Below are 115,395 nucleotides of genomic sequence, written 5' to 3' on the forward strand. Positions count from 1 at the left end.
GCTGGCCAGGAATGATAACCGAGGCCAGGGCGCTGATGTGATCCTGAGAATTCCATAATAATTTGTAGTCTGTGCAGAGCCGGGTGTAGGTGAGTAGGTCCGCGGGGGAAACCGGCGTTGGTGGTCGGCCGCTTCAGCAGTGTTACCGAAGCTCCCGATTTTTCGGGAGATCTACCGATTTTTCACTTCATCTCCCGATCTACCGAAATGGCACCAAAATCTACCGATTTTTCGGTGTTCTCAGCGATTTATCGTTTCTCGTCGATTCTTTGTTTATGGTCCGCACAACAGGCAAATAATTGTCTATGGTTAAAAAAAAACTAAAAAATTCCCCGGATTCGGGAATTGACCAGAATATTTACAAAATACTGCAATCTAAGCATATCTCTATTATACGCGGTTCACACGGGACGACTTTTGTCGGTCAACTTTTGACGTTCGAGTATGACCATCGCCATTTTGGTTTTACTTGTCGTTCGAGTTTTTCACCGAATCGCCCCGTGTGAACACATGTTTCAACTCGCTTGTCTTTTTTAGTTACTCGCGGGAAAAAGTAAAATTTGAAACGGACCTCCTTCGGCGAGGAGTATTTTTATTGTAATTAAATTTAATCTAATAAAATATAACAGGAGGAACAAATTGAAAGAAGCTATGAACGTTATTAATTAGGCATTTATTCTATAGTTCCGATTAGAATGGGTTAATTAATTAATTTAATTAATTATAATTTTCAGTTGACGCCATTTTGAATGTCAAAATCGCTTCAACTTAAATCGATACGTGTGAACCAAATCTTGTTCAACTTTTTTCGTAAAATAAAAGTCGGCCAACAAAAGTCGAAACGTCAGAACGCGCCATTATAGACCAATACGAACCGATCAATTACGAGTTACGAGCTGTGCTGTGATTTATAATTTATTACGTAACGCCAACTCCTCTTGCCTCTCCGTTTGCGTTTTTCAGTGCTTTGTTCTACGAACGTTTTTCTTTAATTATGACGAGCTCAGACTCTGATGCAGGCGAAGGTACGAGTAGGAGCATTGCTAAAAAAAAGAAATATTCCCAATTATATAAAAAAGGAGTGGGAAATTTTTCCCGATTAATATTTTAAATTAAAATATAAATTTTTTCGTTTCATTTAATTGTACACATCCCGATGACGACGGTCGTTACTTGTATGAATGTCGCTCACTTTTAAAAGTAAGTAGGTATTACATGATTTTTGACGTCTCGCAAAGTGACAGGTGACAGTCCAAGGTCGATGTTTCACAAAAATTTGCGCCGAGTTGCCAGACGTAAAATAAGTCCCCGTTAAACGTTAGGGCAAATTGCGTTATTCCACGGGCAACATCTACAATAATCATATTGACGGCGCTGCTTATGGGTTTTTTCGTTAGTTGTTAAGGTTATGCTTCGGAATAATAAAAGGGATTCGTATTAATAAAATAAAATAAAATAAAATAAAATAAAAAATAAATAAAATAAAAAAAGTATTATTGACAAAGGAGAAATTTTGCTAAAATAATTCTAGTGATCTCCCGATTTCTAAGAAAATCTCCCGATTTCTCACGATTTCTCCCGATTTTTAGGCGTAAATTCTCCCGATTTTGAATTTTTGAGTTCGGGAACACTGCGCTTCAGTGTGTAGCAAGCAGTAGCAGCGCTCGCATGTTGGTCACTCGTAAAACTGCTAATTAATGGCTGACTGAGTACATCTCGACGCGCCTCATTATATAGCCGCCCGGTGCATCGAGAACATTTCAGGCCTGTAGGTAGAAACGCCGAATGCTCGCATTGCGTCTAGAGAGTTCCCGCTACAGTGCCTTTTGCATTGGCGATCGTTCCAGAATATTCTCGTAGCATCGCTACAAGTATGTAATAAGTTTGAAATGGTGATACGAGGAGGAATATAGGAAAAGGATGTGAGATGATCCATTATGCCGCATTAATTTATGATAATACATGGTTCGATGTTTCTGAAGTTTGCTAAGAAGGTCAAAATTATGAAATTGTGTGTTATACTTATCATATACTACCGGGATATTTTGAGGAACGTTAGTTCTGAATGCAAGCAAATTAAAATATTCGGTTTGTCTGGTTGATCTTGACGGTCTATTGATTTTAATAAAGTAAGTGCGAGTTTGGGTCAGTATTAGGAATGTTTATTGAGCCCCAGAGGAAACCATCCTCTACATATTTATTTATATCCTAAATAAAATGCGGAGTTTGCCTTCACATCATCCAATTAGGTACTTATATTAGGTCATGCATCTTTCCTTATAAATAAACCTTTTTGGTAGTATGCCACATTCTATCTTTTCTTCAGATTTGTAAATATCGTTCAAGCCATGAATTGGCATATTAAATTTTTTGTATCTTGTCCACCTGACTATTTTATTACTATGTCTGTGTTTCTGTCTTTTTCAACTGCCCCAAAATTTCCAAGACTAGATTATTGTGTTTTATTATTAGTTTACCTTTATATTCCAGGTTCCCGTTTCGCCCTGATGGAAGCCAAAGCCTGTATTTACCATCTTCTCCGCAATTTCGACCTCGTGAAGATTCCGCGCACCCAGGATCCGCTTCAGTTGAGGAAAGACTCTTTCAATATGGCCGCGCGCGACGGATTTTGGGTTGGTCTAAAGCCAAGAAAATAAATATACGAAAACACAACATGTGTACACATATAGATATTGTTTATAAAGTATCTTTATTATTTTGAATATATCTGGGAGCAGTGTTTGTACATCCAACGAAGTATTTTTATTTTACTACTGTAGTTTTAGTTCAGGTATCTATTGGGAAGATGACAATATGGAAAGAGGATGGTACACTCATTCACACTATATGTATCAACTGTGTAAGCATTACATCTCGCTTGCACACATGCTCTTTCATTCACGCATTACATTATTGAAACCAACACTATTATCTATTGAGTACCTTTCATGATTTGGCGTAATGCAGCCATTTGTTTTTCATACTTGATTATTTCGTTTAATGGAGGTTAATATGGAATGACGAGGTTATTTTCGATCTAACATTTTCGAAGCCCCCCATTCTTTATTTAACAGATAATCAATTCCACTGGCCTGTCTTGGCCTTAGATGTTGAAAAGTTTTATTTATTCAAATTGACGACAGCAAATTTTTTCAATTTAATGTAGGTTACACTTCTAGGTTGTTTCTGTTCACTTCGTGTTTTTAGATTTTCTCATCCCCAGGTACTTGAGAAAATCGAATAAGAAACTAGAAAATAAATAATATTACTATCAGCCTGAACACACAAATATAAATTGAAAAAAACTTCACTAAAATTCATAATACAATCTAGCCACCTAATAGGAAATTTAGTATTTAACAATGCATTTTCTACAAAAATAAAATTGGTTGCATGTGAAAAAATAAATACGCAATAATTGTTGAATAAAATACTAATATTTATTGAATTATTTGGCTATTAAAAATAAACCGACGTAGCACAGTGGTTCAGCGCACCTGTCCGGCAATCAGATGGTGCGGGTTCAATTCCCGTCGGCGGCATTTATTTTTTCTCGGAAGATTTTTTAAATTTTCAGGTTAATAATTATTGCTTATATTAAGTTTTAAATAGTAAGTAAATAAATAAATATTAGTGAATAAGTTTTAGTAAATAAATATGAGTTAGTAAATATTGGTAACTAAATATTAGTTCATAAGTATTAGCAAATAAATAAATATTAGCAAATAAATAAATATTATTGTTTTAGTATGAGTAAATAAATATAAGTAAATACATATTAGTACATAAATATAAGTGAATAAGTATTAGTAAATAAATATAGATAAGTAAATAAATATTAGTAAATATATGTATATAACAAATTAAGTACATAATAATACGTAGAACATAAATCAAGAATTATAATTTTTTTAATGATAAACTAATCTTTATAAGAAAAGGTTTTATGCATAGCACAAAGGATAACAAATTATTATAAGCAATAATTAGTCACCTAAAATATCAATACAAATTGAAAATATCTCCCGAGTGAAACTAAATTTCCGTCTCTTGCATTTATTTTTACAATACACAAAATAAAAGGTAATGGTTAGAGGCGTTGTCCCTGTGAGACACATCCTGGGTTCGATTCCCAGTTAAGAAATTTTTAATTTTCTGTGTCTTATTCTGTTTCATGTTTCGTTTGGATTTATTTGTATTGTCTTCTTATTCAATGATATGTTATACTGATGGGTATTACCTTCAAAGTTATTAAAAGTAAAATTATTCCAATAAAAATTGAAACTTTGAGATTTCAAGATTGGAGGCTACAAACCAAATACAAATTACATACAAATAGACTTATTATCTGATTTCGCCATACCCACTGTAGCTCTTTAATCATATTGTGTTTACAAATACTTGAGATTAGTGTCAACACTAGTGATGGCACTATCAAAATGCTTAAATAATCGAAAGATCTAATCGATGTAAAAAGTTAAATAATAATCGTCCAGTTTGAAGACAACTTTATTTTTATTTAACGAACCTCTTAATGCTATAAAATAAAATAAAAATATTGTAACATTAAAAAGTAATTGCATAACAAAAGAGAAAAGTCCCAATAAACTATTTATTAGTAGTTTCACATTGAAAGGGTGGCTGCGTGGCGAGTACCAGCAGAGCGGCGTGGATTTGATTTTTATGAAAATCTACAGTTTTATTCAGAGATTGATGAAATTTTGCACACTTGTCCTTCAAAACAAGAGGAAGCTCACTGTCTTCATGATATTTCAAAAAAACTCTACGTAAAGCCTGAGAGGGACTCCAGACAGTAAAATAACAAAAATACATCTTTATAGGGATTTATTGTTGGGGTATTATACCGTGTTGCGGTACCTTCTTCTTAAGCCAAAGTTTCGGACAGCATAGCAGTGTCCATTATGGGTGTCTTTTACCAGGGCAGTGGTGTAATTACATCTGCCCTGAAGAAGGAGGTAGCGTAACACAGCATAATACCCCAAAAACACTATAATACTTTTGGCCGTGAAAATATCAAATAATAACAAATATAATCTTTTTCATATCATGTAAGCACTAGGAATAACACTAATAATATCTAACATAAATAAAAATAAAAACAAGAATTAACTATCGCCGACTAAAAAACATATTATATTTTTTTCTATTTGATTCGAATTGTTGTGTCGAATAAATAAGTTGATTATATTAAAAATAAAGTGTTCAAAATATTCTGTCGGAAGATTTTTTGTAGATTATTTTTAGAACCAAAATGTGTACACGAATAATAATAATAAAGAGTTTATTCCGAAATGTGGGTAGGTTTGTTTAATCCCATAAAACAAATACAATAATAAAGAACCAACTTTTTAAATGCGTTAAACATTAGATTGATGGGGCCAATACCTTTCTCCAGTGTCGTGCGATGCTTGAGTCTGGACTCTGGCGGGATTCCACGATGAGGACATTTATGGAGTTGTTTGTCCTCTTCCTTAAACCTGCTACCCGGACTCTTATGAGGGCTTACAAAACCCGGTACTCGTCCTCCCGTAAGCATGTTGGAAGCGCTGCAGTATATGGAAAGGCCAAACATCATGCGGTAGGCGTTTTTATACTGCACGCGTGGCCTTTCGATGCTGCTCTTCTTAAAGTTGGCCCAAAGCTCGCAAAAGGACGAAAAAAATGTAAGGAATAGCATTCGTTTTATACGTGCAAAGCCGGAACCTTCAACTGAGCTTATTTCTACTTTATGCTGAGCGCTCGTCTTTGCCGGTCGAAGTCATCGTCGTCCGTCAGTTTACTGTTGATGATGTGGCGTAGATATTTTGTTTCTTCTATCACTTCTATAATAATAATAATATAATAATAACATAACATTTATATAGCGCAGTTTTGTGTTGTTTCACTTCAAGTGCGCTTAACTATAATAAACTTAAAATAAAATTTCCTATTGTGTTCCTTTAAAAAAATTAATTACATAACATGAAATAAAGAATAAACGGTTTACACAAAAGCAGAGAATAAAATTTAACAATAACAGTGCCATTTTAGTAGTGGACAACAATAAAAGACAGTGACAGTGCACGGAAAATAAGAACTTTAAAATTAAAATATTATATAAAACAGGAAAACATTAAAATATTATATAATAGGTGGACATTAAACATAAAAGTACAATAAGGAGGAAACCGAAACCAAACAATTACCGGAAAACTTCAAAACCTGGCTTTTTATAGTATATTAAAAAGAAGCTTAGATTCATGAGAATATAAATGATTTCAAATTATTAAATATGATTTTTTGAATAATTTTGTTTTTAAAACCCGTTTAAATTCAGCCAAATTTTGTATATTGGTAAGGGCTGGGGGAAGTTTATTCCAAATGAGTGGGCCAGCTACACGAAAAGAGCGATCATAGTAGATCATCTATGCTCGCCGTTCAAGAAAGCTGGTGGAATTCTTATTGAACCCTGTCCGTATCTGATGACCAATAGTGCTGTTTTTTTTTGGTTGCACAGAATGTTGGTTTCTAGTGCAAAATCTTCACAAATTTTAATAGTTTTCGTAGCCCCATTTTCGTTGGCATCATCAAAACCATATCACCTGCGTAACGTACAAAATTAGCACAGTGTCCTCCGATATAGCAGCCTACCCCAGCAAAATTTTGTCTGTGAGTGAGTTCATCCATGTATACGTTAAATAGTACTGGAGACATACATCCTCCCTGTCTGATAATAAACCATTAATCGATACAGAATCAATATTTTCGATTGGTTGGAAAATCGATAATTTTTAAAAATATCTTATGCCATCACTATTTAATAATGACAAAAAGCAAGAGTAATAGAGATAAGTTTTAGGATTTGATTATTTATAACTGAAAATGTTAATGCGTAAACACAACACGATGAGTCAGTTAAAAAAATGACCGTAGAAACCACAGATTGTCAAGAATTTTAAATGAATTTTTCAGTTTGCGTGATACGAAACAGTAAATTTATTTTTAAAAAAATCGATTAGAATTTCACTTTTGTTTTGTCGGTAATAAATGGATACAAATTTTATCAGCGGAAATGACTCGTTGTCGATGACAATGAATTCTATCTACTATTGGTGGCAATCAAGCACATCCACGCGGAGATATAGATTTCTCTGAAATCGGATTACAATACAGCTGTTAATATACGAAATAAATATCGGTGCTACCGGATCGGCATTTGGCGAGGTTGACGTATTTCCAACACTACACGCCTAAAGTAACCCGCCACAACGCCTTTGTGGTTATCTTAAACAGTTATTGTCAAAATATGTATTCCACATCAGTTTTTAAATAACATAAACCATAAAAAATATTCTCGGTACCGGCATGGGGGATGCTATAAATCAATAATGAAATTGCAATGCTTTGTTCAAAATTGCTTAAGCCGTGTTTAGTGAATATTTTGTCAAAATAAAACACGCTCTTCTGTCCTGTTCAGGGTAGGTGAATGCAAAACGAACTCAGCAAAAATTCTTGCCTGAACAGACCATGAAATAATCACAATACGTATCATCCAAGGTGGATATTTTCAGTTGGGAACTTAACAAATACAAGAGGTCCATAAAAGAAAATTATATAATATCAATAAATAAATAAAAAGCCATGTAAAAAACGAACGATTACATAACCTTCATAAAGACTAACTAACTAACTAACCATCACGCCGTTTCCCGCATCCCACAGGGGTAGGCAGAGAGGACGGACCGTCAAACAACTCGGTCTTGGCACACACTTCTTGCCATCGCACATGGGTTAGCTCATACACTACATATCAAGGATATCACAGGTACCTATATTATATCTTCGGTATCTACAATACTCGACAACTAACGCCATCTATGGATAATCAAATAGACTCATCCAGTGCCATCTATGGGTTAGCTCATACACTAATATCAAGGATATCACAGGTACCTATATTATATCTTCTGTATCTACAATACTCGACAGCTAACGCCATCTATAAGTAATCCAATAGACTAATCTAGTGCCATCTATGGGTGAATTCATAAGCTAATATCAAAGATATCACAGGTACCTATATTATATCTTCGGTATCTACAATAATCGACATCTAACGCCATCTATGGGTAATCTAATAGACTCATGCAGTGCCATCTATGGGTGAGCTCATACACTAATATCAAGGATATCACCGGTACCTATATTATATCTTTGGTATCTAAAATACTCGACAGCTAACGCCATCTATGAGTAATCTAATAGACTAATGTAGTGCCATCTATAGGTGAGCTCATACACTAATATCAATGATATCACAGGTACCTATGTATATTATATCTTCGGTATTTACAATACTCGACAACTAACGTCATCTATAAGTAATCCAATAGACTCATGCAGTGCCATCTATGGGTGAGCTCATACACTAATATCAAGGATATCACAGGTACCTATATTATCTCTTCGGTATCTAAAATACTCGACAACTAACGCCATCTATGAGTAATCTAATAGACTAATGTAGTGCCATCTATAGGTGAGCTCATACACTAATATCAAGGATATCACAGGTACCTATATTATATCTTCGGTATTTACAATACTCGACAACTAACGCCATCTATAGGTAGTCAAATAGACTCATCCAGTGCCATCTATGGGTTAGCTCACACACTAATATCAAGGATATCACAGGTACCTATATTATCTCTTCGGTATCTACAATACTCGACAATTAACACCATCTATAGGTAGTCCAATAGACTAATCTAGTGCCTTCTATGGGTTAGCTCATACACTAATATCAAGGATATCACAGGTATCTATATGTATCGAGAAAAGAAAACATGATCCATCATATATATGAGTATCTTATAAATGTGAACTGACTGTGCTTCTCAACCTTCACCTTAGAAAACACCCACAAACACGTATGACCTCATTTAAAGTTTAGGTTTTATCAATTGACCTATTTATCAGACGCGCCGTGTTGTTGAATTTATTTCTTCAATTAAGCCACGCAGTAGCACCAGCGACTGGACAAATAGACTATATGAGTGAGTTACTTTTTTCTTTAATAGTATTCAAGTTTTTTTATGCTCGTCTAACGCCTATGAAACTATGCAAAGATATTAGAAGAACGAGATGTGCTATGAGCAGTTCATACTGTGTGGAATTGTTTTGCCCAGTGTCGCCGGTTTTGTTCACCAATACTACTGCACACCTTCGCTTACGCTAAGGTATCCGCACTAATACATAGAACAGATTTCTGTGCGTACACGTCCCGAAAGTATTCAAAGTACCCTAATTAGGTAGTACTCCGCCTACGGTCCGGCGGCCAACATAGCATATCTCATTCTTCTAATATCTTTGAAACTATGACACCACAATTGGGGTAGGTTGTGAGGCTAAATGTAGTGGGGAAGGAAAGGAGATGAAGGAACGGAAGGAGGAATGAAAAGGAACGCGGGGAAGTAGCTGACTTTTCAGATCTGGTCATCAAACACAGCTAATGCCATTTTTAGCAATATTTCGAATTTCAATGGTAGTCTTACGTCTTACATCAGGGCGATAGTATGAGTATCTTCCACTCTGGAACGTGCCACAAATTTAATATATTATATTATTATATTAAATGATTTAATCATGAAATAAAACACTAATCAAATATAATTTACACAGTATAGTCAGTAGAGAGCCTTAACCCACAAAAAGTGCTTAAAGTAAATTAAAAATAAATTAATTAATCATGTACGTAAGTGTTTCAAGTTTTTCGTGACATCTACAGATTTCTGTAAAAAATCCAGAGCTTGGTTTACTATAGTACGTCTATTTTTAATTTACGGGCATAGAGTTGGTCGTATACAGAAAAGTGGAACACAGTAAGCAGGTCCTTTAAAAAACATCAAACTGTAATAAAAACAAAGTTTTATTACTAAAATACGTCTATTTTTAATATACGAGCCATCTTTTAAGCAGACTAATGGCCCATTTCAGAAAGAATACATGTATGTGCGCGTGTGTGTGCGTGAAGTCCACCAGATAGACAACGAGTCTATCTGGTTTCAGCTCGATCGGATATCGGGATGTGGGTTAATTTCCACCTCCAAAATTCCACTTCATTTATTAACGAAAACAAAATCGAAATTGAAATAGATGAATTTAAAAACACTTCGTAATTATCAGTTAGATAACAATGAGACACAACCATTTTAGAATCCCGAAATGGAAAATAATGTTTTGTAATAGTTAATTCGTTAAAAAAAACCATTTTTTATTAGGGGTCGTTCAAGTATTACGTAAGCAGATTTATTACAATTCTTTACCCCCTCTTCCCCCTTGTCACCAAAAGTAAGCAAAGCTCTTACCCCCCCCCCTTCCCATGCTTACGTAAAAATTGGTACCTATATGCATTTTTCTGTTTGTATTCTGTTTTTTAAGCGAGTACCTAAACGTATTAATTATTTGTGGGAATCCCCGAATATGTGTTCGGTTTTCAAACATAGACATAGACAATGTGTGGGTTGCCAATGTGTAAAAAAAAATAACTACTGCTGAGCAGTGCTGACGTAATCACTATCTCGACTCCCCACCCCCCCATGTTATCAAAAATAAGCAAAGCAAAGACCCCCTGCCCCCCTATAGTGCTTACATAATACTTGAACGGCCCCTTATAATGTGAAAGTTTTGAGGTTAGTTTATTTTATTCTCTTATTGAATCCATACTATGAAGCTTGGAACCTACAACTGGTTCTTATTTTGGGTTAAGTAAAATATAAGCTAACCTAAAAACCTATTTTAGTATTATCCGTATAACTTTTCTGCATACGAACGTAAAAATAATTAACATAAAATAAATAAATATAAGATATTTTTTAAATATTAAAAATCGGTTCCACAGTTTTAGAACCGTACCGACAATTTCAAACTTATTAGATAAACGAAGTATGAACAGCAATAATTGAGTGACAGTTTATTTCAAGCCAGAAGTTGAGACGATAAGTCAGTGTGGTATGTCTGGGGAGAAGTCCCCAGATGTGGGGGATTTTTAATTTCAAAGGGAGAAAATTGTTTTTTTTTTAAGTAAGAAATCTTTGGGATTTTGAGGAAGCGGGATTTTGTCTAATCATGCATTTTGTTTATTTGCCATCTGTGAGCGATGTGTTGATTATATTATGTATTACTTGCGTCTCTTATTTTTCTGTAATACATATTTGTGTTTCATGTATATTTTTAATTTTAAATTTTTATTTTTATTTGTTTTATATTTTAATCTTTCATTAGGTATATGAAAATTAATGTGTCCTATGACTGAGTAGATTTTGGTAATTGTTGTACCTATTTGTATATTAATTTAGTTTTTTATAACTCGATTGTTCTCATGTAAGTGAGATCGTCTGTAAAAACCCAGTAGAAATAAATTAATAGCTAACATAAAATGTTCCGGTATATTAGTTGCATTTTGAGCTTGGCGTGAGAGATATTTACGTGCGTCAACTGTTCTCTGATAAGCAGGGCCAGCCCTGAAACAACGCGGCACCTGGCGTAAGTAAACTTTGACGCCTCTTGTCAAAATCAGTAGACTTGGTAGGTTATCACTATTTTGTATTTTTGTTTAGCGCCATTTTTGTGAAAACTTATCTCAAGGGCCATGTGTTAGGGACTGTTAGGTATTATCAGCGCCTTGGCGCCTTGACAATTCGGCGCCCGGAGCGGATTACTCCAATCGCACCAATTTATTTATTTATTTATGTCTATTCTTGAATACACATTTTACAAACGGTTAAAGTGGTTTATATATATAAATATTATATATATAAATATGTATATATATATATAAATATGTACCCCCATACACACAAGCCCTGCTTATTTATGGGGGTACATCGAATACTTATATTATGTAATTAATAACCTACTATATTGTGTAATTATATCATGTAATTGTTATATTATGTAATTCGTGTATCTTTTTTTACTAATAAAAAAAACTAAAAAAAAAAAAAAAAAAAATATTGTAGTACAGAGAAAAAATTACAGAAAAAAGGTATAAAAATATAGAACATTGGTTGATATAGGTAGAACTGTGTGTGGGTGATATTGTATGTATCCTGAACACCTCACTAGGAGAACCTGTGCTGAGGTGTTAACGTGTTTGTGATTAAGTGTGGTATGTATTTATGTGTTGTAGTAGAAAGTTTTTTTTTTTTTCACAGACATATATTGAAACATGAAAACACACATTTATATGTGAGTATATGTTTTTTGGATAATTCTTGAAGAATGTGCATAATATTTAATTTTATTTTTTATATTTTGGGTATGTTTGGTTTGAAATTATAATCTTTTGAATAAAGTGAATATCTTGATTTTTTATCCAGGCTACGATACGATTTTTGAGAAAGTTTGCGAAAATAAAATTAACACTGGCGTAAGTTTGGCCCTGCTGATAGGAGTCATGCCAAGATTAATAAGCCTATTGAATCGGTTATCACGAGAAGGATCAAAATTTTTTTAGGAAAATTATTTTAAATCTATAAAGTTTCTCAAAATATTACGAAATAAAACATTATTAAAAATGGAAAAAACCCCCCCCCCCGCTCACCGATAGTTGTTGCGCCTGTTTTAATTTAATCCCGTACTTTGCATTTTTTAGTAATTTCAAGGTTGAAGTACCGAATTTTTTAATCTGGGGAGTTTTTATGAAATCTGGGGAGTTTTGGCGAAAAAACTGGGGAGATCAATTTTTTCGACACACCATCACTGATGTGTGATTAGTGTCAACGATACAACCCGCGAAGTACGTCCATATTTCCATATGGGAGTATTTTACCAAGTGAAGTGGTTGTGTTCATATAAATCGACCTTGCGCATGAATAGTGTTGTGAATATTTGTTTATTCTTTAGTTAAATTAATCAAGGTAGAGTGATATATATTTATTGTTTTTTGGTTGGTCAAGGTCAGCTAATTTTTTGTTAATGTTTTTGGCACTATTTGAACTTTAGCCTGTCGTAAAATATTCATGGTCAGATATTTTCTTCTAAATTTATCTTTTCGGCTGTGTTGTGTTTCTTTTTCGATGTTGTTGTTTATAGATGTTATTCATTTTAATGAAAAAAATGCTGTTTTTAGTTCAAATTAATTTTTAAAAACCATCTATTTATCTTATTATCAGACCGATAGTCGTGCAACTTATTTTATCTAACTAAATAGCTGACATTTACCCGGCGTTTCTGGGGGTTACCCTTATGAGATAGACATATACCATCGCGGACGTTTCTGTAGGCCATTTTAATATGTAAAATACCGTAGTAAATTATTTTGATGTATCTCATATGGTTTAGCCAGCGTTAACAATGTAAGCACCCGAAATTTTTTATGATTTGATTACAAAACAAAGTTGCCAATAAAAATGTTCGGTGAAAAAATGAATACAATGTTGGTAGTTCTTATTCGAAGTATGATACAGTTAAAAGTGACCGAGGAGGATAGGGTCCCATTAGCTCAGTTGGTAGAGCGGTGTCCCGGAAAGACAAGGGTCCTGGGTTAATTCCTAGATGTGACCGTATCCTTTTCTGATTTTTCTCTTTCAGATTTTCGTTTAGAAATCGCTAATATTGTCTTCAATAATTAAATATTACAATTTGAGGTTTTACTCAATAAAGTTATTCCGAAAAATAAATTGACTTTTCTCTACTTGATGTAAATATAATGTCACGCATCATAGACTAAAAATACATCAATGTCACGCATGTATTATGGTGACCGGATATCTCATCAAAATGAGAATTCAAAACACCTACAAAAAGTGATATAAAGTCGTGAATAGTGATGAAACAAAAACTGGGTTAAATAAACCTATTTAACCTGGTTTTTGTTTCATCACTTTTACATGGGTATCTATTTAACCTGGTTTTTGTTTCATCACTTTAATGACTCTATACCATAATAATATTCACACTGACTTGGTATTTCTATATCAAATTCTAAATTATGGATTTGATTGTTCAGAATTGCTTGCAATGATAAAGCTTTCGGATTCCGCTACGTAATAAGAAGTCGGACCTTATTTCACTACAGAAATTCTGGAACTGACTACCATATGTAGGTATTCCTCACTGTTCAAAATACTAATGCAGGGAAAAAATTATATGATAAAAATTATTAAGTCAATGAACATTTACTATTCATAATATTTAGAATGCACTAAAGAGGGCGTTAGTACATAAATCAATAACAATATACTGATAAATTCACTTTTACGATTACAATGAACAATGTACTTGATGGCTACATCAAAACTAAACACCGAAAACCACATTAATTTAACTGACTATAGCAAATTCTTAAACATATTTCTCATTTTACCAACTTTTTAGACAGAGAGAGTTATATTTTCCGGGAATACAATCTACCAGTGCTATTTTTTTCCTACACAATTCTGAAGCCGTGGGGGGGTTTGAATCCCCTATACCCCCCTAATGCCCCTCTTATATATTACATTGGCAGCTCAATATCTGTATAATCAATCACATACATACGTCAACAGGAAAAATATGTGAGAGCTGGTTGCGTTACACAGAGTCATTAACAACTTAATTGACAGCCCTGCCATCGTTGCCACTATTCAAATCCATGTGTCGACTAGGAATACAAAACGAAATGTCACAATCTTCTGCAATACATACACAACCAATTATCAGACACACTCACTAACCAATAGGATGATCTGGGCAACATGTTTGGGGGTACAATTGATATATTTACTGACTCCATTTATAGAATTAAGCATGATCTAATCTTGGTAATTTTAGTTGGTAATTGCATCTAATATCACTGTCTGACATAAGAATTATTTCAGGCCTGGATGTGTTGCACAGAGTCATTAACAACTTAATTGACAGACCTGCCATCATTGCCACCATTAAATTCCATTTGCCGACAAGGAAAACAAGAAAAAAAAACCAATTATTCAGCAATACATACACAACCAACTGTCAGACACACACACTAGCCAATAATATGATCTGGGCAACGGGTTTGGGGGGTACCAATGATATATTTACTGGCTCCATTTATAGAATTAAGCGTAAACTTTACCAGCACGTGTTGAATCCTACAAATTTAAGTAGGGTTAGTATTTTATTTTATTTTATTTTATTTTATTGATTTATTGTGAAAAACAGTATAATCTATTTACATTTCACAAATAACAGTTTATAAATTACAGTTTATAATAAATAATAAGTAAGTACATACATTTATTTGCATGGGTAAGTACATCAATACTATCTGATTAACCAGATTTGTTAAATAGTATGCTTATTGCCGTCTTAAATTCTCTTTGGTTCAAATTGAAAATGTCAATCACAGAAGAAATGTGATTTAACAAAGTAGTTATTCTCCCCAAAGGCATGATCATTGGTAGGTTGGTCCTGCCCCTTGGAAAAATAAATAATCTGTGCTGTCTAGCTCTGATGAAATTATCAGGGACATAAAAAGAAATTCGTTCCAGAATATCTGGATTGCAAATGTGCCCATTTAGCAGCTTGTGCGCCACTAACACCATTGCAATATTTCTCCTAACATATAATACAGTACAGATTACAATTATTAATCGTGTTCTTATTTCACCACAATATAACATGGTGTCAGGTGTGTCTTCAACATAGTATTGTGTGTAGGAATCTTGCAACTTTTTGAATTTCCTTTTCCTCGTTGTAGTTATTCGCCATCATATATAAAAGAAATGATTGCTTAAAACGTTTCCACTCGCCAACCATATCCGTAGCATTCTGCATTTGCAGAATTTGACTCGACATTATTATTGTAACACTTTGCTTGTCACGACAAAATAGACAAATAGTAACAGCTTGTTGACCGTTATTTCTTTGCTTCCTGGTAAAGAATTTGAATCGTTCCACTGTAATATTCACTGTAGGTATGAAGTGTCTATCCAGTCTATCGAAGAGTAGAATAATGCTTTCCAGCGTGCTCTTCTCAATAGTGAGGCCGAATGAATTAAAAATTTGGACTCCTTTAGGACCAATCGTGTGCAGCAAATGTTATTAATAAATGTAAGTACTGTACTTCCATATTTAAGAGGAATATAAACGCTGGAAATATTTCGATTCTTGTGCTTTATAAATTTTAAAACCGAGCGCCTTGCACCGTCATATTTTGGCCTGATTTGCACGAGGCAAGTAATTTGAAATAAATATTGTTGCCATGACGCGGTGCTTGCAATACGTAAGAAGCGCCCAGCGATTAATTGTAAGGTATTGTTTTATTAATCTAAAATATAAATAACTTGCATCCCTCGTGCGGCATAATTTTATTTTTTTTTAAATTCAATTATAATTTCGCCGAAATAAATTAAAATGTTAGCCTTGGGCAAAACCTCGATGAACGAGGTTGTGTCTCGCCTTAAGAATTGCTTTAGGAAGTATAGGAAGGCTGGTAATTCGTGCGGGCGCGTTAGACCTGTCCAGACCTGTCAAAAAACTTCCGAAAGAATAAGTTCTGTAACTTACTAAAATTACGTTAAGTGACTTTTGGTGTCGTTTACATTGGGAATTTGGCCAAACTCGCCTTCAAGAGCGATTTACAGGAAAAAAACTTACGAGTCTAACCCCAGCCTTAGAACATTAACAAATAACATTTGAGTTTAAACACACATACACTGGCATAATGAAGAAACTGATTAGATTACTTACCATTTCTTGTAATGAATTGAATTTTCAGCAACAATTTTTAAGAACACTATTACTTATATTGGAACTTATTTTTTTTAACTTAGTAAACAAATAAAAGTAAACACTTTATTAATAAAGTATAGTCGTTCCGATTGAAGTAAGGTTTTGCTAGACGCTAGACGTTAGTCGAAACAAAGCGCGCGCAAGCGTCACACGTGGTTACACGAAATGCGTCATAATAATATGAAAGGTGGCGGCCGAAGCGCGCGCCGGTGGCGGTGCGCGGTGACGCGGTAACATTCGAATTTTCGATGCGTTCGTTCCCGAATAATGCGTTTGCCGTCAAACAAAGTATTATATTAAATTAATTAAATATTGAAAGTACTTAAGTAAAATTTATATTGTGACAAAAAATATATAAAAACATTATGTTTAACAATTTTAATTAGTGGTCCACCTAGGTCCTGGATGGGCCCAGGACCTAGGTAGTCAGGCGGATCCAGGGGGGGGGGTCATGACCACCGTGACCCCCCCCCTGGATCCGCCACTGCATGTAGAGGTATCGCATAAACTTTTTTTGCACCTTGTATGTTGGTAATATACGAGTAGTTTCAGTGATTTGTCTTATATGTAATATTGTTGTAGTTTCTATATTATTTTATGTTACTGTAACATGTTTTACTAATTTTGTTTCAAATTCAGTTTCATGCTTAAAAAACTTTGCGCATAATTTTCAATAGCTTACTGGTTAATATTTATAATTTTCAATACATCTGGGACTTGACCCCAGGACCCTTGCTTTATCGGGGCACCGCTCTACCAACTGAGCTAATGGGACTAACTGTATCATACTTCGAATAAGAACTACCAACATTCTATTCATTTTCCCAACGCACATTTTTATGGATACAATAGATGTCGCAAATAAAAATAAAAATAGTATTTATTTATCCTAGACACTCTCTAGATTGTATTTAGTTCGAGTTGAATCTTGCGATCATACATAAAGATTGCAGCCAATGAGTAAAACTCATCAAGTTATTTCAAAAATGAACATTTTAAGCTTGATATACAAACAATAAAACATTATTATTTTAATATATAGCGAAAAATATTAATATTAATTATATTTCAAACACTTTTTGGGAATGTATCAAAAACAGCAAAAATCAAGAGCGGGACTCTGCTACCCAATTATAGATAGGTATATTATTTTGCAGTACGTAATTTTATCTGCAAACGATGCATGGGTCAGAAACATCGCTTTTTTTAACAAAGAGAGATAACAAACGATAAGGAGGAACGAAAAGCTAATTACATACCTGCTCAAAATCAACAGTAATATGTTGTTGCGACGAATTATCTAATCGTGATTTTAAATGGATTTTGATGATAAAATGTTGAATTGTGATGAAATAATATTTCAGAAGATTGCGCAATAATTTACAGAATAATATCTAAAAATTCGCAGATCGATTTTATGATTTATGGGTTAAAAATATGTTAATATCGCACAGAAGTCCCAATCGTTAGGAGCCATTGGTATAGACCTCACCAATTGGGGCACGTTGTGATGCTGATGGTAGTGGAAGCTAAAAGGAGATGGGGAGAGGAAGGTAGGGAAGCACCGGGCTATTCAGATCGGGTCACCAAAGATGGCTGAAGCCATTTCAATCAACGTTTCAATTCTGAATGGTGGTCTTTTACGAGGACGATACTGAGAGCATCTACCCACTAGAATCTGCCACAAATACAGTACCTATATACAGTGTTTTCCAATAAGAGGTGTTATTTTGAATAGCCCGCTATTTCAGTAGATGTTACTTTTGAAGGTGTCATTTTTTGACATTTGACAAGTAGAAACTACGTTATTAATAAAAATGGAACGATACACGCTTCAACAATGCATTGAAATTATTAAAATTCACTTGAGTGAATCAAATGCAAATCATCTTTAGTGATGAGGCCCATTTCCACCTCGGTGGCTTCGTCAACAAGCAAAATTGTCGCATCTGGGGCTCGGAAAACCCAAGAGTTATTGTTGAAAAGCCTCTTTATTCTCGTGTGACTGTTTGGTGCAGTTTATGTTCCGGCGGAGTCATTGTACCTTACATTTTCTAAAATAAGGCTGGAGCAACAGTTACGGTGAATGGATCGCTATCGAGAGATGATTAATGGTTTTTTATGGCCGGAATTGGATGGTATTGATCTGAACAACGTTTACTTTCAACAAAACTGCGCTACGTGCCACACAAGCAATGAAACCAGTGATCTTTTACGATTGAATATCAAAATAACACCTCTTATTGGAAAACCCTGTACTATATTATTAAATTGAATTAATTAAATTAAATTTGACTCTGCATTAGAGAGTCTTACTCCTCTACCACGTAGGCCATCAAATTTGAGCCGGTTATTGATTGGTTTTTTGACCATGAAGTTTATGTTTCAGTTGAAAACTAGGAAGCAGCTTGATGCAATCACATTGGAATTGACCTTTAGCATTTATTGGTGACTTTTTTCTTGTCAGAAGCAAAGCTAATAACACCGTTATTTTATTTTTATCATTTACATTTTTATCTTTCCTTTACACCATGTTTATATTATATTTACACATGAAAAGTCACGGAATATTATATTTATTGTAGGATTTGTGGAGCTGAAAGTATTTTAATTAAATACTTGCTACCCGGCGTTGCTCGAGGTTATGAATGGTTTGGCGTAAGCATTTAAAAAATATATTCATGGTAAATATTCGGAATCGCTGGACACGGATTATACGAAATATTTTTATAAAAAACCTTCTGATTTACCTTAAATAAAATAAATGTATTATTCCCTGTGAGTTTATAAAACTCATTTCTGGAAAGACAACATTAGATTAAGGACAAGACAAATAAATAAAATACATTAAAATAAATAAACGCAGATGTTATTATGGAGTTCCAGAGAAAGATTATTACTTTGTTATCATTTTGTAATGTATTATCTTGTAATGAAAAAAAAAATATAAAAAATGTATGCAAGTATGTATTTTATTGGTTAAGATGACTCTAAATTAATGCACTTTAAACATCAAATAAGGGATGCCATAGTTCCTTCGGTTTTGTCTAGGGGCAGTTGTAATTCTTGGGTATTCAAAAATGTATGTATTTTTTAAACACTGGTTCATAAATCACACTGAGTTTTGTATTGCTGATTTCTTAAAATCCTGTTAAAAACGTGATGGCAGGCCATTTCCTAACTATTATTACATTCAGAAAATATCGGAACACGTGTTCATGCAGCTGCGTTTATCACGTGTTCCGACATCCCCATAACACATTCGTGTCTTACTGACAGTTTGTTAGGAAACCTGTATGTTCATCCGTTAAAGGCCAGCTTTCCCGTTTTCAACCTCAATAATTTTTGTTTTAATATTCTCTAAAAAGTATAAAACAAAGTCACTATTCGTGTCTGTCTGCGCTTAGTTCTTCTTAACTACAAAACGGATGTTGATATGGTTTTCACAATCATTTAGAATTAAAACTTGTGGTGAACTCTCTTCAGAAATGCATCAATCATGACGAATATTTGTTATTGTTTCAAGTTCACGTCATCCTATTTTAGCTTAATAATTGAGTAGGTACAAAAATTAATAATTTAACAGTTGCAACAAATTTTTCGTAAAATTATTACAAAATGTTATCCAAACAAAAATACATGTCTCCATCAATTTCTTCCCGCATGTTTTTCGTTTTCTTTAAGCAAGGTATACATTTCAAGGAGAATTTCTTCCGGAAATTTTATAAATATATAATACATACATAATCTTTTTATATAAAGTAGAGGAAAGTCGATGTTTTATAACCAAGTCGAAATTTTTTTTTCGGATGCTCACATTGCTCACGTTGCCTAACCTTACGAGATACATCAAAATAATTTACTACGGAATTGTATGCATTAAAAAGGTCTACAGAAAAGTAATCAACGATATTTCAACGATATACGATATCTCCTAAAGATAAGCCCCAGCAAACCTAGTTTAGCAATATTTTATATATACAATGAAAGGAAAATTTTGAGGCGCATCTTCGGACCGGTACTAGAAAATGGATTTTGGCGCAGATGTTTTAACAATGAGCTCTATACTCTGTTTAAGGAGCTAAACGTCACAAAGTTCATAAAACTGGGAAGACTTCGGTGGCTAGGTCATGTGGAGAGAATGACCGAGCATCAAGGACCAAAGTCCCTGCTGAGCTCAAAACCGATAGGGAGAAGGAGCCTGGGAAGGCCAAGGTTAAGATGGAGCGACAACGTCCTCAAAGATTTGTCTGCCTTGGAGATTCGAAACTGGAGAGAGCTGGCGCGGGACCGAGATGAGTGGAGGAAGACTCTTGAGGAGGCCAAGACCCACCAGGGGTTGTAGAGCCAAAAGTGATGATGATACATAAATTACAAACAATACAAAACAAAATGAACCTTTGTCTATCCAACTGGGAAAGATTCCCGTTTCAGGACAGCCAAATTGTGTATATAGTACATAATATTCTTACAATGGAATGGCGATGCTGTCAAAACAAATTTTGAGAACATTGTTGATTGCATTCGAAGTGACAGGATGGTTTCTTTATCCTTGATCGCAAAGATTTAATTTTTTACGAGGGTCAATTTAGATAACATTAGTAATTGCATTCAGAACATATGAATGGTTTCTTTCGGGACATCACAAATCTGAGATTCTTTCCAGGGCATTTTGGAGAACATTTACAATTGTATTCTTAGAATTTCCACATTTATAAATCAGTATATGACATATGAATCTTTAAATTAATATTTTATATCAGTAAGTTTTAACTAATGATTGTATCCTGTGATGTTTCAGATGATCTCGATAGCAGTCTTGTCCCTATACAGCTACCTGGGCACCAAATGGACAGCCATTATTGTAGGGCTCTTGGTGGCCCTCTTCGTATACAAAAGGAAGGCGGCGGAATATTTCCCCAGCAGGGGGGTGAAGACCCTCCCCTTTTCAGTGCCCTTCTTCGGCCACATGTTCAAGGTGTTCATCCAGAAGGAGCATATCAGCACGATGTTGAGGCGGTTTTATAATGCCTTCCCTGATGAGAAGTAAGTTTTTTTTTTAAACCTTTAATATATTTTTTTTAAAGTTAAAATAAATGTATATGCTACAGCCAAAGTTATAAATCAGGATATTATATATACTGTCCAGCCATTATTTATAATTCTACCCAATTTAGACAAAGTGATAATTAACACAAAATTAATCACATTAATTAGCAATTTTATATAATATCTTCGAAGACTTGGATAAAGTAATAAAACAAGTAGGTATAGGTAAAGATTATAAAATTATATTTCAATTTGCCTTTAATTTAAAAAGTAAATTTAAACTAGGTTGGGTTATTATAGCTTAGGTTAGGTTAGGTTGGGTTATTATAGGTTAGGTTAAGTTGGGTTAGGTTGGGTTAGGTTAGGTTAGGTAAGGTTAGGTTGGGTTAAGATAGGTTAGGTTAGGTTAGGTTAGGTTAGGTTGGGTTAGGTTGGGTGAGGTTAGGTTAGGTAAGGTTAGGTTGGGTTAAGATAGGTTAGGATAGGTTAGGTTGGGTTATTATAGGTTAGGTTAGAATAGTGAGGTAACAAGTCAGTTAGACCGTATTTATTACTTTGGCTAACTTTGACCCGATGTTATGAATAATATCCGGATAAAGTGATTAATTTTTCATATTGTCCAAACAATTTTGTTATTATATATAATGACCAGTCATTATGTATAATAGCTATTTAATCACTATGACTGTAACAAATACATTTCACTTTCTTAACTTAAAAGTTCACATTTAAAATAAACAATATAAATAATATTAATTACTACAAAACATAAATAAGTGCATTTTAACTTTGCTCGCTGATCTTAAGAGCAAACATTTTTTCATAAATATATTCATTTTATTTACCGAAGACACATTGAGTTCACAGTGATATTGGGAAGGAGATTGTACGAGTGTATGTGTAAACCCTCGTGGCCTATGTTTCTTTTCTGTCTGCTGAATGTGTGCATAGTTTATTATGTTGTTTTGTGTTGTGTTCATGTACTTGTGAAGTTTTTATAAAAGTTGTATTCGTGTGTATAAATGCATTTTGGATTTAACGACTGATCGGATAACGTTTTAACGGCAATATCTCTAAGCGCGCACGTGCTGATAAAGGAAAGCAAAAACAAATAAACGTTGCACGTTTATTCTTATAAACAAACTCGCCTCCAAAAATGTATGATGTTTTTGATATTTTCTTATTTAATAAATTTAAATTTCCTCCGAAATGATGAATTTGTAAATGCGTACATAAGACGTAGCTTAATGCTAAATCACTATTTTAATTAATCTTTATAACGAATTGGTGTACATTATGAATACCAAAAATATGCTTTAGATAAATTAATGGTTTTCCTATCGTTTCGCTTGAGTAGAATACAAATAAAATAATAAATTACTCAAACTATTTTTTCAATAGAAATGTAAAACAACTTTAGCTAAGATTATCTGTGACAGTTTCAGTTGATTAACTTTTTTGTTTTCTTTTAAAGTTATTTACAAAATAAATAAAAACCAGTTTTGTGCTTGAAATCGAACGTTTCTAGACTCCGTTTGTCAAATGATTTTAATGCCTATTACCTACAATATAAGGTATACAACGAGTATACACATTTTTGGCTTGTATCTTCCTCTTAAATATATACCTACTTCATTAAAAAACGTATAATACATTACGCAACATCTTTTTCAAATTAGGAATTACCTATAATATACAATTACCCTAAATAAACGTCACTATCTCAGACAAATCTTTTTCAAACTTTCTTCAGATAGGTAGATACATAATATAAAGTGTCGGGGGTACAGTGCACAAACTTCGGGAGGTGATTCTACAAGATGGTAGAAGCAAAAAAGATTTTGTTTTCATAATTAATTTGGGAGGCGGGTATGGGTACCACCGCCCCAGGAACTATTAATTTGATAAGCAACTCCTCTGCCATAGGTTACCCCAAGTGGTTTTCTACGTTTGGTTACTTAGCAGGGGTGACCGGGTTCATGGGGTGAGGATTGTCTAGGTCTTGGCGACGTATGCGTCTGCAAACATACTGTGTGGCGGGCCGGATTTGGAGAGACTGGATAAGGGGGATTTTTGTATCTCTCCAGCTGTACTCTCTCGACCCATTGCCTGTCATTCCTGGACACAATGACCCCAGATTCCTAACCATCCCGTTTTCCTTTTTCCTTCCCAGATCTTACTCCCGGACACCTCGAATTGATTATTTATTTATTTATTTTTATTTGAGTACATAAAACAGGCATGGTGCCCAAAAATTTACATACATGGATGTTTAAACATAATAATAACAAAATGATAATAACAAAAATAGTAACAAAAGTAAAATGTAAGTAATATTATGTAAGTAATATTAATATTAATATTAATCTATTATAATAATATCTAAGCTAAATATGCAAGTAAATAACAAATAAGAATGGGTAAAAGGTAAATACAAATGTGTTCATAAGCGATTTGTTATTGTCACACCTGTACTGGTGAGACACTGATTAGGTAGGTAAAATGTAGCTTCTCTTTAAATAAAGGGCTTCATCACAATATCAGCTTAATTTGATTAAAGGTAATATATTTTTTTTGAAGTGTTTAAATTGGTCATAAAAATGTCTATTTCATTATTAGAGCCATGTATAATGTTATAATTTCTTAATGTTCGCGGTACAGGGGAAAAATATCCTGTATTTGTGTGGTAGGCTTTAATATAGAAAATGTCTTTCATCCTCCTTGTTGATTTTCTTGATGGTATATTGATGTTAATTTGGGATAAAATGTTTGGTGTGTCAACTGATGCGTGTATAATTTTGTGTAAGAGCAGTACGTCAGAAAGTTTACGTCTGACCGTCAGTGAGTGTAGTTTATAGTGCAAAATTCGGTCATTTTATGTTCCAAATTGACCAGATAAACCTTCACGATAAGCAATTACACGGGTTAGTTTCCTTTGTATGGATTCAATCCTATAATTATGAATCTCATAATTGGGAGACCAAATTGTTGCTTGATTATTGATTATGCCAATTTGACAGCGTGAGATCTGGTTGAATAAAAAGGTAGTTCGAAATGGCCACTATCTTGAACCGAAAACAGAACACGCAAACAAATGTACAGACAGATGAAATATAAAACGGCCGAGTAGTCTAGGCTCAGTCAAATAGACAGTAATAATATCTCATCACACATGACCTACATTTAGGCAGAGGAGTGCATTCCATGTGGGCACATAATCTATATAAGCATTGCCTACTCTACCGCACCATACAGACCGCTCACTATAACGTGTCAAAAGCAGAAACTAAGTATGCCAAATGTCAATACACATATTTAAATGTGTATTCCGCACGCATTCAAGAGATCACTCGTTTCTCTAATTAACGTCATCTGTGAATACGTAGAATATAACGAGCGTCGCGTTTAACCATAATAGGCAGAGCTTTACAGAACACAATTGGAACGCCCAGCAAATACAGCAATAGTATAGTTTATATATCCAGTAATAGAATAACCAGATTATGAATAGAATGATGATTTTACTAATGAAATCCCAACCAAATCGGCCACAGCCAACTGCTAAGTCATCCTTAGCGAAAACTTGCAAAAAATGAGTTTTAATTTATCCTTGTCGTGTATATTTTTTAATCAATGAATTCTCTTTTTTTCCTTTTTTGCCTACCTTGATCTAAAACTTTGTGAGCGCCACTGCATTTAGGTACAGTCTTGCACTCAAATCATAACCTTGCTCAAAGGAAACGAAAATGAGACATGTATTTTTGTTTGGGTTAATTTTGTAAAACTTTTACAACAAATTGGTTGCTATTGTTAAATATTGGTAGTGCTAAAGTATTATTTTTTTGTAAGAACTCAATTAATTAGCTAAAATACCTACCCGATGTATTTGGATGACGTAAACATGAAACAATAACAAAATATTCATCACGATTTATGCATTTCTGAAGTGAGTTCACAACAAGTTTTATCGTTGACAATAATTAATAATTTGCGACCGCTTATTTAAGTATTAATGTCAATGATGTGGTTTAAGTGTAAAATCAACCTTGACACTGCAATAACATTATCACCGTAGAACAAATCACGCAAATATGACATCGATCATATTGTGTTGTGGTCGAACAGCCAAAGTAAGCAAACGAAAATGATTGGTCCAGAGTAAAAACGATTTTGAAGAGATTATGAAATTTGCTGTGATCAAAGGAAAAAAATTATCGAAGAAAGACCTTTATTAGGCAATACATGACTTTGCGGGAGAGAACCTCACAAATTCTCGTATAAAAATCAATAGTACAGATGTTGCGCGTTCGAGAACAACCAGGAGTAAAGTTTTCGATCTTATCGATTTTATCGATGATGTAGTCCTGACAATCAAACGGTTGTTAATGAAATGACAGAGTCATTCGACCAACGTGTAAATAATTAACCTGTCCCTGTGATTCTGTAAAGAAAATCATCATTAACAAAATGTTATTTTCAGATATGTGGGCGTATACCAGTTCACTAAGCCTATCGTAATGGTCACCGATCTGGAGATCATCAAACAGATCACCATCAAGGATTTCGACAGCTTCCAGGATCACATTAGCGTCATAGATGAGAAGATGGATCCCCTTTTTGGCAGCAACTTGATAGCGCTAAACGGTAGGAAGATTTGAACTAATTTATAATTTCTTTAATCTATAATTTGGTTACCTAATGGTTCGCCAAATGATATCACTCAATCACCCAACTACAGAAGTAACGTTAAAAGTGACGTAACATAAAAATATGAAAGGGTATGGCTTTTGAATTCTTGATGGGTGCCAAGTTTAAACAATTTAAAGATGTTCTTGAAATAAAAAACCTGCGTAATTTCAGTTTTATAGTTGAATAACTCCACAAACAGCAGAGGTGTCCACATAAATAACGAAAGTGTTTTGTCAAAAGAGAAGTGTACAATAAAACATAGACTCCAATAATTAGTATTGTATAATGTTTAAAGTACAAGTGGTTTGTCGGTCAAAAATGAAAGAGGCTCACTAATGCGCAAACATGCCTTTTATACCCGCGTCGTATGTTCATTTCATTCGATATTATTCCATACTCTCGGACCTATATTAATTAGAAATAGTCAAATATCTAATGGAAAATATGAGCTTTACTGTTTATACACTCATTTAAGCGTTTAATATCACAACTTTTTCAAGGAATTTTCAAGATCTTTTACAATCGAACTACAACAAAATGGTAAGAAAGTTGTCAAAAAGAATTGTCAAATAAACCAGATCCCTATTCGAAATGATGCGAGAGAAACATCCAAAATAAACCGAATAATTGTCTAGAATTCTGAAATCACATTTAATTACAACTACTACGATTTGACACAGTAAACACAGTGGACATTGATATGTGACCTAAAGGTCATTGTTAGGAAGCGGAAGTTTCCAATCCAATATTAACTGGTGATCTATGCAAAATCGTGTAGCGTGCAAAGTGGTATTTAATATAAGCCTTGATCTCTATTAATCTGCGTGTGATGTTATTAGTTTAGACTTTAGACAAAAAAATACCTCGGGCAAAACAAATCAATCTTTGATGGTTTGAGATAATAATCATTAATGTATTATATCATAATACAAATAGATAATTTGGGTAATTTAAGAAAAACTTCCGTTAGTAAGAAATTCAACATTAATAAACATTGTACGTTCCCGAATGCAAATTGAAGAATTTTAGGTACGTACGTACACGTCTTTACAAGTATTGTGTGCTGTTGAATAAGATATGTGTAAGGTTTAGAAAAAAATCATAAAAATTATGAAATTTCTAGGACGAAATTCAATCAAGTATTTGAGTCCATCATTTTAGATTTTTAATAAATTGTTAATCTTGTGACATTCGTTTTAAGTTTTTATCTTTTTTTATTTATTTATTGAACGCCCGTAGGTCTTTTACAGGTATAATTTTACAGGAATAATACAGAATACATACTAATAATGCATAAATGGTACAATAAATACTTTTCATGTTACGTTTTAGTTAGACTATCGTAGAATTTGCATAATGGAGTACAACGAGTTTAAAATTTTATTAAGTTATCTTTTTAGTTCCGTTAAATAGGCTTTTACAAATATATTTGTATATTTTATATAATATATACAACAAACAAGCAAAAAATATAAACATCAACCATTTTCATTTTGCACATCCAGAGTTAAATTAGTTAATTAGTTCATTTTACTAAATAAATCAGCTCTATTTAAAGACCAAAAACTTACTAAAGCCAACTTATAATGCAACATTGTTGAACTAAATATTTCTGCAAAATCAAATTATATGTCTCCCAAATATTCGTCTTATAGCCGCGTAATACTTCAAGGTTGTAGAAAAATAATGTGGTAGGCACTGTCTTGTAACTCTCCTGCAAGTTTTGCAGTGGCATCTTATTTTAACATGATGATGTTGTTGAAATTGACTCTTACTGGAACATCCATTTGAGAAAATTCCATTTGAGAGATATTGTATTCTGGCATAAGTTTTGATTCTCCTTATATTTGATGAACTCCACCTTTAACACGTACAAAAATAACACTTGAGTAATTCCATATTGGCTATTTCCATATTCTGCCACTTATTGCATAGTATAAAGTAAGTGATTTCCATCACGTAGAAATGGGAAAATAATATAAATAATACTAATTTTCTTCTAGGACAAAAATGGCGTGACATGAGAGCAACCCTCAGTCCCGCTTTTACCAGCTCTAAAATGAAAGGGATGTTTGGATTCGTGGCGGAGTGCGGGGAGGAGATGATGTCATACTTCGAGGAGGAGTTGAATAAACCAGAAAACAAAAGTTTGTATTACACACGAAAAGAACCAACCAAATTTCGTGCTTTCTCCATGACCCTATTCTCAATCGCCAATAAAGCCTAGCGTGTTCCATATTGATATTATTTCTTCGCAGCTTCTCTGTACTCTTGAAAGTAAAAACCTAATTATTGTCATATCAAATTACTGAATGAAAATTATTATCTCATTGCTTAGTGTTTGAACTGGTATCAAATCTTGGGAATAACTCGTCACAATGAAGCTGGTAGACAAGACTTTGGAATTTTATTCAGACTTTCTTTATTCCATCCAATTAAGTTGATTCATTGCACCTTTTGTTGCCTCCTTCCTTAAAACTTGCTTTTTGTTTTCAGAGAAAGGACATTTAGAAATTGAGTTCAAAGACATCTTTACGAGGTATACCAATGATGTAATTGCGACTTCCGCTTTTGGCATAAAGGTGAATTCTCTGAAGGAAAGGGAAAACGAGTTCTATAAAATGGGAAGAGAATCCACAAACTTTAGGGGAATAGTAATGCTCAAGTTTTTCCTTATGATGATTATTCCTGGTGTTATGAAGGTAATCTTTTTTTTTCAACGCCAATAGCATACATCTTATAAAAAAAAAATTATTTGGCTTGTTTTAATAGTTTGCTTGGCTCATATTCAAGCATTTCAACTTGTTTGCAAATTCGTCGCCACTACTTTAAAATTTCGATTCTACAGAACCCCCTTTTTACACGTGTCTAACTTTATATTTCATTTCAACGTATTTCCAAAATAGCAGGAACGAAGGAAGAAAAATCCAATTCAAGACTTAATCAGAATCTTTGGCGGCACATATTTTATATTTTAAAAACAGCAACAAAAAATTCTACAATGCTCTGACAGACCACGCAGCCAATTCTCAATAAGAAGTTCGCAATTTTACATCAAAGAGTTTAATTAAAATGTCAAAATGGGCATTCCAAAGTGACACTAAGCTTATAATGGTATTATTGATGGGTCGTCACCCCAACTTACATTTTTTTAATGTGAAACCGTCCAAGAGTCCCAATTGCGTCTGGAGCCAGTGATACTATGGCCTCCTCACTTGGGGTATATTGTGGGGCTGCAGGTAGTGGGGAGGAAGGAAGATATGGAAGCACCTGACTATTCAGATCTGGTCACCAAAAACGGCCAAAGCCATTTCCAGCAACGTTTCAATTCTGAATGGTGGTCTTGCACCAGGGCCATACTGAGAGTATGTTCCACTTTGGAACGTCCCCCAAATATAAACTTTATTAATTTAAATTAGTAATTTGCGAAATCACACAAATTATTCAAAAATTTACTTGCTCCGCGACCTCCATATTGCTAGTGGAGAGCTTTACCCTTCGACCACGAAGGCCATAAATTACTGTTCCTCTTAAAATTTTCAGTTGCTACGCATCAGAATCCTAAATGGAAAATGCAGTGCATTCTTCAGAAATCTGGTGTCGACCACAATGAAAACTCGAGAAGAGCAGCACATCATCAGACCAGACATGATCCAACTGCTGATGGAAGCCAAGAAAGGGTCTCTAAAGCACGATGCCAAGAAGGAAGAGGGAGTCATAGATACAGGGTTTGCTACGGTTCAGGAGTCAGCAATGGGAAAACAGTCGGTTAAAAGAGGTTGTTACTAAAATATTTTCTTAGGAAGAGAAATGAAAAATGTGTCTGTAATTAATCAGAGCTTCCGTTACTCCACAGTAAAGTGTCACTTTTTATGTCCAGTAGTTGTAAGCCTGAAAAAAATTTTTTCACCTATAAAAATAAGCAGTTTGGCAAAACTAAACAATAACAAAAAAACTGAGGGCGCTGAGATTGTTTTAATGATTTTGTACGGCAACACTAAAATAAAGAAAAATAACGATAATAAAAAATCACTTTGTTCAAGTGAGTACTTTTCACATCAATATCAAAAGGTTTTCACATCAAGTTCATAAATTAGAGGTAATTCCTGAAGGGAGATGATTCAAAACCATTTTTAAGATACGCTTAGCGCAATTCCGTGCCATGCTTAAAATACATATCAAATAAGCCATTTATGTGATGAAAATAATAAAAAAAAACTATGTGGAAGAAGCAAGACACTAAAAAATAAAACGGAAGACTTGAAAAATTGATCGTTTTGTTAACCTGTCAGATTCGGATCTCAAATTTAACCCCACATTTGATTCCATTACATATTTTATTCTTGAATTGGTGTTGCCATAGTTATGTTTTTTTAATGAAAATGAATTTTTTAATTGAATTTCTGGATTTTGTTGACACACTGTACAAATGTCTTAGAAGATAGCGATGATATAATAACCCTCCTGAGAAAAAATATGTTCGTCTTCTAAATTGGATTGATTTTAAATTGATGAAATAAAATGTCTCATTTTAAAGAATGGACTGATGATGAGATCATCGCACAGGCAGTCATCTTCTTCTTAGCTGGTTTCGAGACATCGTCCAATCTGTTGGCCTTCGCAGCTCATGAATTGGCTGTAAACCCAGATATCCAGAAGAAACTGCAGGAGGAGGTAGACGAGGTATCAGCCAAGTGTGGAGGAAAGGTGAACTACACAGATCTTCACGCAATGAAGTATATGGATATGGTTATTACTGGTTTGTTCTTTTTTTAAATAACTAGAATAATTGTGTATTTATTTGTTTCTAACAATTTATCAATCATCTCCGTGAGGATCATTTATGAATTTTCACAACTTTGAACTGTTTTAAGTCATGTTAAAAGTGAAAAACAAATAGAAGTGGACCCAAGTGAGAGCCATAAGCACTCCTCATGTTACTTTAACTATATAGGAAACTTAGTTTACCAATAAGTTCGTAATTTAAAAATTTAACTATTTAACAAGCTTAGAAATAAGTATTTTATTAAATAAAATAGTAAATTTTGAATTGTCTGTCCCTTTATTACAGAAACGTTGAGGTATTGGCCACCCGGCGCTGCATTGGACAGGAAGTGTGTTAGGAAATATACTCTTCCACCTTCAAATGATTCCTCAAAAGAGGGGATAACTGTGAGTTCAACCATTTTAAACCAATATTAGAATAACAAGTCAAAATCTATATCAATAGCCATATTAAATTTAAAGTAGATTTAATATATGATGTTAAAATTAGCTACTAATGCCCTCTGCAGGTGAAAGCCTTAATTTTTTAAGTTTTAAACTTGATTAAATCCTGTAAATTTTCAGTTGTTAAGGTTAAGTGTTGGTAAAAAATGTGCATTTTAATTAAAACTTAAAACTTAAAACTTAACTTAAAACTTAACTTAAAACTTAACTTTAACTTAACTTTAATTAAAACTTAAAACTTGGTCGCAATTGACAAAAAAACTACAGATTTATAAAATATACTCTAAATCATTATTATTTAGTTCATTACTTGATGGTTAATAAAAAATCGATATTTGATTTCCAGTTAAATGTTGGTGACGGAATATGGATCCCCCTTCACGAAATTCACCGCGACCCTAAATACTACGAAAATCCCGATACTTTCGACCCCGAGAGATTCTCTGACGAGAACAAGGCCTCCATCAACCCACTGACCTACCTGCCTTTCGGAGTTGGCCCCAGGAATTGTATAGGTAAGAGTTTTCATAATATACATGTATTTGAAAATTTGCTCTCTCACAATTTTGTGTATGTTTATCCTGTCAATAATCGTTAAAACTGTGATGATTTCAAATAAAATGTATACTTATTTCATTTCTCACTGGATATCTCAATTTGGAATAAACTAAAATATTATTCTTCCCGATAAAATATTGAAAATTCTCACAAGTACTTTCAACAAATCAATGATATGAATATCGCTTAATCTCAGAGTGGGGTTTCAAATTCTTCACAAAGCTTTCCATCAACTTAAGTCCCCCACCTTTCATCTCCAGCTCACAGATCTTCTCCATCCTCCTCCTTTCCTCTTCCAAGTAATTACGAAATCGGTCCACCTCTTTCTTGGGTCGTTTCACTGAGACAAAAACTTGTTTTGTAGTATCCCATCATCTGGATTTCTTTCCACACAAAAGCTTGAGGCAGTTTCATGCTCATAACCTTACATTATTGTATAACATACATTTAAAGGTATTTTTACTATTTTTTGTAACTGTTTCCCAGGCTCCAGATTTGCCCTGATGGAGTGCAAGGCCATCTTGTTCCAGATCCTGCAGAAATTCAACCTGGTGCCCACCACGAAGACCTCCCATCCCATGAAGATTTCTTTGTCCAGTTTCAATTTCATGCCAGAAAACGGCTTCTGGATTGGACTTAAAACTAGGGACACAAAATAAGAAACAAGAAGTCATTGATTTTAAATAGATCTAAGCAATTGATATAATTAATGATGTTACCAACGATAATTTTTTAGTGTTAATTTTTTTTATTCTTTTTGTTGACATCCTTTTATTGCCCACTAGTTTTTGTATTCATTTTGTCACTTATACTATACTCAACTCTTTAACACTGTAATGACAATATAATTTAACAATTCAACACATATGATATAAATAAGTCTTGCATGTTAAATATGAGTTCACACTTTGATTCTGAAAATTATTTTCAAAAATATCTTATATTCTATATAGTTTTCATTAATAATTTTTTTGTAAGAATCCCTCACATGATAATGTGTTGTGACCAGTGCCATCTATGAATAAACCATTTAAACTCCTATCTAGAATATCGCAATTTCCAACTACTGCCCGGATTAGTGGGACTCTGACAGCTCTAATTCCTTGAAAATTCTTTCTGCTGTGAAGCGATCAAACATGGGTGGTTTATTTATGCATTAAATGTGGAAAAAACACCAAGTACTTAGGTGTAAATATGAATTGCAAAAGAAAATGGACAGAAAAAACTGCAAATAGACTGAAATACTTAGTAAATATAAAAATCATGAATCCTGTTTACAATGCACTTGTTCATTCATCCCTTTCCTATGAAATTATTGGATGGGGTGGAAACAAATGATGATCACATAAAACCCCTGGAAATTGCACAACAATCAGTTAAGTACCTCTCAAGATTATGTACAATAATATCAAAACATACCACTCCAAACAATCTCCAAAAAGAAAGTGATATTTTCGACCTTAGACAAACTTAGAGCATTCAATGTCTAAAATTATTTTACACGCGTCCGGCAAGTAAAAAGTTAAAAAAATCAAACCCTTCTAGCCAAAGATGGCACTAGTGTACATACATTATGCTGGACCCCATTGCAAAACCGGATTATCCCAAACTGATATAAAAATTATATCAAATCTTGGCAAAAATTCATCAAAATAGATATATTTATCTTATAAGTCAACAGTAGTAGTATTTTTATTGGAGAAAATACAGACGCAGGTAGTAATAAACAAGACAATAAAAACACATTAATTACATAGAATTTGCAAGAAACCTAACTCTTTTAAATTTGAATCTAGTGATTCCTGACATTATTTGGAGAAGTCGCCTGCATTCTAACCATTTCTCACAGATTTACATAACTCAAAGAAACCAGTAGTTTAATAATATAAGGTAACGTATACAAGGTGTTAAGGGACGCACTTAACTTATATTAACTAGTGATTCCTGACATTATTTGGAGAAGTCGCCTGCATTCTAACCATTTCTCACAGATTAACATAACTCAAAGAAACCAGTAGTTTAATAATATAAGGTAACGTATACAGGGTGTTAAGGAACGCACTTAACTTATGTTAACTAGTTATTCCTGACATTATTTGGAGAAGTCGCCTGCATTCTAACCATTTCTCACAGATTAACATAACTCAAAGAAACCAGTAGTTTAATAATATAAGATAACGTATACAGGGTGTTAAGGAACGCACTTAACTTATGTTAACTAGTGATTCCTGACATTATTTGGAGAAGTCGCCTGCATTCTAACCATTTCTCACAGATTAACATAACTCAAAGAAACCAGTAGTTTAATAATATAAGATAACGTATACAGGGTGTTAAGGAACGCACTTAACTTATGTTAACTAGTGATTCCTGACATTATTTGGAGAAGTCGCCTGCATTCTAACCATTTCTCACAGATTAACATAACTCAAAGAAACCAGTAGTTTAATAATATAAGGTAACGTATACAGGGTGTTAAGGAACGCACTTAACTTATGTTAACTAGTGATTCCTGACATTATTTGGAGAAGTTGCCTGCATTCTAACCATTTCTCACAGATTAACATAACTCAAAGAAACCAGTAGTGTAATAATATAAGATAACGTATACAGGGTGTTAAGGAACGCACTTAACTTATGTTAACTAGTGATTCCTGACATTATTTGGAGAAGTCGCCTGCATTCTAACCATTTCTCACAGATTAACATAACTCAAAGAAACCAGTAGTTTAATAATATAAGGCGCCCTTGAGGTGATTTTTCACAAAAACGGCGCTCTACAAATTATCCAATTATTATTATTATCAACGTATACAGGGTGTTAAGGAACGCACTTAACTTATGTTAACTAGTGATTCCTGACATTATTTGGAGAAGTCGCCTGCATTCTAACCATTTCTCACAGATTAACATAACTCAAAGAAACCAGTAGTTTAATAATATAAGGTAACGTATACAGGGTGTTAAGGGACGCACTTAACTTATGTTAACTAGTGATTCCTGACATTATTTGGAGAAGTCGCCTGCATTCTGACCATTTCTCACAGATTAACATAACTCAAAGAAACCAGTAGTTTAATAATATAAGGTAACGTATACAGGGTGTTAAGGAACGCACTTAATTATGTTAACTAGTGATTCCTGACATTATTTGGAGAAGTCGCCTGCATTCTAACCATTTCTCACAGATTAACATAACTCAAAGAAACCAGTAGTTTAATAATATAAGATAACGTACATAGGGTGTTAAGGAACGCACTTAACTTATGTTAACTAGTGATTCCTGACATTATTTGGAGAAGTCGCCTGCATTCTAACCATTTCTCACAGATTTACATATGTCAAAGAAACCAGTAGTTTAATAATATAAGATAACGTACATAGGGTGTTGAGGAACGCACTTAACTTATGTTAACTAGTGATTCCTGACATTATTTGGAGAAGTCGCCTGCATTCTAACCATTTCTCACAGATTAACATAACTCAAAGAAACCAGTAGTTTAATAATATAAGGTAACGTATACAGGGTGTTAAGGAACGCACTTAACTTATGTTAACTTGTGATTCCTGATATTATTTGGAATAAAAAATGTAAATAAAATTTTGTAATCCGGTGAAATTTGTTTCAACATAAAACATGAAAATTATTACATATTGTACAAAAAAAACTGTATATTGTTTTTTTTCTGGATTGTTTAAAAAGTCTCCACAATAGTCACTGGATTTCCAAAATTTCATTAATATTTTTTACTCCAAATAATGTCAGAAATCATTGTTTAAAGTAAATCAATTACGTCCCTTAACACCCTGTATATCCTGAACAGGTTGGCCCGATGAATTAAGAAATAAATCCTAACAATATAGTACACCACACCTAACATAGATAAATAAATTAATTATTATTAGCAATAATTAGTCGCCTGATATATCAGTACAAATTGAAAATATCTCCCGGGTAAAAATAGATGCCTCCGCAAATAAATGATGTTCGGCCAGGTGCTCTGGACCACTGAGCTACGTCGGCTTATTTCCAACACGCCGAATAATTCAATATGTACTAGTACTTCAATAAAAATTACTGCTCATTATATTTTTTAATTAGCCCAGTAGTCCAGAGCACCTGACCGAACATCAGAAGGTGCGGGTTCAATTCCTGTTGGCAGCATTTATTTTTACCTGGGAGATATTTTCAATTTGTATTGATATTTCAGGTGACTAATTATTGCTTATAATAATTTTTTATACTTTGTTCTATGCATAAAAACCCTTGCCTTTTTTTTTTTTTTTTTTTTTTTTTTTCTTATTATTTCTGGCTTTCACCCTTCAAGGGTGTTCTTGGCCATCACTTAAAATTATTGAGAAATGAAAGGTGAATTTAAATATTAATTTTATTTAAATGGGCAAATTTCAAAATTATAATGAAAATTGGAGTCGAGTTCAGACTTAGAAGAGATGAGATGTTGAATGGAGGGGAGGCAATTTTAGATAAGGCTTGATAGAAGAGAGGATATTTGTTTAGAGAGGGACAACCAAAAAATATGTGATCTAAAGTTCCCACTTCTAGACCACAGAATGTACAATCTGGGGAGTCAAGGGCGTGAATTTTAAAAAGATGGGAAGGAACGGAACAATGTCCGATTCTCATTCGAATGAGTGAAGAAATTTCTTTTTTGGAAAAATGAGGGAATTGCTGAAACCACGGTTTTGATGGAATAGTCCTTTGTATTGAGGCATAGCAGGCTCCCTTGGATTGACTAGCAATGTGCCAATACTCCGACCAAACATTGCGGGATCTATCTTTGATGATGGAAAAAATGTCAGATAGGGGAATGTGGTTTACGAGGGTAACAACAGGGTTGGACGCTCCTTGTTTTGCCAAGGCATCCGCAATATCATTACCCATGATACCAACATGTCCAGGAATCCAAATCAGAGTTACAGTTTTACCAGAGCTTTGAATGGAGGCTATCATCTCTCGAATAAGGCATACAAAGTGATCATCAGGATGAAGAAGAGGACTGGATTTAAGTTTTTGGAGGGAACTGAGGGAGTCAGAGAGAACGAGGGAATGTTCAAAATTATTTTTTATTATATATTTGAGAGATTCTATTATTGCAATACACTCGGCTGAAAATATTGAAAATTGATTTGAAATTGAATGAAATATTCTGTCATTAGAATTATTGTGGTAAACGTTAATACCTATACCACAGTTAGGAGAATCGGGAGATTTGGATCCATCAGTAAATAGAAGAGAAAAGTTGGGCCATTTAGATGAAATAATGTCATTGAACATATTATTGACAGTTCGGGCCGGGAGATTGGAATGACTTTTAAAGATTCCGATCCCTTCTATTATTGTTGGGGATAGGGTGACGTGACTATATTTTAATTTGTATAAGGGAAGTAGATCATTTTGGATGATGTGAAGCTCTGAGAGAGACTTAAAATTTTTACAGATGTCAGGAAGAGGTTTAGTTGAAGCTCTGATTGTAGATGAATGGGTTGAGTCAATGAACAACGAGACGCTGGGGATAACCTGATGACATTTAGAATTTAAACATTTCAGAACAAATTTGTCAGCAAATAGTTGACGCCTTAAATAAAGAGGAGGATCAGAACATTCTACCTGAAGGGAATTGATGGGTGACGATTGCATCGCTCCAGTTATAATTCGCAAAGATTTAGATTGAATTTTGTCTAATTTATCAAGTACATTTTTTGAGGCAGTACTAAAAAGTGGGCAGGCATAGTCAAGATGGCTTCGAATAAGTGCGTTGTAAAGCAACTTAATGCAAGTAGGGTGAGCACCCCACCAAACGCCAGATAATGATCTGATGATATTTAAATTTTTTTCGCATTTAGTAACTAAATTATTAATATGGGACGACCATTTAAGTTTCCTATCAAATGTTACTCCCAAAAATTTTACTTCAGAAGCGTTGTGGATTGGAGAATTTTTAAATAAAATTTGAACGGGGGGGTTTTTATGGCGGTTTGAGAAGGTGACACACTGAGTCTTTTGGATTGAAAGTTCAAGACCATTTAACGTGAGCCATGTGCAAAGGGCATTCATGGCTTCGTTAAGATATTTGACGGCGAGAGGGATGATTTTGGATGATAAGAAGAAAGCTATGTCATCTGCGAACTCAATAACTTTTACTTGTGGGGGAATAGCGACATGCATATCATATGTGTATATATTATACAGTAAGGGGGACAATACATCGCCTTGTGGTAAACCCTTCCAAATAGACCTACTTTGAGGAAAAATATCTGGAAGTTCAATGAAAATTTTTCTATCTAGAAATAGATTAATAATAGATTGGACAAACATGGGGGGAAGGCCAAGGCCTAGAAGTTTTTTTTTCAAGATTGGGATGGAAACATTGTCAAAGGCGCCTTCTATATCTATAAAGACGGCAAGACAAACTTCCTGTTTAGAAATTGATAAATTAATATCAGTACTGATGATGGCAAGGTTATCTTGAGTGGATTTTTTTTTCCTAAATCCAAATTGAGATGGAGAGAGAAGCTGTTTACTCTCGACGAAAAATTCTAATCGGTTTTTAATTAATTTTTCATAAAGTTTACTGAGGGTGGATGAAAGAGCGATTGGCCTGTAGTTGGATCCAGAATTTGGTGATTTGTTTGTTTTTAAAATAGGGATGATTATTTGACAACTCCAGTCATCAGGCATTATACCAGTCTGGAAGATTTTATTTAAGATGCTCAAGAAGTGGTTTAGAACATTATCATTACTATTTTTGATTATGCTGTAAGGTATACCATCTCTGCCTGGAGATGAGTCCTTGACTGTTGATAAACAATTTTTTAGCTCAATTAAGGTGAATGGAGAGTCTAGCCAATGATTAGACATAGGAGTATTATAGATGGGCGTTATTTCATCTAAGTTAGGTACAGAAGGGGGGGCAATTTTGTCCAAAAATTCATCGATCCATTTAGAATGAGACGCTCGAGGAGATGGTGAACTGGAGGAGGATCTAAATCTTCGGATCATAGACCAAACTTCCGAAATTGGAGTGTTCGGAGATACTGAACTGCAGAAGTTGTACCACCCGGATCTTTTTTTTGACCTCAATACCCTTTTGGCATTGGATTCAGCATTTTTGTATATAAGATAGTTCTCCATAGTCATATTGTAACGATAGGAAAGAGATTTAGCTTTCCGAATTCTTACTACTTTGGAACATTCCTCATCCCACCAGGGAGTTGGAGGGAGTTTTTTGAGAGATTTAGTTTTAGGGGGAGGATTTGATTTATTTATTGCAGTTATGAGCATTGATTTGAAGTTATTATAATCATCTTTGACGGAAAATATATCGGTGGCGGGTGAATTTAATAGGAACTTGTCCATATGAGAGTTAAATTCATCCCATTTGGTGTGTTTCGTTTTAATTTTTGTTGAAATATGAGACTTGTCTGATTGGAAAGAAGTTTGATAAGTAATGGTGATCGGGAAATGATCACTGGAGCAAGGGTCGGGGGACACCACCCACGAGGAGAGAGAAGCCAGACTAGTAGAACATATCGATAGATCCACTGCACTGGGGTTTGTGCTGGGGCGTGAGATCCTAGTAGAAGATCCGTCATTCAAAAGGAAAAGGTTGGATTGATCTAGGAAATCCATCACACTTCGACCATCTCGGTCGGAGAAAGCAGAACCCCAGACGGGGGAATGGGCATTAAAATCGCCTAATATAAAGAAAGGAGGGCTTAGTTGACTTACAATTTGCAACCAAATTTGTTTATTGAAGTGGGCTGTTGGGGGAAGATAGACTGAAATAAAGGATGTGTCCTTTATTTTAGCTGCAACCATTTGGAAGTCAGCATTGGGGGGTTTGATATTATTTATTGGGGAAAATGATATGGATTTTTTAATAAAAAGGGCAGCACCGCCACCCGAACCTTCCGGGCGGTCGTCGCGGAGACAGGAATACCCTCCCACATTAAAGTGGGTGGATGGAGTAAACCAAGTCTCCGAGATAGCAGCCAAAGAAATAAAGTTGGAATTTAATAGGTTAAGGAGATCAGATTTGTTAGAAATAGCACTTCGGCTATTCCACTGAAGTATTCTGACATCCTGAAGAGTCATTTTGAATAAATGATTTTAATGTGGAAATAATAGTAGCAGCGTTGGACGGTAGATTAGTTTGAGAAGAAATAAGCTCAATTAGAAGCATAATAAGAGTTTGGATAAATGAAGAATTGTCTTGGGAGAGTTTTTCAGAAAGTTTAAGAGAGTTCATTGAGGACGGATTATAATTATTTGCACACCCATTTGTGGCATTTGAAAGAGGTGAACCATTGGGATTTAAGAGCAGTGAGTTGTGTTGTTGCTGATCGTATCCAGGAGCCGGTTTAGAGATAGCGTTTTTGTATGTGAATTTAGTTGAACGAGAAGAAGTTGTTGTAGTGGAGGGAAGAGGGTTGGATGAGGAGTTGCTGGATAAAGCCTCAGCAAATGATTTTTTGACAGGCGGGAATAGTTTAGAAGCCTGCAGAAAAGACAAGTTCTGAGAGGCCATAGAAATTTTAATATTTTTTTGGCGAGATTGTTCTGGGCAAGATGTGTTGATAGCTGTATGTGAGCCTGAGCAGTTAAAACATTTAGGTGAGGAGGAAGAAGGACATTGGTCAGCTGCGTGGTTTTCTCCACATTTAAAACATCTGGGTTGAGATCTGCATGCAGCTTTGGTATGACCAAAACGGCAGCAATTGAAACATTGAGTGGTGGGATAAGTATACATTTCAACTGGTAATGAGTTGAAGAATAAATATATATGGGAGGGAAGAGATTGACCTTCAAAGGTGATAACGACAGATTGGGAGGGCTTCCAGGAAATTATACCCTCAGAGGAGTCCTTGTAATTTAGCCTCCTGGCTTTTATGGGATTGCCAATGTGTTGGGGGGTTGAAAGTGAAGACAGAATTTCTTCGATGGACAGATCGGTCGAGATACCTCTGACCAGGCCCATGCGAGTGACATTGAAAGTAGGGATATATGCCTTAAACTTTGAATTAGATGAAATGAAGATATTTTTGATGAAACTGTTGGCAGCTGACCCTGAGAGGAATTCGACGGAGATTCGGAAGCGACCCTCGGCTTTTACACCTCCAGGCTTGATTGAAAGATTCTTGCTATTTGATAGGAATTTTCCAAATTCAAGAGGGTGGATGGTTTTTCCTTGCTCAGTTTTTTGGGCGTATACTATGAATGGGCCACGGGAATGAGGAGAATAAAAGTTTGTTGGAGGAAGTTGAGAAAGTGCTGGTGGGGACTGTGAAGTCGAAGGCGAGTCAAGTTTTATTGGGGAAGAAGGAGTAAATTTCCTTTTTTTGGTAGAAGTCAAAATGACAGAATCACTGTCAGAAATTTCTACATTTTCCCCGTCTGGGGGATCCGGAGAGGGATCTGGGGGCTTTGTAGGGGGTACAGGAGGGAAATCTTCCTCCATTATTCACAACAGTAAACAACTACAATAATAGTATGAAAAATGACAGAAGTAAAAAAGTTTATAAATATCTGGAAATCAGCAGCGAAAAGTGACTCCTGGAAGATCAGAAGGGAGAAGAAACCTCAAGGCACAACACACTACACTTTTTTTTTGGCCAGAAAACAAAATATAATGGTAAAAAATTAATTTTAGATAGAGCAAAACAAAACAACTGATGACAGCCAAATGTTATTGTTGCAATCTGAACCCTTGCCTTATAAACATAAGAGTATCATTAAAAAAAATAATGAATTTAACTTAAAATATGAAGGTAGTCTGACTGTCTGAAGATTATGATTTCCATGGCAATTGATATTAATTCAGAATTGGGATAATACATACTTTTATACGAACGATAAGTTTTATAAATTCCGCGTTTGTTTATTTATCGTATCGCGAAGGTGTTGTGAATAAACCATAGAATAAAAAAGAAAACTAGAAGTGCCTTAATCCAAATTTGAATTTGAGACAAACGTTCCATTTAACCCAATAGACCAGCGCTCCGTCTTACTTACACTCTCCTGACATCGTATATCTCCATCCTGTTTGAATTTCGTAACACAGTTTTTAATGGAAATTTTAATCTTGACTAAGCAAATATTTGTATCACGAAACACGCAAGTGCGTTATTGAGTTATTCTTTATTTTATGCTTTAAACATTATGAGATTATTGTTTTTGTTTATCTGTAACATAATAATTTTGCGAATATCAGCCCGATGATAAGATAAATCGAAAGAGTTTTTTTTTTCAAAAGAAAAATACCTTTTTATTGTTTGCTAATACTCATATTACAGCATTGGGAAGGATAGGTAGTGCGATGAATGTAAGCAATTGATTATAATCACTACCTCCTATGAAACTGATTTCAAACACTTTGAGATTGCGTTTTCAGAAAAGACTCTTATACAACAATATATTCCTCACTCTTAAAATAAGAAAACGCCTTACCCATGTACGCAACGCGTGCATTACAACGTGCACACTTGTCCTACGTACCCACGCAATGACAATAATTTGAATTGGTATCGCGGCATTCAATGAATTTTACGTTTTAAATCACTTCATAAATTCTTAATTAATCTTTTAGCTGTTTATATCTCATTTTAACAACAAAACTACAGCAAATGGTGATAGTCGTAAATGCTGCGAAGTCCAACGCCATCTTTTTTTCATCAGGATGAGGAGAAGGCAGATCGCTTTACGTGATTGCAGGATTGCATTGCGTATGAAAAGTATGTTTCTGAAACATCTATTTTCACAGAAAATGTATGGACTTTAAGTTGTCCAGATATCTTAATGCGTTGCGTACATTGCATACGTGGGCCCAGTATGTTCTTACATTTTATACCTATTTTCTATACCTTAAAAAAAAGTTTAAAAAATATTAACCGATAAAAACGTTTTTTTTAGTATAATACATATATTTGAAGGGAGATAGTGGAGGGGTCCTCTATTTACAACAAGATTGTTGCACTTTCCAGGAATATAATCTACTATCCTCTTTTTCCTGCGCTATGCTAAGGACGTTGGCCACGCCCTTGGCCATTGCAACCGGAAACCCTTAATTTCCTTCAAATCACAAATCAAATCATGTATATTATTTTTGTTGTTTGTTTTTGGGGTGTTATGCCGTGTTGCGCTAACTCCTTCTTTAGCCGACGTTTCGGACAGCGTTGCAGTGTCCATCGTCAGGGCAGATCCGGTAGATCCGAAGATGTACCGGACCGGATCGTAAGATCTACCGGATCTGCCCTGATGATGGACACTGCAACGCTGTCCGAAACGTCGGCTAAAGAAGGAGTTAGCGCAACACGGCATAACACCCCAAAAACAAACAACAAAAATGCTTTTGGCCGTGAAAATCTAAAAACTTACCTCATGTATATTATTGTTTTTATTTAACGAATTTTTTTTTAGGATAGAATGTTACACATCTTATCTAGTTATTTTATCACTTGCATTCGCGTGCAGATATTGTGAGATAACAACTGTATTAAGTATGTTAATTCAAGATATTATATCATCATTTAATTAAAAGGTGACTCAAAAAAAATAACATCACAATCATAGATTGTCAAAATATGTATAAAACAATAAATAAGAAAGACCACGAAAATTTTTAATATCGAAACAAACTTCAAATATTTTAGAATGGCAGATTTCAAAATAAGTTTTTCGGGGTAAATGAGAAATGAAAAAAGAGAATTGAACCTGAATTTTTTTACTATCCGGGCGTCAGTTTTTATCACTGAGCTATGGCACCAGCAATATTTGTTTTTCCAATACGTATCATTTCATGAATGCTTTAGCATGTTTAAGGTGTCACAATAATTACCAGTGTGAATGTATGCCATTTTAAAACACGTCTATAATTATTTTTAATCAAAGTAAATTTCTACTTAACACCTTTTACTCTAGAAAATCGACGGAAGGATTAACCCATGCAGGAGGCTCTGAGGAAAAATTTTTTGTCATTTTTTGGGATACTGTGTGAAGGGTCATTTAAAAAAAAGGAAGTAGAGAAAGTTCTGGGAAGGTAAAAGATATGAAGTAACTTTTGAACAAAAAAATTATTATGTTGTTTGGTTGGGTATTTTGTCCTCAAATCCAACTTTTGTATGAAAAAGGCCGCGCAGCGATACTTCGAACAATCGTTTAGAATGGTAACAAAATTTTGAAAATCAATTGGAACGAATAACTGCATATAACTCTAAGAATATTTCATTTCACTTGGGTGCTCCATTTGTCAGCTGTTATTAGGACAGAACAAAAAAAAACAGATTGATAATATTTGGAAGACATAATATAGATTGATGATATATCTGACTTACTAAAGATAAATTATAAGCATATGATTTCATATCAAATTAATGGAGCTATCTATGTGTAAGCCAGTGTCAAATATACCAGTACAGTGGATCTTTAATTTAGTGAATCTCTTCATTATTGTGTCAAATCGTCAATAAAATTATCAAGGTACTGTAGTTTTTTGAATACCGATAGTCGCAAAAAATATTATTTCTTAAACTTTTCCTTTCAAATTCAAGCGCAATATTAAATATCGTATGTTATCGTTGAATATTGTCAATGTGAATATTTTTTAATCAAATGCAATCAAGGATAAAACATAATCAGTCAAAATCTTAACGTTCAATAATCAATAATTCCTGATTCATGTAATAATTTTCTGAGAAAAAAATTTATATGTCGATTTACTTTTACGTTATAAAAAAATTTCATTTAATAATAAAATTTTAGCCATTTTTCCATCGAAGTTTACAAATGTCTAAATTATTATTATTAACATGAACCTATTATTGCATTTTATTTTTATCTATATGGCTCCTCAAACAGCTTGAATGTTGAGCAGACTTTATGGTCTCCGGCAGGGCATTACAATATTGTATTCCTTTGTATATTAAACTATTTTCTTATTGGCTTTGACCCCTTTTGATAGCCTAATGTCTTTGCATATTCTTGTATTATTTATTCATTCATTTACGAGAAATCGACAGTTTACATTTAATCAGTTTGTACATAAGTATTATAGGTATAGTAAAATAAAACCAATTATGGATTTCCTCCTTGTGACTTTACCTCTACTGAGACAGCATAATATGGAATAAGTAAAAAAAAATTGTTAGAAAGGAATATGAATTAAAAAAAATTATACAAAATAAAAGATTATATAAAACGAAAAATTTACAAAACAATGCATTTATAGCCATGAAGAGAGGTTGTAGATATAAATCAAATCATAATAGAGATATAAACATTATTCAAAAGCCATCAGAGAAATATCTTTTATGGACCTCTTGTATTTGGTAAGTTCGCAACTGAAAATTTCAGCCTTGGATAATACGTTATTGTAATTATTGCATAGTCTGTTCAGGCAAGATTCTGCTTAGAGTTTGTTTTGCTTTGATCAACCCTGAACAGGACACAATAGCGTGTTGAACGCGCAGGTACATTGAATGTTGATTATACATTATGTTTGTGAATGTCGTTATTGCATATAATTTTCTATGAAAAGTATATTGTAATAGGTTGTTTATTATTCTATGTATGAATACCATCGTTTTCAAGGTCAGCATCTTTTTGACCGTTAGCTAATTTAGTTTCTTTTACTATTAAGTTACTTTTGAAAATCACACACCGCACATTACAATTCAATTCAATTCAGCTCAAATAATCACATAAGGTAGCAGCTTTTGTCTACCGACTGTCTGAATCATATTCTGACCGTGCTCGCAAATATCAATAACTGACCATAGATGCCGGATTTTGCCAATATCGTATTGACATAGGGCTTTATCGATCATCTGTACTAGTCCTCTTGATTTCTGAAGTATATGTATGCTTTGTGTTGATAGATGGCATTAAAAAACATTGAGACCTGTTTGTTTTCCGTCTTGTTTAAAAACTTTCCATTGAATTCTAAGACTACAATTCTGGACTGGATTTGACGCTGCTACTACAATTTATTTTGTTTACCTGTTTTATTTTTTCAGATGATATCCATAGCGGTCATATACGTCTATGGATATCTGGGCACCAAAGGAACTTTATTAATTGAAGGGTTGATATTAGTCCTCTTCTTGTACAGAAGATGGTTGAACAACTATTTCCCCAGCAGGGGTGTGAAATCCTTCACCATCACAGTGCCAATCTTTGAAAACATATTCAGGGTGTTTGTCCTAAGGCAACACATCAGTACTCAGACGAAGAAACTATACGAGGCCTTTCCTAATGAAAAGTAAGTGTTAAAAGTATATTCTTATTCCATTACTACCATTTTCCAAATAAAAAGCCAAACTTTGCGACATTAGTTTGGTTATATCAGTGTAATTAAGAAAACACGTTAATTACACGTTAAGCAACTGAAGGTTACTAAGAATTGCATCATAAAGACCATACTCTCTCTCTCTGGTTTCAATCCTGGGATTGGTTTGCAGCAATTTCATCTAATCTCCTCTTCCATTCTTCCCTGTCTTGTGCGGCTCTTTTGACTTCTGATTGACTTCCCTCAGCGTGGGCGTCCCCTAGAGTTGGTCCCCTCGGTCATACCCTCCATTATGACATGCAAGAGGCCTTCTTGTCGTATAACATGGCCGATCCATCTTGCACGCCTTTCGGACAAGGTCCTGAGCAGGTGCCTTCCTCCTTCGATTCTTTGGAGAACCTCCTCATTTGTAATATGGTCTCTCCAGGAAATTCCTAACAGTCTTCTATAGGACTACATCTCAAAAGACTCTAGTTTCTGTTTATCTCTTTCGGATAGGCACCATGTTTCGCAGCCGTACATCAAGATACTCCATACATAGGTCTTGATGAGGAGTATTCTCAGTTTTAGGTCTATATTATTCGATTCTATTATATTCGACCTTTTATTGAATGCAAGCCTAGCCTGGTGTATACGGCTGTCGACCTCGCTCTTAGACCGACCGTCCCATGTTATTTTGCTCCCGAGGTAGACAAACTCCTTGGTGTTCTTTAGTGGAACTCCTGCCATCTCTACTCTCATCTGATGTTGCGTTCGGCCTACAGTCAGCAGCTTTGTTTTGTCTTTATTTATCTTCATGTTGTAGTTGTTTTGAAGAATGCTTTGCATGGTTGTTAAGGCCTTTTGCAGTTCTTCTTCGCTTTCAGCAACCAAAGCAATATAAAACCATAAATATAAGACCATACTAAAAGTTCCCATAAGGACGTCAACAACAGAAATTTTTAAACAGTTTGACGTTCCAAGTATACAGAAAATCTATGTCAAAAACATTCTGGTACATCACCTCAAAAATGATTTACTGGCAAACACCTTACATACCCATTACACCAAAGTGTTACTCTAGCTTTGCACAAAGAAGCTCTGAATTTTTAGCAATAAAGGTATATAACAAACTCCCGCTTAGTATCAAACAATTCAAAACAAAAAATAACTTCATTGGACATTAAATATTGGCTTCAGGAACTACCGGATAAAGAATTTACTAGCATATTTAAAACGTAGAAGTAATCGTAGTTTCTGGAAAACCTTACCCACAACATAAAGTCGAACCATAAAAGTCGCTGAAAACTTACAAAACCTGGTCCCCCTCAACTTAAGATCTCCTAGTGAGGAGGACTACGAATATAATCAATATCTATTATACATATATATAAATACACATATTCTTGTAAAAATTATAGCTGTATAAAAAAAATTATAAAAATAAATTTCAGTTCTGATTCGTTCCACATGGTCAGAAAATCGTTGTCGTTGAAAACTACAGAATTATAACGGTAGGTAGTTAACCCCTTTGACCGTGCGTAAACTGAAAATACATAGATTTTTTAATCTTTTTCTCACTATCTACAGAGAATTAAATAGACTTTTTTCGTATTACTGGTATAACTGGAATTGCGTACTTTTATTTTATTGCATTTTAGCTAATAGTTCAGGCGGTAGCCATTTTTATATCACAAGAAAATTTTTGTATTTTTTCTACCGATTTTTTTATGTAAGTTTGGAAGATATTTTTTCAAAATTTAAATTTATGTGTTTTTTTAAATTTTATATTTTAACCTTTTGTTCTTTCAAATTAAAATAGAAATAACTTCTAAACTATTAAAAACAACCACCAAAATTGAAATAACTCTTCCAATTCTTATCAAGCGTTAAATATGTTCTCCAATTGCTAGTTTTAATATAGGTCTAAAGGGGCTTAAGATTATTTATTAGATTCTCGCCGTTCATTTTAATTCTGTACAAACATTTTCAAGCATTGCGTTGGTCCAAAAAGCATTACGCGTTCAAAGACTGCCAATACAATTTTTTATCGGTCTAATATTAATAATATTTTAGCTACGCTTTCTTTTTTTACTCAGCTTTTTCCAGTATCTTAGAGCTCTGGTATACCAGGCATCTGTTTCCAGCGAATTGTTGGCGAAGTGTGGCTTACAGCTAAGACGAGACACTATCCTAAAATAAAGCCAGAATCTTAACGACGTAAGTGATAAGCCGTGCACAAAAATATGGGACGCGCTGCCCTGGTGTATTGGACAGACCTCCGGTTGAATTTGCCCTATCCAAGCTTTAAAATATAGTGGAAATATTAACGACATGTAAAAACAATATTCGGTGCGTAGCCCGGCGTAATCGACGGACCTACGATCGACTTTGCCCGAGCAGGCCTAGAAAATCGATCTATCCGTTGGTTTTCTTAAAAAATTATTTCTGTTGAACGTATTACTAAAATCTCAAATGTTTCTAGAGATATCCCTCTGGAAGTTACTATTTCATCGTCTAGAAAAATAAAACCTGGAGCTTACTTTATTGGTAAGTTGGCTAATTTTATAGTTGAAAAAAATTTTATACCATTTTACTTAAAACATTTTAATAGAAAGATCCAGTTTTTATTGATTTAAAAAATAAATAACTTACATCCGTAGGGCTCTCTCTAGAAACATTTGACTTTTTTTTAATACGTTTATCAAAAATAATTAAAATATGAGCGTCGAGCAAACCCCCGTTATTAGACCCTAATGTCGCCTTAAGATATAAAAATGTTTGTTCTTATCTTAAGGCCCCGTAGTAAGCGTTCAAAGATGGTTTAAAAGGGAGATATGTAAATACAAATGTTACGAAGGGAGCGCGCTTATATTTAAAAAACGATAATAATTCAGCGAAATTGGTGAAAATATTTAACAAAACACCACTCTTTTGACATAGAGTAAAAAATCTCTCGAAAAATGTTGTCAAAGGGTGTTTCTAATTTTCTTTTTAATAATTTTCTTTTTAGTGTCCACGGATATTTACATCAATTGTATTAGTGGTGAAGATTTCTTGTATACCATGGCAACTACGTATAATGCAACTAATTGTAACTGATTTTCAGATACATTGGCACACACCAGTTCTCCAAGCCCATAGTCATGATTACCGATCCGGAGATCATCAAACAGGTCACCATCAAGGATTTCGACTGCTTCCAGGACCACATCATTGAATTCGATAAGGAGATGGACCCGTTGTTTGGCAACATATTGATATCGCTAACGGGTACGAAACATTGTCCAACTTTTTTTATTTTGAAGCTAGAAAAGCTCTGGTTCGGGAAAGAGATAATTTCTTCTAAATATTCTAAGCAAGCGAATTCAAGTCCTGATGTTGCAAATTTGATTGCCAACGTACTGCAATAGTATAATATTATGTAGGTACATTTTGTATTTGATATCTTCAATAAAGCCAATGGGACTATGGTATCCTCAATCGGAAAATAATGTGAGGTTGGAGGGAGTGAAAAGGAAAGGGTATGTGGAAGATTGGAAATTACCTGATTTTTCAGATCTGGTCTCTAAGCATCGCTAAATCCATTTAAGGCTTAAGCGTTCTGAAGCGTTCAAATACTAGAAGAAGATGGTTTGAAAGGGAGATGTGTAAATACAAATGTAAGAGGCAGCACGCTAATACAAAAAATATAATTAATGGGCGCGAGTAAAGCGCGACTTAAAATTAAATTACTAAATTCAGCAAAAATCTTTCAAGAAGTGTTTTTCAAGAAGTAGTATTTAAAGAAACGCTGTGATTTGTTCATACCTATAAGACGTTAAATAAAAGAACCAGATGGGTTTTTAATAATTTTTGAAGGATACATGAAAGAAATTTCATAAGCTTACTTTTTCGGGTCGGCAAATGTATAGACATTATCTTAAAAAATTTAAAATTAATTTAAAACTTAAAGTAGTAAAGGGAAGTATGTTATAAAAGCAGGTTCTAAAGCAAACATTCGATTTTGAATATTGGTATTTTACCAGGGCTATTTCGTGAGTATCCACCACGCTGTAACGTGCATCAAATACTTGTTAGATCAAGATGAAGAATGGAGAAAGGGGTTAAAAATAGAAGTAAATTAATGTATTCAGTAGAAGGCAAGAACGAAAAAAGGTTCATCTCTTTAATCGAATTTTTGCACTTTCAGGCCAAAAATGGCGTGATATGCGATCAACACTGACTTCCGCGTTCACTAGTGCTAAGATGAAGGCGATGTTTGGATTCGTGGTGGAGTGCGGGGAAGAGATGGCATCATACCTTGAGGAGGAGCTGAAGAAACCAATGCACAAAGGTCTGAACTTATAAACACTATATGGGATTATTTCGTTTTCTATCAAAATCTGTACCATCCATTTTTACCAGAAATGGGCTAACTTTAAATTAAAGACAAACCAACGTTGGGTACATTGGATTTTCTTCTTCTGTCTCATTAATAAGACAAAAGACAAAGAAATACTGCAATAGGACTTTTGTCAATTTATTGGATCGAACCGTTTTTTAAGCTTAACGACATCATTTTATCGAAGGAAGCAAACACTTTGTGATGTGACATATCAACTTGATATAATAAGCCCTGACGAAGCTTGAGCTAAGCGAAACCTGGTTAACTGTTAATATTAATTCATAATAAAAGTGATGTTTTACAAAGTGATGTTTTTCATACACATATCACATTAACAATATCCCTTTACTAAACACAACTTCAATCAAAGACTTAGGCGTGACATTTGACTCGTCACTTAGCTTCAATAAACATGTAGATACAATTTCAAAAAGTGCATCACAAGTATTAGGATTAACGCTAAGAATCACAAATTGTTTTAAAAGTACAGAATTAACTTTGACATTATATAAATCAATTGTGCGAAGTATTCTCGAATATGCATCAACAATTTGGTCTCCCAATTATGAGATTCATAATTATAGGATTGAATCCATACAAAGGAAACTAACCCGTGTAATTGCTTATCGTGAAGGTTTATCTGGTCAATTTGGAACATATAATGACCGAATTTTGCACTAAAAACTACACTCACTGACGGTCAGACGTAAACTTTCTGACGTACTGCTCCTACACAAAATTATACATGCATCAGTTGATACACCAAACATTTTATCCCAAGTTAACATCAACATTCCATCAAGAAAATCAACAAGGAGGATGAACGACATTTTCTATATTAAAGCCTACCACACAAATGCAGGATATTTTTCCCCTGTACCGCGAACATTAAGAAATTATAATTATTCATGGCTCTAATAATGTAATAGACATTTTTAATGACCAATTTAAACACTTCAAAAAAAATGTATTACCTTTAATCATATTAAGCTGATATTGTAATGAAACCCTTTATTTAAAGAGAAGCAACATTGTACCTACCTAATCAGTGTCTCACCAGTACAGGTGTGACAATAACAAATCGTTTATGAACATATTTGTACTTACCTTTTACCCATTCTTTTTTGCTATTTACTTCTGCATATTTAGCTTATTCATTTTGTTACTATTTTTGTTATTATTATGTATTTAAACATCCATGTATGTAAATTCTTGGGCACCGTGCCTGTTTTATGTACTTAAATAAAAAAAAAAAAAAAAAAAAAAAAAAGTGTATTTTTTTCATTTAACGACATCACCTTATCTTGAGCTAGGTTCTGTTTCTTTTTGAGGTTTTAATGTAAATTCTCTGTATGTCACCGCGAATTTTCGGAGGATTATCTTTCTTTCTTTCTCCTTTCGGGCTTACAATATGAGCCCCCTAAGAATAAAATAATATTTGGCATGATTGTATGGGTTGGGTTAGGTTAGGTATGAAACATCATTTGGTTTTCTCCACTCACCCAATCGACTGACTACTATTGTAAGTCATTACGTCTCCACAATATTAATCTTAAATACTTGCACTGGCATACTCCTTCTCTCAGTATCTTCTGTTTGGCACTTCATTCTAAAGTCTGTTCTTTCTCATTTGTCATCTTTCCGCATTCAGTAATTTCCAATTCCTCTTGTTTCATTGAAGTTTCTATGATCTGATTTAATATGAGTCAGTTATCGAGGTTGTTATTTTCCAGTGATTGGACATATGGAACTGGATTTTAAAGACATCTTCACGAGATACACCAACGACGTGATAGCTTCTTCCGCTTTTGGAATAAAGGTCAACTCTCTAAAGGAGAGGGACAATGAGTTCTATAAAATGGGAAAAGAAGCCAGCGATTTTGATGGTATCATGATGGCCAAGTTCTTCCTCTTGATGACTATACCAAGAGTTATGAAGGTGAGCATTACAAAATTTATTTATTTTCACTTTAAATTTGTTTTTTTTTAGAGGTAGGATTACACAATACTCTGGCAGAAGGGAAATGGCATATTAGGAATTATATGTGGCTATATATCAGCTCTTAAAAAATGTATATTGAATAAAGCTCAAGCCATTCCGAACCACGTCAAGGTTGTGAGTGATGGTTCCTTTATATGGCAAATACGGAAAGGGATTTGTGAATCCAGAAGTTCAATAATTATTTCTCTATTTATAGATACAGTCAAAATGTGGTAGCGGATAGCATCACAATGACTTAATTTTGTCCACAGGACGTTTGTTCTTGTTTTCGATGGTCTCAAGTGCTTTTTTGGATTTGAAAATGTGGAAAGCAGGAATACCATCGTATTTTATGGAAACTTCTTTTGGATCAGTGTATATGTATTATAGTTTCATGCTCTATATTTTCTGTATCATCGATTCTTTGTTTTTAGCATTGTAACAAAGTAATAGTAGCTTTAAACATTTCATTTTGATCCTATTTTTTAGTTTTAAGAATGTACACAACTAAAATATTATCGGTTTTGACTTGCTAGATATAACCCATTCAAAGCATTCGGCTTAAAATTTAATGTGAGTCTAACAATATGGTAAGAGTGCAGTACAAATTTCTTAGGTACGTAAAAATTTCAAGCTCAAAATTCCAATTGAATACTTTAATTATGTCAGTTTGATGAATCGATTGCATCTAATAACGCTGTCTGACAGGAGAATTATGTCAGATCTGGCTGTGTTACACAGAGTCATTAACAACTTAATTGACAGCCGTGCCTTCGTTGCCACTATTAAATTCCATTTGCCGACTAGAAACACAAGACAAAATGTAACATCCTTCTGCAATACATAAACAACTAACTGTCAGACACACTCACTAACAAATCGGATGATCTGGGCAACAAGTTTTAGGGGAACACTTTATATATATATATGACTCCATGTATAGAATCTAGCGTAATCTATACCAGTACTTTGTTGAATCCTCCAAATTATTTGATTTGTCTCATATGTAGTATTATTCATGTGTCTAAAATACTTTGTATTGCTGTTATATATTTTAATAGTTTTGTTTCATATTAAGAGTACTGATATATCATACTTTGAAAATATTGTGTATAATTTTCGATAGCTCAGTGGATATATTCTGTTCATAAAACCCATCTGAAAGCACGACTGAGTGTAAAACCTAATAAAATAAAACAATGTCATTGGTTAGGTTTGTTAAATAATCATATTTCCAGATACTGAGCATCAGACTTCTGTCCGAGAAATCCAGTTCATTCTTCAGAAACCTCGTCATGAACACAATGCAGACCCGCGAGGGGCAGCACATCATCAGACAGGATATGATCCACCTACTAATGCAGGCCAGGAAAGGAACCCTGGAGCGCGAAACCAACGAAGAGGGGTTCTCACCGACAGGAAATTCGCAAAAAAGTACGTAGTTTGGTAATTTATTTTATATATGTCGTCACTTAGCCATGGTGCTCTAGGATGTCATTTAGAGATTCGGACCATGAAGAGAGAGGAAATATGCATATTGGCAGATATGACACATATGAGTGAAGTTATCCACACAGGAAAGAGTCGGAGAAACGACCCATTCTTCTGCAGTCAACGTTATGAACGGGTGCTCCGATCCCGAAAGGTCAGTCTCTTCGCTCTGTGCACCGGAGAGTAGGAATTCAATGCTACTACTATGTAAATACTAGTTAATTTCAGATACGGGTTTGAGTACCACCCTCCGAGAACCATTTATTGGATTACCAACATCTCTACCATAGATCACCCCAATTGGTTCGTTACGTTTGGTGATTAAGTCCGGATTCATCGGGTGCGGTGTGTTCAGGATGTGCCTGCCCACCAGCTGTGTGGAGTACTTGATCGGGAGAGGCTGGATTATGGAGAGAGAGGGTGGTTTGGGGAGACTCTTTGACATCTCTAACTGGTATCCCGACTCATCGCCTTGCGTCCCAGTGGCAGGAATATATTCATATGTCCCTCACTCCTGGACACACTGACCCCTGGATTCCTACCTAACCCTCACACCTTTTATCTTCTCAGAAGTTCTTTTCCATCCTTTCCTTAAAAAATAACCTTCACACTGCATCCCAAAAGATGGCATAGCCCCTGAGAAAAATTCTTTGCCTCAAGGCCTCCTAGGAGTAGTTAATATAAAAATAAAATTTATAAAAATATCTCCGAAGAAATTCCTTTGAAACACAGTCTAATATACCAAAATACTACCACCGTCTGATGTGATCGACCATCACTTTTCCTTCTTCGTATGGTGAGTTATTCAGTTAGTTTACTGCATTTCTTAATTCAGCTCAGATGTGCAGCAATCTGGTGGAGTCGACATTCTTCTACAATATGTTCTGTAGTTCATATGTGTGAGTTCATATGTGTAGTTCAAATTTCAGTGGCTGCATTGGACGCGATTTAGTGAAACTCACGTCTTCGGGGAAAATGGAACTCTGATGGCTTACTTAAGTTAACAACAAATGCTTATTTTTTTACCTCGGAGACTACACCACACTACTCTTTGGGAGACTCTTGAAAGAGTCGGACTTGCTTTTTCAGTCCAAAGGGGTTTCCTGGCGTATCTAGTTAAATGAATGTTTGATATGATATATTTGTACCTTTCGATGGTAGAAGAATTTGAACATTTTTTTAATTAGACAGAAAATGGCCTGATTCATTAGTTGATCATGCCTTGTCTTTTTCAGAGTGGACTGACGATGAGATCGTCGCTCAAGCAGTTCTCTTCTTCTTGGCCGGTTTTGAGTCATCTTCGAATCTGCTGTGTTTCGCAGCCCATGAATTGGCTGGGAACCAAGATGTCCAGAAGAGACTGCAGAAGGAGGTGGATGAGGTATCTGCCAAGTGGGGAGGCAAGATTAACTACGAAGATCTACATGCGATGAAGTACATGCACATGGTTATCTCGGGTAAGTAGGCATTTGAACAAAATTTTGCTTTATTGAATATTTAAAAATATATACAGTATGTCCGGGGGGGTAAGGTGCGCTTCCTTCAGGGAGTGATTCTAAATGATGTTCGAAGTTAAAATGACAAATACCTTTATAAATAAATATATAATTAAGGAACAAAGTACGGGATAATTGGTTGGGGGTCTGCCTTGAGCACTCACACAGAGCGGCTCAACATAACCCAAAAAGGAGTGCTAGTATATAAAAAAAACAATATGGTGATTTCAGACATGAAATGATAATTATTGTATTGAGTCCAGAAATAGAATTTGAGGAAAATCCAGACAAATGCTTGTCATGACATCAAAACTTTTTCAAGATATTTTTGTGCTTCATATTACAGATTTCTGCTTTATATGCTCTTATTATTTTTTGGCTTGAGAAGATTGAATATTGATGTATTATATTTAGATGAGACGTTTAAGACGAAAATATAAGTCCAATACCGTACCGCTTAGATATGCGACCTACAACTCTCTCAACGCTGTAACTAAAACTACTGAATACGTTCTACGCGAACAGCTTATCGCATTCTAATAATGCAACAAGTTTCGACGAGATATAAGTACGCAGTAGTGCTAATATTTATAGCTCTATGGAATACCTTAACCATTTGGTGACAATTGTATTTTTTTGTATGTGTTTATTCAGTTTTTTTATATTTGTGCATTATTTTCTCTTACTTCTTTAGATCTTACAAAACTGATCAATCAGTTTAATTGTAAGAAATCTCTCACTTTTTCTATTTATTAGCTTATAATAATATATTTATTTTCAACTTGATATCTTGGTACCACAATATTAATTGTTTTTATGTTTGACGGAGGTAGAACGATCTAATTTTCGTTTTTATTTTTGAATGACATGTCTCATTTTTAATATCTTCTGGTAATGAGTTAAACAATTCCAGAATTTTATGTCTTTTTGTTCTATCTCCGTATACATTTTGCGATATTTTAATAACAAACATTTGTGCTTCTCTATGCCTAGTTATGGTTTACAGGTTTTTTGAATTCTGTATTACAGAATTCATCTAGCGTTAGTTGGTAATCTATCCTACTATGTATAGAGAGCACATTACACAAAGAAAACATTTTTTTATAATCGCCTTCAGATAATTGTATTTTTTTTTTGCCTGATATCAATTTTAGGAAACGGATTTGTAATTGTTCTATTTTATTTAAGTACGTTTTATACGGATTAACGATTAACAGTACGTTTTATACGTTAATCCGTATAAAACGTACTTACTCCGTATCCTATAATTGATTCCGCTAATGCATTATATATACAGTATAATATATTTTTATTAACAAAGTTTTTTAGGTGATAAAATTTCCCTAATATGGATCTTAATCTATTACATACATTTTCAATGTGATTTGACCAGTTAAAATTGACATCTATTGTAAGACCTAGGTATGTATATTGGTAAACTTTTTCTATGTTTGGGCATTTACATGGCAGAGATTGGTTTTTTGTGTGAAAACAATCGTATGGATGACTTTTTATATGCAGTTCTTTATCCTGACAACTTGCATATGGAGAGTGTATAAGCATATATTTTTTTTTTTTTTTTGCGTTAATAATAATTCCACTGTCGTGGGACCATTTAATTATGTTATTTAGGTCTGTTTGTAAAAAATCCTCAATTTTCTGTAGATTACTGTCAGCACATATGATGCAAGTATCATCTGCAAACATGTAACATTTACAACGTTTTATTACGTTACGTAAACTGTTTACTTGCATTATATAACACGTAGGTCCCGATATCGACCCTGTTGCTACTCCAGTGTCTGTTAACATTTCATCACTGAAAATTCCGTCAATTTTAACTTTAATTTTTCTATTTAACAGATAATTTTTAAACATTTTATTTAAAGGACCTCTAATACCACATTCTTCCATTGCCTTTAGTAATGTTTGATGGTCCAATGTGTCAAAGGCCTTTTTAAAGTCTATAAAAATTATACCAACGTAATATTTTTCATTTAAATGACAATTTATATACCATGTTATTTTTTACACCGTGTTATTTTGTTTCATTACAGAAACAATGAGGTATTGGCCATCCGGCGTTGTACTGGATAGAAAGTGTGTCAGAAAATATATTCTCCCACCCCCAAATAACTCAATGGATAAGGGGATTACTGTAAGTTCAACCATATTAATATAATAAGTCAAAATCTAAATCAATAGCCATACAAAATTTAAAGTAGATATAATATATGGTTTTAAAATTAGCTACTAATGCCCTCTGCCTGTTTAAGTCTGAAGTTTTTTCGGTTTTAAACTTGATTAAATCAGGTAAGTTTTCAGTTGTTAAGGTTAAACGCGACGGTCATTATATAAACGTGTTCATAGACGGCATTATTTTATTTTATTAAAATACGCTTTTTACAAGGTATTTCTTTTCAACATTAAGATAATTTTTTTTGCGCCTGTACAGGCCTGTTGCTCCAGTGGTTAACCATTGAAATGCCGAGCTCCCGTGCTCTGCATAATATGGCAAAAAAGCTTCCTTTACTTTGTTGCTAAACCGTACAACAAAATCCCACTCTCATTTAAAAATCAAAACAAAATTTAAATCTCAAATAAAAAGCTGGATTCAAAACAGAGGGAGACCGGAAATAATAAAAAAAACATATATGTATATAATATATACACTGACACCAGAATAAAGACTGAAACTGAAACCACTCAACTACACTAAAAAACATCGTGTAATACATTTATAATTACTTCAGAAAAAAACACTAGCTTTTGTATTTATAATTACTTCATATTATTCATACTTATAATTTTTAATAAAATTAGATGAAATCTTCAGTACAGAGTATTCTACAGCAATGAGGATATTATTAACTCTATTTGTTATTAAAGGAGGATGATACTAAAAAAAATATTTGAGGGTAAAATCCCACAGAGGAAAGTTTTGTTTTTAGATTACCGTATGATTCCCCGGCGCTCAACGGATAAAAATCCCACAAAGCAAAAAAAAATGTTTTTAGCTCACAACATGGATTCACCGGCGTTCACTAGATACAAATCCCACAAAGGAAAGTATTGTTTTTAGCTCACAATATGGATTCGCCGGCGCTCAACAGATAAAAATCCCACAAAGGAAAAAATTCTTTTTAGCTCACAATATGGATTTTTTTATTTTTATTTTATTTATTTATTTATTTAATTCAAAAAACAGTTTTTACATAAAAAGCATACTCTGCACATCTCATTAGGGCATTCCTGTATCAAGATGTGCAGCTTTACAATAATATCATTTAAAAAAATACATATATGTAAATTTAAAATAATAACAACATTAAATTAAATTTAAACAAAAAAATAAAAGTTTATGACACGGACGTTTCGAGACCGGTAGACAAAAATAAACAAAATTTTAGTAACAAATGTATGAAAAAAAATAAAAACAAAAAACAAAAAAGTCAACAAAAGAAAAGAAAAGAAAAGAAGCATTATTTAGTAAGTTGGCAACAATAATATTCTTCTGTTAACTAAAGTACAAGGTACCTGTGCTGGCTTATCAGACACAAGCATAGGGAAACCATACTGACAATTACAACATGGATAGTATGAATAATAGATTATAAGAAAAAATAAAAAATAACTAAATAAAAAAAGGTAAATAATAACCGATAGGTAAGTAGATAATATTATAATAAAAAGTAAGTAAGTAAATATTTTAGCTAGACAATAATTAAAGTAAATATTAATACGATAATTAAGTAGATAATAATTAGATAGATTCGCCGGCGCTCAACAGTTACAAATCCCACAAAGGAAAATATTGTTTTTAGCTCACAATATGGATTCGCCGGCGCTCAACGGGTACAAATCCCTTTTAGTACTTTTCAACGGATACAAATTTGGAGTACTTTTGGCGCTTGTCTGGCTAATTAGTTTCTTAGAACAGGCACTGCCTAGTTAGAAACTAATGTTGATTGGGCCATCATGTATTCACGCCTGTATTGCAGCCTATTCCCGACGTGTTGTACTTGTCACATTATTACATGTCATGATGCCTTTGTCCAATATCCATGTACACATTATTTGATCTAACATGTAACTTATAAGTTTTCAATATCAAATGTACAGTGATAAATAAATACATTATCTTCTCAAGCGTACAATATTATGTGTCCAGTATTTTTGAACAGCTTGTAATGGTAAAATACCTATCTTTATTCTAGTTGAATGTCGGCGACGGTGTATGGATTCCCCTTTACGAGATTCACCACGACCCTAAATATTACAAGAATCCTAACACTTTCGACCCCGAGAGATTCTCCGACGAGAACAAGGGCTCCATCAATCCAATGACCTATCTGCCCTTCGGCTCTGGTCCTAGGAGTTGCGTTGGTAAGTGTTTTTCATTGGATAAGTGCATTTTTTAAATTCTTTGATTAGTGTTTAAGTTACCTAAGCCTAGTAGTTTGTAATCGTGTTACATTTGACATTATCAGCCATCAACGCAAATTTGTTATTTTTACATTTGATACATCGAATATGAGTTTCTAGGTTAGTTCAAATTTTGATGACCATTAAAAGAATAATAATAATGTTCCTCGATATTCATCAAACAATCAATTTGGGTGTTGGGTGTTGGTACTGCTGCCCCGGGAACCATTTATTGGATAACCAACACCTCTGCCATAGGTCACCCCAAGTGGTTCACTTCGTTTGGTGATTTAGCAACGGTGCCCGGGTTCATGGATGAGGTTTTTCGGCCCACGTACTGCGTGGGGGCCGGATCGAGAGAGACTGGTTGAGGGAGATCATTTGACCTCTCCAGCAGGACTTTCTCGACCCGTCGTCTTGTCACTTCTGGACACACTGAACCCTAGATTCCTATCCACCCATCATATACTTTTCCTTCCTTGAACATCCTTTCTTCGCATAGACCCTCCACACAGCATCCCAAAAGATGACATGGGCCCTGACGGAAAATTTTTTCCTTAGGGCCTCCTGAGTGGGGTTACAAGCGTATACATAATGAATGCGCTTAAGTCGTATAGTAGTAAGTCGTACTTTTTTGCAGAACACAATTTGTTCAAAACTGAAATGGACATGAAAAACAAAATGGCGTAAATAGTCAATGCGATGCCAATGTTAAACTCTGTTAATTTGAGATCTGTGAAACACCCTAACCTAAATTTCACCAAAGTCTGACTGAAAATTAAAATTTGATGACATTGACAAATGTGGAGCACGTTGTTGTTTTAGTTTTGAAACGTTTGACCTTTTTTTCAGGCTCCAGGTTCGCCCTGATGGAGTGCAAGGCCATCCTTTTTCAGCTGATGGAGAAGTTCACTCTGGTCAAAACCCCAAACACCACCACCCCCGTCAACATTTCTTTTGCACCCTTCAACTTTGTGGCTGAAAATGGCTTCTGGATTGGCATTAAGCCGAGGGACTCCAAATAGATTGCAATTTATCATAATAAATGTATGTAATATACAAACAGACAAATAATAAAAAAAGTAGAACAATACATAGAACTTGCGTCTAAAAAAGGTTTATTCTTAATTTTATCTTATTTAAGGCCCCGTAGTAAGCGTTCAAAGATGGTTTGAAAGGGAGATATGTAAATACGAATGTCAGAAGGAGCGCTCTGATAGCTGGTGAAAATATTAAATAAAACACCACTCGTTTGAAATAGAGCAAAAATCTTTCGACAAAAAATGCTTTAGTTGCATTTAAAGACACACTACGAATTTTTTCTCGCCAATAACATATTGAATAACAAAATGTGTTTTCAATAAATTTCGGAGATTACTTTGAGATTTTTTTTCTATCGAGGGAATTTCATATAATAAAGTTTCGACATAACAAACGAACAGAATATCTGTATAAGAATATCTGTAGAATATCTGTAAGGATTATTTCTCTCATATATATGTAATTCTGTTTTGATTTGAAGGTGTTGTAAGTGCATCCTGATTTCTTATGGACGTCAATAAGACAATAGTATCTATTTGTATACAGAATTTCTGAATTATTATTATCATTTGTGAGTTTTTGTCCTTGTACCGGGTCCTTCTATCTCATATCTCATATTTTCACATATCTTGCGTGTTGCAGAATTTCATAAACATATTGTCTCACTGCTTTTTTCATCAATAATGTTATGTGCGATGTTGGTTACGAAATATATTTGTACTCTACAATATTATTCAAATGGGCAGAATTCGAAATATATTTGTACTCTACAATATTATTCAAATGGGCAGAATTCGAAATATATTTGTAGGTACTCTACAATATTATTCAAATGGGCAGTATTCTAAATATATTTGTACTCTACAATATTATTCAAATGGGCAGTATTCTAAATATATTTTTACTCTACAATATTATTCAAATGGGCAGTATTCTAAATATATTTGTACTCTACGGTATCACGGAAATGGGCAGAATTCTAAATATATTTTTAAGATGCTGATAATTGCGTCCAAATTATAAAATTTGTAAGTGGGTACTTAAATACTTTCATTCATACGTAATAATTAAACACGACGATTTCATACTTGAAAAAATAATATTTATGATTCTATTTTCGTAGTAACTGACTCGTTGTTTGCAAACGGATGTTTTTGTAAATCAGTATTACCAGATAACGTGTCTATGTTTTTTAAATAAAAATGAGTATATCTGATTAATTGAAATCCTGTCAAAAACGTGAAATATCAGTGCATTCGAAATATATCGGAACACGTGTTTATGCAGGTTTGCTTTTCGTGAGAAATATAATGACGAAATTTCACAATATTAGAATTTTTATGAACAGGTGTTCCGCCGAAATCTGTCAATTCAATCGATTTTTAATAAATTAGCAATTATTTATAATAGTTAAGTTTTCTCCGTTTGGCATATAATATACCTTAAGTTTATTACCCGGAATAGCTACTTTTATGTAGAGAAATGATTTGATGACAGACTAAAACGGCCATCTTTAACCGGAACTGGAACCTTACAAAAAAACCTACAGACAAGTGATATGCCAAGTGGTCGAGTAGTCCAAGTTAAAAAAGGACTTTTTTATGTGAACAGCGCACAAGAGTTCCAACTGCTCCCAACCGTCTGAAGCAAGTGAGACTATGGCATTCGCAATTGGGGTATGTTGTTAAGCTAAAGGTAGTTGGAAGGGGAAGGAGATGGGAAAGAGGAAGTACCTGAGTATTCAGATCTAGTCACCAAACACGGCTAAAGCCATTTCAAGCAACGTTTCCATTCTGAATGGTGGTCTTACACCAGGGCGATACTGAAAGTATTTCCCACTATGGAAAGCAAGCAATTTTCAATTCAAGGACCAATTGTGAAATAAAAAAATTATTTGCTGCCGCCGGTATTTGAACCCGCGACCTTCGGCTTGCTAGTCGAGAGTTTTATTCCTCAACGACGCAGGCCGTCAATTTTTTGGTTTTGTTTATTTTGCTGTATAACAATTGTACAACCGTTCAATTTACGACTTGTTAAAGTTACACGATATGACGAATGCATATTTAGCTTATTCATTTTTTTACTATTTTTGTTATTATTATGTATTTAAACATCCATGTATGTAAATTCTTGGGCACCATGCCTGTTTTATGTACTTAAATAAAAAAATTTAAAAAAATAAAAAATAAGAAAGAATGTGCACAATCAGTCATTCTAAAAATTCGTAATAAAAAACGTCAGAGATTTTAGTCGCAATCATATCAGTTGAAATCTCTGCAGTGAAGCTTGTATGGAACCGGTGAACATTTTCTTGAGTGTTATTATTTTATTCAGTCTTGTGTGATATGAGAATTGTTTTTCTTGTGATTCGTTGAACAAGTATTAATAATCAAGGTATGATCTATTTTTTGTACTAACTGTTATTGTATAACTTAATTATAATTGATATTATCAAATTTTAATAATATTTTTATTATTTTATTTAGTATTATAAAATATGTGAAGATAGAAGGTATGGCGAATAAAGTATAAATATGTTTTGAAGAATAACAGTTTAATTTACACTTAAGATTGGTATGTTAACAATTTATTACATTTTAGCAACTATTTATTATGAATATACAAAGTATAAATAATAATTTAAATAACAAAGTTTTTACGTGCATTACAATAATATAATTCTATTACAAAGCCATTAATATAATTTTGTATACATTACAATAGCGGTTGATATAATTCTTGGGAATTACAGTAGCCATTAATAATAAAAAATGTTGTACATTAGAATATGCCATTAAAAATTTAGGCGTATTAGATCTATCAAAAAATTTATATATAAAGATGCAAAAGTTGGTCATTTTGAATACATGTAGGATAACAAAAGATTTTTTTAAATATTTATGTGGAGGGATCAGTAGGATTTATAGGCCCTGTTAGAAGTTCTATCGAGCCGAACCCTCTGATATGAAAATATCTGGAGTCGGTGAATTATTTTCCCATTTTCCCAACTCTGGTGAGTTGACGTGTTGTTCTTGTATTGTTTTGTATTTATTTTGCTTATATAATGCACTTACATAATGTTGGTTGACTAGATAATCATTTGTGGAAAAGTGTGTGGAAGGGTTTAGTTTTTCCTATGGGGAAGATTTAACCCGGACAACAAAATAGGAAGCATAATTTTTTTAATTTTTTTTTATAGGTGGTTTAATATAATTTTATTTTGGATGATTTGTATAGCACCGTTTTTGCCTTAAAGGCGATGTAGTTAACGTTATTTACGTATTTATATTATTATTAACGCCCCAATTTAGGAGATTTTTCTTTGGAATTAATAATATACCGTACAAAATTATACAGAATTTTATCTTTTTGTTTGATTTTAATATGAATACCGCACAATAGTCCCAACTGTTCCCAACTGTCTGGTACCAGTGAGCCTGTGGAATTCCCAATTGTGGTATGCTGTGATACTGAAGGTAGTGGGGAAGGGAAGAGGATGGGGTAGATGAAGGTGGGAAGTATCTGTCTATTCTACTATAACTACTATAGCGATTTCAAGCAACGTTCTAATCTGAATGGTGGTCTAACACCAGGGCGATACTGAGAGTATCTTCCATCCTGGAACGTACCGCAAGTTTACTATGTATTAGTTTGTGTGAATAAATTTCGAAATAACACAAATTAATCAAATAAAATTTACTTACGCACGCCGGGGTTTGAGAGAGCATTACCTCTCGACCACGGAGGCCGTCAGAAAATAATCTAACTTCCCTAGTAACAATATTTTTAATTTTTTTAGTGATAAAATTATATTCACTGACTCGGTATAATTATTTCCTCGATTAGTATTGTGGGAAATGAGTTATTCCAAGTGTTGTGATATTTTTTAAAAATCGTAATATTATACTCATTCTGTAATATAGGTAGGCACAAGTTATTTTAATTCTATAACTTTATGATTAAATGCCTCCTACGATTTTATCAAATTCCATTAGATTGTGAAATGGAAGTTAGTACAGTTAATTCGAACTTGCATTATTGCCACATTATTGTGAAATAAAAATCTGTGCATTTTATTCAAACTTATCTTAACGATATCATAAGATTATTATGTTTGAAAATTCATGGCCAAGGGTATTATCGTGATTATTTTTTGGGTTATCACTCCGTCTTGTGCTTCCTCTTTCTATAGCCAACGTTTCGGACAGCCTTGCAGTATCCATCATCAGGATAGATGTGAAACGTTGGTTAACTAAGGAGGAAGCGCAACATGGCATAATAACACAAAAATGAATCACGACGAAATTTGATCAGTTTATTAAAATTTATCTTATGGCGAGATGAATTAAAATTTTTCACACTTATATAAACATATCATAGGTACCCAACATGAAGTATCTTATTCCTGTATATTGTTTCATTTTTGTAAATCATGTACGGTTTGTTTCTATAATATAATATAAAATAAAATTTCTAGGATGGTTAGGAGTTTTAGGAAAACTTAGTAAGTTAAAAAATAGTAGATATCTAAAGAATCCCCCAAAGATATGCCCACGACTTCTACCTTTCACATTTGCGTCATATATCCGTCTCCCTTTAGCAGGATAAAAAGTCATAAAACTTAGCTAAATGTATTTATAAACATGTGGATATGTCAACGATAGTGAATCAGTTGCCAATCAACTTCGTTGCAAATAATATCACAAAATATATCTTCGGCTTTGTTCTGTGTACCGTAACAATAATTGTATAGTGTGAAATCTCATACAATCTGCAATATTGAAAAATAAATAAACTAGCCCTTTATGCCCTTCCAAATGAAATTAAAAACATCATGGAGATAAACAAGTTTAAAAACAACATCAAAATATGGCCAAGTTAAAACGTAGATAGGGAAATCATTTTTAAAAATATGATGCAACACTAACACAACCCACAGTCAACAAACAAGAAGGTGAGGAAATTAACAAACGTAATCAACAAATACTAAGATGACGAAATCTTGACGTAACACACACAGTTCACCTCGGATCAGGAATTCTTAGTGATTATAATAATAAAATAATTAAAAAATGTGATGCCTCGAAGCGCCTTGTCGAAGTGGAAAAGTGCTCTTGGATGGTATGTCATTTTATCCAGCTAACGAATTAATATCAAATCATTTATGTAATATTTCAGATGGTTTTCATTCTGGTGATATTCCTCTATGGCTATCTGGGTTTCAAATCGACGGCACTCATCGTGGGGCTGATATTGGCCCTCTTCTTGTATAGAAGAAGGGTGAACAACTATTTCCCCAGCAGGGGGATAAAATGCTTCCCTATTACTATTCCTTTCTTCGGTCACATGTTCAAGGTGTTCACCCAGAGGGAACACATCAGTTCGCTGACCAAGAGGCTCTATGACGCTTTCCCTAATGAGAAGTAAGTTTATATCTGCACACATGGTTATATCTCTATACTTTCGACCCTCATGTTGCTACTTCGTATTCGTATTTTGAATACGATAATATTATAATAATAATAATAATAATAATTTTTTATTAATTTCTTACACAATTACAAATTAGGATTTAATACATATAAGAAATTAGGTTATATAAATTTTACAAAAGATGGTTTTAAGTATTTATACATAGAAAAAGAAATTTCAAGAAATGTGGAATTTCCAAAAAAATTCAGGCAGTGGTGAAAGATCTCGTCAATGTGGAGAGACTCTTTCAAGAATCAGAAGAATTTCCCTTCTGAATCTCTCCTCACTGACGCCAAATATATCAATCTCGGAGGAGATTTGGTTCAGGAGCAATATACTCCTCCCTACCGGGAGAACCATTGGTAGGTTAGTTCTGCAGGCAGGAAGATAGAATAATCTATGATGACGTTGTCTAAGATAGTCATCTGGAACATAGAGACTCACGCGCTCCAAAATGGCTGAGTTCTCAATATAGCCTCGCAGCAGTCTGAATAAGTGGGTAGCGGCATACCCCTCCCTTCTGAGCTGCAGGGAGTGAAGTCCCAGCATGCCCAGAAGAAAGTTCGTCGGGTAGAGCCATGGATAGTGGCCGTACTCCCTCATGTAAAGAAATCTTAGAAACTTTTTGAAGTGAAACTTCTTTACGCGCGTCATGCAATTTCGAGGACCGGAGTAAAACCGACTCATGACCGAAACGAAAATGCGGGTACCCCCACCACCGATTAAAGTTCATTTGATCTAGTCAAAGTTTTGAAGTAACATATAAATGCTTCTTAGCTCATCCCGACAACTGGCGTTGGTGGTGTAATGGTCAGCATAGTTGCCTTCCAAGCAGTTGATCCGAGTTCGATTCTCGGCCATCGCACATTATTTTTTTGTTTTTAACGCCTTTTTCATTCAATATCTTATTTTTTAGTAGGTCAGAACATTTTTTAAAAGAAAATAATATTGCAAAATAATAAAAACACTTATCTCACTGTGATAAAACATTACTCCGCTAGAGCGCGCTTTGCGTTATTGTGTTGGATTAAAATTATTATCTAATCCGTATATTATGATAATTGTATTACATTTATTTAATTAATTTATTTATTTTGATAATATGTAATAATTTACAGAAAAAAAAATTAAAACTATCTCCCTCTGATAAAATATCCGTTCGCTAGAGCGCACTACGCGATCTTGTGTGGGATTCTATTTCTGTACATTGTACATTATTTTTAAAAATATATTATATTTTGGGTGTGATGTAGGTAACATTATAAAACATAACAAGCTCTCATATTTTCAGAACCTACATAATATAATCAATTTATGCGGCTTTGCTTACAGTTGGTGCTCAGCGTGGTTGGCTTTCAATCAGTTAAGCGAGGTTCGATTCTCGGCTGTGGCATTTTTGAAGTGAAACCTTGTTGAGGTGGGGGAGCCGCTCACGAACGTTCTCTCTCTTCTCTTCTTTCCTCTCTCTCAGACACCAGCGAACTGCGCCACGCCAAGCATCAGCTGAAACTAGAAGTTTCACTTCTGTCTTGCGTAGGCTTGACACACCCACTTTTTTTGAACCCTCTCCAACATGAGGGAGCACCCCGCCTCATGAGGATTCCAGATAAGCGAACCACTCTCCAGCCTACTGCGGACCAGGGAGAAGTATAAAATCTTCAGAGCACGGGTATCCCGAAATACTCTGACGGTTCGGAGAACAAACCCTAACATTTTTAAGGCCGACTGGCACACCCCTTCGATATGAGGACGAAATGTCAACTTATTCTCATACATAATCCCAAGATCCTTTATGTTTGAAACTCGTTTGAGATTATGACCGAGCATAGTGTACCTGTGGTATGTGAGACTAAATGCTCTGGTGAAAGTCAGAACTACGCATTTCATGACATTGAAATGAAGCTTGTTTCGTTGACTCCATTCTGAAATGTTATCAACATCAGCTTGAAGGTGCAGGCAGTCCTCAATATTTCTTATTAGAAGAAATAATTTTAGATCGTCAGCGAACAGCAGAAAGCGAGAAAAACGAATGACTTCAGCAATGTCATTAATGAAAATGGAAAAAAGAAGAGGCCCTAGGATTGATCCTTGGGGAACCCCAGAAAAAACAAGAAATTCGGCAGATTGGAAGATTCCGTGAGTGACAAATTGTTTTCTGTTCTTGAGGTAATTTTTAAAAAACTCTAACATCCGAAGTGAAAAACCCATCTGGGCAAGTTTTATGAGTAAGATATCGTGATTCACGGTGTCAAAAGCTTTGGAGAAGTCGTTGTACGAACAGTCTACTTGGTAACCTCTGTCTAGGGACCTAGCAACATAGTCGGTGAAAACCATCAGGTTGGTTTCAGTGGATCTTCCTTTCCGGAAACCATGCTGTTCTGGGATAATGTATGCGTCTATCTGAGGCATAATGAATTTATGAATTAATTTTTCAAATACTTTAGCAGGAGCTGATAGTATAGCAACTGGTCTATAGTTTTCGATTAAGTTTTTCGAACCATTCTTAAAAATAGGACATATTTTTGAAGTTTTCCATACTTCGGGAAAAGTTGAAGTATTTATGGCTAAGTTAAAGATAAGACATAGTGGTGTTTTTAGGAACTCGGCACACCCTTTAATAAAAAATACGGGAACGAAGTCTGGTCCGATAGAGTGCGAGTTCTTCATGAGTCTTATGGCACTCATAACGTCAGATTCCGTAAGTATACCAAAATCGACGTTTGCGCAATACAGTCTTTCAATTCTTCACTACGCCTATCCTATTTGTAAGCGGTGTTTCAAATAGGCAAGACTTGAAGCGGTGCATTCATGTAACGAACAACTCAATATAATATGCATGTGTGGCAGCGATGTGCGTATGCGTGTGTATGCTATAATTATTGTAATTTGGTGCATTCATGTAACGAACAACTCAATATAATATGCATGTTTCAAGGTTAACATTTTAAAGATTTTGATGAACTTTGTGATTATTTTGACTATTGGGTAAAGTTTAAGTAACTCCACGGAACTCACAGGTTAAGCAAACTATTTAAATGGTAATATAAAATCGTTGGTTACGTGATAGTATTTACGATCAAGGCAGCAAACAATCAATCTTTGACTAGGAAACCCGGAAAGGCTATAATATATTATAACTGTTTTGGAGAATCTGCAAGATTGGATATTCTAAAAGTGTTCAATGTCGCCCCGGTAAGAAATCAAAATATAGCTCCCTATTTATAAAATAATACCACTCGATAAATACAACTTTCGTTACGTAAACTAGATGTTTACCTTCCCCTGCTCTTTATAATTGATTTTCAGGTACGTGGGAATGCACCAGTTTACGAGGCCAATAGTCATGGTCACTGATTTGGAGATCATCAAACAAATCACCATCAAGGATTTTGACAGCTTCCAGGATCACAACAATGCAATAGACGAGAAAATGGATCCCCTTTTTGGCAGCAGCTTGGTGTCGCTGAATGGTACGGATTTATTTCATATTTTTCCCCTTCTGTCATTTATTAATTTCGCTTAATTTCCACCATGCCTTGGTGGAACTTAAGCGTAATTCATACTAAGAGAAATTTCGAAAAAATCTATAATCAGAGATAATTATTTAGCATGAAAGCACTTGAAATTTTTGGTTCGATTGCCAACATTAAAAAAAAAATGTGTAATTTTTTACAAAAATATAGATTACTGTAATTTTAGGACAAAAATGGCGCGACATGAGAGCTACTCTAAGCCCTGCTTTCACCAGCTCAAAGATGAAGGGGATGTTTGGGTTTGTCACGGAGTGTGGAGATGAGATGACGTCATACTTGGACGAGGAGTTGAAGAAACCAGAAAACAAAAGTTTGTTAACAACCGCACTTCGTAAATTTAATGTTTTAAAGTTAGATAATTGCTCTAAGGTAGGAAAATAATTCTAAGCTACGAAATCAAACTTTACTAATGGCTTTCTATAGAGATTCTGATATTACTAGTACTATAGTTTTTGTATATTATATCATCACGGAACTAGATTTTTAAATGGAATTTGGCTTCTTCCACAAATATTCTATACCAGATCCGTTCCTAGCCTTCTTCTTCAATTCTCAAGCTTTTAAGCTATAATTCTTTGTACACTCGTTAATTTTAAATGACTATCCTTTAGATCACTTCAATATGTCAATGTTCTATCATCTACTATTCTTTGCATATGGCCAGGCGATAAAAATCCCTATGACCTACACTTAAAATGTTTAAAAATTTTTTCAGCCAAAGAACATTTAGAACTAGACTTAAAGGACATCTTCACAAGGTATAGCAGCGATGTGATAGCTACTTCCGCTTTTGGGATTAAGGTCAACTCTCTGAGGGACAAGGACAACGAATTTTACAAAATGGGAAAGGCATCGACTAGCTTTAAAGGATTAATGCTAGTCAAACTCATACTCTTGTTATTCATGCCAACTATTTCGAAGGTAAACCCAGTTTGAAATATTTTTTCATGGAAAACTCTAACATAAAATAATGCCAAAATGTGTCTGCCAAGATATAAGTCTTTTGCTATATTCATTCTTTATGACATAGCTGCAAATATTATGGTTTCTGGAAACCTTTTTTTTTAGTCAGAAATCCGCAAATAACGTTTTCCGAGTCTGTACCTTTCGTTTTGGTGATATTCCTTTTGATATAGATTCATATTTTTTAAACTCAAGATATTGGTATTTTATCACGGCAGGAGTTCAATAAGAAAATAAACTTTATCAATAAGGCATGCAGTGGCTTTCTCTTCGAGTAAAAGTCATCAGTTATATTCGGATTAACTAAAATTTAATTCAATTTCTTATCTTTTTTTAATATTCCAGTTGCTGCGCATCAGAGTCTTCTCCGGTAAATGCAGTGCATTCTTCAGGAACCTTGTGTCTAACACAATGCAGACTCGCGAAGAGCAGCACATAATTAGACCAGACATGATCCAGCTGCTGATGGAAGCTAAGAAGGGGTCTCTTAAGCACGGAGGCAAGGAAGACAATACCACAGAGACAGGTTTTGCCACAGTTCAGGAATCAGCTTTGGAAAAACAGATGGTTAATAGAAGTAAGTATTCAAAAACGTCCCCAGTTTGCTCTGCATTTCGAAATTAGCTGAAAAGTAGTGCAATAATTGCCTACACGCCAATCGTTATTAATGGAAGTGTCGCTAGTTCCATTAAAAACAATAGACCCACTGTAATCTCACGTCTCAAGTCACTAATTTAAGAGTACATAGGTACTACAGTTTCATTAAATTTAAAACTATGGACAGGCCTGTGTTGAATGCTTGAAGATACCTTTTGGTTCTTCAACGTGACTTTTCAGATATGTGAGTGCTAATGTAATCAAGAAATGAATCAGTATTCTAAATATTTTTCACAGTTCTTAGTGCTATTATACGATATGCGACTTATCAGCTTCCTCAAATTTTACTCCATTTCAGAGGAATTGTTTTTTTATTGAGAATGGCTTAAGATTGATTAAAATTTCATTTTTCCTAGAATGGACTGATGACGAGATCATCGCTCAGGCAGTCATCTTCTTTCTGGCTGGTTTCGAGACATCATCAAACCTGCTGTGCTCTGCAGCTCACGAATTGGCTATGAACCAAGACATCCAGAAGAAACTGCAAGCGGAAGTGGATGAAGTGTCAGCTAAGTGCGGTGGGAAAGTCAATTATACTGACCTCCACGCAATGAAGTATATGGATATGGTAGTCACAGGTATATCTAACTATGATGAAATATTCAGCATATCCTATTAATTATAATTCCATTAGGCATTGTTGTAGACTAAAAGTCGTATCGATGGTAATGGCGGTAAATGTACACATCTCTAGTAGTGGTCCCATTTTTACGTTGTTCTCCGTGGTATCATTAGAATCTTAACGTGTTTTTTGTTGGTACGACGTGTATGAATAAGGAACAAGTATTGGATAGTTGGAAAGTATTTAATTTGTTAAAAACCTTGTTGATTTAACAAATATCGATCGGTCGCCCAATGAAAATATAAAAAAAGCAGTAATACCCATTGGCAGCACTTTCAGAGCAATATTTTAAATCGAAATATCGATTAACCAAAGTCCATGATGATGATTATGCGGTTCAAATGTAATTGGCCAAATTTCGAAGCAATTCGAAGCAAACCGGGTCAATAACATCACAAATATCTGAATAAACTGAAGTTAGCAACTAAACTCGAAATGAAAAAATGACCGTGTTTTTAAGGATTGGAACAAAGTGGTTCTAGTCTAAGAAAATCTTGCATGAATATGAGTAAATATTTCAACCCGAGCAAGTATACAGTAGCCCGGAGTGGAAGAGGTCGAAAAAAAATTTTCTTTGAATTTCAAAAACCCTGTATCATTTAATGTTGCTGTAGATAAATAGCTGTTGAAAAATATTTTTTTTACATATGATCTTCAGGTGGCGCAGAGGACCTGAAATTTTGACAAAATGATCAAGTCTAGAAATTTTTTAAAAATTAAAAAAAAATATATTATCATATTTAACTTCATTATTTGCATTAAAATACAAGGAAAATTAAGAATATATATTTTTTTTTAATCATTTCAGCCTTCAGTCGTGTCATATGCGTATGGGGTAGCTCCCTGAATTCCAGACGAAAAGTGTAATTATGTTTCGAATTTCGGCATTTCTTTTCTCGATTTTATTCTTGCTCGAATATATCCTTCGCGTGCTGTTCTTCCGCAAACAGCCAAGCTAGCTTCAGTGACCAGCTTCACACCTCTCTCCACAGCCTGTGTGTGACAGGGAAAATTTTCAATCCGGATATTTATATCTTCGCTCATAATTTTGTCCCATAATTCATTGTCACCGTATTTTTTTGTGAATGGTGGCTCGAATATTTTTTTCTGTCTTCCAGTTTATCAAATCCTAATAATCGTTGGCTTCGAAGTTTAGTTTTGGAGTCAAGAATTTCCTTACTTTTTTCTCCTTTGCATTTTGTCGGGCTTTAAGAATTCTTCTTATTGCTAATTCTTTTATATGCTGTCTTTCGTCTTGTAGCATCGCTAATAAAATATTTTCAGAATGAGCGAAGAAAGAGTTCCGCTCGATTATTCGAAAAACCATTTTTGTCAGCTCATATTTTAAATAGGAGCATCTTTTTATCATACTAAGGATATGTTTCGGACCATCTTTACATGAAGGTTTTGTTTTTTTGGTGAACCATATTGGCGCATACACTTTTATCACAAACGTAGCAATCTCAACCAGACTATGAGTTGGAAATTTTGTTGCTACATATAGTCTCAATATTCTATTTGCACAGGTAAGCCAACGAGTGTGTGCCAGCTTTCCTGGTTGCTTATTAGCCAAATCAGTTTTTACGCTGCCTTGTGTTACAGCTTGACATTTTTCATACAGATATTTTTGATCATTGCTTAGAATTTTCATGTCGATATCGGGTAAGACTGTCGTAATTTTATCAAATTTCACCACAGGGAGGTCTTCACAGTGCTGTAACATCTTGCCAATGACTCCTGCGAACGTATTGGGACCTGAAGTACTGCCATCCAAAGTATTAAAAAGATGACGCAGTGGTAATTCGTTGGAATGCAACAAACATGTAAATCAGTGTAATGGTCTATTTAAATGTCTTTCAATCAATGCGATTGCTCCATTCTTGAAGCCCGTGTGTACAGCCGTTCCATCGCATCCAATGGCTACAATGGTTGATAAATCTCCGAAGTGCATAAAAATTCTACAATTGAATCCTTAATAGAATTAGCGGTTCCAGAAGGAGGCGCGACGTGGCCAATGTACTGAGAATCTAGCTCGGAGAGCAAAACAATATGTTCTTCAGTAATGGTTCTCCTGTGGTACTTGTTATCATGTTTTTCCTGCACAATGGTCTTGTCTTTCCGACCATCAAAATATAACCCACTTATTTTACCGTCAGAACTCCCGAAGCTCGAAATCTGCCTTCTTTGCAACTCTTCTCGAACTTTTCGGCGCTCGCGTCGTAATTTACTTCTATCTATTACTTTTGAGAAATCTTGTTTAGAAATAAAATCAATATCTTGAAGAACTGCACTGCCGATGGTTGATGCTGATCTGTCGGAGACACCAGTCCTGTCACAGGCAGTGGCAAGATTTTTTAATCGATGCCTCGTCTGATTTGTTTGTGATTTCGATGTGAATGGCGTGGATTATGCCGGAAAAAGTGTATAAAAGTCTGGATCTTGATTGCTGTCTGATAATCTTACACTATTATCCGAGGTCTCTGAAATCTCTGGTGAGGGGCTTAGAGGTTTCTCAACAGTCTGCTTTTGAAGAAATTTATTTTGCCTCATCAGTCGTAATTGCCTACGCTCCAAATCCTTGGTTGCCACTATATCTTATGAGCCGATATACATTTTGCGGCTACTTCTCTGATCTTGCAGGAATTCTAGCTCCTTCTTGGGTATTTTCACTAAACATTTACAAAAATCGACACAAATGCACTTGCAAACAGCAATATCAAAGGGTTTTTTTGTTGCATCTTCATAAAATTCAGTTTTCTTTTTAGGTACTCGACATTTCTTTAAGCATTTGTACTTGTGATAATACCGGGTTAGTTTAGTTACAATTTGACGTTCAGTTACACTAGGAATAGACGCTTTATTCCACGAAGTAATTAGATCAATTGCAATTATTTCACATATATCTTTCAAAGAAGGATCTTTTCCATTTGATAACCACTGCAAGTCATTTATATATTTTTTAAATATATTTCTTAATAAAAACTTAGGTATAACAATTTTTTTTAAACGTTGTTTTTTACAGGTTCATTTTTTTAATAACTAAGTCTATGATTTGTAACAATTTTGATAATTTATTACAGAAATTTTGAGGTTTTGGCCGCCCGGCGTTGCACTGGACAGAAAGTGTGTCAGAAAATATACTCTGCCACCCCCAAACGATTCCACGGAAACGGGAACCACTGTAAGTTTTACCAGTCATTTTAGGTTTCAAAGTCTTACTCATTTGACATACACAACTCAACCAGAGAAATACCGCTAAGGTTTTGAACGCTGATTTTAAATATGCATTTAAGACGGAATATACAAAAAATGTGAAAAATTAATTTTCATTTCACAGAATTGATTGAAAATGTATTTTTTTTTAATTCCATGCAAAAATCAAAATAATTTAATTTATATCAATTACTGGTCGAGTTTCACGAAACGAAACGTCCGCCGCTGGCTTCAACTACATGGAGAGATATATGGATAGCGCAGGGTCGTCTGAAGAGCAGAGGAACGTCCGTCGTTGCCTGCGACTCTATGGAGAGGTATATGAATGCCGCTGGGTAGTCAGAATAGCAGAGGAACCAAGATTATGAGGGCGATTGAAGTTGATGTCATGATCCCAACAATGAAGAAATGACTCGAGAAGAAGTTATCTAACTTTGTAGCTTATGAAATGCATCTTACTGTAAAACACTTTTTTTCAGTTAAATGTTGGTGACGGATTATGGATTCCCATTCATGATATCCACCGGAACCCTAAATACTACGATAATCCCAACACTTTCGACCCCGAGAGATTCTCCGATGAAAACAAAGACTCCATCAACCCACTGACCTACCTGCCATTTGGTATTGGACCTAGGAAATGTATTGGTAAGAGTTTGATAATATTACAAAGAAAACTTTTCAGATCCGCCATGGTTCTCTCCTATTTGTCACTACCTTTCGAATATTCATACAAGATGATGTACCTACTCAGATTATAGATATTTCTTATATAGGCTTGTTCGAAGTTTTACAATGCAAGGTAAACTTTGTGCAGGCTTAACATATTTTCACACTTGGTCATTATTTTACGGGATGCTAATTCATATGAGCAAAAATTGATTCTAACATGAACTTCTCGTCTGTTTCCAGGTTCCAGGTTCGCCCTGATGGAGAGCAAGGCCCTTATCTTCCAGTTGCTGCAGAAGTTCACTCTGGTGCCTTCCGCCAAGACTTCAAATCCCATGAAGATTTATAATGGTTCTTTTAATTTTGCTCCAGTAAATGGCTTTTGGATCGGAGTAAAACACAGGGAAAATAAATAGATATCTTACTACAGATATATCTTAAACAAACCTGCATATTTAAAAAAAATAATAAAGCAATCAGAGGGTTTGCAAAAAACTTAATACATTACTTGTTTACATTTCTGCAATCAAAAACATATACAATTCTTTCTTTGTATGGTAAAAACTTGTACTTAATGCGCAAAGCAATTTGTATCTTATAAGATAATTAAAAAACTTTTTAAAAAATACATTTTTGTTTTTTTCGTATTGGAGTATAGTGAAAATGAAAATGCGCATTTGTATTAAGTGGTGAGAAACTGAGCTCCGGATGGGGCAGAGGTATATATTTGTACTTTCATTAAATAGATTTTTAACTTAAAATAACTTACGAGTATATGCCTACTTAGTATGTATTATTGTTATACTTAGAAGGATAGAAGGTCCAACTGACATTCAAAGAGAATACTTCTTTTTATGTCTGCTAAAGGAATAAGGGCCTGAATACAAAAACTTGTCTCGTAAGCATGTGGCTTGACAGTGTCGATACTGAACCCCGGAGGGAAAATGAAAGAGACTATCAGGAGTCAATGCGATATCTAGTGGAAGCCTGATTTCTCCAATGGTTGAAGCGCAGATGATGATTTTGATGAAGCTATTGCTTTTTGCGTGCTGAATCCAGGAAGATAAGGGACCAGATATATTTATTGAAAATGCTTACGATTTGCTAAATAGGAATAATGGTGATTTTTCTCCTTCTACTCTTTGTATGCAAGGAGCTGATGGGGGGCGGGGAGAATCAGCGGCCGCCAATAACTTTTCGTTTGCAAAAATGGGTAGGAAAAAATGCAGGGAAGGTGATTTTGAAAAAAAAATATACGTTAAAAATGAAATTTCATTTTTAGCCGGAACAGTTCTTTTTTTCCATCTGGAGAGAAGATAAATGGAAAATGAGCTACTTGTACATTGAAAACTACAGCAGAAATATTATAAAATCTGACAAATTTCGAAATAGATCTAACTTTTAAAAAAGTTCTGCAACTACTCGTGTGATACGCATGAACACAGGAAAACACTTGGTCTTCTTAATTCAATTTATTTAGATCAAGACATTTAAGAAAAACGGTGTAATTTCCCTTAGACTTGAGCTTTGGTACGTATATACCTGTATATACACGAAAAACTGCACTCAAGGTTCTAAAATATCTCGTATTGGAAGTAAACATACGGAAATAAAATAGCACCTTTACAAAGTCGGCAGTTACATATTTATTTTTTTGGAATTTACCAGTCCAACATAAATTGCATCTTTAAAGGAAATGTAAATATTTTGATTGTTATTGAGAAGGGTCCAATTTTCAGTTTTTCCTGATGTAATGCTGTCCAAAACGTTGGCTAAAGACGGAGGTGGCGCAACACTGCATAATACCCCAAACAGAAATCAATATAATGCTATTGGCTGTGAAAATCTCAAATCATATCTAAAAAAACTATGTTGTTTTTATTGGTTGATTGTTTGTAAGTTTCGTTCAATTTAACAACCGACGCGACGACACAAATTACAATTCCAAAAAAACTAATATTAGTATACAGGTAGGTATTGATAAATATGTTTAATAAAAAATAGAAATGTCTAACCTGCGTACTGTGCACAGTAGCGCTCTACACAGAAACTAAACAAAGAATAAAACCAGTCGAAACAATAAATTATAGTAAGTGCCTACAAACAGTTTACGAGATTCGTGGCCGGTGATGTGAACCAGTCAACAGTCTGCGATAGTGGCCAATGTATTATGAATTTTGTCACATTACGTAATTAACACCGGTAATTATTTTATTTGAATACCATACGAGAGTCCCAAAATTAAATCAGATTAAAACGTTGCTGGTTATGGGTTTAAGGACAAGATCTGAATAATCACCATCTCCTTTCTTACCCCCACTCTCTTCAAGTTCACAGGACACTGCAATTGGTGAATGTTTTTATATGTCGAAATTTTTTGTTGTTGACTTTGAAGATAACGTAAATTCGCCTGATTTAGAAACTTGAATAATAAGTAAAATTGACAGAAGTTTTTTTACGCTGCCTTAGATTTTCAAACACATGTAAACAATGCAGACTCGCGAAGAGCAGCACATAGTTAGACCAGACATGATCCAGCTGCTGATGGAAGCCAAGAAGGGGTCTCTAAAGCACGGAGGCAAGGAAGACAATACCACAGAGACAGGTTTTGCCACAGTTCAGGAATCAGCTTTGGGAAAACAGATTGTTAATAGAAGTAAGTCTTCAAAAACGTCCCCAGTTTGACCTGTATTTAGAGATTTGAAAAGTAGTGCAATAATTGCCTACACGCCAATCGTTTTTAATATAAGTTTCGCTAGTTCCATTAAAAAAATCTGTAGGTGTCATCTTGGCAGCTGGAGACTAGAAAATGCGGCTGCGAAGAACCACACAATGTTCCAGCGGGAGAAGCAGTCCAGAGTGAAGCGGTGAGAGTAGATGTTGGAAAAGAGAGAGCTGAGATCTGATTACGCGCGGTATATATAGGACTAGCAGGATCGTGCACACATCGGTGTGCGCGCGTCTGAACCGCCCCACGTAAATGAGGTGCATTTTTGTGCAGCTTCGTGTGTTTTCATATGACTTTAATAGTCAATATTAAAATTATTTATTCAATAGTACTCTTTACGCCGCTTCATTTCATGAAAACTGTTTTTCCCTAACATTTTTAATGTTTTTATAATAAATTGTACAATATGAATCAGTGGGTCCTCAGACCGACATTGGTGTGAGGAAATCCTTATAACTACTTAATATTAATATTTGAATATTTCAATATTACTTTACAACATAGACGCGAGTCCAGCCTTTCAACCTGTATATTTTTATTTAGCATTATTGCGGCGAGACTCACGCAAATCTAACATTAATTTGCGCAATTATATATGAAGAGAGAAATATTTCTAGCTTTATCGTTGCTTTGTGGTGATTGGCTGACCGTCGCCGTTCAGTGTTTGGCCTGGCTTCGCCTGGGCAAAGGAGAGGGGATGCTACGTTAATACTGTGTCCGGGCGCACGTTGTGCTCAGTACTCGCCGGCTGGGGAGGGGATACAATGTAAATACTAGCTTTCTTATCCTCCCATGGTCAGAAAGCTGCTTTGCGGTCTTTGGGTAGCATTGCGTAGTGCGTTCGATACAGGTTGTATATAATAAAGTGATGTTAACAAAGTTATTTGTTTTTTACACAGACATAGGAATTAATAGACGAGAAGATAATGGCGAGGGGTAAAATCAACTGTTGAAGAACGAAGGGCGTAAGGCTGACTGTGATTCGTCAATAAATCAATCTGACAGTAAATAGGCATCTCGCATTATAATATCACCATTTACTTCTTAAAAGTAAAATCTGCTTTTGAATGAATAGACATTTTTACATGGGAGCGCAAATTACTCGCCACGTTATGAACAAATTTGCGAAGTCCAAATTCGGCAAAAAAATTCGGTTCTATTTTCAGAGTCGAATATTTCGTTTAAGTATTTAGTTAAGACACTTTTATAAATGTTCATAATTTACTTCCCAGCAAACAACCAGCTTTGTGTTTCGCGTCCAGACGTTTCTCGATGTGATAGTATATGTTTCTAAAACTGATCTATATTATACGATGTGAATATGCTTAAAATAAAGTAAAATAATGCTTATATATGGAATGTAATACGACAATTGGGTTAATTCTCTTTTTCATATCTATTTTTACAAGTTTTCATAGTACAAGTCAACATTTTGCCGTGTTATTTCGTAAAATGAACCGATGATGCCTCGACCATAGTTCGCACAAGAATGATGACGTCACGTTTTCAAATTTCACTTGAGGCCATACGCGAGCACAGCCGGCTCCAATGGAACCGGTATGGGGAGTGGGGATAATACGCTTTTAATCACTTAGGGCAGGTCTACTAATATTCATATGTCTATGGTTTTTTAAGAAAATAAAGTTTAATCGGATAACATTATTTTATTTATTTCCGTTGTATATCAATGCATACGTACACAATAAAATGTAAAAATTATATTTATTTATTAATTGGACAATTTGCATAGCGCCGCTTTTGTGAGATATCACCTCAGGGGCGCTATATTGTAATAATCTACCTTTATATATAGATTTTTACTCTCCTGATGAAGGTGTATATATAATCTTTAAACTTTATTAGATACAGTAATAGTTGTAGGTAAAGAATTAACACCAGTTGGAGAAAAATTAACACCTTTTAATTAAACTGACTGCTAATCTCATCGCACAATTACCTCCTTTTATTCGTAAACTCGGGTACAATTAATAAATATGTAATAATCTATTATTTCAGTCAACTTTGTTATAACTATCTTTAATTGTTGTGACAAACTATACGATATTGATTCATTTTATAGACATTGACGGTTGTAACACATATTTAAGCACTGCAAGTCTCCTATGAGCAATTTATATTATGTACGAAAACAGTTTATATCATTTGTAGACATGTAGTCAATAATAGTGTTTCATTTGAAATAATCCATCACAAATATGTAAAATTTCATTTATTCAAACAACTGTCATTCTTATTATGCCTAAATTGAGCATGTTATTATTCATTAACTCATTCCTGTTCCGTGCTTTAACAATATATACTCACCCTCTCTATGTGAATTACCTAATATCTATCTATTAAATGTCACTGTTGTTAGTATCACTTAAACTGGACGAAGCCCAATCAAGTGCCGCCCGCAGGGCCTAGCAGCAAAAACCCGCGGAGCGGTTTCTTAACTGCTAGTTAAGGCATATATTCGCCGTTATCTAAATGTATATTACTATCTCATATCTCATATTGTCACAGATCTTGCGTGTTGCAGAATTTCTCAAACATTTTGTCTCACTGCTTTTTTCATCAGTACCTAATGTTATGTGCGATGTTGGTTACGAAATATATTTGTACTCTACAATAATATTCAAACGGGCAGAATTCTAAATATATTTGTACTCTACAATATTATTCAAATAGGCAGAATTCTAAATATATTATTTTGTACTCTACAATATCATGGAAATGGGCAGAATTCTAAATATATTTTTAAGATGATGTTAATTGCGTCCAAATCATTAGATTTGTAAGTGGGTACTTACTACTAATACTTTCATTCATACTTAATAATTAAACACGACGATTTCATACATGAAAAAATAATATTTTTTATTCTATTTTCGTAATAACTGACTCGTTGTTTGCAAACGGATGTTTTTGTAAATTGTACAGTATTACCAGATAACGTGTCTATGTTTTTAAATAAGAGTACACGGAGTAAAATAAGTATATCTGATTTATTGAAATCCTGTCAAAAACGTGAAATATCAGTCCATTCAGTATATATCGGAACACGTGTTAACGCAGGTTTGCTTTTTAAAAAAAATGTAATGACGGAATGCCACAATATTAGAATTTTTATGAGCAGGTGTTCCGCTGATATCATAAAATACACACGTTTTACCGATACTTTGCTAGGAAATCTGTCAATTCAATCGATTTTTAATAAATTAGCAATTATTTATAACAGTAAGTTTTCTCCGTGTGGCATATAATTTACCTTAAGTTTATTACCCGGAATAGCTACTTATATGTAGAGAAATGATTTGATGATAGACGGCCGCCATCTTTAACCGGAACCGGAACCTTACAAATAAACCTACAGTAAAGCGACATGCCAAATGGTCGAGTAGTCCAAGATAAAAAAGGATTTTTTTATGTGAACAGCGCAGAACAATCCCAACTGCTCCCAACCAGTGAGACTATGGCATCCCAAATCGGGGTATGTTTTTAGGCTAAAGATAGTTGGAAGGGGAATGAGATGGGAAAGAGGAAGTATCTGAGTATTCAGATCTAGTCACCAAACACGGCTAAAGCCATTTCAAGCAACGTTTCAATTCTAAAGCGTGGTCTTGCACCAGTGCGATACTGACGGTATTTTCAACTATGTAACGTGACGCAAGCAATATTATGTTAAATTGTGAAAATGGGACAAATTGTGAAATAAAAATTTATTTGCTCCCGCCGGTATTTGAACTCGCGACCTCCGGCTTGCTAGTCGAGAGCTTTATCCCTCAACCACGGAGGCCGTCAATTTTTTTTTTGTTTTGTTCGTTTTGCTATATAACAGTTGTACAACCATTCAATTTACGACTTGTTAAAGTTACACAATATGAATGTGCACAATCAGTCATTCTAAAAATTCGTAATCAGAGATTTTAGTCACTATCATGTCAGTATCATTGAAATCTCTGCAGTGAAGTTTGTATGGAACCGGTGAACATTTTCTTGAGTGTTATTATTTTATTCAGTCTTGTGTGATATGAGAATTGTTTTTCTTGTGATTCGTTGAACAAGTATTAATAATCAAGGTATGATCTATTTTTTGAACTGTTATTGTATAACTTACACATAATTGATATTTTCAAGTTTCAATAAATTATTTATTATTTTTTATTAGTGTGTATTATATAATAAAATATTTGAAGATACAAGTTATAGCGTTATAACTACGAAGATGTTTTTAAGAATAACTGTTTAACTTACATATATTATTGGTATATTAACATTTTGTTACATTTTGGTGATTATTTAGTATTAATAAATAAAAAATGTTTAATTATATAATTAGGAGTATAATTAAAAGAGGTATATGTACTACGGACTTAATAATGTAGCTTTAAATGAGTGTTATTATTACGAGTTTAAATAACACAATGTTTTTCAATTAAGTAGGAATATGGAACGTTTTTATTTGCATTACAATATCCATTAATATAATTCTTGTGCATTACAATAGCCATGAATATAATTTTGTTTGCATTACAATAGCGATTGATATAATTTTTGGGAATTACAATAGTCATTATTAATACATTTTTTAGAGCATTACAATAGACATCCATTTTTTGTAGGTGGTATGTATACCTATTTTATGTAGTTAATTTTAATTTAGTATAATTATATTTTGGAACATTTGTATAGCACCGTTTTTGTTAAAATACACCTTAAAGGCGGTGTAGTTAATATTATTTACGTATTTATATTATTATTAAAACCCCACTTTAGGAGATTTTTCATTGAAAAAAATAATATACCGTACAAAAATTATACAGTATGGTCCATTACTGATTTTAATACGAATACCGCACAAGAGTCCAAACTTTTCTCAACTGTCTTTTTTTTCTTTTTTTTTTTTTTTTTTTATATTTACTCCACACAGGAGGCCCTGAAGAAAATAATTTCCCTCAGGGCCTATGTCATCTTTGGGGATGCTGTGTGGAGGGTCTTTTTGTGGAGAGGAAGGAGTGAACATGGGTCTTGAAGAGTCCCATGTTGTAGGAGGGAGGAAACACAGAGGCCGGCAGTTCGTTCCACAGCCGAGCTGTTGAACTTAAGAACGAATCGTAGAAGCGACCCGTTCTCATGTGACAAGTGTCAACTGTGTACAAATGTTGGGCGCGCGTTTGGCGTGTATCCCGACTACGCACCGGTGCCGAAGGGATCAATGACGCTAGTTCTTCAGAGCATCTTCCATTGTAATACCGATAGAACAAGGACAGCATACCTACCTGACGCCTGTGCTCTAAAGATTGCAGTCCGTTTGTTAAGATTGGGGAATCTATCAAACGGACCGCCCGTTTCTGCACAGAGTCAAGGGTTTTTTTCAGGTATTTTGGGGCTCCAGACCAGAGATGGCTGCCAAATTCGACAGTAGGGCGCACTTGCGATTTGTACAGGGTGAGCAGTTGTGTACTATTAAAGTATCTGCGGGCCCTGTACAGTACGCCCAGCTTCTGAGAGGCCAACTTTACTCTAGCTTCGATGGAGCCCCCGTACCTGAGCTGGTCACTTATAGTTACACCAAGCATATCAATGGAAGGCCTGTTCGGAAGATTGCTTCCGTTGAAGGAGACTAGATTATCATTTGGATCCCTTTTAGACGTAATCAGACAGGATTGGGTCTTTGAAACATTAAATTCGACGAGATTATTTTTACCCCAGGAGGAAATACTCTCGAGATAACCGTCCATTCTCTGCTTCAAAGCCCTCCGAGCCGTTGGAGTTTGTGTGCCCTTTGGGGGCTTGTCAAACAAAAAGCTATCATGAACTGTACTGTCATCCGCGTAACAATGAATCGGTGCACATGTCAAAAGGTCATTGATGTGCAACAAAAACAAAGTTGGAGACAGAACCGATCCCTGTGGGACGCCAGCATTTATGGAGTGCGAGGAAGAGGTGAAACCGTCAGCAACCGCCTGAATCGACCTATCCCTTAAAAAGTCAGCAATCCACGTACACAGGGATGCGGGAAGTCCGTAAGAATGCAATTTGTTGACAAGTCCTCGGTGCCAGACCCGGTCAAAGGCCTTGGATATGTCTAGTGCGACCGTTTGGGTCTCACCGTGACGTTCCAGGCACCGCCCCCAAACATGCGACACATACGCGAGAAGATCACCGCACGAGCGGTTCCGCCGGAATCCGTATTGACGGTCGTTGATAATTTTGTTCTTCTCGAGGTATGTGAGCAGTTTGTCGTTGATCACACGTTCCATCACTTTGGACAGAACTGATGTGATCGCTATGGGGCGGTAGTTGGCCGGGTTGGAGCGGTCACCTTTCTTGGGAATAGGGTGAATTACCGCTTTTTTCCAACCAGAGGGCACAGTGCCACACTTCAGGGACATTTTGAAGAGCTTTGTCAAAACTGGAACTATTTCCGCAGCACACCTCTGCAATACCAGGGCAGGTATTCCATCAGGTCCACTAGCTTTGTTAACATCGAGCCCCCGTATGACGTGGAGTACATCCCGATGCCGGATCCTCAGCTTTTTCATATAGAAGCCGCAGTGAGGAACCGACGGCGGAACAGCACCCCCGTCGTCGAGGGTCGAGTTTTCCGCAAACATTACCAGTGAGGTACCAGTGAGGCTGTGGAATTCCCAATTGGGGTATATTGTGATACTGAATGTATTGGGGAGGGGAAGGAGATGGGGTAGATGAAGGTGGGGAAGTATCTGACTATTCTACTATATCTACTATAGCAATTTCAAGCAACGTTTCTAATCTGAATGGTGGTCTTACACCAGCGCGATACTGGGAGTATCTTCCACCCTGGAACGTGCCACAAGCTTACCATGTATTATTTTAAATAACACAAATGAATCAAATAAAATTTACTTGCGCACACCGGGGTTTGAGAGAGCCTTACCCCTCGACCAACGGAGGCCGTCAGAACATAATCGAACTTCCCTAGTAACAATATTTTTAATTTGTTTTTTGATAAAATTATATTCACTGACTCGGTGTAACTATTTCCCTCGATTAGTATTCTGGGAAATGAGTTATCCCGAGTGATGTGATATTTTTTTTTAAATCGTATAAGTTATTTTTATTCTAGAACTATGATTAAATGCCTTTTACGATTTTATCTGATTCCATCTGATTGTGAAATGAAAATCAATACAGTTATTTCGAACTAGTATTATTGCCACATTGTTGTGAAATAAAAATCTGTGCAGTTTATTCAAACTTATCTTATCGATATCATAAGATTATTATGTTTGAGATTTCATGGCCAAGGGTATTATCGTGATTAATTTTTGGGTTACTACGCCATCTTGTGCTTCCTCCTTTTTTATCCAATTTTCAGATGTTGCAGATGTGAAACGTTGGTTAACTAAGGAGGAAGCGCAACACGGCATAATAACCCAAAATGAATCACGACGAAATTTGATCAGTTTATTAAAATTTATCTTATGGCAACATGAATTCAAAATTTCCACACTTTATTGAAAATTATTTTATAGCAACATTGTTGTGAAATCAAATTTAATACAATTTATTGAATTTGTAAATGGAAAGGTACCCAGCTCCCCGCTATCAAAACTCCCAAACTCGTTCCATAATCATTTTCCATTCTTAGTCGAAATGGGAACTTACAATTGTAGTGAAAATTATATTAATTCAATGTCTTTATTTTTATTGAAAATCTACATTTACTTACTACAAACCCCCCCCCATTTTCCACCCCAACTTCTAATGGAAGGTCCACAAACTTTTAACAAGAAAATTTCAAACAAGAAACATTTCTTTCAGAAATTTTCTACTATTGATGTACTTCATAGAAATGAGACAGGTTTAGGACTAAATAATCTAGAAGCAATAGAAATAAACTTTATATTTATCGAGTATCCCAATTTACATATTCCCCCCTTCGTCTTTATATTTATCGAGTATCCCAATTTACACATTCTCCCCTTCGTCTTTATATTTATAGAGTATCCCAATTTACATATTCTCCCCTTCGTCTTTATATTTATCGAGTATCCCAATTTACATATTCTCCCCTTCGTCTTTATATTTATCGAGTATCCCAATTTACATATTCTCCCCTTCGTCTTTATATTTATCGAGTATCCCAATTTACATATTCTCCCCTTCGTATTTATATTTATCGAGTATCCCAGTTTACATATTCTCCGCTACATCTTTATATTTATCGAGTATCCCAATTTACATATTCTCCCCTTCATCTTTATATCTATCGAGTATCCCAATTTACATATTCTCCCCTTCATCTTTATATATATCGAGTATCCCAATTTACATATTCTCCCCTTCATCTTTATATATATCGAGTATCCCAATTTACTTATTCTCCCCTTTATCTTCTCCATACATACAGGTGCCCCGCACTCTTTTAATTACCCGCTCCCCCTACCAAATTTTATAATCTGTCTCCCTTTTCTATGTTTCCTAATTCAATGTAATTTGTATTAATTTTGGTATTTATTTAATTATTAATACATCCCTGAGGAAGGTTCGGGCCGAACTGAAACCGGTTGGTGTTTTTATTTGTGCAATGCTCAATAAAATGGTTTCCAAACTAAACATTTTTATCAATAATATTGTTATAGTATCTAACCAAAAATTTTTTGGTACCTGTGAATGTCCATACAGTTAATTAGTTTATTTTTCTATGCCTACACTTAACAATAGTAAATTTTTAAAAATAAATTAATATTTTCTTCACTTCACAGTTGTAGTAAAAATATCACTCTGTTATTTGGTGTATCCATGTTACCAAAATAGTTTATATGTTTGCACGAGATAATGGAATAAACGATAAAGAAAAAATCCTACCTCATCATTATCACGATAAAGATAATACACGTAATGTTTAATTTATTGACATAACAGTGACACAAAATTATAATGTAAAACTCTGATTTAAAAAATCATATCGTTATTGGTAAGCGGACTTAAGAATCTACAATAAAATAAGTTTCATAATATTAAAATATTAATAATATTATATTTCATTATATTAATTTATTTAGATTCACTGCCCAAATTCAAACGTGGCATCATGTCAATAATTTAAACTATTCAATGGGCATACATACAGACACACACTCACACATACATTACACACACACCTATATACTACACACGTCACCTGGTAATTAAGGAATAAACATACCACTTAGCAGACATTACAAGGAAACATGTCATAAATACCCAATATGAAGGAACGAATTCCGGTATATTGTTTCATCTCTGTAAATCGTGTACTCTTTTTTTCTATAAAATAAAATAAAAAATCAATTTCTAGGATGGTTAGGAGTTTTAGGAAAACTTAGTAAGTTGAAAAAGAGTAGATATCTAAAGAATCCACTAAAGATATGTCCACGACTTCTACCATTCACATTTACGTCATATATCCGTCTCCCTTGAGCAGAATAAAAAGCCAGAAAACTTAGCTAAATGTATTTATAAACATGTGTGTACCCTAACAATAATTGTATAGTGTGCAATCTCATACATTCTGAAATATTATATATATACTGCCACCATCCCTACAAAATTGAAGATTTTTGTTTCTCGATAGTTTTGTGAATGTTGTGTAATTTAGATCGATTTATGAGACCAACGTTCAAACCAAGATGTTTCACTGACGGTTTTGAACTTTGTAATTGGAAAACATGGGAAAAGTAACTCTACGTGATGCAAGCAGATAGAATTAACTTACACTTTTCTGAGGCTGCTGAAGTAGAAAAGGAATTAAAGTAGCTCTGAAGGCCCTTCCAAATGAAATTAAAAACACCATGGAGATTAAAAGTTTTAAAACAAAATCAAAATATGGACAAGTTAAAACAAAGATAGGGAAATCACTTTTAAAAATATGATGCAACACTAACACAACCCACAGTCAACAAACATGAAGGTAAGGAAACTAACAAACACGAAGATGAGGAAATCTTGACGTAACACATATGGTTCACATCGGAACAGGAATCCCTAGATAGAAGGACTATGAATAAATTTCTATAATTTATATTTTTTTAAATAGTCATTAATGAATAAAAAATATTGATGCCAGGAAGCGCCGACGAATATTAAATCATTTATATAATATTTCAGATGGTTTTCATTCTGGTGATATTCCTCTATGGCTATCTGGGTTTCAAATGGACGGCGCTCATCGTGGGGCTGATATTGGCCCTCTTCTTGTATAGAAGAAGGGTGAACAACTATTTCCCCAGCAGGGGGATAAAAAGCTTCCCTATTACTATTCCTTTCTTCGGTCACATGTTCAAGGTGTTCATCCAGAGGGAACACATCAGTTCGCTGACCAAGAGACTCTATGACGCTTTCCCTAATGAGAAGTAAGTTTATATTTGCACACATGGTTTTAATATCTTTATACTTTTGACCCTCATGTTGCTAACTACTACGTATTAGTATTTTGAATACGATAATATTGCACAATACAGTATTTCAAAACTTCATTATGTCTAACCTAATTGTAAGCGGTGGTACAAATAGGCTAGACGGTGCGTTCATGTAACGAACAACTCAATGTAATATGCTTGTTTCAAGATTAACATTTCCATGTTTTTTTATGAAATTTGTTATTATTTTGAGATATGTTGGGTGAAATTTGAGGAACTCCACGTGATAGGTTAAGCAAACTATTTAAATAGTAATATAAAATCGTTGGTTACGTGATAGTATTTACGATCAAGTTAGCAAATAATCAATCTTTGCCTGGGAAACCCGACAAGTCTATAATATATTATAACTGTTATGGAGAAACTGCAAGATTGGATATTCTAAAAGTGTTCAATGTCGCCCCGGTAAGAAATCAAAATATAGCTCCCTATTTATAAAATAATACCACTCGATAAATACAACTTTCGTTACGTAAACTAGATGTTTACCTTCCCCTGCTCTTTATAATTGATTTTCAGGTACGTAGGAATGCACCAGTTCACGAGGCCAATAGTCATGGTGACTGATTTGGAAATCATCAAACAAATCACCATCAAGGATTTTGACAGCTTCCAGGATCACATCAGTGCAATAGACGAGAAAATGGATCCCCTTTTTGGCAGCAACTTGGTGTCGCTGAAAGGTACGGATTTATTTCATATTTTCCCCTTTTTTCATTTATTAATTTCGCTTAAGTTCCACCATGCCTTGGTGGAACTTAAGCGTAATTCATACTAAGAGATATTTAGAAAAAATCTATAGTCAGACATAATTTTGGGTTCGATTGCCAACATTAAAAAATATATGTGTCATTTTTTACTGGTGTTTTTTCTAACGCACATATAATATTCTTGCAAAAATATAGATAACTGTAATTTTAGGACAAAAATGGCGCGACATGAGAGCTACTCTGAGCCCTGCTTTCACCAGCTCAAAGATGAAGGGGATGTTTGGATTTGTCACGGAGTGTGGAGATGAGATGACGTCATACTTGGACGAGGAGTTGAAGAAACCAGAAAACACAAGTTTGTTAACAACCGTACTTCGTAAATTTAATGTTTTAATGTAAGATAATTGCTCTAAGGTAGGAAAATAATTCTAAGCTATGACATCAAACTTTACTAATGGCTTTATAGAGATTCTATATTACTATTACTATAGTTTTGGTTTCATCGGAATCCGGAGCTGCATTAATGTTGAAGTCAACCAGCTTCTGATCTCTCTAAAAAGGACTCTCTTAGGAAATTTTCATATATAATTCTTTCTGAAATAATCATATTATATGTATATATCATCACGGAACTAGATTTTTAAATGGAATTTGGCTTGATCCACAAATATTCTATACCAGATCCGTTCATAGCCTTCTTCTCCAATCCTCAGGCTTTTAAGGCTTTTAGGCTCAGGCTCTATAATTCTTCGTACACTCGTTAATCTTAAATGACTATCCTTTAGATCACTTCAATATGTCAGTGTCCTATCATCTACCAATCTTTGCACATGGCCAGCCGATAAAAATTCTTGCGAATTACACTTCAAATGTTTAAATATTTTTTCAGCCAAAGGACATTTAGAACTAGACTTAAAGGACATTTTCACAAGGTATACCAACGATGTGATAGCTACTTCCGCTTTTGGGATTAAGGTCAACTCTCTGAGGGACAAGGACAACGAATTTTACGAAATGGGAAAGGCATCTACTAGCTTTAAAGGATTAGTGCTAGTCAAACTCTTACTCATGTTGTTCATGCCAACTATTTCGAAGGTAAACCCAGTTTGAAATATTTTTTCATGGAAAACTCTAACATAACAAACAAAACTCTAACTAACATAACACGACCTGCAGATCAGCAAAAAGCTGGCTGCCTGCCCGCATGGCAGCAGAGCATTCTGGTCCCTTGCGGGCTCAATAGGTCGGAATTTTTGCAAACCCAGTTTGCCACCTCTTACCAGACCTGACGGCTCACTAGCAAACACCGCCACCGAAAAGGCTAACTTATTAGGGAAAATGTTTGCGGAAAACTCGACCCTCGATGACGGAGGTGCTGTTCCGCCGTCGGTTCCTCACTGCGGCCTCTATATGAAAAAGCTGAGGATCCGGCATCGGGATGTACTCCACGTTATACGGGGGCTCGATGTTAACAAAGCTAGTGGACCTGATGGAATACCTGCCCTGGTATTGCAGAGGTGTGCTGCGGAAATAGTTCCAGTTTTGACAAAGCTCTTCAAAATGTCCCTGAAGTGTGGCACTGTGCACTCTGGTTGGAAAAAAGCGGTCATTCACCCTATTCCCAAGAAAGGTGACCGCTCCAACCCGGCCAACTACCGCCCAATAGCGATCACATCAGTTCTGTCCAAAGTGATGGAACGTGTGATCAACGACAAACTGCTCACATACCTCGAGAAGAACAAAATTATCAACGACCGTCAATACGGATTCCGGCGGAACCGCTCGTGCGGTGATCTTCTCGCGTATGTGTCGCATGTTTGGGGGCGGTGCCTGGAACGTCACGGTGAGACCCAAACGGTCGCACTAGACATATCCAAGGCCTTTGACCGGGTCTGGCACCGAGGACTTGTCAACAAATTGCCTTCTTACGGACTTACCGCATCCCTGTGTACGTGGATTGGTGACTTTTTAAGGGATAGGTCGATTCAGGCAGTTGCTGACGGTTTCACCTCATCCTCACACTCTATAAATGCTGGCGTCCCACAGGGATCGGTTCTGTCTCCGACTTTGTTTTTGTTGCACATCAATGACCTTTTGACATGTGCACCGATTCATTGTTACGCGGATGACAGTACAGTTCATGATAGTTTTTTGTTTGACAAACCCCCAAAGGGCACACAAACTCCAACGGCTCGGAGGGCTTTGAAGCAGAGAATGGACGGTTATCTCGAGAGTATTTCCTCCTGGGGTAAAAGTAATCTCGTCGAATTTAATGTTTCAAAGACCCAATCCTGTCTGATTACGTCTAAAAGGTATCTAAATGATAATCTAGTCTCCTTCAACGGAAGCATTCTTCCGAACAGGCCTTCCATTGATATGCTTGGTGTAACTATAAGTGACAAGCTCAGGTATGGGGGCTCCATCGAAGCCAGAGTAAAGCAAGCCTCTCAGAAGCTGGGCGTACTGTACAGGGCCCGCAGATACTTTAATAGTACACAACTGCTGACCCTATACAAATTGCAAGTGCGCCCTACTGTCGAATTTGGCAGCCATCTCTGGTCCGGAGCCCCTAAATACCTGAAAAAAACCCTTGACTCTGTGCAAAAACGGGCGGTCCGTTTGATAGATTCCCCAATCTTAACAAACGGACTGCAATCTTTAGAGCACAGGCGTCAGGTAGGTATGCTGTCCTTGTTCTATCGGTATCACAATGGAAGATGCTCTGAGGAACTAGCGTTATTGATCCCTTCGGCACCGGTGCGTAGTCGGGATACACGCCAAACGCGTGCCCAACATTTGTACACGGTTGACACTTGTCACATGAGAACGGGTCGCTTCTACGATTCGTTCTTAAGTTCAACAGCTCGGCTGTGGAACGAACTGCCGGCCTCTGTGTTTCCTCCCTCCTACAACATGGGACTCTTCAAGACCCATGTTCACTCCTTCCTCTCCACAAAAAGACCCTCCACACAGCATCCCCAAAGATGACATAGGCCCTGAGGGAAATTATTTTCTTCAGGGCCTCCTGTGTGGAGTTAATATTAAAAAAAAAAAAAAAAAAACATAAAATAAAGTCAAAATTTGTCAGCCAAAATATTAGTATTATAATATTATCAAATTTTATCTAAATTAAAATTATAAAAAAAATAAAATAAAAAAAAGAAATAAAAAATTTGCTTTATTCATTCATCACGACATAGCTGGAAATATTCTGGTTTCTGGAAACCTTTTTTTTTAGTCAGAAGTCCGGAAATAACGTTTTCCGAGTCTGTACCTTTCGTTTTGGTGATATTCCTTTTGATATACAATCATTATTTCAAACTCAAGATATTGGTATTTTATCACGGCAGGAGTTCAATAAGAAAATAAACTTTATCAATAAGGCATGCGGTGGCTTTCTCTTCGAGTAAAAGTCATCAGTGATATTCAGATTATCTCCAATTTAATTCAATTTCTTATCTTTTTTTAATATTTCAGTTGCTGCGCATCAGAGTTTTCTCCGGTAAATGCAGTGCATTCTTCAGAAACCTTGTATCTAACACAATGCAGACTCGCGAAGAGCAGCACATAGTTAGACCAGACATGATCCAGCTGCTGATGGAAGCCAAGAAAGGATCTCTAAAGCACGGAGGCAAGGAAGACAATACCACAGAGACAGGTTTTGCCACAGTTCAGGAATCAGCTTTGGGAAAACAGATTGTTAATAGAAGTAAGTCTTTAAAAACGTCCCCAGTTTACTCTGTATTTAGAAATTTGAAAAGTAGTGCAATAGTTGCCTACATGCCAATCGTTATTAATGGAAGTTTCGCTAGTTCCATTAAAAACAATAGACCCATTGTAATCTTACGTCTCAACTCACTAATTTAAGAGAACATAGGTATTACATTTCCATTAAATTTAAAACTATGGACAGGCCTGTGTTTTGGTTCTTCAACGTGACTTTTCAGGTATGTGAGTGCTAATGTAATCAAGAAATGAATCAGTATTCCAAATCTTTTTCACATTTCTTAGTGCTATTATACGATATGCGATTTATCAGCTTCCTCATATTTTACTCCATTTCAGAGTAATTGTTTTATTTATTGAGAATGGCTTTAGATTGATTAAAATTTCATTATTCCTAGAATGGAGTGATGACGAGATCATCGCTCAGGCAGTCATCTTCTTTCTGGCTGGCTTCGAGACATCATCAAACCTGCTGTGCTCTGCAGCTCACGAATTGGCTATGAACCAAGACATCCAGAAGAAACTGCAAGCGGAAGTGGATGAAGTGTCAGCTAAGTGCGGTGGGAAAGTCAATTATACTGACCTCCACGCAATGAAGTATATGGATATGGTAGTCACAGGTATATCTAACAATGATGAGATGTTCAGCATATTCTATTAATTATAATTCCAGTAGGCATTGTTATATACTAAAAGTCGTATCGATGCTGATGGCAGTAAATGTACACATCTCTAGAAGTGGTCCCATTTTTACGTTGTGTGGGACGGTCATCTTGGACGTTCTCCGTGGTATCATTAGAATCTTTACGTGTTCTTGTTGGTACAACGTGTATGAATAAGAAGCAAGTATTAGATAGTTGGCAAGTATTGAATTTGTTAAAAACCTTATTGATTTAACAAATATCGATCGGTCGTCCAATGAAAATATAAAAAAAAGTAGCAATACCCATTGGCAGCACTATCAAGGCAATATTTTAAATCGAAATATCGATTAACCAAAGTCCATGATGATGATTATGAGGTTTAAATGTAATTGGCCAAATTTCGAAGCAATTCAAAGCAGACCGGATCAATGACATCACAAATATCTGAATAAACTGAAGTTAGCAACTAAACTCGAAATGTAAAAATTACCGTATTTTTAAGGATTGAAACAAAGTGGTTCTAGTTTAAGAAAATCTTGCATGAATATTATTTTTTTTTATTTTTTTTTTATTAATATCAATAGCAAAATTTGTACATTATGTAGGTTTAAAGTATAATATAAGTATATTTTTTGTATTTTTTTTCACAGTCCTCCTCACTAGGGTTTCCTGTTCTGAGGCGGCCTGTAGTTTTTCTTAAATTTTTGTATTTAGTTTTGAATTGTCTTTACATTGTCTTCATAATGTTTGTAAGTTGATTGTTACTTTGATCTCTAAGCCATGTTTTGACTTTTGTTTTAAATATACTCATTTCGTTTATTTTTTTGGTTTCATTTGGTAGAGCATTGAACAATTTTATAGCATGGAATTTATTATTTCTCTGTCCAAAGGATGTGTTTAAACTGGGAGTAATCAGGATATTTTCGCTTTTTGCCCTGGTTGTGTATTTATGTTGGGCAGTGGAGTATTCGGATATGTTTTTTTTCAGTTTAAATAAAATATTTTTTGAATATAGTTTCTGTACATTGTAAACATTGAAGTTTTTGAATATTTCTTCTGTCGGAGTTCTAAGCGGAACTTTCAGTATAGTCTTTAATACTCCTTTTTGTGCTATATTGAGCCGCTCTGTGTGAGTGCTCAAGGCAGACCCCCATCCAGTTATTCCGTACTCTATTTGTGATTGACACAAAGCATAGTATACTTTTTTAATATCGTTTATATTGAGGATATTGCGAATGTTTCTAAAGAAGTATATGTACCTGGTTAGTTTTTTGTAATTACATCTATATGTGAGTTCCAACGGAGATTATCATCAATTTCAATTCCAAGATATTTGATGCTTTTGGAGTGTGCTATAGTGGGACAGAGGCATGATAAGCCTTGATTTTTTTGATAAATTCCTTGGCATGAATGTAATTTGAGATTAAGGTCCTCTGACAGCTGCCCTCTGGCTGTTTTAGAAAATGTCAGATATTTTGTTTTATTGACATTAAGCGTCAGGGAGTTTCTTTTAAGCCAGTTTTGCAGGAGACCAAGTCCGTGTTCAGCTTCTTTGTAGGTATTTATCCAATCTTTTTCTTTAAATAAAATTACTGTGTCATCAGCAAAACTAATGATTTTTCCTCTTGTTTCTAGGTTACAGATATCATTAATGTATATTAAAAATAATATCGGACCTAGTACGCTTCCTTGTGGTACTCCATGGTTGATTAGGAGAGGTTTGCTTTTTCTCTTGTTAATTTGGACGCTCTGTGTACGCTCCGTCATATAGCTTTTTAGTAAGTTTAGTGTTGTACTTGACATACCAATGTTTGAAAGTTTTGAAAAAAGTATTTTGTGATCTATTTGTGTCAAAAGCCTTTTGTAAGTCTATGAAGATTGCCAAAGTTTTTTCTCCACTGTCTAAACTTTTAGTGATCATATCGGTAATTTTTTCTATGGCGTCACTAGTACTTAAGTTCTCCCTAAATCCATACTGAGTTTTTGATAATTTTTTATTGTCTTCTAAGTAGGATAAGAGTTGTTTTTTTAGTATTCTTTCCAATATTTTTGAAAATGCATTTAGTAGGCTTATTGGTCGGTAATTGTTTATGTCATTTTTACATCCTTGTTTAAATATTGGTATAACAATCGCTTTTTTGAGGGCTGTAGGGAATATGCTATTCGTTATAGACATGTTGACTAAGTATGTAAGTGGTTCGATAAGTTCTTTACAGAGATATTTTATTGCGTTGGTTGAGATTGTGTCCTCCCCCGAAGAAATATTTGATTTTAAAGAAGAAATTGTGTTTTTGATATCGTCAGCTGTAATTTGTTTAAAATTGAGCTGATTTCCTTGCTCAGGTGGTTCGTTTATTTGTACATCTTCGTTACATTTTGTAACATGCTTTGCTAGATTTGATCCTATATTTATGAAAAAATTATTGACGTATTCAAGTATTTGGTCAGGATTATCAGCGTATGTCCTGGGAACATTGTTTATATTCAGCACGTCAATTGATGTAACGTTGGCAGATTTAGAACTGGTTATTTCATTTATTATTTGCCACATTTTCCTGGGATTTTGTTTACAATCTACAATTTTTTTTCTTATAGTAGGTTTCTTTTGTATACATAATAACTTTTTTGCAAATGTTTCTGTATCTTTTGTAGTATCTTAACATGTGTATATCGTATAGAATTTTTTTAAGTTTCTTGTGTAACTCGTCTCTTTTTCTTATGCAGTTTATAACATTCTGTGTAATCCATGGTTTAATATGTACATTTTTGTGTGAGATTTTCTTAGTAATTTTTGTGGTATTAGATAGTATATTATTCTGAAGAAGTTCTATGAAATAATTCCATGCATCATTTTTATTGTTCATGCTTTGCAGTTTTTTCCAATCGGTACATTGTAGATTATGTTTAATGATATTCCAGTTGATTTCTGTTTTTTCTGTTGTTAATGGTTTTTTCTTCATTTTATTTGACTTGTTTATTTTTATTGAAAGCATAGTTGTATAATGATCGGTTATAGTTGAATTAAATACAACAGTTTGAGTAATGTCTTTTGTTTTACTCATTATATGGTCTATGCAACTTTCACTGTTGTCCACTTTTCGAGTAGGAACATTTATTAAGCTTTCCAGTCCATGGGATGCTAGCATCTGCAGATATTGAATTCGCTTAGGGTGTCCATTTTCTAAAATATTTATATTTACATCTCCAATAATAAATATGTTTTTTGTTTCTTTAAGAAGGCAGAGTTCCTCGTCTACGGATTTAAGGAATGGGTCGATGTTTCTTGTTGAGGGCGATCGATAGATTGCTAATATAGCTTTTTCTTTACTGATTTTAATTTTTAAACAATTGGCATTTGTGATAATAATTTCTTCAACTTCGGCTTTTATTTCATTTTTAATGTATATAATTACACCATCGTTTTGTTTTTTGTTATTCAAACTTGAGTAGGTTGTATATCCAGCAATTTCCAATTTCATGTATTTATGATTTATCCAACATTCAGTAAGTATTATTATTTGAAAATTAACTTTTAAATATTTCAATAAAATTTGCAATTCATCAAAATTTTTTCTTATGCTTCTTATGTTTTTGTGTAGTATATTGAAAGAGTTGTTATTTAAATTCGATAGATCATTTGGTTCCGAGGTTAATATAATGTCAGCCATTTTTATATTTTTTTTCGTAATCGTTTTTGTGCCCTTTTGTTATACAATATTTTTTATATCATCTACATGTTTTATATAAATTATTTTTTCGGTTGGCCTTCTTCGCGTCATTATTTTTCCATCTTTGAACCAAACGTAGGAGTACATTTTTTCATTGGCAGATATTTTCGTTTTCCAGAGCAGTTCCCTTTGATATGGGCTCAATTCCTCTGCAATATAGATTGGTTCGGTGGAGATATCTTTTATAGCTGCATAATTAATATTTTTCCTTTTAGAAAGAAGATTGTCTCTTGTCTTTTTTTCCGCGAATTCCACTAGCAGTTTCGGTGGCGCATTGTTCCTTCTATCATGTGTCCTTTTTATATCAATTATATCATTGTGCTGGATTTCCATTCCTGCCGCCGCCGCAACTCTTTTTACTATCTCCATCTGCTGCTCTCCATTTTTTTGGGGAATGCCCGCTATTTCTAAGAAATTAGACCGAGATTTGTATTCGAGGTCTGAAATTTTTATTTCAAGTTGTTTAATAATGATATTCTTTTCCTGGTGTTCCTTTTTTATGTTTTCAAAATCATTTTCAATTTTTTTTTATTTTGTATAATTGTTATTTCTAGTTTTTTTATTAGTTCATCGTACTGACTACTCATAAAATCAATGCTTTTTTGAGTGTCCTGGGTTTGTTTTTCAATTTTTGATATAATTTCTTTTTTCATGGATTCAATTTTTTTTTCAATAATCTGTATAATTTTATCAATGTTAAATTTTTCTTCGGTTTCCGTTATAACTCCCTTTCCTCTTGTGTTTGCCATTTTCTATTTCTTTTTTTTTTTTTTTTTTGCTTTATTAATTATATTTTTATTAATGTTGGAACAAAAATGCCCCTAAGTATATATTAATTTATGTAAATTGTCTATGGAGAAATAGTTTTGTATTGTCTATGGTTATTGTATGTTTTCACCAAAGTTGATTTTGGGTTACAATGACAATACTCTTTTTGCACTTCAATTTACAAATGATTAATTTCACTGCCACCGTCACAAATACTGCCACTTTGTCTAGCGTATCACTATATATTGTTTTTTTAAGCGGGTTATGTTATTAGGTTGTTTTATTGACACTATATTGATATTATTTACGGTGCTGTCAAAAACGGCTATTGAGTCAAATCATAGACAAGACTAATTCTGAGTAAATATTTTAACCCGAGCAGTATACAGCCCTTCTCACTGTATAGCTATACCTATATATGTATCAGAGAATCTTTATAAGTATGACTAGAGTCCATAATCCGTTATTATTTAAAAAAATCTTATTTTTCCGTCAGTGGAAATTTTTTTATGAATTTTATTTGTAATTTATTTACAATATTTTATTATAACTTGTATAACTAAGCTAGAATTCACTCGAATAAAATACAATTCCTTTACAAGGCTAAAGAGACATCTTTATGGTGAAGAAAGGCTTTTTTATTTTATTTTATAATACTGTATAAGAGGCAAAAATTATATATCTATAGTAAAAATTCATACAATAATAAATTAAAGATATTTTTTTAAAATATATTTTTTAACAAAAAATTATGTATTTTTAAAAAACGTTGTTTTTACAGGTTCTTTTTTTTTAATTACAATTGTCTACGATTTGTAACAATTTTGATGAGTATTATTAGATGGACGAAATGCATATTATTAATTTATTACAGAAACTTTGAGGTTTTGGCCGCCCAGCGTTGCACTGGACAGAAAGTGTGTCAGAAAATATACTCTGCCACCCCCAAACGATTCCACGGAAACGGGAACCACTGTAAGTTTTACCAGTCATTTTATGTTTCAAATGTCTTACTCATTTGACGTACACAACTCAACCAGAGATAATAACGTTAATGTTTTGAACGCCGATTTAAAATATGCATTTATGACGGAATATACAAAAAAATGTGAAAAATTAATTTTCATTTCACAGAATTGTATTTTTTTAATTCCATGCAAAAATCAAAATAATTTAATAAATATCAATTACTGGACGAGTTTCACGAAACGAAACGTCCGCCGCTGGCTTCGACTACATGGAGGGATATATGGATAGCGCAGGGTCGTCTGAAGAGCAGAGGAACCCACAGGCGTCTGAAACGTCCGTCGTTGCCTGCGACTCTATGGAAAGGTATATGAATGCCGGCAGAATAGCAGAGGAACCAAGATTATGAGGGCGATTGAAGTTGATGATGATCCCAACAATAAAGAAATGACTCAAGAAGAAGTCATCTAACTTTGTAGCTTATGAATGCATCTTACTGTAAAACACCTTTTTTTCAGTTAAATGTTGGTGACGGATTATGGATTCCCATTCATGATATCCACCGGAACCCTAAATACTACGATAATCCCAACACTTTCGACCCCGAGAGATTCTCCGATGAAAACAAAGACTCCATCAACCCACTGACCTACCTGCCATTTGGTATTGGACCTAGGAATTGTATTGGTAAGAGTTTGATAATTACAAAGAAAACTTTTCAGATCCGCCATGGTTCTCTCCTATTTGTCACTACCTTTCGAATATTCATACAAGATGATATAATCAGGATTGCAATATTTTTCGGTTCAATTCTGATATAGGCTTGTTCGAAGTTTTACAATGCAAGGTAAACTTTGTGCAGGCTTAACATATTTCCACACTTGGACATTATTTTACGGGATGCTAATTCATATGAGCAAAAATTGATTCTAACATCAATTTCTCGTCTGTTTTCCAGGTTCCAGGTTCGCCCTGATGGAGAGCAAGGCCCTTATCTTCCAGTTGCTGCAGAAGTTCACTCTGGTGCCTTCCGCCAAGACTTCAAATCCCATGAAGATTTATAATGGTTCTTTTAATTTCGCTCCAGTAAATGGCTTTTGGATTGGAGTAAAACACAGGGAAAATAAATAGATATCTTCCTACAGATATATCTTAAACAAACCTGCATATTTAAAAAAATAATAAAGCAATCAGAGGGTTTGCAAAAAACTTAATACATTACTTGTTTATCAAAACATATACAATTCTTTCTTTGTATGGTAAAAACTTGCACTAAATGCGCAAAGCAATAAGTATCTTATAAGATAATTAAAAAACTTTTTAAAACATATCTTTTTGTTTTTTCCGTATTGGAGTATCGTGAAAATGAAAATGCGCATTTGTATTAAGTGGTGAGAAACTAAGCTCCAGATGGTGCAGAGGTATATATTTGTACTTTCATTAAATGGATTTTTAACTTAAAATAACTTACGAGTATATGCCTACATAGTATGTATTATTCTTATACATAGAAGGATAGAAGGTCCAACTGAAATTCAAAGAGAATACTTCTTTTTATGTCTTCAGAGTGGAAGATACTACCAGTATCGCCCTGGTGTAAGACCACCATTCAGAATTGAAACGTTGCTCCAAATGGCTTTAGCCGTGTTTAGTGACTAGATCTGAATAGCCAGGTACTTCCACACCTTCCTCTTTCCCTTCTCCACTTACCTTCAGCCTCACAACATCCCCCAATTGGGGATGCCATAGTCTCACTGGCTCCAGACGGGAGCAGTTGGGACTCTTGTGAGGTATTCACTATAAAAAATAAATAAAAAAATGTCTGCTAGTTTCCTGGAGGTGTAATGAGGTTGGGGCATTTTTGAAATTGGTATGAAGACCTGGTTTTCTTTATTCTGGCGTGAAGGTTGCCAACCGGAACATGGTCAGACCCGGCCGGATCGGATATCCAGACACGTAGAGATCGATTGCCTTGTTCTAATTATCACCCATCAGATTTGTTTGGTAAGCGGAGGAGCCAACTTAGCTTGAACAAATTCATTTCCGTTCTCCTTCCCCTTCCAAAATATACATATGGATGGCGCCGACAACTAACACCATAAATTTATCGTATTTATATCACATGTATATAAAATCTAACACTTTATCATACCCACATTACCCTACGACAGGTGGAATCATGTATCTAGTTGGGGAGCAGGCGAGACAGAAAATAAGGTTTATTAAATGGCTTTAAAACACAGCGGTAATGGATTCAACTCACTCTAGCTCAAATGAACCGAGGGATAGCACATACATAGATAATTAGGTTTCTATACCGAGAAACAATAAAAAACAACACAACGTTCGGTGAGACCTTTTTATACTAAACCGTCACGTGAAATAATTACGTTCAAGGTCGTAAAACACGTAGACAAACTAGGGTGCACACACTCGAATGGGTGTGTAATCAAGAGAGAGAAGCAAAGGCTTGTACAGACAGCAGGGGGGATATTCTTACCCCGGATATATACATAGTCAAAGCCTTATGGAAAAGTTACCTATAGAACTCAAAGAAAATTCATCGGAGAAAGAAAAGTTTGAAAAGTGCAGATCATTTCAAGCTTTAATGCATGTCCATCGAGACATTGCGTTTAAAATAATAGGTAACGAAGTACTGGATATCTTCACCAGGAAACAAAAGAAAACTGTCGTCATTATTTATGTTGTTTTGTGAATATTAATCTATTTTCATATTTAATAATTTTTATATAAAAATTTCAAGTATGCAGTATTAAAATTCTTCTGAAGCAGGTCGGTAAATGAACTAAACAAATAACATCATATCATGGTTTAATTTTGTAAAAAAATGATTATTTCAATTTTTTTTAATACAAACTAATGTACATATTATGTTCATTTGTTTACATTACAAAGTTAGATCGCTTTCGTCCTTGGTTTCAATCCAACCCTGAATCCTCTTTCTGGCACCAAGAAAAGGTAATTGTTATCCATTTTCAGCGGAATTTGGGTTTTGGCCGTTGGGACGAAGTCAAATTTTGAAAGCAAGAAGAACATAATGGCCTTTATGCTCATCAGGGCGAATCGTGAACCTGGAAAAAAAAAGAAAATTTATCTAATTTTCGTCACTGTGCCCGATCCAAATTGTCGTATTTCAATATACCAACCGATAGTGTAAAAAAAAACTTTAAATAAATTGTTTACCACTCCAGCCAAGAACATTCCTGTCTCGGTGAGACCGGTACTAATTTATTAGAAATTGGAACACAGTTCCTCTGAGGATGCGAAGGAGGTTGAAGTTTTACATGTGTACATGGCAACCTTATAAGTCAATACTCGAATTTAGGACGGGCATGATTAAATGAATTGATTGAGCATTGTGTTCCTTATTCTGGACTCTTTTTTCCTGGTTCATCTTCGTCTTGCTCTTCTTGTCTGTACTTGTTTTTTTTAGTTTCTCTTGGCTCTTCTTGCCACTTTTTGGCCAGCCTTAGCTCTTCTTGTGTGTATATTCTTGTACCTTCTTGCCCCTTATTTTATCTTCTTGTTTCTTTTAGTTTCTCTTGGCTCTTCTTTCCACTTTTGGTTTCTTCTTATTTGTTCGAGTTTTTTTTGGCTCTTCTTGCCACTTCTAGTTTCTTGTTTTTTCTTCTCGTTTCTTCTAGTTTCTCTTGACTCTTCTTGACAATCCTTGATTATTCTTATTTTTTCTAGTTTCTCTTGGCTATTCTTACCACTCCTTGATTAATCTTATTTTTTCTAGCTGCTCTTGGCTCTTCTTGCGACCCCTTGATTATTCTTATTTCTTCTAGTTTCTCTTGGCTCTTCTTGCCACTCTTTAGCTCGACTTAGCTCGTTTTGCATCTTCTTGCACCTTCTTTCCCTTCTTTTTTCTTCTCGTTTCTTCTAGTTTCTCTTGGCTCTTCTTACCACTCTTTAAATAAATTGTTTGAAGAATAAAAATTCGAAAAACTTACCAATACAGTTTCTTGGCCCAACCCCAAAAGGCATAAAGGCCATTGGGTTTATGTTTTCTTTGTCAAATTTGGTGGAATTCTCATAGTACTGTGGATCATGGTGAATGGCGTTAACTGGGATCCATATTTTTTCATTTATGCCAATCTGGAAATATATTTGGAATTTTTTAATAATTATTGATGTAATAATCAATCTCACGCCAATATCTCAACTGTTCAACTGATAGAGATATTGATTAGCGAGGGTCCTGGGTTCAAGTCCTAGATGCTTATGTTGATATCTTTTCTGATTTTTCTCTCTCGAATTGTTGTTTGAAAATCGCTAATATTGAAATTTAATATTTTTTGTGCCCTATTTTACCTTGAATTTTTTAGCGCCTGATACATTTGAACACATTTCCTATCAACCCTTACTAGTGCAGGCCATAGCCGCATAGTTTCTGTAAAAAGACAAACTCAATAAAATATATTCCATTACCAATATTTTATAAGCAAGCGTCTGCCAATCAAAAGTGTGTTTATCCGGATATCCTGAATTTAGAATGAAAAGTCTTTGGAAATCATTGAAAACCTGGACGGCTCTGAAACTACCACAATTCTTAGGAAGAGAGCCATTAACGTGAGCTATTTGAATAATTAAATAATTCTTCTAAAGAAAGCGTAGCCACACAGTTCGCTGTTAGATATATTGTAATATTTTACATATACAGCGAATTTAAGGGAAATATAACTCGAACTCTCAAAAACATTTTACTATAAATATTACATTAAATCAATGCGATAGATTTTCCAATTACCTGAAATCACCATATCCATGTATTTCATCCCGTTGATATCGCTGTAGGAGACTTTCCCATTGTTTTTGGCAAACACCTCGTCCACCTCATCCTGCAGCCTCGTCTGGATTCTGGTTGGATGGCCAACTGGTGGCTTATAAAGCATTCTACCTGTGACGTTGTGTCGAAACCAGCTACACAGAATACCAGTGCCTGGGCTACGAGAGTTTTATCTGTCCATTCTGCAAAGACAGGAAACACATTATGTGTAAGTATGTTTAATTCTCAGAAACGACAAGATTTTCTGCTCTGGAAGGCAATCTAAGATGGGAGTGTAGAACAGTGTACCATACGCGTCGTCAATCCACGACACGATCAATCACGAGTACTCACTTGCCGACCAACCCTTCCATATTTCACAATACGTAAATATAACTTAAAACTTAATTTATTTTGTAAACAACTTATACTAAAGAAGTTCAGTAATAGAATAAAAAATAACTAATCGAATAAAGAAGAATAATAAATAACTAACTAGTTGTTGTAACAGTTTTGCCTGTTGAAAAGTTTAGTTAGATAGCAGTCTTGAACCCCTAGAGTCTCTATAAATTACAATATCAGTTTGTATTGGTAATTTTTTCGTTGTTTTATACCCTTATAGTTCATTAAAAACTATAACCCTCTAAGTGAGAAACCAGGATTTCCATAAAATTACCACGTTTTTAGCATTAATTAACGGGGTTCAGAATTCAATAAAAAATACTTATTGTTACTTAGCAGTCACTCGTGGAAGAAGATTAAAATCTTACTATTGACGGTAGACGTTCCTAAGAAAGTTTCCTGGACAGTTGAGAAGCCAGCGTCGTCGCTATTTCCCTTCCCCTTGTGGTTCAACTTGCCCTTCTTGGCCTCTACGAGCAGGTGGATCATGTCCGGCCGAATAATGTTCTTCTTTTCCCTTGTCTCAATGGAATATAGCACCATGTTCTTGAAGAAGAAACCCACATGTTCAGCTAGCACGGGAACCTTCAATAGCTACAATATAATCAAAACATGTTCAAGGCTTAGTAATAAAACTAAGTCTAAGAGACACCTGTTGACTTTTTGTACAAGTCTAGAACGTATATTCAATTTTTATTTGAAAGATTTTTGTAGGTTAACCCACCAATGTAATTATTAATCATTGAAGAAGAAGTTAACCACTCGATTGCTCGTGTCAACAACTGGATGTGAGTTGAGTGATTGGCGTTTGAATTGGAAATTTCTCTCCTTCACTTAACAAAATCATATCTCTGAATTTTAATAACAATAATATAAACTGATTGCAGAGTTATATTGCCAATAAATTCACCTATATTTTACCGTTCATTTTATATTTTTAGGATTTACAAAAAAATATATTAAAAAAATCATAAATGCGCGAATTCTGCTAGTCAGGTGGCATATTATGGCGTGCGATCACTCATGACGTTTTACAAACTCGGCGTAATATGCCAAAAATCACTCTATTGGATAATACTCATTCTTTCGTTAATATGTTTCCATGTACCTAGTCGATCAGTTCGTTTCAAATTACCCTATCATTGCAACAATACAGGATCTAACGCTGAACTCAATTCCATAATAAATCGCCTACATGTACTTGGTAATAAATATGTTTTGGATGAATCTATAAACATTACTAGCTTAACCTCATACAAACACTATTTAATTAAAACTGTATGTCAGCGCTTCTCAGATTGATTATAATCAAATATAGTTTTAAAGTATTAATTTATCCGGGATTTATTGTATATGAATTGTTTATATATTTATATATATATATATATATATATAAATATATAAACAATTGTTGTATTGTATTTATAATAACTATTTCTATTGTTCTCTTTTATGTATTTTATATTTTTTTTATCTATGTATATTCTGTATTAATATGTAAAACAAATGTTATTTTTTTGTAAAAGCCGCTATAATCGGCGTTAATAAATAATAAATAAATAAATAAATAATACTAACAAATCTAAACACGGAACAAGACACAGAATATAAGAAATCCGAGTAGTTAAAGGCGTTGTTTAGGCAATACTGTGATCCTGGGTTCGATTCCAGTTGTGACTTATTTCCAATGTCTTAATAATAATAATATTTGGCTAATATATATAGCCCCGTTTTCGTGAGAAATCACCTCAAGGGCCATGTACAAATATATTTATTAAATAGTTAAAACTAGAACTGCTGACTTAAAACTAGTGACTTACGTCTAGACATGTCTAGTGACTTACGACTAAGGCCCATAAATACTATCTTAATAAAATATATATTTACATATGTAGAAACTTATAACTAAAATTAACATTAACAATATTTTTAGAAGGATAAAGTTCAATTATAAAAGGGTGTTTTTTAAATTAGTTTTTATATTAGCTGGAAATATATCTTAAATGAATGAATGAAATTAATCGTTAATCTTTAACGCATCTTCATCTGCCAACAATTACACCGATTGTCGTGTTATGTTCCCGCTGATATTGTCCATTGTCCATTTGTAGGCAAGTCAATAGCATTTTGATTTTATCATAAGCAGTTGAACGCAATCGCTAGTGAATCATCAATTACGGTATAACAAAAGGAAACAAAATTTAATATTTGGATAGAATGACGGATTTATGGAAATGAGTGTAAAGCATCTGCATCCTAGTGGTCAGTGCTAAGTTAACAAACCAGTAGAAGTCGAGAAAACCCTCTGAGTCCTCCTTAGTTTTTTAGTACATGAGCGTGGTTCAAAAATTTTCCAACCAATGTAAATTGTGAAATAGTGCAGGTGCATCATTGTTAATTGTTGTTAAAAACTGTATTTTATTTGATTCAGTTGGATATTATTTCATCCAATGTGGATATTGGCTCTTAAGAACTGTATATTAAACAAAGCTCAAGCCACGTCAAGGTTGTGAGTGATGGTTTCTTGATATGGCAAATACGGAAAGGGATTTGTGAAAATCCTGAAGTTCAATAATTATTTCTCTATTTATACAGACGAGATGTGATAGCGGATAACATCATAAATACTTAATTTTGTCCACAGGACGTTTGTTGTTATTTTCGATGGTCTCAAGTGCTTCTTTGGATTTGAAAACGTGGGAAGCAGGAATATCTTCGTATTTTATGAAAATTTCTTTTGGATCAGTGTATATGTATTATAGTTTCATGCTCTGTATTTTTATCATGTCAATATTTCATTGGCTGCACCGATTCTTCGTTTTAAACCTTTTAACAAAGTAATAGTAGCAATTAAGCATTTCATATTGATCATATTTTTTAATTCTAAGAATGTACACATCTAAAATATAATCGGTTTTGACGATTCTCGCTAGAACTCACCCATTCAAAGCATTCGTCTTAAATGTTAATGTCAGTCTAATAATATTTATTTATTTGTTAAGACATACACAGTACAATTAGATATTTTTAGTTATTGCATAGTTGTAGTACCTATTACGTATGTCCATAAAATATCATTACGTAATTTCGCCTGAGATTGTTATAAAAGGAAGGAAGTGTGTGGATAATAATAAAAATAATAAATAATAAATGAATTGAAAACAAGAATTACAATGAGCTCACGAATTGTAATTGACTGATAATAAATAGGAGTTTTGGTAAGATTGGTAAGAGTTATGGTAAGAGTTCATCTCAAATTCATTTTGATCATGTCAGTTTGATGAATCGACTGCTTTTAATAACGCTGTCTGACAGGAGAATTATGCCAGACCTGGTTGTGTTACACAGAGTCATTAACAACTTAATTGATAGCCCTTCCATCGTTGCCACTATAAAATTCTATGTGCCGACAAGAAACACAAGGCCAAATGTAACATCCTTCTGCAATAAAAAAATACTTAATATCTATCAACACACTCACTAACCAATCGGATGATTTGGGCAACAAGTTTTTGGGTACACTTTAAATATATTTATTGACTATAATATTAGTACTCTATTGAATCTTAAAAATTATAGTAGCGTTGGTTATTAAGTTTTAGTGATTTGTCTCATATGTAGTATTATTCATGTTTCTAAAATACTTTGTGTTACTGTTATATGTTTTAATATTCAGTTTATGAGTTTACTGTTATATGAGGCTTTAAATAAATTGTGTATAATTTTCGATAGCACACTGTATGTATTCTGTTCATAAAATCCATCTAAGAGCACGACTGGGCGTTAAACCTAATAAAATAAAACAATGTAATTGGTTAGGTTTTGTAAAATATTCATATTATCAGTTACATCTGGAGCATCAGATTTCTGTCCGAAAAATACAGTTCGTTCTTCAGAAACCTCGTCATGAACACAATGCAGACCCGCGAGGGGCAGCACATGATATGATCCACCTACTAATGCAGGCCAGGAAAGGAACCCTGGAGCGTGAAACCAACGAAGGGGGGTTTTCACCGACAGGAAATTCGCAAAGAAGTACGTAGTTTGGTAATTTATTTGAGAAACGACCTATTCTTCTGCAGTTGACGTTATGAACGGGTGCTCCGATCCCGATAGGTCAGTCTCTTCGTTCAGTTCACCGTAGAGTCAATGCTAATACTATGTAAATACTAGTTAATTTCGGATGCGGGTTTGAGTACTGCCCTCCGGGAACCATTTATTGGATTACCAACATCTCTACCAGTTTATATATACCAGTTTCAGTATACTTATTTTCACGGTACCGCCACCTGGGAACCATATATTTGATAACCAGCACTTCTGCCATGGGTGACCCCAAAATTTCCTCTTCATCCTTTCCTTAAAAAAGACCTATCACACTGCATCCCAAAAGATGTTATAAGCCCAGAAGGAAATTCTTTACCTTAGGGCCTCCTGCGTGTGGTTAATGTCAAAATAAAATAAAAAAATTATCTCCGAATAAATTTCTTTGAAACACATTTTAATATCCTAAAATATTACCACCGTATTATCTAATCGATCATCACTTTTTCTTCTTCGTATGGTGGGTTATTCAGGTAGTTTAATGTATTTCTTAATTCAGCTCAGATGTGCAGTAATCTGGTGGAATCGACATTCTTCTACGAAATGTTTATGGTTTTTATGTGTAAAAAAGTTTAGACACCAAATTACAAAATGGATTAAAGAACAAAAAAAGACAAAATTACCCAAATTTCATAAAATAAAATAATAAAACGTACACGTAACACACAAAACCAATACAAATCACCCATCACTCACAAACACGCAACATATAACATAAATATATCGATTTTAACCTTAGGGGTAGGGGTAGGATAGGGGTACCTCGCTGGTGCCATTTTTGACGTGCGGCTATAGTGGGCAAGTATTCCTTCATCCATCGCCGCCAAAACATATCTGCTAATTGCTGGCTGATTCGCCATTGTTTTCTTATGCAGACCTCTTCTTCTTTTGCCGCATACAGTGACAGGTGTGGCCGCTTTCCTGCTGATCCCAGCAAAAAATGGTTAGGAGTTAGCGGTTCCTCATCTTTCGGGTCGACAGAGACTGCTTTTGCCAGGGCCGTGAGGGTTTCTTCTTTCGGTGAACACTCTTTCATAGTTGACTTGAGGGCTCTCTTTATAGAGTGCACGAGGCGCTCCCAAGCTCCCCCCATGTGGAGAGACAGGGGGGGATAAATTTCCATGATGTTTTTTGTGTTGCAATTTAGTTTTGTACTCTGGGGTCTCGACTGATTGATTCCAGCGCGTCTCGGATTTCTTTGTTAGCGCCGTAGAAATTAGTCCCATTATCCGAGTATATACATTCGGGCTGGCCTCGCCTAGCTGACATTCGCTGCATTGCCATTATAGCTGAATCGGCACTTAGTGAGGCTGCTAGCTCGAGATGTATAGCTCTGGTTGACAGGCAGGTAAATAATGCCCCGTACCGTTTCTCTCGACGCCTGCCGATTGTTACTTCCATAGGGCCAAAATAGTCTAGGCCGCAGTGCGGAAGGGAGTCACGTGGTGGGTAAGCCTGGCAGCCGGTAATGGTCCAATCAGTGGTGGCAGTGGTTGAGCTCTCCTAATACGGCATACTAGGCATTCATGCGCTATTCGGCGGAGGTTGGTGCGCAATTTCAATATAAAAAAGCTGCCTTTGATTTCCGCCATGGTTTTTTCGGTGCTCGAATGGTCCGCCATTTGATGATAGTGGCGGATCAGGAGCCGAGTGTATGCCTCGTCACCATCCAGGATGACTGGTGTCCGTACTCCGCTGGCAACTCTTTTAAGGGCTTATAACCGTGAGCCCATTCGTATAATGCCATCTGGGCCAAGGAAAGGCGTTAGCGTTCGCAAGCGACTGTCGGTGGGTAGTGTATCGACTTTTTGGGTAGCGCGAATTTCGGCCCCGAAAGAGTCTGCTTGAGATTTCTTTACCCATAATGTTTCTGCTCTTCGGGTCTCTTCGGCACTCAGAGGACCTTCTGATGATTTGTTGGGGTTCGGCCGACATCTCCTTATAAAGCAGAGAACCCATCCAGTGGTGAGTATGAGCCGATGCCACGATGAAAATCGCTCAATAGGAGGTAATCCGCCTCATTTGATTATTGTGAGGCCGACATATTGAGGCCTCACCTCCAAACCTGGTTATCGGGTCGGATGACTGGCTCCTCTTCACGGGGCCATATAGCTTCTGGGTGGGTAATAAAGGCAGGACCGCAAAACCACCTGCTAGTGGGCGAGAGGTCGGGCGGCTCGATGTCTCTTGTACCGATATCAGCCTGGTTTAATTTAGTAGGTACCCATCTCCAATTAATTATTTCACTTAAATCATTAATCTTTCCTAGCCGGTTGGCCACGAAGGCGGAGTAAGTCCTCGGGTCTGTCCTTAGCCAACACAAGAAGGTCGTTGAGTCCGTCCAATATCTTATTCTTCTAATGTGAATTTGGCTTTCCCTTTTGATTGTAGCCGCCAATCGTGCGGCCATTAGGGCTGCTTGTAGCTCATGGCGCGGAATAGACAAGGGTTTCATTGGTGCCACTTTACATTTACTAGCCAGGAAAGTTGAGTGTGTGCCTTCCTGGGAGATTTCGGTTAAATATGCAATAGCGCAATACGCCGACTCCGATGCATCGCAGAACAGGTAGAGTTCAAAATTTGCCGTTTTTATTAATGAGGCATCTTTGTGGTATGGAAACGCTATTCTGGCTGAGAAGTTGTAGCCATTCCGACCATTTATTCGCATGCTCGGGTTTTATTGGTTCATCCCAACCTATATTTGATCTCCACACTGCTTGTAGAAGTATTTTTGAGCGTATTGTAAAGCATGTTACGAAACCAATAGGATCAAAAATCTTCATGACAATACTTAGTAATTGTCTTTTCGTTGGGTGTGGGATCATCTCGGCTCAGGCTGCCTCCCTGAAGCTGTAGAGAAAGTGATCACCTATGAGGTCCCATACTAGGCCTAGTATGCGCTCGTTTTCATGGTCCCCGTTGCTGATAGGTATTACCGATTTCGCCCGTTTTTCAAAGGGTACTTCTGCAATGGCGGCAGGGTCATTTGAAGCCCAATTAGTGAGCAGAAAACCCCCACTTGCAAGGATTGCGCTCACCTCCCGTACCAACTTGGCGGCTTCGTCCAATGTGTCCACGGCGTCGAGATAATTTTTCTGTACGGCTATTGCCGCGGCGGTATATTGCACTTTGTGTTGCTCAGCTACCTTGTTTTGCACGTTTTCGCGCTGCTTGGGGAACAAGTTGCCCTGAACTCTCCGGATCAGTTTGAGAATTTTGCGAATATACTTGTTCCCGTCGTGGTCGCATTGGAGCCCGAGCATTGTCAACCAAGCCCGAACGCGGGATCGCGTTTGTGAGCCGCTTTAGAAATGAGTCTAATTGTTGAATTGTCCGACTTATCACTTGATCGGCTATTTTGTCCAACCACGCCACTCTTCGCACAAGAGGCATTTTCGATGCAATTTCACGTAGAAGCGCGGGGTTAGATAAATAATCACACTTTAAACTGCCGAGTGAGGCCACCACATTTGGTGAACTGTACCTGAAAACTCAATAAGTGCGTCGTTTGATGCATCTTCGAGAAGCCGCGGCAACTTTTTTATTGTTTCAAACATCAGTGATGTAATTGTGTGAGCACCACCGAACCGATATTCTAAAACGTCTATTATTTACGGGACTTGCGTGGGTGTTGCGTAGTTGCGGTATGATGGGAGGTCCTTAGCGCTTGATTGGCGTGCGATAAGGGACGCCATGCGGTTTTCTTCTTCGGGCTGCTGCCGCGGAGTACCGCCATTTTGCGAGGCGAGGAAATCCTCCGTCATAAAGGCCGCAAACTGTGAGAACGGGTTTGCTGGTGCCGTCTGTTCCGTTCTATTATTGACCCAAGTCGTCCTCCGTGGGATGGCCCGGGAATGTCGCGTATGTGTAACAGAAAATTGTTTTACAATAGCATTTTTAATTTTTTTATAATAAATTGTACAATATGAATCAGTAGGTCCTCAGACCGACATTGGTGTGAGGAAATCCTTATAACTACTTAATATTAATATTTACATATTTCAATAATACTTTACAACATAGACGCAAGTCCAGACTTTCAACCTGTATATTTTTATTTAGAATTATTGTGGCGAGACTCATGCAAATCTACCATTAATTTGCGCAATTATATATGAAAAGAGAAATATTTCTAGCTTTATCGTTGCTTTGCGGTGATTGGCTGACCGTCGCCGTTCAGTGTTTTGCCTGGCTTCGCCTGGGCAAAGGAGAGGAGATGCTACGTAAATACTGTGTCCATGGCTTGCGTTGTGCCCAGTGCTCTCCAGCCGGGGAGGGGATACCATGTAAATACTGTATCCGGGCGCACGTTGTGCTCAGTACTCGCGGGCTGGGGAGGGGATACAATGTAAATACTAGCTTTCTTATCCTCCCATGGTCAAAAAGCTGCTTTGCGGTCTTTGGGTAGCATTGCGTAATGCGTTCGATACAGGTTGTATATAATAAAGTGATGTTAACAAAGTTATTTGTTTTTTAAGAAAATAAAGTTTAATCGGATAGTATTATTTTATTTATTTCCGTTTTATATCAATGCATACGTACACAATAAAATGTAAACATTATATTTATTTATAAACGCCCGGGTTGCCGGCACTGAAACTGAAACTGATTTATTAATTGGATAATTTGCATAGCGCCGCTTTTGTGAGATATCACCTCAGGGGCGCTATATTGTAAAAATCTACCTTTATATGTAGATTTTTACTCTCCTGATGAAAGTGTATATATAATCTAACTTTAAACTTTATTAGATACAGTAATAGTTGTAGGTAAAGAATTACCACCAGTTGGAGAAAAATTAACACCTTTTAATTAAAACGACTGCTAATCTCATCGCATAATTACCTCCTTTTATTCATAAACTCGGGTACAATTAATCAATATGTAATAATCTATTATTTCAGTCAACTTTGTTATAACTATCTTTAATTATTGTGACAAACTATACGATATTGATTCAAATTATAGACATTGACGGTTGTAACACATATTTAAGCACTGCAAGTCTCCTATGAGCAATTTATATTATGTACGATAAAAGTTAATATCATTTGTAAACATGTAGTCAATAATAGTGTTTCATTTGAAATAATCCATCACAAATATGTAAAATTTCATTTATTCAAACAACTGTCATTCTTATTGTGCCTAAATTGAGCATGTTATTATTCATTAACTCCTTCCGGTTCCGTGTTTTAACAATATATACTCACCCTCTCTATGTGAATGACCTAATATCTATCTATTAAATGTAACTGTTGTTAGTATCACTTAAACTGGACGAAGCCCAATCAAGTGCCGCCCACAGGGCCTAGCTGCAAAAACCCGCGGAGCGGTTTCTTAACTGCTAGTTAAGGCATATATTCGCCGTTATCTAAATGTATATTACTATCTCATATCTCATATTGTCACAGATCTTGCGTATTTCAGAATTTCTCAAACATTTTGTCTCACTGCTTTTTTCATCAGTAATGTTATGTGCGATGTTGGTTACGAAATATATTTGTACTCTACAATAATATTCAAACGGGCAGAATTCTAAATATATTTGTACTCTACAATATTATTCAAATAGGCAGAATTCTAAATATATTTGTACTCTACAATATTATTCAAATAGGCAGAATTCTAAATATATTTGTACTCTACAATATCATGGAAATGGGCAGAATTCTAAATATATTTTTAAGATGCTGTTAATTGCGTCCAAATCATAAGATTTGTAAGAGGGTACTTAAATACTTTCATTCATACTTAATAATTAAACACGACGATTTCATACATTTATTTATTTATTTATTTATTATTATTACATTTATTACATACAAGATATACAAATATAAAAGGAAGCTTTGACTGTC

The 115,395-nt window shown here is 34.8% G+C and overlaps 4 protein-coding genes and 1 pseudogene across 4 annotated transcripts in view; 4 read left to right on the top strand and 1 right to left on the bottom strand.

Moving 5' to 3' along the window:
• The window catches only part of LOC149410501 (cytochrome P450 9e2-like), a 10,779-nt gene extending 8,026 nt beyond the window's left edge, over positions 1 to 2,753 (top strand). Inside the window, exon 10 of the mRNA XM_089647969.1 lies at positions 2,491 to 2,753. Within this exon, the coding sequence (XP_089504095.1) occupies positions 2,491 to 2,657 (167 nt within the window). The 3' untranslated portion in view covers positions 2,658 to 2,753. The remainder of the gene's footprint in view (positions 1 to 2,490) is intronic.
• Positions 2,754 to 12,794: 10,041 nt separating this feature from the next.
• LOC149410502 (uncharacterized) lies at positions 12,795 to 61,388 on the top strand. The gene is made up of 19 exons (XM_089648261.1): positions 12,795 to 12,923; positions 21,563 to 21,807; positions 26,291 to 26,454; positions 28,503 to 28,646; positions 28,996 to 29,201; positions 30,043 to 30,277; positions 31,037 to 31,258; positions 31,571 to 31,671; positions 32,075 to 32,243; positions 32,773 to 32,939; positions 46,318 to 46,562; positions 49,678 to 49,841; positions 50,761 to 50,904; positions 52,689 to 52,894; positions 54,175 to 54,370; positions 55,663 to 55,884; positions 57,981 to 58,081; positions 60,141 to 60,309; positions 61,201 to 61,388. Exons 2-19 carry the CDS (start codon positions 21,563 to 21,565, stop codon positions 61,371 to 61,373), a joined length of 3,273 nt encoding a protein of 1,090 aa, XP_089504387.1. The 5' UTR covers positions 12,795 to 12,923; the 3' UTR covers positions 61,374 to 61,388.
• Positions 61,389 to 66,789: 5,401 nt separating this feature from the next.
• LOC149410503 (cytochrome P450 9e2-like) lies at positions 66,790 to 76,934 on the top strand. Its single transcript, XM_089648262.1, has 9 exons — positions 66,790 to 66,812; positions 70,168 to 70,331; positions 70,561 to 70,704; positions 71,110 to 71,315; positions 71,703 to 71,934; positions 72,371 to 72,592; positions 75,717 to 75,817; positions 76,329 to 76,497; positions 76,762 to 76,934. The coding sequence occupies exons 2-9, from the start codon at positions 70,178 to 70,180 to the stop codon at positions 76,932 to 76,934; spliced, it is 1,401 nt and encodes a 466-aa protein (XP_089504388.1). The 5' UTR covers positions 66,790 to 66,812; positions 70,168 to 70,177.
• Positions 76,935 to 83,208: 6,274 nt separating this feature from the next.
• Positions 83,209 to 101,520, top strand: LOC149410504 (cytochrome P450 9e2-like). Its single transcript, XM_089647959.1, has 10 exons — positions 83,209 to 83,328; positions 89,384 to 89,628; positions 90,214 to 90,377; positions 90,616 to 90,759; positions 91,294 to 91,499; positions 93,882 to 94,113; positions 94,529 to 94,750; positions 100,145 to 100,245; positions 100,755 to 100,923; positions 101,195 to 101,520. Exons 2-10 carry the CDS (start codon positions 89,384 to 89,386, stop codon positions 101,365 to 101,367), a joined length of 1,656 nt encoding a protein of 551 aa, XP_089504085.1. The 5' UTR covers positions 83,209 to 83,328; the 3' UTR covers positions 101,368 to 101,520.
• A 1,632-nt stretch (positions 101,521 to 103,152) lies between these two features.
• On the bottom strand, positions 103,153 to 110,657 carry LOC149410505 (cytochrome P450 9e2-like; annotated as a pseudogene).
• Between the last annotated feature and the right edge of the window lie 4,738 nt (positions 110,658 to 115,395).

This window comes from Hesperophylax consimilis, chromosome 27 (genome assembly GCF_061612785.1).
Source record: "Hesperophylax consimilis isolate HC1 chromosome 27, BYU_Hcon_1.0, whole genome shotgun sequence".
NCBI classification, from domain to species: Eukaryota; Metazoa; Arthropoda; class Insecta; order Trichoptera; family Limnephilidae; genus Hesperophylax; species Hesperophylax consimilis.

Coding starts and splice junctions, on each gene's coding strand:
- LOC149410502 (XM_089648261.1), top strand. CDS start 21,563: ATGATCTCGATAGCAGTCTTGTCCCTATACAGCTACCTGGGCACCAAA. Junction 28,647..28,995: donor GAATAAACCAGAAAACAAAA/GTTTGTATTACA, acceptor TTTTGTTTTCAG/AGAAAGGACATTTAGAAATT. Junction 60,310..61,200: donor TGGTCCTAGGAGTTGCGTTG/GTAAGTGTTTTT, acceptor CCTTTTTTTCAG/GCTCCAGGTTCGCCCTGATG.
- LOC149410503 (XM_089648262.1), top strand. CDS start 70,178: ATGCACCAGTTTACGAGGCCAATAGTCATGGTCACTGATTTGGAGATC. Junction 75,818..76,328: donor CCACGGAAACGGGAACCACT/GTAAGTTTTACC, acceptor ACTTTTTTTCAG/TTAAATGTTGGTGACGGATT. Junction 76,498..76,761: donor TGGACCTAGGAAATGTATTG/GTAAGAGTTTGA, acceptor GTCTGTTTCCAG/GTTCCAGGTTCGCCCTGATG.
- LOC149410504 (XM_089647959.1), top strand. CDS start 89,384: ATGGTTTTCATTCTGGTGATATTCCTCTATGGCTATCTGGGTTTCAAA. Junction 89,629..90,213: donor GACGCTTTCCCTAATGAGAA/GTAAGTTTATAT, acceptor ATTGATTTTCAG/GTACGTAGGAATGCACCAGT. Junction 94,751..100,144: donor TATGGATATGGTAGTCACAG/GTATATCTAACA, acceptor AATTTATTACAG/AAACTTTGAGGTTTTGGCCG.